General features: G+C 43.7%; 2 protein-coding genes across 3 annotated transcripts in view; one reads left to right on the top strand and one right to left on the bottom strand.

Annotated features, from left to right (window-relative positions):
• The first annotated feature begins 48,635 nt into the window (after positions 1-48,635).
• Positions 48,636-137,505, top strand: SLC22A23 (solute carrier family 22 member 23). Of its 2 annotated transcripts, XM_035126383.3 has the most exons (11): positions 48,636-50,807; positions 70,716-70,819; positions 74,010-74,164; positions 110,736-110,904; positions 113,590-113,717; positions 116,161-116,268; positions 120,786-120,888; positions 123,324-123,556; positions 126,262-126,294; positions 127,725-127,848; positions 134,442-137,505. In XM_035126383.3, exons 1-11 carry the CDS (start codon positions 50,232-50,234, stop codon positions 134,797-134,799), a joined length of 2,091 nt encoding a protein of 696 aa, XP_034982274.1. In that variant the 5' UTR covers positions 48,636-50,231; the 3' UTR covers positions 134,800-137,505. The 2 variants fall into 2 exon arrangements, with proteins under 2 accessions (XP_034982274.1, XP_034982275.1); XM_035126384.3 differs by lacking the exon at positions 116,161-116,268.
• A 5,714-nt stretch (positions 137,506-143,219) lies between these two features.
• The window catches only part of PSMG4 (proteasome assembly chaperone 4), a 4,359-nt gene continuing 3,399 nt past the window's right edge, over positions 143,220-144,179 (bottom strand). The window contains exon 3 of the mRNA XM_035126382.3: positions 143,220-143,438. Within this exon, the coding sequence (XP_034982273.2) occupies positions 143,317-143,438 (122 nt within the window). The 3' untranslated portion in view covers positions 143,220-143,316. The remainder of the gene's footprint in view (positions 143,439-144,179) is intronic.

Here is a 144,179-nt window from a genome sequence, read left to right as displayed (position 1 = left end):
CCTCCCAAGCCCTGTTCCCAATGCTGATCTTCATTCCCACCCCCTAGTACCTGGTGTAGATCTTCACTCCCCTCTTCTTCTCTGGGAGGACGGGGGTACCATTTTGTGCATAGCTGCCAAGTTTTCCCTTTTCTCACGAGGAAGCCTATTCAGCATAAGGGAATTTCCCTTAAAAAAGGGATAACTTGGCAGCTATGATTTTGTGGTTCGCTTCAGGTACCAAAATGTCTTGAGCTGGCCCTGTACCCAGACCTCAAGCTGGGCTGTCCTTAAGCATGGGCAGCTGTCTAAGGAAACCCATTAGCTTCCTCTGCAGGGGTGGGGGATATTTTTCAGCCTGTGGATGTTCTTTTCTGGTGGGCAGGGTCAGAAGCAGAAGTGGGCGAAGCAATGAATACAAAACGTTCTTTGTACGACAGGCTCGTTTCACGCACACAACCCTTTTCACCCTCCCTCCAAGGAATCAAGAGGCACGGTCAGAGTTCAAGGACACATTCCAGCCAGGCAAAAACCCTTAAGGAGGGTGTGAAACAGAAACAGTCGGGTATGGCTGGGAAGGGTGTGTGGCCTGTGAGAGGGGGGGATCCCAAGGGCCATACAGAGAGGCTTGGAGGGCCATAGAAACTCAGCCCTAATAATATTTGTGAAGAAGACTAGGTAGGATTACCTACTTTCCAACTGCAAGGGTAATAAAGTCACAGCTAATATATGGCAGGGAAAATAGAACATATGATACTGTAAGCCAGATCTAAAGGCTTAAGACCTGGCTATGAGGAACCCAACAATTAGTACCACTTTGAATCAAAACTGTCCTATTTGTAAGGACTGCAGTTAATTGGTATGATGAATCAATGAACACTTGATTCATTCTCTCCCACCTCCCGTAATTAGGTATGAAAAAGGTGTTTTCACTTAACCTTCCCTCCATAGCCACAGTCTCTGGGAAGAACATATACTGTTTCCTGCCCCACGTAACAATTTGGCTTAAAAAAGGGCTTCTAGACTTTTTCCCCCAAGCCTAATTGCAGGGAGTTGAGAGGTGCTTTCAGGAGAGGGGATCATAGCTGATGAGGGAACTCCACAGTTGCAACCCCTGAAATTGCAACTAGGGTTGATTCTGTTGGTGGGTCTTTTGGCGGAGGGGGTCACAGGTGGAAGGGAAGGAGATAATCCTTTGCTGTTGCATCTGTTTATGGCTTGTAACCAGTGCTCCCCCCCCTAAAAATGTTTAGGGGTACTCTCATTTTGACTCAGGAAAATCACCATTTTATAGTTCGAATCAGGAAAAATAAAGGAAATGGACAAAAGTACAAAGGACATGCATTACTCATATTGAAATACTGCCCCTCAATGAGGCCAAACTTTCATCAGTAAAACACCACACATCCATATTCCACACTGCTTCACACATTAAATGCTCACTTCCGTCTGAGACTCAGGAAACACTGGGAAAGGAAAAGAAGCCGCCATCAGGAGTAACAACGAAACTGACCAATCACCATGCTAGATTCCAACTCCTAGTTCACACATTAAATGCTCACTTCCATCTGAGACTCAGGAAACACGGTGACTGGAAATGAGGCTGCTATCGGGAGTAGCAACGGAACTGACAATTCACCATGCTAGAGAAGAATTTTTTTTTAATTGTTTCTTTTCCCGTTAGATTCACAAAATGTTTAGGGGTAAGCGTACCCCCAGAAAAAAGCACTGCTTGTAACCTACAGATGGCTTCTTTAAAGCCTAATTGTGGTACCAGCTTGAGAAGAGAAAGGAAAGAGGGACATTTTTTTAAAAAAAATAAAAGGTTCCCATAAGTCCTCTTTTCCCAGGACATGTCCTCCTCCTTCTCATGGGTAGAATTGTCATAGCAATCCATAGTTAAAAGTAGAAGTCGGCAAATGTGTCCTCTTTTTTGCTCTTCAAAATATGGCAACACAGATGTAAGTCCCTCTGAGTTCAATGTACCTTACTCCCAGGAAAGTACGCATACAGTATGCATAGAATTGCATCCTTTTTCATAGTCCCCTTTTCACTAACTAAGGATTGGCCCATTTTGTGTGCAGCCCAGCCAGGCTGAGGCCCATTGCTCATAGAGCAAGCTCCCACAGAACTGACTCCCACAGCAAATACACTTAGGAATGCAGCCCTCGTTTCATATAGCAGGAAGAACAGGATGCATGCCAAAAGTGGGAGATCAATGCATGTGTCTGGCTCTCAGCATTTTGAAAAGGTCGCTGGCAATCTCTGTTGTTCTGCAATATTTCAGTATTTTGCTTCGAAGTTTACTTACCTGAAAGGCTGATTTGAAGTAAGGAACAACAACAATCTGAGCCCCTAAGGTCATATTGCAGCAGCAACTCCTTTCTCTGTGCTTAATTGATATTTCAGTCATTGATGACAATACCCTTGTTTCCATCAGCTCATATTCAGTATTAAGTTCAGGAACAGAATTCCTCTGCGATCTTTCAAAATAGACCCTTTATTAAAAGTGGCCTTTCACATTTTCTGCCCTTTAGCCTGTGAAAAAGTGTGTGTGTGTGTGTGTGTGTGTAAAAAGGCCTGCTGAAATCTTAGAAGGTAGAGGTTTGGTTGAGAAAGACTTCCAGTGTTTATTGGCAGGACTCCCAATCTTTGTCATGTCACCTCTCCTTCTGCATAACCAGCAGAAGCAGAAAAAAAAGGAAAAAAAGGAGGGGGGCAAATTTATATTGGCTGCAGAATTCAGCTTTTCTCGGTGCAACATTTGGTTTACTTCAGCATAGGATTGTTTTTTTACATATGTAATTAGAGCAGAGTATACACAATCTAGCAAAGGATTGTATTTCAACTATTGGATTATTCCTGCCTTCCAGATTCATATCTCTGAGACTCCACTGCACTGTTATAGATGCCTAAAAGCCGTGCAACTGGAGGGAAAGTGACAACAAATCCCAGACCCCATTCTTTGATCTGTTAGATAACTTATATACACCATTTTCCCCGTTCCAAAATGGAACTACGGTTTCCACCCTTAAAAATCAGTAGCACGATATAATCAATGTTAGAAAGTGAACACAGCAGGCCAATAAATGAGCAGCAAATATTGATAAGTATGAAACATCTCAAGGTGAAACAGTGAATGCTCTAATGTTGAATGGCAAGTTCCATGTGGGTGATACCAAAAGATGGGTCCTGCAAGCACATGGGAAGCCAACAACCCTTCAACTTTTATCGCTCTGTCAGTTTATGTTGTCTTTCATAGTCGCCTCCATAACCTGTTGAAAGGCCTTAAGCATGTCCCCTACCACCACCTTAGAGAGATGGTCCTCCGGAATCTTCACCATCCCTCTTAGGAGTTCTGAAGATATCATGCTCATGAACAGGGGTGGCATGTCCCATTTTGCTGCGCCACACCACCGCCCTTACCCGGGAAGCCAAAGAATCAGCACCCAGTTTCAGTCCTTTTCCATATAGTAGCAAGAAAAGATAGGCAGGGCAACTTAGTTTCAAAAGTGGTAAGTGTTTCTAAACATTTGTATAGAAACACAAGGATGGCTTGCTAAAGCCATGTGGTGGAAGCTGGAGTATGCAGTTTAGATCTCCTTACTGGAGGGGTTCACATGCATAGCTGCCAAGTTTTCCCTTTTCTCGCGAGGAAGCCTATTCAGCATAATGGAAAATCCCTTTAAAAAAGGGATAACTTGGCAGCTATGTTCACATGGTGGAAAAAGAGAGGACCAAGAGTTTGGCAACCCTTCCTCCCAAGGTGAGGAGCAGTGACCTAGCTAAGCCTGGCAGGATAGCTTACTCTATGGTCTTAACCAATTCATGCATTAATTAGAGTTAAGCATGTTGGTTATAGGAAGCTGTCCATAAACCGTATACATCTTTCTTTCATCTTCCTCCCTCCAACACTGTCCATAAACCGTGCAACAATTGCCAGGCACAACTGTTTGTCATCACAACCAGTGATGGAAGTGTTGCCTGTTGGTGTCCTGTGGGCCATGAAATATCCTCTCCATATATGCATGGATCTTGCCAAGGTCAGAAGAAGATGAGCATCAGAACAGGGGCAGAAGTTTGTGACTTATACCCTAAAATGTTGATATACCGTGTTTCTCACATTTTAAGACGGCCCTATAAAATAAGACATGGCACGATTTTCTGGAGGCAATAAAATATAAGGCATCCCCCCAAAATAAGACATGCTGAGTGGGAGCAGTGGTGGGAGCAGGTCTGCATGGCGCTTTTGCAGCGTGCGCCTCGCCGAGCGCTGCTGTCTCTCCCGGGTCCCGCTCAGTCGGGACTCTGCGCGGTGCGCGCTACTGTCCTTGCCGGCTCCCGCTGAGTCGGGGCTCGGCACAGCGCACGCAGCTGTCTTTGCCGGCTCTTTCTTGAATGAATCCCCCACCCCGAATTCGACCAAGCCCAGAACAGCCTGCCAATCACACCGACGAGCAACCGACGTCGCTTGCTCCCAGTGGCCGTGAAGGGGCGGGGCTCCGCTCGTGAGCAGGCCGGGGGGAGGGTGAGAGCAGAAGCGGCCATTGGGTGAGAGGCGTTTCGCGCCTGAAATGGCCGTCGCCACCGAACAATGGACGAGCCTATGGCGGGAGCAGGGCCCACCGCGGCCGGTCCTGTCGCCATGGGTGGGGAAAACGAGGCTGAAAGCCAGCAAGGCCCCGCGGACCGGGCCGACGGAGAGTCGCGGCTCAACCTGTTGGACACTTGCGGGGTGTGCGGCCAGAACATCCAGAGCCGGCGGCCCAAGCTGCTGCCGTGCCTCCACTCGTTCTGTGTGCGCTGCCTACCCCCTCCGCATCGCTACCTCATGCTGCCGCCTCCCGCCGCACCTTCGCCGGGCGCCGGCGGCCCCAAAGACCCGCCGCTGCCTCTGCCGCTGCCTTTGCTTCAGCCTTCCCCGGCCCCCTCGGCGCCCGTCGCCACGCCGCCCTCGCCGCTGCACTGCAACCCGGGTAAGGAAGCCCGCGCGGCGGCCGTGTAACGACTGGGGGGTGAGGAGGAGAAGAGCTCGTAGTTATCTCAGAGAGGGAGAGCCCCGACCCAGCGGGAGCCGGCAAGGGCAGCAGCATGCGCCACACCGAGCCCGACCCAGCAAAACTCTGAAAGCTTAATACCGGCAAAAAATTAAAAAGCTTAACAAAAAAAATAAGACATCCCCTGAAAATAAGCCATGGTGTGTTTTTTTTGAGGAAAAATAAATATTAGACATGTCTTAAAATGTGAGAAACACGGTAGCTGTCTCTTTAAATGACTCTTCTATTGCTGGGAAAGTGCTAACTTGAAATTTAAGAATGAACCTGTGTGAATGTGTTGAGCCATTTTTTTTCTCCTGCTTTGTCTGGGGTGGGGGACGGGGGGCGGGGAGCCCTTTGTTAGATGGTTCTCTTAACATGGAAATTGGAACCAAGACAAGACTGCTGAAACTCACACACTGCACAAAATAATATGGGTATAAATCAGTATGTAGAGTCTTATTTTGATGGTAAGCAGATTATTGTTAACCTGGAGTGGAAAATTCATATTGCAAATAATGTATGTTCTGCTAAAGATAAAAATCAAGGCTTAGCATGTGCCATATGAAACACAAACAAAACATAAACAACCACCTTGCTACGGAATGTGCCAGTTAATCTAGAAATCTCTGGCCAGGTGGTCAGGTTTTGTAGGGTGTCCTCCTTTCTGGGTGGTATGATAATAAATGCAAATGTACAGAGGCTGAACAAGGTTATATCAGCTTTGGTTTAAGAACCTAAGAAGAGCTTGCTGGATCAGGCCAATGGCCCATCTAGTCTAGCATCCTGTTCTCACAGCAGCCAACCGGATGCTTATGGGACACCTGTAAGCAGGATTCAAGCACAAGAGCACTCTCCCCACCTGTGATTTTCCAGAAACTGGTACCCAGAAGCGTTACTGCCTCCAACTGTGCAGGTATAGCCACCCTTCAGTAGCCGTCTTCTCCATGAATTTGTCTAACCCTCTTTTAAAACCATCTCGGTTGCTGCCCATCAAGGCCTCCTGTGAGAAAAAAGTTCCATAGTTTAACTACGTACTGCATGAAGGAGTATTTTCTTTATCTGTTCTGAATCTTCCAACGTTTAGTTTCCTAGGAAGAGTTCTAGTTTTCTGCATGCCATGCAAAATCTTATAAATTCCATTCATGTTGCCTCCTACTTGCCTTTTCTATAAACTAAAAAAAAAAAAAAACCCCAAACGCTGCAGCCATAAGGGATTTGATTGATCCCTTGGTTCATTCTGCTTGCCCTTTTCTGAACCTTTCCCAACCCGGCTATATCCTTTTTGTAGTGAGACACCAGAACTGCCCACAGTATTCCAGGTATCAGATACACAGGTATTCCTGTGTATCTGAAGAAGTGTGCATGCACACGAAAGCTCATACCAAAATATAAACTTAGTTGGTCTTTAAGGTGCTACTGAAGGAATTTTTTTATTTTGCTTCGACTCAGACCAACACGGCTACCTACCTGTAACCAGGTATCATAGATTTCTTTTTAACTGTGGGCTTGAAGAAGAGGGAGACTATCTGGCTGCAATGCACAGAATATACTCCTTAGGAACGGGGCTTAATGGAACCTGGGTCAATTCCTGTTTCAGTTACAGAGCTCTGAATACATGTACAAATAATAATGTACAGAGTATTATGGAAACCTTAGCAGGCTGGGAGCGAAACAAAATATTGTCTTGTAGAGGAGCTGCAGCAAAGAGAGAGGCGAAAGGTAGCAATTAAAGGTTTTGATGAAACACACCCATCCCAACAGCTATTCATTACAATAATAATAAAAAAGCTGTTGAGATGAGTGTGCTTTAGTAGTAGTAGTAATATTAGATGTATATTATTATTATAGGTTAATGATACTTATTATTAATTAATAATGCCTTATTGTCATCGGCCTAAATGCTGCATAAATTGACTTGATATAAGAAGAGTCTTGCTAGATCAGACAAAAAAACTCATCTAGTCCAGCACCCTGTTCTCACACAGGACAACCAGATGCCCATAGGAAGCCCACAAGGAGGGCATGAGTGTTGGGGCATGTGCAGAGTGCCCGTTCAACACACCAACAGATTGTGCAAATGGAAAACCCAGAAGGGGCTTGTCAAAGAAAAACACCAGGCAGTTAGAGGAGGGTCGGTTTCTTCATTTGGACCCACCCTGATTTTTTTGTTTTTTATTTTCGAATCAGATGTTATCAATGCATCTGTGGCTCTGACAAATTAGGTCTGCCCCTATAGACTAGAAAACATGAAGTAAAGGCCCATATTTCTACCAATTTGTGCCCTGATTTCCCATTAAAAGGTATGTGCTGAATTTTGCATTCATTGCAAGACACATCAATATAAACCACCACCCCCCTTCAAGGCTTATGAAAATTCAAACTTTTTACTGCCCTTCTAAAAAGGTGAACCATGGAATAGAGCCAGTGAGTTTTATCTGCTAGGGATGATAAATTGTTGGTGTGTAAACCAATGCCTAGCCCACATGATTCAAACTGATTTTTGCAACGCCAGTGACACATCCCACGACAGATGAATTTGTCACAGTGTGCTCACTGCTGCCGATAGTCTCCTGGAATGTGCATCTACAGAAGATGCCGTGGGTGTGTTCTAAGGGCAAAACAACACATGACGTAGGAGATATGTGGACATCTCATATGGGGGTTTGTTTTTACTTGAGCGAAGCAACAGGGGACTCCAAATTTGATTGCAAGAGGTGTAGATGTGTGGTTAACCTTTTCCTCAGCCGACATTTCATTCTTTTAAAAAACCACCCTCTCCAGCTACGTTCCTAGACATGGTGGGGGAAAAAATATTGGTTCAAATGATATTTTCCCCTATGGGGGTATGAATCAGCTGGGAGCGATTCTGACTGGGAAACTGACTGCCTTTTCTCTCCTTCCTTTGCTTAGATCAGAGTTGGCTCCCCCAGCAGCTGCATTAAACAACAACAAATATTCACACCTAGTTTGGCCCTCAGACATACTTCCAGTTCATTATGAGGTTATAGTGACGTCCAACAGGTCTGACTGGTTTCCCTCATGAACTAAATGTGTGCTCTAGAACATTACCCAGAATGTTCTCTGTGTTGCACAGAGGTTCAGTGACCGATGCGTAGTAGATCCTTAGTGCAAGGGGGGAAAGGTTCCCCGAGGACAGGGACTTTTAGTAACCGGAACAACCCTTTTTCGGTGTCAGATTCTGATACAGAGGGCTGTTTTTGAGCAGAAAACAGACTCCATAATCACCACCACCACCAGTTATTATTTAAAACCTTCCCATCTGGCTGGGTTCCCCCAGCCACTCTGGGCAGCTCCCAACAGAATATTAAAAACAAAAACAAAAAAATCAAACATTTATAACTTCCCTAAACAGGGCTGCCTTCAGAGGTCTCCTAAAAGTCAGGTGGTTGTTTATTTCCTTAACATCTGATGGGAGGGCATTCCACAGGTCAGGCACCACCACGGAGAAGGCCCTCTGCCTGGTTCCCTGTAACCTCACTTCTCGCAGTGAGGAAACCGCCAGAAGGCCCTCGGAGGAGGACCTCAGTGTCCAGGCTGAATGATGGGGGTGGTTTGAAGTTTCTCCCTCCACCCGACCTCACCATTTACATAAGGCTAATCTTGACACCAGGATTTTTACATGCAGCTATGAGAAGGGAGTGTGTGAGAAAAATAACAGTAAGAACAGAATTAGAAGGCTGGCAAATGCTGCAGCTTGTTATCAGACTCTACCTGATAATAATGAACTTTACCACCATTGCTTACGTCAGGAACTTTTTGTTCCTTTCTTTCTCCTAGCAGAACACTTTTCTTTTTACTACGAGGGAAAGCTGTGTTCTGCCCTCGCAGGTCTCAGTTTTGCATTGCACTCTGCAGTATTCTTTAACAGAGTAGAAGGTGCCACTCTCTTAAGGGGGGAGGGGGGGTTGCAAATTTGCAAAGCAGCTGACTTCATTGTGATCAAATGTTGAGAGAGAGAAATAATCTTGAGCCTATCAAAATATTGAGCATAACCACACATTTCCAGGAAATCCACCCAAACACAACCCCTCAGTTTGGAATGAATCATTGTTAATACTATTATCTGTCTGCCAAGTGTCCAAATCGCATAGTTATTCCAGCTCCCTTCAGAGGGTACATGATCCAGTTATATTCTTAAATCCTGTCATTGAGTCCAGGTCTGGAGTCTGCCCAGTCAGAGCCTCTTGTGTAAGCCACCATGAAGATTGGCTTTTTGCGTGTGAAGAGCTTTTAACCATCCCCCGCAATAAATTCAGACAAGACTCAAATTTTGGTTTGGTTTTTGGCAGAATTTAGGCCACAACTTTATTGATTACAATCAAGTGAGTGGTTGCATAGGCTCTGGTTCGACTAGCTCCCTGCACTCTTGCAGGTACCGGTAGCGCTGACCCAGGGCACCAACCATAGGTCAGCCTCGGGTGAACACCTGGGACAGTGGAAAGCAGGAGCCCTGCTAGTCCTCCACCCAGATATCCCCTGGACTTAGGCTCAGGGCACAACCCCTCACAGGGAAGACCAACCAATGAGTCTGTGGATCCTTTTAGCAGAATACCCAATGCATATAGAGCATTCTGCCACCCCTATCACCTGAACCAGAGCCTATCCGCAACCTTACAAGTTGTGATGATTTGCTACGTGGCAGGCGAAACCCAAATGGCACCAGCCAATCAGCCAAGTGGGGAAAATTCCTGCCGTGCCCCTGTCCCAATGACAGGCGACACACAACGTCATATCAAGATCAAGCCCTAAATATAGGGAGAGATGGACGGGTGTTCCGATGCACAGAGCCCAAAACAGGAAGCTCGGGGACACATGCATGGGCTTAAGTAGCGGTCCCTCGATCGAATTAGCTGGCATCCCATTGGTCAGATTGCACCCAGGATTGAGGGACCTCCAATAGGGTGTTGTGGCCATCCAAACATGCCCGCCCACAACACAGGGTCTGGTTGCCAGGTCGCATCGCAACACATGCCCTCTTGTCAGGGAGGACCTGATTAAATAAAATAAATGGCCAATTTTTAAAAATGTAGCCTTTTCAGAGTTCATTTTGTGTTCACTAGGGCTACAGTCTGGTGATTGGGACACAGGTGGCCCTGTGGTCTAAACCACCGAGCCTCTTGGGCTTGCCGATCGGAAGGTCGGCAGTTTGAATCCCCGTGACAGGGTGAGCTCCCGTTGCTCTGTCCCAGCTCTTGCCAACCTAGCAGTTTGAAAGCACACCAGTGCAAATGGATAAATAGGTACTGCTGTGGTGGGAAGGTAAACGACATTTCCGTGCGCTCTGGTTTCCGTCACGGTGTTCTGTTGCACCAGAAGCGGTTTAGTCATGCTGGCCACATGACCCAGAATGCTGTACGCAGACAAACGCCAGCTCCCTCAGCCTGAAAGTGAGATGAGCGCCACAACCCCGTAGTCACCTTTGACTGGACCTAACCATCCAGGGGTCCTTTACCTTTTACCTTACCATCTGGTGCAGACTTACCTGGGAGCATAGCTGCCAAGTTCTCCCTTTTTTAAAGGGAAATTCCCTTATGCTGAATAGGCTTCCTCGCGAGAAAAGGGGAAACTTGGCAGCTATGCCTGGGAGTAAGTCCCATTGAACTCAGCGAGGCCTAGTTCTTAGTAGAATTGCAATGTAAGGCTCAGATTCACCATTGTTGTCAATGCCAGAGCTCCTTCCTGTGAGATCAGACAGATAAAAGTTCTACAGAGCAACTACAGAGTGCATTTCTCTCACTGCTGAATAATTAGAGAGGAGGGCTTGCCTCACAAAAAAGGATGTGAATGGTGAGGACTCGCAAAGACTGATAAAGAGTTGGCTAGGTGGAGAAACCAAACAGGCAAAGAACACGGGGGAAAGATATGCCTGCCCCCTCTCTGGTGAGTACAATGGTACTTTGGTTTAAGAACAGTCCTGTTTATGAAGGATTCGGTTTACAAACGCCACAAAACCGGAAATAGTGTCCTGGTTTGCAAACTTTACCTCGGTCTACGAAAGGAAGCCAAACGGTGGAAGGGCACCGGCGGCGGGAGGCCTCATTAGGGAAAGCGCGCCTCAGCTTAAGAACGGTTTCGGTTTAAGAACGGACTTCTGGAACAGATTAAGTTTGTAAACCGAGGTACCACTGTACAGCAATGTGACCTGGAGGGAGAAACAGAAAACCTCCCTGCGTTTTAAGCCGCTCATGTATACATAGCCTTACTAGGGAATAATCCTCATTGAACCCAAAGGGATTTATTTTCAAGTAAACACAGATAGGATGGCGATGTTATTCTCATAGTCACTGCACTAGCTTTCAAAGTGTGCTGCAAATTTATACTGTTTGTCCTTCAGGGCACATTTCTGTATAGAAATGGCAGTCCTTAGAACCTGTAATTTGTCTTGACACATACAGTGAAACTTTGGGCGTTTCCAGATGATAAAAAAAACTCCCTGCTCTGACACATACCCTTGACAAGCCTATTCTTTATTTGTTCATGGTTTACCATACTGAAGAAAATATCTGAACTTTCCCTCCTGCCATTCCCAGCAGGAGATTGCGGTTTGTTTGTGTTTCACTGCAGAAGGAATTAATGTGTTTCTGCCTTCTGATGTTTAGAGAAAGAATTCACTTTTTTGTGTGTCATTTTGTCACCAGGAAACCTTTTCCCCTTTAGTTCTTCAACTGATTCAGTGGTAGGGTGTATGGTTATGCATTGCCCCCTAAAGAGGAAATGTTTCATTTATTTATTTAAAAAAGACAAAACATGGCGCAGTTCTGAATAAAATTTGCACATGCTAATTTGAAGAAATAGATGCACATCTATATATAATTGCTGCAATTTGTGGGGATCTATTCCCTCTTTTGGCAGTGGTGCATATGTGGCCATTGCAGGAGAGAATCAAGACTTGGTTTTCAAGAACCAATTGTTTTCCTGAAAACTTAAGTTGCTCTACCATCTACAGAAAACCACTCCTGCCTTCTTTCATCTTGTGCCTAGCAGGTTGACTTGCAGTAGACACATTTTATTCTATATCTATCTATCTATCTATCTATCTATCTATCTATCTATCTATCTATCTATCTATCTATCTATTGGAAGCAGGGACCCACTACTTGGATTTACATCATCATAGGACTGAGTAAATGAACATAGCAGGCAGCAGTGAATTTTGTGCTACTGATAATAGTTGAAGGGGGGGTGTACTCCCAGGCAGTAATTGCTATTGCAAGAGCAGGGATTTGTCCCTATTTTCATCTGCTGAAATGTTGGAGGGTGTGCAACACATTGCATTATCACTCCAAGGTTAGATCCATACAAGCAGGGCCGTCTTAAGCACCTCTGGCGCCGTGGTGCGAAGGATCCCTCCAGCGCGGCGGGCGGGCGGCCGGGCTCAGCGCTGTGAGACACCAAAATTTGACACCTCTCCGCCTCTCACACTCCATCCTAAATAATGGTTGTGGCTTCCCCAGTGGTGCCCCTGAAGATCTGTGCGTATGAACCAGTCGCGCTTCTCTAAATCCGCCTCTGTGAATAGTCTATGAAAATTACAAATTTCAATGCACCTCCTATCAAAAAAGAGAGAGCAGGGTTTAGTCAATTCTTTACCATAGGTGTCATCTTGCCAGGGACCACATGCTGGTGATGAGCAGGGCTGGAGTGGGTGGGGTCAAAGCCAGTGGTGGGTGGGGCTAAAGGCAAGAGTGACCCGGCCACTTCATTTTCTCTTTCTCTCTCTTTGCTACCTCTTTTCCTTCCATTTTTGTCCCCTGCCTGCTGCATGAATTTAGGCCACGCAGCACCCATACCGTGTTTCCCCTTTTTTAAGACACCGTCTTATAACTTTTTTCCCTCAAAAAAACACACAGTGGCTTATTTTCAGGGGGTGTCTTTTTTTAAAAAAAGTGCTGGTACTACTGGGACCCACTGGCTCAGGATGCTCGGTGCTCTCTTCTGCGCGCTGCTGGGCGCGTTGTTGGCGCTGCCAGTTCCGAGCGCCTGCAGGGTGGGGTGCGGGTGGCAGTGCTTTAAACCCCCAACCCTGTAGAAAGCAATGGAAGTTATGGACCGTAACAATCCTTAAGAGGCGCAGGTCTTAAAAAACCCCTGGTATCACCCTTGAAGCACAGCCTTCCAAAGTCAGGGGGGAAGAGGTCTGTTTAGACAAAGGAAAGGTTCGTGGGTGATTCTGCGCCCTGGGACCCACAGAGCTACTTTAAAAATCCCAACCTGGGGGGGGGGTCAAATAGTGAAGCCCCATAGCCCTGTAGCAACAGAAGGCACATTCTGAAGCACCCAAGCTGTTCGGTTCCATAAAAAATCCAGGAATTGTAAAATTAACAACAATAATGGGGGGGGCACTCTATCCAAAGAGTTAAGAATGAATTTGAAAGTGTTGAGTTATATATGGAAAAATATGGAAAGGAAAGTTAAAGATAAAAAATAAATAATTATCGCAAGGGAAAAAATAACATCATAAAGGGTAATAATATTAAATATAAAATAGACAACACAACAGAAAAAGCAATGAGATCGCACAGGAGTGAGGGAAGTGGGGAGAGAGGGAGGGGGGTAAGGAATGGAAGGAGGCAATGGTTGGAGGAGGGTATAGGGGGATGAATTAAAGGAAAATTAAGACTGAGAAGCGCATGGTTTTTGTTTTTTAAAGATGCAAAGGCTTGCAATCAGCCAAAGTATAGAGCCCAACTTCCAGGAGACTGCGATCTACTTGCGGATTTATAAACTGGAGGTGATCTACCCCCGTTTTATTGGTGTTCAGGTCAGAGTTGTTTTTAGAGAGAGGAAATATCCCATTTTTGAGGTTAAAGTAAAAGTTCCTGACCTTTTTTTTATAATGAGGAAATGCTGCTAAAACTCCGTTCTTCATTCCACGAAGGGGAGAGGGGGCGGGGCCGGGTGCTCAAAGACAAAAGAAATGGAAAAGGAGATAGCGATCAACTGCAGCCTCCTGCAGCCGCCGGGAGAGGCAGGGGCTGCAGCCGAGTGCTGCTTCGCAAACAAACGGGGGAAAGTGCTTAGAACCCAGAGAATCCAGCTGAAAAACACGAAGCAGCAACAGCAATTGCACACACACCATCCCAAGCCAGCACAGTAACCAAGTCCCAAAAGCAAGAAAGGACTCAGCAAACACTGCTGCGGCCGGCGTTGCTGCTGCTGACTCGGGGAGCTCAGTGCTCTCTTCCACACAGCGCCTATCACTATGGCTTATTTTCGGGGTACGGTTTATATTTCTCAAATGCTTAGAAATGCTGCTATGGCTTATTTTATGACTACGCCTTAAAAAGGGGGAAACACGGTAGCTTTCAGGCTACTGATTGGCCTGCTTTCTCATATGTGGCTTCTTGTACCCAAGAATGCCTAGGAACTGGAGCAACCTTCTTCCAGACCAGGTTGATAGTAACTTTCCCTCTGAAAAGGATGTTCTTAGAGTTGCAATATCTCTCGGTTTATCAACTGAGTGCAGTGCAATTGACAGCTTGCTGCTGCTAAATGACTCCATTGAAAGCCTTGTATTAAAAGCCAATAGCAGTTCTATCTGTAATATTATATCTGCAGTCTCCACTCAAAAGTCAACACATGATGATGATGCTGTTGTCATCAAGATATGAAGAAGATGTATGGGTGTCTCTCCCTGTGTCATTTTCCTGGTTCAGGTTTTCATTCATTCATTCATTTATTCATTCATTCCCTTAGGAGAGGGGAAGGAAGGTGTTGGTGGGGGCCCTTTCTGGCCTCACAAGCCATTACAAGAAAAAATAATAATCCTTCCCCCACAAAAAATGGTATGGCTGTTTTTTCAGTCAGCACTGATGTAAAGGAGACAAACAGCTTGTGCAATTTCTTTCTATACACCTACCCAATAAACAGTGAATAAGCAAGATCCACAGGTGTGAAAGCTGCCCATGAGTCAAAAGTTTTAGCCTGGCGGATCCTGTCTCTCTCTGTCTGGTCTGCTCTCAAGCACATTTCTAATGTGTGAAAAGGCTATTTCCTGCTGACTCACCTCCAGCCAATCCCTTTATGCAAGTGAACATGAAACAAAAAATCTGCATGGAAGATAAGATACACTCTGAGTCACTGGTTAAGGGCAAAAACTCCCCCCCCCCCCGGGTTATTTGTTACTATGGGTTGAAAACAACCAATACTCAGTGTAGATCCATTAAAATCAATGGATTTAAGTTAGCCATGGCTAGCTTAAGTCCATTGAGTTCAATGGGTCTGTTCTGAGTACAAGTGCCTCCAGAGCATCAGTGTTTTGCAGAAGGTGTTCAAATGCACACTGGAATTGCAATCCGCCAGAGCACAACACATAACTTATAAAAACAACAATAGACTTTTTGCAGTTTGGAACGTGACAGGGAAATGCAATGGAAAATGTAGGATGAATGGCTAATGGGAAGATGTGTAAACACTGCAAGATGAATGCTCATTGTCATATAACTTCCTTGTAAACAAATCAGTGTGAATGCTTAATAAAGACCAGGTGTAGTCTAACCATTATCTATGCTTTGATTGGTAGTTAATAGGGCCATCAGTGTACATCACATGTTAGATCATCAGCAGAAAAGATTGATCTCTATTCTAAAGAGCTTTTGGACTAAAGAAATGTGTTTAGTCTGTGCCCTGGCCCAAGAACTGCTGGGTCAATAGGATTAGCAAACACGCTTGAAATCTAGTTATGCATTCAATGTGCATAACCAGATTTCCTTGCTTTATCTTCATTAGTTGCAAAATTACAATTAGAGAAAGAGAGCTATGGCAGAATACAACACAAAAACCTTGGCCTGGGAGTTGAACTTGAAACCAGTACCTAAGAAGGCTGGAGGGATATGTTTTTACTACATCATCATGCCTGATGGCTGGGGCAAACCAGGGAAATGGGTGGGGTAATAATAATAATAATAATAATAATAATAATAATAATAATATTTAGCAATGCTTGCTGGGGCTGTAGGCTACAATGTCTGGAGGGTACCACAAGACAATGCATGGACTGTATCACAATGTCTGGACTGACAACCCTCTGGATGAGTTGCTGCTGGATGTGAGGACAGATAGAAGAGGCAAGGTGGTGGTGACATGTTGGGTGTGATGCAAATATGTAGACCAGGGGTCAGCAAACTAAGGCCCATGGGCTGGATGTGGCCCACCGGGCTCTTTAATCTGGGCCACGAACCTTGCGGACCCTGCTGCCCGCTTGGTCAGTCCCCGCGCTAAACTGGGGACTGACTTCTGCGATGCTGGCGCGGCCTCGGATTGGCTGCAGGAAGCTCCTGCAGCCAATCCAAAGCCGTAGACGCCTCTGGGTGGGCGGCGATGCTGGCTTCAGATTGGCCAAGGGAAGCTCCTGCAGCCAATCTGAAGCCACAGACGTCTCGGGGCGATGCCCCTTCCTTCCTGCTAAGGCAGCCACATATAGCCAAGAGCCGAGCGGGAGGAAGTGGCGGCCCTGGGGAGGCTATCTCCACTGCCCAGGCCAGTGGCATGGGCTCTGTGCATACCTGCCAAGTTCCTCTCTGAAAAATAAGGGGCCGGACTGGAAGTAGCATACCGGAAGTAGCGCTGTTGCCATTTTGGAACTGGGCGGAGCATGCTCAGAAGTGACTTTTGATGCTGCTGTGCCCAGTTCCAAAATGGCCGCTGCACCAGAAGTTGCGTTGCAGCCATTTTGGAACTGGGCAGAGCAGCATCAAAAGTCGCTTCTGAGCATGCTCCGTCCAGTTCCAAAATGGCCGCTGCGCCAGAATAAACCAGGAAAAAACAAAAAATCCGGTTTTTTGGCTAGGGACAGCAGGAAAAATGGGGGTTTCCTGGGGAATATGGGAGACTTGGCAGCTATGGGACAGCTGGAAAAACGGGGGTTTCCCGGGGAATACGGAAGACTTGGCAGCTATGGCTCTGTGCCCCATGGACCCCTGGCCGAGGCAGAGGATGATGACGATGCTCCTTTTGGGGGGGTGCTTTCAGGAGAGGGGGTTTCGGCCCCCCACAAGGTCTGAGGGGCAGTGGACCGGCCCCCTCCTGAAAAAGTTTGCTGACCCCTGAGTGAGATGAGCCAGTGGTCTGACTCAGTATAAGGCAGCCAGGGTGGTGCCATGGTTAGTGTGTTGGACTAAGATCTAGAAGATCAGCCTTCAAATCCCCAAATAGCCACGAAGCCCACTGGATAGCCTTGGAGCAATCCCTGTCTCTGAGTCTAACCCACCTCACAGGGTTGTTTGAAGGATCAAATCGGGAGAACCAGGTATGCCGCCTTTTGCTAGTTGGAGGAAAGATGGAATAATAGAAATGTAACAAACAAACACACAGACCAAGAGAGGTGTTGCAGGCCACAACTTATGGATAGTGACCTACATTCAGACTGGTGGGTCACCAGTTGCACAGCCTTGCTTTATCCCCCGGATCTGCTCATCAGGCCAGTTTTTTTAAAAAAATATCCACATCTGGCAACCTAATCTGTGTGTGCACTGAGGAAGGGGGAGAGGTAGAAGGAGAGGGTGCCTCTACTACTCTTGGATTTCACCCTCGGGATTTCCTGTCTTTTAAAATAGAATCAACATCCCTGCACACTGTGCTGCTTTCAGGCCCAAATAGAACAAAACAGCATGCATTGCCACACTTTTGCCGCAACAACTGCCTTGCGGGGGGGGGGGATATATGACACCTTCAACTAAAGCCTAAAATGACAGAGACAAAGAGGTGGAATCATGCTGGCAGATGGCTTAGATTTGTATTTGCAACCACGAACTTTGTAATGATTCAGTTTGTGTGTTTTGTGCTGTCATCTTGAATGAATCTGCTACTTCTTTTTTTGCACTTGCACTTTTCGACTTTGCTCCAAAGCAGTTGCTCCTTGCTCTCTCCTCCTCCAGTGAGGAGGTTGGCACAGCCTTTACAGGGGCGGTTTTGTTTGTAAATGAGAGAGAGCGATTGTGCCTTTTTGTAATTACCACTTTGTGCAGGGTGAGGGTGAATTGTGAGGATGCAAAACCAAGCACTCAGGCTGAAACTGCGACTTCCAAAACAACTGAGGGTGTAATGGATCGATGTTGGAGGAAGGGAGCAAGAGTGCAGTAGACCTGGGATAACATTTAACCTAATCATGCCTTGGGGCTCCATTTCTTGATTTTCTTTCACCACATGGTGGGAGTGCCAGTAGTGAAAAAATACTGTATGTCAGTCTTCAAGCTTACCTTCCAAGTCCCAGACTGCAGAATCTGGGACTGGCAGCCGTGTGACATCGGAAGTTGCGTCGACGCAACTTCCGGTGTCGCTTTGCCCTTCTATGGGCACCAAAAATGGCCGCAGCCGGCTTTGAAAGTCACTTGTACGCATGTCAGGAAGTGCGTCGACGGAACTTCTGGTGTCGCTCCGCCCATCTATGGGCACCAAAAATGGCCACCGCCGACACTGGAAGTCGCGTCTATGCACTTCCGGACATGCGTAGATGTGACTTTTGAAGCCGACGGTGGCCATTTTTGGTGCCCATAGAAGGGCAAATCTGAAAGAAAAAAATGGCTGCCGGCAGGAGAAAATAACGGAAAATAACGGGAGATGAAGTGATACGGGGGACCACCGGGGAAAGGTAAGTAAAAACGGGGGTTTCCCGGGGAAAACGGGGTACTTGGCAGCTATGGTCTTCAAGCAATAGTGGCTCCTGCCACCAACTGAAGATCAATGCAACAGCAGCTTCTGTCTCACTTTCACAGAATGCAAGATCAATAACGTGCAGCCCAATCCTATGAATGTCCACTCAGGAGCTCCAGAAATGGAACTGAATGAGACTTAGTCTCAAGTACGGACCTAAAGGACTGCAGTGTTCATGGTTTCCTAAGACTTACTTCTGAATATACATGCAATCAGATTGGTTTAGGTCGGACATATGCAGGAGGAGAAATATTTTAATCCAGTACTGCAGTGTGTGCCCAGTATGGTTTTATTCAGTAGCTCTACCTTTCAACAGCATTACTGAAACATCCCTGGCTCCTGCAATGTGCTGGGAATGTCTGTGCCAGCTCTTCTGACTTTGTGCACAGAGCCTCCTTCTGTGCCCCAGTGCTGCCCTTACCTTTCCCTCCCTCAAAGATCAGGCCACAGAATGCTTTGTTTCCTTATTGAGCTTTGTGCAGAAAGAAATAAGTCACCCAGTGCAGCAGACATGGGGAAATAATGAAGCCTTGTTGATAACGCAGGAGGCATGTGGGGCTTTTCTGATCGGCTGTCTGGTCTAGTGGATTGCATCTGAGCTTTGCCTTGCGGTTGGACACTCTGCTGTTCCATGCGCCTTCCCCCAGATCATGGTGAGCAGGGCCCCCTCCAGAAAATCCTCTTTAATACACATTCATTATGATTTGTGCTCATTATGCTATCAGGGCGGTCATATGGAGCAAGCTTGTTTTCTCCTGCTCTGGAAGGTAGGACTCAAACCAACAGCTTCACATTACAAGAAAGGAGATTCCAACTAAACATCAGGAAAAAAGCTTTCTGACAGGAAGAGCTGCTCGACAGTTGAATGGTCTCCCTTGGGAGGTCATAGACTCTCCTTCCTTGGGGGTTTTTAAGCAGAGGTTGGATGGCCATTTGTCGTGGATGCTTTAGCTGAGATTCCTGCGTTGCAGGTGGTTGAACTAGATGACCATTGGGGTCCCTTCCAACTCTACATTTCTATGATTCTATGATATGTGGTCCTGCCTACAATGCTATTTGAGCCTGTAGAAGTTGCAGGCCAGTCATACTGCTTCTTTTCCAATCGTTGCTTATCTTGTAACTGCCTACTGAAATCATGTTATTTTCTCGGGTGTGTGTGTGTGTGTCTGTCTGTCCAGCCTTTGTTGCCTTTCCGGACAGCAATAGTATGGTAACATTGGCATTGCATTGCATCTCCAACCAATAAACCAAAGAACCGATAAAACAGAATGAATCCACCACTAATGCACTATTCTTGTGTCAATAATAGTCCACCTCTACTCTGGAGGGACCCAAAGCCTGATTCGTTTGCAGAGAAATTAGATGAACTCTAACGAGCATTCTTCCTGATTTGTTTGTGAGGAGATTAGATGGCATTGGGTCAAGCAATTGTAATTCCACACTGCCCAGTGCAGGCACCCCCAAACTTGGCCCTCCAGCTGTTTTGGGACTACAACTCCCATCAATCCTAGCTAACAGAACCAGTGGTCAGGGATGATGGGAATTGCAGTCCCAAAACAGCTGGAGGGTCGAGTTTGGGGATGCCTGGTCCAGTGCATTTCCCTGTCACTTTCCTTACAGCAAAAATAAAAATAAAAATATTTGGGGGAAGCAAGAGTGCTTTGCCGGAGCTCCAATTCAGTCTGCTTGAATTGTGTAGCCTGGATTTGTCGGGAACTGACCGAATCCAACCCCAAAATAGGGAGAGTCTGGAAGCAGGATGGCGTGCTGCAGGAAACCCCGAGAAAAACCAGCAGCCTGGAGTGGTGCCAAGTTACAGGTTGAGCTCTTGCTCCTGCAATTTGCCACGTTCAGCTTTCTAAGCTGCCTGCAACAAACTAGAGCAGACAAAAGCAATATAGATGGTGGATCAAATTGCACATGACACATAGCCGTGCAGTTCTCTCCCACCCCTCCCCACACTTTTTATAAAACACTTTTTTGTAAACTTTGAAGAATGGGATTGAGAGTGGGAAGTGACTAGAGGAAGGAGTTTAACTCTTCCTGTTATTTGGCTGCTCAAAATGTCCCGCCCCCCCACTTTCCTACCCCTACGGGGGGGGGGGAGTGGGGGCAGGGAGAGATAAGAGCCAGAGGGCAGGAAAGTTGCTTGTGTGCTTATTAAACTTTGTGTAGACATGAGGTGGGAAGGGAAAGTATTAGGCGACCCCTTTCCTTTAGTGTCTCTTCATGCTCTCAACAGCAGCCTCCAGGACTGCTTTGCAGTTTTGAAAAAACTTGGGAAGACTCACACGACTGAGCATCCCACAAGTAGTTTTAATTGCAAGATTCATTGTATGCCAGATTAATGTATTTATACCAGCCTGGTGGTGGCTTCTAGCTGTTTTGGAACATGACTCCCATCAGTCTGTACAAAACATCTGGTGGGCACCATATTAGAGAAGGCTGAATTATGATGCATGGCATCTCTGCCTGTGCAGATTCAATGAAGAATAAATAACTGTTGGCTATTGGTCTATGAAACTACAAAAAAGTAGTTTCCCCTCTTAGACTGTACTAAAATATAACATTTATCCACATTACCTGAAATTAGATTGGGAATTAATATTACTGAGATGGCTAGCGGAATAGTTTCTAAATGTGCATATGACAATTTTGTTTTATTTGCATGTATGCTAAGCTTCGAATAGAATATTGCTTCTTTAAAATATTCAATATCTGCCCTGATTCATTTGCACAAAACTTAGTGCTGGATCGCCTATGCCTGGTATTTACTGAGCATTTGTTTACATGGCACGTATCTGACACTGAGCAATCATCTTGATTTGCTCGCGGGGCATTTATATAACTTCTTGTTGATCTTTCATCCATCCCATACTTTTAAATGCATTTCCCCATCACTTTCCAAAGTGCAAAAAAAGCATGCTTTGTTTGTTTTAAGTGGGTTTGTTCTGCTAGGTGACAGAGCACTTCAATCCACTTCAAATGTGCAAACCTGAAGGTCTGGTATGTGCTTGATTCCATCCAGCAAAATACGGACAGCCTGGAGGCACTGCCAGACTACTCTGATTTCGGAAAAAGGGAGAAGGAACACATCCTGTCTCCATAGCTTAGGCCCTCCAAGGTGCTACAGCCTATGCAACAGCAGCCAGACAGGTATGGTTAGTGCAATCCACACAACAGGATCCCTACATTCACAGCTGATGCATCCCCAAAAAATTCATAGACACTTAGAATTGTAGTCTTGGAAGGGACTCTGAGGATCACCTCCTAGTCCAACTTCCTGCAATGCAGGAATATGGAGGTGGCCCATGTGGGGATTGAGCCCACTACCTTGGCATTATCAGCACCCCACTCTAACCAACTGAGCTAACCCCATAATACTTCCCATGGGAAACCAAAATGCTTGTTTACAAAGCTATTGTACTACCAACCTTACTGTATGCTTGTGAAACATGGACCACTTATAAACACCATCTCCAACTCCTTGAAAGATTCCATCAACGGTGTCTCCAAAAATTTTACATATCACTTGGGAAAGCAGGCGAACTAATGCCAGTGTATTGGAAGAAGCAAAGATCACCAGTGTCAAAGCAATGATTCTTCAACATCAACTTCGTTGGACTGGTCATCATAGCTGCCAAGTTATCCCTTTTTTAAAGGGATTTTCCCTTATGCTGAATAGGCTTCCTCGCGAGAAAAGGGAAAACTTGGCAGCTATGCTGGTCATGTTGTGCGGATGCCTGATTATTGTCTTCCAAAGCAACTACTCTATTCTGAACTTGAAAATGGAAAGCGTAATGTTGGTGGTCAGCAAAAGAGGTTTAAAGATTCTCTCAAGGCAAATCTTTAAAAATGTAGTATAAACACCAACAACTGGGAAACACTGGCCTGTGAGCACTCAATTGGAGAACAGCCTTTACCAAAGCTGTCATGGGCTTTGAAGACGCTCAAACTCAGGACGAAAGGGAGGAATGTGCTAAGAGGAAGGCAGCTTGGCAAACCCTCACCATGATCGACTCCTGCCTGGAAACCTATGTCCCCACTGTGGAAGGATGTGTGGATCCAGAATTGGATCCGCATTAATGGAAGACAATCTTACTTGGCTACGAGGGATCGCCAAAGAAGAAGAACCTCCCAAGTTTCCAGTTGTGTGCTACCATGCTGAACCAGAAGCATAGGATGCAAAGTCTTAGTTATCTCTTATTGCTCTCTGGGATCCAACCTTGGAACTTGCTGAGGCAGAGGTCTCAGGGCATCAGAACAATGGCAATTTTTTGGTACCTGTCATTAGACACTGCTTTGTCAGCACTGCTGTTTTCTGCTCTGCTGACTCTTACTCCTATTATTAGATACCTTTTTTTTTACCCTGTGTTCTTTCAGAGAGAAATATCAAAGAGAGGTTTTTGTCTCCCTGGGGTGTATAGCATATCTTGTTGTTGTACCACAGACAGTTGGCTAAGTTCACAGCCTTAGCAGAATTGTACAATTACACCGAATCTTAAGTTAATTTATCTTAAGCATCATTGAAATTAATGGGGCACCGGGCAAGTCAATCATCATGACTTCACCTAAATCCCATTGGAACTAAGGGCAACTAAGTCTGGATCCAACCCAAAGTTTTGTGTCTTTTTGTTTGTTTTTCAAAGTTTCAAAAAGAAAAAAATATTTTTTAGACACACACACAAACATTTACATTAAACCATAGTCCATATCAGTACCTTTATGGGGTTCCCTAAACCCCCAGACTTCCCTCCACCCCTTCCTTGGCTTCCAAAATTTATCTTCCTTTTTAAACTGCATCTAATTGCATTTATCCAAATTATTGCACTTCATTTTTATCCTTTGCTATTTTAAATTACAAGTGCTGTGTCAATCCTGCTAACGGTTTTTAGATTTTTACAGCGTTCTTTAATATACGGTATTCTATAAAGTTATGCCATTCTCTAATAAATTTGTTATCCTCTTGGTGCCTGATCTTCCAGCCTTGCCATCTCCCCATAGCCCATCATCTTCATTATCTGTTCTTCTTTCGATGGGGCTCTTTCTTCTTTCCATCCCTGGGCAAATGGATCCAGTTCAAAGTTAATACTCTGCTCTTCTCCCTCTGCCCAAAGTTTTGAACTCTGCATAAGAAGCAAAATTAGTTTCTGGCAACTCTTAACTTCCAGCAACCTGTAGTTGCAAACAAATTACCGAGTTGGTGCCTCCCAAATGTCTTCCAGGTGGCTGCACCACCGTTTGCTGTATTTTCTCTCTCCCAAGGGGCAAACAGTACTGCAAAGAAGCAGTGGCATGAGAAGGCAGAACCGTAGAAAGGGCATCAAGCCCCTTGACGGTTGCCTTGAATTCAATTTGTCTGCATTTAAAGGCAAACCTACCTAGATTGCATTTTCCAAAACAACGTACAAACCAAAACACAGCCACCCTTTGAAATCTGCACTTCTCCAAGATTTGTAATGTAGTCCTCCAGCTGAGTAATGCGTGCAAAAATGCATATACTAGGGTAGAGTGTGCTACACTTGGCACTCATTATTTTGTTTACTGTCTTACTGACATTTTTTTTCTTTATTTCATGGTATGTGCAGAGGGGTGATGTTCATTTGGGAATGCAACACACAGGGTGTGGAGGATTAACATTTCCCCCACCCACCCACCCCCCATGCTGCAGTTACTGGGAGAACTTTGGTAATCATTCATAATATGGTGGCCTGTCTGAAGCCAAAATTTGGCACCCCCAAATGGATCTTCTCAATCATGTATCTTCTCAGTTTTGCACCCCTTGGCTCAGCACCCTGTCCAGGGGAACTGCCCTCCATCAGGTGATGAGTCCTATTGTGTCAGGGACTGGCTGGATGAGGAAGAGTGAGGAGAACCGTCTGTCCAAGAGGGCACAGAAGACAACAACTTAGATCCCGGATCCTGGAGGTGGGACACTGAAGAGCAGTCTGCAGAAGGGATGAGCTGAGAGGTGCTAGAAGCAGAGGGTTTGAGTGATCAAGGGGGGGTCAGGAGTAGGAGGCCTTTCCCAGACAGTGTTAAAGGCTGAGAGTCACAGTGTGAACACAGAATCAGACAGAGAGGAGTCAGAGGTTGCTGTGGCTACCCAGCAGCAGGCCATTCCCAGTCCTGCTGGCTCTCCTCCCCCTCTGACACCCCACTTGAGGAGAGTCCTGCGCATTGCTGAGCCAGAGGAGGAGCTCACCCCTTTGACACAGCCTTCATCTGCTTCGGAGAGATCCAGAGTGAAAGACTGGATCTACTCACAGAGCTGGCCAACTCCCAAGAGACTGCGATCTACTCACAGAGCTAAAAACTGGCAGTGATCTACCCCCTTTTTAGGGGTTCAGGTCAAAGTTGTTGAACTTTTTTAGGGAGGGGGAAGCCATAGTTTTTAGGGGTGCAGGGCAAAAATGATGAGCTTCTTTTAGGGGAGCCAAACTTGTTGAGCTTCTTTGGGGGGAGCCAGGGATCTACCACAGAAGTCCAATGATCTACTGGTAGATCATGATCTACCTGTTGGATGTGCCTGCATAGGGGAAGCGGAAGAGCTAGGAGCTTCAGCAACATCTCAGCTGGCTCAAGACGGACCAGAGGACTCTCCTGTGTTGTTATTTTCTGTGAATAAAAAGCTAACTGCATTCCGTGCCTCCTGTGTGTGTGTGTGTGCCTGCCCTGTGGTTGTCCTGGCTTGCTTGACAGCTCCTCGACATACATGAGTGGGGCCTGTTTCCCAAGCTAACTGCAGTGCCCACAGGGTGGTTCATAATGCAAATGCGGAGGGAAGGATTAAGCCCCCCCCCCTCTTGACCTGCTGTCTTCCCAATGAACACTGCCTCCTGTGTCTGTCATTGAATAAAGACAAAAATTATGACATAATTGCAAGTGATGCAAGTAGCATATTGTGTAGTTAGGCTGTGTGTGCGTGTGTGAGTACGTGTATGTGTGGTTCCCAGCTTACTTCTGGCGGCTGGCTAGGGTTTCGCCTTGGCACTGTTCTGCCACCCTATTCTTCGGCAGGCATAAACCACACCTGACCTACATTACTGCCCTGCCTATTAGGCTGGGACAGCTGCCTAGCTGGGCTGGGAGCTGCAGCATGAGACGACAGGAAGAACAGGAATTCTGCAGATAGGAGATCTGCCTGGCCCTGGACAGAATGATACAAGTATGCAGCAGCTGTTGTACAAGACTTCACTTTGCAAATGTGCCATATGGATCTTAACAGGGTGTAGGTTCCTGGAGTAACAGCTGGCTAAACTCTCTGTCATTTAAGCTGCAGTAGGAAAGAGCACTCCCCCCCCTCCTGCTCCATGGCTTTGTATACAATGTACCTCTAAAGCACATTTGCAACTAACTAACCATAGTTTGTTAAAGGTTGGCTGGGAATTGTAACACTGTGAGGGGTAAAACTAAAGTGCCCAGAATTCTTTGAGGGAAGGAATGTGCTTTGAATGTGCTTTAGAGGTATACCATGTACACAGCCCTTCTCTGAAAGCTACACAGGCTTTCTCTACCCTCTAAATCCATTTGACCAGAATGTCTTGCAAGCCACTTGCTGCTGCTCAAAGGTCAACATCTCCTTAGTCAGCTCAGGGCTATTATTATGGAACAGGGTTCCCCAGCATCAAGGTTTCATCTGTTGCGTGTTGCCTTCGCAATGCATTAGCAGTGCATGCTCCATAGGCATAAAACTCTGTGTATCTTTCCATTGTGTGTCTAATTAAGGTGTCCGTAACACCCTGTGCGTTCAGCAGAGTTGGTTCCACTTTTGCATTCCTTGTGTTCTTTGCTTCCGTCGTATTCTTCCAGCCAGTCGCTCGGAACATTTCAGCAGGCTGCCATTGTTTACCTTCACTTGCACCCCTTGTTTATATTACATTCTCATATTGTTCCCTTCGTTGTGCCATTTGAATACCACAACACCCAACTGTTTGCCTTATTGTCTTCACAATCACGTTTGCAACATTGCTTGGTACATGCAGGTGCGGACCTCCCCTCCCTCTCTTGCTGTGTATTTATTTGAACAGCGATGATCGAAAGAGCAGGGCTCAATCCTGCATACAGTAACCAAAGTAAACGGGAAAGTAGGGCTCCCTGCTGCTATGCAGCTCTCTGACAGAGCCCTATGGTGAAAGGACCTGTTGTATCCAGGGCCGTCTCAACCATGTCGGGCGCCCTGGCGCCGTGGTGTGGAGATCGCTTCGGCACCCCCACTCTGCCCCGTTTCTTGTCGCGGCTGGTGGGCAGGTGCAGGGTGCAGCACAGCTTCCGTGCAGCTCTGCCGCGCAACGCCTCCCTGCCAGGCCAGCGCCCTGCGCCACCCAACCTACCCCTAGAGCCAGCCCTGATTGTATCTGCCTCTCTTGGCTCCTTTAAAATTCTCTACAGCTGACAATGTGAAAAATTGCACTTTTTAAAATCGAAAAGGTAGAAGATCATTGGACGTATCCTGTAGCAGTCCCAGCACAGATGAAAGAAGCTAATTTATACTTCTTGATCTAGCCCAGAGTAGATCATAGAATCATAGAGTTGGAAGAGACCACAAGGGCCACCCAGTCCAACCCCCTGCCAAGCAGGAAACACCATCAAAGCATTCTTGACATATGCCTGTCAAGCCTCTGCTTAAAGACCTCCAAAGAAGGAGACTCTACCACACTCCTTGGTAGCAAATTCCACTGCCGAACAGCTCTTACTGTCAGGAAGTTCTTCCTAATGTTTAGGTGGAATCTTCTTTCTTGTAGTTTGAATCCATTGCTCCGTGTCCGCTTCTCTGGAGCAGCAGAAAACAATCTTTCTCCCTCCTCCATATGACATCCTTTGATATGTTCGAACATGGCTATCATATCACCCCTTAACCTTCTCTTCTCCAGGCTAAACATACCCAGCTCCCTAAGCCGTTCCTCATAAGGCATCGTTTCCAGGCCTTTGACCATTTTGGTTGCCCTCCTCTGGACACGATCTATTGCAGGCTTCCTCAAACTCGGCCCTCCAGATGTTTTTCGCCTATAACTCTCATGATCCCTAGCTAGCAGGACCAGTGGGAATTGTAGCATAGTTGTCAAGTTCTCCCCTTTTTAAAGGGAAATTCTCTTATGCTGAATAGGCTTCCTCGTCAGAAAAGGGAAAAATTGACAGCTATGAATTGTAGTCTCAAAACATCTGGAGGGCCAAGTTTGAGGAAGCCTAATCTATTGTCTTACTCTGACTGTAGTGGATTTTCAGAGCTAAAGCAGAGAAAGTCTCTGGTGACTGGCGGGGAGGGGTGATGTTGTATACCTGACTTTCCAGCAGTGGGAGGGAGAGGGGTAAAATGGAAGCCCTGTTGGGGCACAATGTCAGGGACACTGGATTGGCTCCACCAGTGCATCTGCACAGCAGTGACATCCCCACTGTTTCAGCCCTCTCCTTCCTGGTAAATAGCAGAGACTCTGCTGTTGGGAGGTCAGGTGCACACTGCAACTACTGTAGAGAGGCCCTTCTCATCGCCTGGTTCCAATCCTTTTAACTGGGGTTGAACTCGAAACCTTCTGCATGCAAGGCACCTGCTCCAACACTGAACAGCTGCCCTTCCCCAGTGAATGACCATTGGCTTTGCGGATGATGTGTTTCCAGTACACCTCTTCCTCTGCATGGGTCTATTTGAGCCAATGGGTTTGCCTCTTTGTACGCTGCCAGAAAAGTGGCAATGGCATATCTGTTTATCTGCTCCTGGTCCTGATCACCTGCCCCAACTCAGCCCCAACAGAAACGATGCACTGAAATAGGCTGTTATGTCATATTGGTGCACTGACCTTTCTGGCTATCCCGCCATCATACGAAGGTGCAGGATCAGGCCTTAACATTTAGAAATATGAAATGGGGAAAGGTTTTTGAACCCAGAGACACTGCTCACAAATGTTCACAACCATTAAAGGAATGGTTCGATGCCATAAGAAACAGAAATAATTTTTCATTTAATAAGAGCCATTTGGATGCACAAGCATGCTTGCTCGGCATCCAGTTCTTCAGTCATGCTTAAGAATGTAAAATCCCTACCGGATCAGACCAATGCACCATCCATTATATTAAAGCATCCTCATTTCCACGGTGGCCAATACAACGCCAGAAGAAGCCTATAAGCAGAACATGAAGAAAACGCAACCCTCTCTTGTTCAGCCCAACAACAGAATACATTTGTAAATAAATATAAAACCTAGACCTGGGTCTAGGATATTTTAAAATTAAAATTAGCTGACTTAGTTCTTCAGCAGAGCTGTGGATAAGGCTGAAGATGGGGGGGGGGGCAAGAAAGCAAAGGCAGTGACTAATGGAAATGTCAAATGAACAAGAATATTAACTGATAATCCTTTCTGCCTGTCCTAATCTTGTGTTCTTTCTGCTCTCCTGATTTTGGCCTGAGCAACTCCTCCCCATTAAGTGTAAAGCGAAGCCAAGATGGCTTTGAGTAAAATGAGAAGCGAAAGGTCATGTGGTGTCATTATTTTTTGAACCGCTTTCTTGAAGCTGCCGCACAGTTCCCTATGCAGGACAGAACTTCTGAAAGCAGCTGCGTTTGATGTCAGTTCAATAGCCATGTTTCCCCAAACCACCAACAGCTCGATATGCAAAATGTCCATAAAAGAGATTGAATCTCTTTCCTTCCCCCTTTCTTTGCCCTGCTTCTGATTTACCTCTTCCCAAGTGTTTTGCTCTTTCACCATCACGCAGGAAGTCTCTACCCATCAGAGCTGTTCTGCAACAGAGTAAAAGTAAAAAATAAAAAAGCTGTGCTTCTTTGAGGTTATTGTCTTTGTTGTAAGGCTCCATTTTGAAAACATCAGCTACCATCAGAACTGAAACTGTAGAAATGGGCCTCTCCTGGGATGTCTCCTCTGACTTCCAGACTCTTCTGTGAAATTTACAGAAGGGATTTTGTGGCTAGCACATTTCTATATATATATATATATATACAGAGGGGGAAATTTCTGGAGCCTGGGTCTGAATTTGATCTTGCAAACTGCTCATTACTACCCTGTATTTGTACAATCCAGCTTGAAATAACTGTTAAAATTAAACTGTGAGATACCCTGCTGGAGGAACAAAATTCCATGCTTCTAGAAGCGAGAGCATTCTGAACAATTCAAATATGTTACTCTCTCTCTCTCTCTCTCTCTCTCTCTCTCTCTCTCTCTCTCTCTCTCTGTGTGTGTGTGTGTGTGTGTGTGTGTGTGTGTGTTTCCACTGAAACTCATTGGCTGTGCTTTGAGGAGGGATGAAAAAACTGGACAGCTCTCTGAGGGAAGAACCCCTACTATTTCCATTTCCTTTCTGACTAAATTAGGTGAGATTAAATGGCTATCATTGCTTGGAGTTAGTCCACCACTTTTACAGAGTGAAAAGATTTGGATTGAAATGCTAATTTGCTGCAGATAGGAGCTTTTTAATCAGCATCAAACTATTGTAATGCTAGTGGCAGAGGCATTAAATGGGTGTTTGTCTATGCATGGCTGAAAGCCCATGCCTGAGGTCACCAAGTTCGGATTTTAGAATATCAAAACCATGTTGATCATATTAATGGAAAAATGTGAGATATATATATATATATATATATATATATATATATATATATATATATATGTGCACCACCTGTGTCTGTTATCATTTAAGGGACTCTCTGGTCCAAGTCCAGATCTTTGTGAAAGTGCCCTTTTCAAATTCAGGACAAGGTTGTATGACAAGGTCCCCCCCCCTATGGTAGGGTGCACAATGCATCCAAAATTTGTTCTGCTCATTTTGAAAGGAGACAACTTCTCCAGGGCTGAGCAGATGGTTTGAGTCCGGTAGGGAGACCACCATAAGCCATCTCCAATGGTAGAAGATGACTCCATTGTTGGGGGTCACCTGAACCTATAGGAAGTTGCAACCAGCTCCAATATAGACCACTAGCCCATTTTGCGGCAGTGCACTTCTAGATTAGTGTGAAGAAGCCAAGCTGTTTCCCTGCCAAGCTTACATTTACTGCTGTACAAATAAATACAGTGTCTCTCTTTTTTATATAATATTTTTTATTAATTTTCAAACAAAACTAAACAAACTACACAACTACACAAACATACAATACAACACTGTCCCTTCGTTTTCCCTCCACCCACTGGTCCACCTCTGCCACCAGTGAAACCCGTGCGCTTTGAGAATCAAAGGGGGTCCATTGTAAGTTGGGTTTGACCTCCCCCCTCCCTCCTCCCCCCTCTTCCCCCCCCTGCCACTGAAGGGACAGGAATGGAGGAGCTCTGAGGATTGGTTTCCCCCAGCTCTTTCATAAACATACTTAAACAAATATACACATAACAATAATAGGGGAGAATTTTAACTCCCCAATTCTTATTATCTTGACCTTATAATTGTGACTTCTTCGATAGTCTTCCTCCTGGTTTTCCTAGACAAAATCTAAAAGCTTATGGCGGGTTTTCTATTTCAGTTTAAAATCCTTTTCTTATAATATTAACTCAATCCTCCTCCTTTTCCGTGCTGCCCTCCCACAGGCCCCCTCCTGCCACAAGAGGAACCTGTAGGGCACAGCATTTCCAAGGTTCCATTATATCCCCTCCTCACCCCTCCGAGCACTCCCTGCCACTGAGTATCTCAGAGTAAGGAGAGGAGAGTAGGCAGCTTTCTGCCTAAAACCTAACTTAACTTACAAAAATTTACATTAGCTTAAATACTTTCCTAAGCCGTTCTTATGCCTCCCTCCAGAAAACCCAGCTTATTTTCTTTCATTTTTACACTCCATCTCCTCTCCCTAAGTCTTTTCCCCCAATTGGATCAGCATTTCCGTTAACAGGCCAAAAATTCGAAAACCGTCTTTCAAAAACTAAAAGTAAAACTTTTAACTTGAATTTTCATCCCACACCCATTCTTTCCCATATCCGTCTCCAGGCCCTTGTCCCCCTCTGCCCCTGTCTTTCCCATTCCTCACTGACATCACCCCACATTCCAACCCCTCCAGGATCTTCAAGTCCATTAAACCTCAAGTTCCTTTGCTTCTCATTTTCTTGCTCTGCTTGTTTTTCTTCCTTTTGAAGTCCATGCTTTGCTTCATCCCAAGCATATTTTTTATAGTCCAAGTCCTCTTTAAAATTTTCATCAAATTGTTTCTCCTGGCATCCAGTCTCAATCTCCACAGTCTCCAAATTCAAATTTTCCTCTAAGTCCTGGACTTGGACTTCAACCTCAGCTGCTGGTGAATTGGGATGTTGCCGTTCCTTGTAAATGTCCTCCCATATTTGTAGATAGTTTAGCACAGCCTCCTGGAAGGCTCGAGAGTACTTTGTTTTCATACTTTTCCTAACCGCAGACAAACAGGAGGTGGAGAACAAAGGGTGCTGGAAAATTCCTTCCTTAGACGATCGACTCCATTTTGGCTGTTCTTTTCCTTTGTCTTTTGATTCAATCACAAATCCATTCTTAGTTCCAATATTAAATAGTTCTACCACATTTTCAGTCAATTTTTACTAATCACAACAATACGATAAATCCACCCGGTCTTTTGACAGCTTGACAGCTTTTGACAGCTGTCAAAGCACTCTCCCCCTTGATAATGCTGTACCTCAAGGGGTGCCGGACTCGGGAGTTGAGAGGGTTCGAAAAAGTCTTTCTTTCTCTCGGGTCCACAATTCCAAATACTTTTCGTCGTTCGGCTTAAGATTTTTTAAAGCGCCTCCCAGTTTTCCATTAGGAAGAGACCGACTTCCGTTTCTTTTAAAGTCTCTCCTATTTTTCCAATTAATGAATTTAGAGTCCGTAATCAAAATTCCACTTACTTTATGGAAACCTTTAACTTTGTTCGGAAGAATCTGCCGCTTGCCGGGTCAGGACTCGGAGCTTCACTTCTCGGAGGTAAGATTAAGCCCAAAATGGCTCCCGCGGTTCCACCCCGCCGGCTCTCGATCGCTCTACTGAGCTCTCGGGCAGCGGGGGATCCGCAAAATGGAGCAGCCGCTGGGCACGTGAGTCACCGGGACTCTCTACCCGGTGCTTTTACGGGGAGTCCGCTCGCTCTGCGGACTTCCCCCCCCTCCGCGAAGCCAGGGACTTCGGCGCGCGAAGTCCCTGCGTCCTTCTCTCCGCCGCGACAGACCGGAAGTCTCATAAATACAGTGTCTCAAGGTATCTATTTATCTCCTGCATCTATTTATCTCCTACCCATCTGTAGTTCTGGCGAGATGGGATAAACAACTGCTTTGCCCTTAACACTTTCATCTTCTTGATTCTTTTGCTTTCCCCATAGCCAAATTGGGTCTTCAAGACTCTGCCTCATAACCCCTTAGTAAACAATTCTGCCCAATGTCTCTTCCCTCTGTCTCTGCAATAGAAACTAAGTATGTGGTTCAGAAAATGGGCTAGCCAGTGCAATGCATCATTAACCCATTCCATTCTGTATGTTTCTATAGCTGGGTTTCAAGCTGTGAAACTGTTTTGTTGCTTCTAAAGCAATTTCTATTGGCATGCGCACCATTATTCTATTATAAATAAACATTACAGTGCTGTCAACGCTAGCTCTCTGAAGCTTCCTTGTTGGTCCATGCTAAACCTCCCAAGGTAAGCACAGTATTCAAAGCCAATGCAATTTTCTCTCTGTGTGTGCAATTGTCTCCAGTAAAGATCCCAAGAGTGGTAGTGTGGATTCCCTAAAACTGGCTTTTCTGCAAGTATGCATGTAATATACAAGTTCACACACACTAGCAAACCTGCTAACACTCCCCACCTCCAATTTTATCCACTCTGAGAGATAGTGACTGGATCAAAGTCACACAGTGAGTTTTGCATGTGAGCACTTCAACATGTGGTCCCATCACCTCCTGGCAAATAGAAGGGGAAGAAATGGAGGCAGTGAGAGATTTTACCTTCTTGGGCTCCTTGATCACTGCAGATGGTGACAGCAGTCACGAAATTAAAAGACGCCTGCTGCTTGGGAGAAAAGCAATGACAAACCTAGACAGCATCTTAAAAAGCAGAGACATCACCTTGCCTACAAAGGTCCGTATAGTTAAAGCTATGGTTTTCCCAGTAGTGATGTATGGAAGTGAGAGCTGGACCATAAAGAAGGCTGATCGCCGAAGAATTGATGCTTTTGAATTATGGTGCTGGAGGAGACTCTTGAGAGTCCCATGGACTGCAAGAAGATCAAACCTATCCATTCTTAAGGAAATCAGCCCTGAGTGCTCCCTGGAAGGACAGATCGTGAAGCTGAGGCTCCAATACTTTGGCCACCTCATGAGAAGAGAAGAATCCTTGGAAAAGACCCTGATGTTGGGAAAGATTGAGGGCACTAGGAGAAGGGGACGACAGAGGACGAGATGGTTAGACAGTGTTCTCGAAGCTACGAACATGAGTTTGACCAAACTGTGGGAGGCAGTGCAAGACAGGAGTGCCTGGCGTGCTATGGTCCATGGGGTCACAGAGAGTCGGACACGACTAAACGACTAAACAACAACAACAACTTCAACATGTGCCTCTGCAGTTCTAGTGGGGCATTCTGGATGTTTCAGGATTGTAGCTCATTATCTCATTATTCCTGACCACTTGGAGCTGATGGGAGTTGGAGCTGCCCAACAACACCTGAAGAGCCATAGGTTTCCCCCACCCCTGCTCTAACCACTACACCACACCGCCACCCAATGTACCCATTGGCCTGTGGCTCTGCTTGCAGGTGGATGCACCAGCTTGCCTCTTCAAGAGGCAAAATGGACCCTCAGATCCTCAGGGAGTGGGTCATTTACATTTGCACAGTGTTCAAAAATTTGTACCAGCGCAAGGGAGAATGTGAAATGAAAATAAATGCCACAAGGGGTAATGAAAAGGCTGGCACGCGGATCTAGGCATGAACTGTGGGAATCAGCAGCAAATTATAGAAGAAACTGTACAAGCTCTTTAAAGGAGCATTTCCTTTGTTTTCATTAGCTGTTGACTTTCTTTCACTCAAAGCTATGCACACATACACCTTCTCCCTTCCTCTCCCAAGGTGAACTTTGTACTTTCCTTGATTGTCATAAGGATGGGTGAAATTATCCTCCACTCGGTTAGAATGCTAGCAGAGCAATTCACTAGGCAATTCCCACGTGCGTAATGGCATACTAAAGCTGGCTGGTGTAATCCAGGCTGGTGATCCAGGTGATCCCTCCCGAGAACAAAGGGAAATTGTCCCAGACAGTGAGTGAGAACAGAACAAGGTGCAGTGCTTCCAGCTCACGGACCAAATTTGGCCCAGTATAGTCCCAATCTATCTGCAACACATTTCCCTCAAACTACTGCTCTATAACTGATGCCATACATGGCATCAGGTACGGGGGAAGTAGAGATATGTCTGAAAGTTCACCATAGGGAACTCAATCACATGGATGTTCCCTGCAGAAAGCAGGACTGAAGTCACACTGAGAAGAGGGCTCCAAGGTGCCGCCTGGAAGAGTTCACCCCCACCTTAGCTACATTGCAGGACTGGCCCAGAGGAACCCCTGTCTTGCTAACCTTGCTGTCATGTATAAAAACTATACTGTATAGCAGGAGTGGAGAATTTTTTTGGCCTGGCTGGGTGGATCTTTATCACACTGCGGGCCAACTTTGAAAGATGGGCAGGGTGGCCTACCTGTCAGTCATCTGAGGTTACTGACAGCTGTCAGGGTTGACCCACGCGGTGGGGTGGTGAGAAGGTTCAAAGGGCTTGCTGAGTCCTGCCATAGCTCTTCACAAACTCCCAACAAGCAGCTTTTCAAGCCCTGTAGTCTAAACAACAACAACAACAACAACAACAACAACAACAACAACAACAACAACAACAACCCTGCTTAAAACACACACACAATGCCCTTCAAATACATCTTCGAGCCTTCCTTCCTCAGCAAAACCTTTTTCAATCCACTCTGCCTCAACTTTCCACTGACAGCTTATCCTCTAATCCACTGCGGTAAAGAGATGGGAAGATAGGTGTTCAGGTTGCAGAAGAATACTGAGCTGCCAAAGGACTGAACAGGTTTGCAATACTGACAAAGTGGGACTCTGTGAGGGATGTGCTAGGTCTTTTCAGGTCCAATGCTCAATGGCCTGCCAAGATCACTTCCAACTTTATAGTGCTTCTTAGATGAGATGGCCATAATGTGAAGTGCAATGCTAAGGTAAAGGTAAAGGGGCCCCTGACCATCAGGTCCAGTCGTGTCCGACTCTGGGGTTGCGGCACTCATCTCGCTCTATAGGCCGAGGGAGCCAGTGTTTGTCCGCCGACTTCCGGGTCATGTGGCCAGCATGACAAAGCTGCTTCTGGTGAACCAGAGCAGCGCACGGAAACGCCGTTTACCTTCCCGCCGGAGTGGTCCCTATTTATCTACTTGCACTTTGATGTGCTTTCGAACTGCTAGGTGGGCAGGAGCTGGGACAATGGGAGCTCACCCCGTTGCAGGGATTCGAACCACCGACCTTCTGATCAGCAAGCCCTAGACTCTGTGGTTTAACCCACAGCGCCACCTGGGTCCCGAAGTGCAAAGGCTCATCTAATTAAATTTCTGCTTGTGATTGCAAGGATAAAGGCACAGGAACCTAACATATTGAGGCATTCCTTCATCAGGTTGCAAAGGTTGGGGTTATTTTGACTTGGGGTAAATTGATATCTGCCCCTATTAGCAGCTAGTTTCGCATAGGTAGGAAGGGAGGGCAAGAGGAGGGAGGGAGGGAGGGAGGGAGGGAGAGTTAAACAGCCCTGCCCTTAAAAATGAATCTGCTAAATCCCATTTCCATAGAGGCAACTCTTCCAACCCATTTTATTTCTGCTAATGCATTTAGGGGGCCAAATAAGAAATTTGGCCCAGGGTCTCGCAGTTGCTGATCCTAGTAATACTGTATGTGAACATGCCTTACATTTTTTAGGAAGTTTTTAATCCCCAGCCACCGCCACCCCTTATTTTGATTGATTGATTGATTGATTGGACTAGAACATAGACCAGCCCCTAATACATTGAAGCCTTTACTCAGCTAACCACCCAAAGGTGATTTTTATTTTTATTCGAACCTGCCAACTCCCCCGGGAATCCCAGTTTCGTAGTGCCACCATAGTTCACTGCAGCATGAAACTGCAGTGCCATCTTCTCCAGATTTCTCAACCTTAAACTGCTGAACAAAACTGGCACAGGAGGAGAAGGAGAAGAAGGAGGCAGCTCCTGTCATATTCAGGGCACGGCGCAGGTAAGAAATTATGCACATGACACATCTGCTGCTTTGCTCAAGTTTCTGCACAGCAGGGCAGTGTCAGAGCTAGGCATGCCCGATGTGTGATTTAGCAAGGTTGTAAGGGAAATGAATGAGTGTGGCAATCCGCTTCCCATACAGATTAGGACGCTGAGCTCTGGCTGGTCTCCGAGCGCATGCAGACACAAAGCAGGGCTCTTCTTGCTGCAGCCAATCAGGAGGCTCTCCTGTCCTGGGTTGCTGGGTAGCACTAACCATTCAAAGGCTGAACGATTTGGACTGGGAGGCAGGGATTGGCATTGTATTTTCCTGGCTGGCATAAAATAGGTTATACTGCAGCACTTTCTCATTCATCCAAGACCTTTGATGCATTTCCCTCTTCCTATGGGTAGAAACACAGTGTTATCAGAGTGGGGTGATGAAAAACTAAATTTTGACAGATGATGCATACTATTACTTTTCCTGCAGCAGCAGCAGCAGCCCCAAAGGACTTCAGGCTGGAAGTTAGTAACATTAGCAGAATGTCTGATAACAAGCAGCAAGGGGGAGGGGTGGAGGGGGACCAGGGGGAATTTTGGAATGAGGAGAACAGAGCTGCAGCTTCTCCGACTGCCACCAATATTTCTTCTCAGACTGCTGAAACTCAGGAAGCTTTTAACAGCAGCAGTGGGGTGGGGTGGGGTGTGGGGCAGAATGAAGCTTTTCTCATCACTGCGTTTCCCTGCCAGGAAAAGTCTCACCTCTTGATTTCTCCTTTGTTGTACAATTTGGTAAAGAAAGGAACTGAACCCCTATCTGTAAAATGGGAGCAATTCTGGGAGGAAAACAGTGGAAATTCTGTAGAGGATTTGCTGAAATAAGGAAGTGTATTATGCTGAGTGATCTATATAGTGATTCCCCCCCCCTTTTGCAAATAGTTAAAAGAGCAGTGACAAGCATGCTGAAGGAAATCCCAGGAGCTGCCAACTTCTAAACTAGACCCTGTAGCCACCCTCTTAACATCACTTTGATTTGCAATGAATGAGTCAGTGGTCATTATTCAGTGCCATGTTATGAAAGGCTTTGCCTGCTTATTTCTGTATAAAAAGTACAGCTCTCCGGGTAGGAATAATTGACTCTTATAAGTTGTCTCTGCAAAGCTCAAGAAGTCTTGCAAATGGCCTTTGCAACATGCACATTGGGGGTGAAACTCCATTTGTCTAATGAAATCCATAGCTGCCAACATTTATTTTTAAAATTGTTGTGTATATGCGGTGCCCACGACAGTTTCTCCAGTTTGCAAATGTGTCTTAAAAATATATATTAAAAACATAGAAATATACTGTATGTGTATATAAGTACTGTAATCCACCATAAACCCAGAATCCTTTCTCTTTCCACACTGTCCTGAATTACCTGTCCGAACTGCCCTGTTTTATTAGATATCCCAGAGTTCACATGCCAGCTTGCAGGCGTAACCAGTTTATGGTTAAATAAAAAAAATTCCTTCAGAAGCACCTTAAAGACCAACTAAGTTTTTATTTTGGTATGAGCTTTCGTGTGCATGCACACTTCTTCAGATACATTGAAACAGAAGTGTCAGACCCTTATGTATATTCAGAGGGTGGCGGGGGGGTGGTGGTGGGTGGGAATGGGTGATGGGCTGATAGGCATTAAACACTTAGATATTCATATTATCTAGTAGACCACAAAGTGTATGGCAGCTTCATTTTTTAAGGAACTACTCCTGTGCCTTTAATGATAACCTAATCGTGACACAGCAATTTAGGAGCCCCCCCCCCCCCCGTAGAAACAAGTGGTGGGGGAAGTTTCAGCAGTCAATTTGCAGCGAGTGCGGCTGCTGTTAAAAGCACAGGAGAAAGTCATATGATGATTATGAGATACGTTTATCACCTACCCTTCACAAAAGGTCCTAGGGCAGCTTAGATCACAATAAAAAAGTAAAATGCAGTACATAAATAATGAATCACTTCGGAAACACCAATGGTGCAGCCAGTAAAATCATTAACAGAGGATGAACAGTGATCAAATCTTTCTAAAAGTCTGGATAAAAAAAAGCTTCTTTTTAACTGCCTTCTGAATATCTCCAAAGTTGGAGCCAGGAGGCACACATCCAGAGGCAGGGGGGAAGGGAGGAAGAAAACACAGGTGATCCAACAGGGATCTGGCGTTTGTCCACAGACTACTTTCCGAGTCATGTGGCCAGCATGACTAAACCATTTCTGGCACAACGGGACACAGTGACAGAAGCTAGAGCACAAGGAAACGCCATTTACCTTCCTGCCGCAGTGGTGCCTATGCGTCTACTTGCACTGGTGTGCTTTTGAATTGAACTGCTACGTTGGCAAAAGCTGGGACAGAGCAACGGGAGCTCACCCTGTTGCAGGAATTTGAACCGCCAACCTTCCAATCAGCAAGCCCAAGAGGTTTAGACCACAGTGCCCCCTCTCCAAAAGAAGTTATAAAGTAATCACATGGTTTTAGTGTGTGGCCTTTGAGCATTGTGTTTATTCCCTCCCCCCCTCCTTCTCCTAGTAGTGTGCTGGCAAAAAAAATGAAGGGTATTTACCAAGTGTGGGGGGTGTTGTAAATTTCAAGGTTATATATATATATATATATATATATATATATATATATATATATATATATATATGTGTGTGTGTGTGTGTGTGTGTGTGTATGTATGTGTGTGTATATATATATATATATATATATATATATATATATATATATATATATATATGTTCATAAACATGTACATGAATGTACAGGCACATGTCTGAAACAGCACAGGAAGACAGGTCTGACTGACACCATTTTGACTCTCTCTGACCAGAATCACACACACATTTCCACATGACTATCAACTTGGGAGCCATAATCCTGTAAGCCGGAGGCTCTGCCAACTGGACATTTCCCCATCAATGGTGCCAGACTACTAGCCATCTCATTCACAATGGAAGACTCTGAACAAAAGATAGTGATCAACTTTTAAGAAACTGTTAATTTCTCTTTGTGTTTAGGAATTCACACCTGGGAGGGGTAAGAGGAGGACTAGGAGAGGTGTCAAAGTTGCTCAGCTTTCTACCTTGAACCCTCCCTTTTGGGGAGGTATTGATTACGTAGCTGTGATGTAGGAATGATGTATTTTGGGGGTGTTTCTTGGTGATGGGAAAACTGATAAAAGTGGAGGTTCTCTTTTGTTCTGGGTTCCTTCCTTGATCTCTTGTGTGAGGGGAAGGACCCTGTTGCAACAACAAAAATAAAGGCTTTGCTTCTCAAAATTCTCTGGTTGGCCTCTGTTATATTCTCTGACCGATGGAGAACCTAATAAGGGCTCTTGTGTACCCCATAAGGGAATAAGAGCAGATTTTTGCTTATTACAGGGGAAATGCTGCAATCTAAATAATAAAAATACCTGAACCTGCAGAAGGGCCATAGTTCAGTGGCAGAGCGTGTGCTTTGAATTCAGAAGGTCCCAGGTTCAATGTGTGGTACCTTCAGGTAGGGCTGAACATGTCTTCTATCTGAACCACTGGAGAGATGTTGCCAACCAGTGTGGACAATACCGATCTAGCTGGGCCTGGGGTTCAACTCAATTCAAGGCAGCTTCCTGTGAATATGGAAAGAGCACAGAGCATAACACTCATTGCTGCCAACGAAAGGAATCGCTGCAATCGCTGCTGGGTGGGCATGGAGTAGACGGTGAGAGTAAAAAACATAAATTAACATATACCGTACTACAAGGTAAAAGAAATAGCGGAAAGATGGCTAGATGTTTAGATCTTGCTTCAAGAGGCTTTGCATTCCAAGGAGATAATAATTTGGTTGGCAGCCCACACAATGGCATCTTTCTTTGAACCTTTCGTTCAAAGCTCGTTTGACAGCATCACTTTGCAATCATTTGGCTAAAGTGAAGCAGAAGCAAAAGGAGGGCAGGACAATGTGAGGACAGGCTGCTTATCACTCATGGGGGAGTCACAATGAGTTGATTGACTTATGTGGCAACAATGTGCAGAAGGCCATCCTTGCAGAGAATGAAAAGGGCACACATACACACACAAGCTTATCCTACTGCTGATGTCTCCCAACAGGAGAAATGTGAGTTGATACTGCAATTTGTAATTAATACAATGGTACATTTAATATTAATAAAGGTTTCTGAGTTCATAAACTTTTGGGGTTGTTGTTTTTTATAGAAAAAGTGGGAAGCTGAAATGCTAACTGAAAGGTTGGCACATCAAGGCATTCCTCTTGACAACTGTAGAGGTCAAGGATTTGATAATGGCTTCAATACATCAGGGGAAATAAAAGGTGTTCGTGTCAAAAAACTAATTTGCTGTGTATGCTCCATGTGCTTCCCATTCACTAAATCTTCTGGGAGTTATTACTGCAGTAGCCTTCGTGAGCTAATATTTTGTGTTTTTCAGTCCTGGCCCTGTGTGTTGGAAGATTGTAACAGATAAGGTATGTGGCTCTTTCCATTCTCAGTCTGACACATGCTAGAAGAACACACATGCTAAAGCTGTCTATCCACTAACACAGTCTTCCAGGTATTCTGGAAGCATTAGAGCATGCTTTTGAATTAAATTTGACACACTAATCTTAATCACAAGAAACAGTAGTCCATGTGATGGTGAGCCCAACCTCCTGAGATAAGCATTGCTTCAGCTGATGTCAGGAGGCTGGCCCCACCCACCACATGGGCTGCTATTACCTGCAAATAAGGTAGGACCTTGGCAAAGTTGAGGTTTTGTGGACACACTAGAGAAAACACTGGATTGGTTGCCACTGATAACAAATGTAAGCACCGAAAAGTTAATTTTCAAACCTTTTATTGTCTAAGTTCTGGTCCAAAGTTCTTTCAAGCATTATATATGACAGATACAAACTTTTACAAGCCAGAGGAATATTTCTCAAATCAGAGTAAACTAGCACTGCTGGTATTGTTGAAGAACTAAAACAACTCACAGATTGATGGCCCAAAATTCTACAGGAAACATGTCTTGCAGCAGACGTTATTTGGGACTTTGGCACAATTTCCAAAGAAAAGAAGTAAGAAATAGCAGTTTTCATGATGAGATGTCTGAGCCTGAGAAGTCATGTTCTGCTACTACCCCTGAAAATGAACCAGAATATTAATTCAGAAAGAATGCTTCTGAAGCAACTTCAAATGAATTAGAGCAAAGATTCAAAGGAACAAAGTGCAGTTGCTTTATATTCTGTTGAGTCCTTAAAAAAAATTAAAAATGCTGGAGCCTGAGGAATTGGAAGAAGCTTATAAATGTCCACTGCACAAGTATCCTACAGATCACTCAGAAAAAATTCCTTGTGAAATGTTTCACCTGAAAATATGAAATCTTCCCCAAGGTCTGCTTTTGAAAAGGAATGTAAACTACCACCATTTATCTTATTTAATGAGATTTACAAAAGCAACTGTAGCTAAGTTTCATTGAAGCCTGCATAGCCTTACATATGTTTGGCACACTGTCTGTGATGGTGGCAGGAACTGAACAAAATTTCAGCAGGTTAATAATAATAATAATAATAATAATAATAATAATAATAATAATAATAATATATTTATACCCCGCCCATCTGGCTGGGTTTCCCCAGCCACTCTGGGCACCTTCCAACCGAATATTAAAAACAATACAGCTTCAGACATTAAAAACTTCCCTAAACAGGGCCGCCTTCAGTTGTCTTTTAAAAGTAAAATAGTTGCTTATTGCCTTGACATCTCCTGGGAGAGCGTTCCACAGGGCGGGTGCCACTACCGAGAAGGCCCTCTGCCTGGTTCCCTGTAACCTCACTCACTCACTCACTCACTCAGGCTCATGCAATGAAATTTGGGTTTGTTTAAAGGGATGTGTTTAAAGCAGGAGAGGCTTAGCCACCATAAACAGGAATGGAGCAGGAAGAGCCAACAGCCTCTCATGTATTGTGTATTTATGGGGAGATATTTACTGAGACCTTTTGCACATGCCATAGCAGGTACCAGCAGGACCACTGGCATACATGGATGCCATGCTAGTGACCTCTGATTTAACATGACGACTGACATGATTTGGCATGATGACTGGGAGTGGTGGGCAAACTATAATCCAAAATCATAGTATGAAGTGGGTTTGCAAAACATGGTTTCTGCCAATGGTGGTTTGCTGTCTACAATGTCTACAATCCTACATTCACTTACCTGGGAGAAACTCCCACTGAGCTCAAAGGGTCATAGTTTTGAACAGACATGTATAGGATCACACAGGAAATTGACAAACCATAGTTATGGCTTTTATTACATTGCCAGTTTACAACCTTGTAAAACTTAGTGCTGAGAGGATGTAAATCAAAAGTAGAGAAGTACTTTGCAACTACCGGTATGGATGGCTTTTGTACATTTGGAAGCTCAAATCATGATTAACACAAACCAGAGTTCAGCTTGATGTCATAATACATCTATTGATTTCACCAGCGATATTCAAACTATGTTGCCTCTTATCATTACTAATGGGGAACAGACAGATCTTTACACTGATAACCAAATGATCTGCTAGCTCATGATACCAATTGTAAGTAAAGTCTAAACTTTAACCACTTTTGATGCAGGGTGATGGAAGCAGGCAACACTATATGCACACTAGCTCACAGTTGTGAGCCCCAAACTCTTTGGCTTCAGTTGGACTAATTTTCTCTTCATTTCGATTTGTATACTTAACTGACACACAAGTTGCTAAGACATTTTGTTCTGCTTCGCAAATGCCTGTACTGTAGATGTAATGCCATGCAGCAAAGTTCACAATTGTGTTAGATAATTTATCGTGATCTAAGAGTTTACATTTTGATGCATAAAGAACGAGATGAAGGTTGAACTTTTAACATTGATTTTTGAAAGATTGATTTCTTAACCACAATGCTCTATTGGATAGCACTTTTGTTTGCGGGAAAGAAATTACAGTTCTTATGTTTTATGCATGTGTAATTAATCTAAAAGAGTTTTACTTTCAGAGGATTTTGTGTGGGAATAGTTTCATCTGTTTTTCTAGGGTGAAAAAGGAAATAAGTTGGATAAAGTATTCGAGTCAAAAATATTGTCCTCTGTGATATTTTGTAAAACAAAATATTGTTTCAGTGTCATCATCCCTCTCTTACAATATTTCGGAATAAGTGTGAATCAGAACAAATGGGACCTAAAACAGTGTCTCCTCTCTGCAGTCGTTTATTCAAAATAGGGCATCCCACCCCCCACCATAAATGGGAGGTTGTGATTTTTTTTTAACTCTGAGCTTATTTCAGCCCCAAAAGAATTTGCTCCCCTCACCATTGCCAATGCAGTTAAAACCCATCCCCATTATACTCATATTGCCGGGGCAGAAGCTGTGGCTCAGAGAGCATGGGCTACACCAGCCATGCAAAGTAACCCCATACTATTGTACCCATTTTACTGGGAAGAAGTGAGAGTAGTGTATGCCAGCTCTGAAGTTTAGCCCTGTGTTGTTTATCCTGGGATGTGGGTGTGTGCACTTTAGGGAAATTGGGGAGGGGTGGCTGTGAAGCTTATTGTTGCAGCAATGCAACTGATAACAGGTCAAAAGAACTGAGCCTTTCAGCTGCTGATGGAACAAGATTGTCTAGATGCCAAGTCTATGGATGAACAGCTGTTCATACCTGTTGAGAAACATTGTAGAGCTACGCCTGCAATATTAGCTTCTCAGCAGCCAGGCCCCATGGCCGATCAATCACCAGATCCACCTGAACATGACGGACCAGTTCTCTGCTGCTAGTAACATATTGTTGCACGCCACCCCAATCTCTGTGTGGTGCAAGATTACAGGGGTTCCAGGCGCTTACCCAGGGTTCGTGCTTCCATTGGAATGAGGTACAGCAGAGGTGTCTTTAGGATATATGGTGTATTAACACATATATACAACTTGAGCCTATGATGGAGGGGTTCACAGCACTAACACCCCAAGAGGATATTGCTTCTGCCTGGATTCAAAGCAGAGATCAGGCATTACTCTGTCTTTCTCGCTTCTAGCCTGCTGGCTCACATAACTCAAACTCTCCACTCTGGTGGTTTTTCTAACTACCAAATCATTTGAGGGAGCCCATTTATTATCTGGCATAGATCCACTTCCTTTGTTCCCTTAATGGCCCATTACCTAGGCTATCACCTCACCAGGAAGCTAGCCTGGCTATTCCAGGAAGTTGAATCCTTCCTTATATTTTAACACTTGCTGGATCCAGGGATTAGAAGGGTCTCAGCATACAGTCTACTCCCCCCCCCCCAAAAAAAACTCACAACACTATGTACAGTACTGTATGCTTGTTTTTTGGTAGTAATTACTTCCTCTTCCATCTCCGGGGGGGGGGGGGCAGAATGCTGCTGACACCAATGCTCCTGCGAAAATGTACATAAGAACGCACTGTTATGATCTGGAGTCTTTTACTTTGTTTCTGTTCCAAGGCTATTTTTGTACTTGCGCTCTTTTAAATAACTTCTTTATATATAAAAGAAATTCATTGTTATTCTCATGTTTCTATTTTCAGCTTCCCTGAAAGTTTTGTTTTGTTTTGTTTGTTAATCTAAACAATGAAACATTGCAAGAAACAAAAAAAAAAAATACATTGTACCAAATCCTCTGGCGGTTCTGTGTTTTAAGGGACATGCTACTTCCTATGGTCTGGTCTTGCTGTATGGAGTAGAGAGATCGAACCAATTCCATTTACATTGTAATAACCTGTCCCAGGAGAATGCAGACTCTCAACGTAGCATATATGTGCCATATAAAATATGAGCTGAAGGTTCGGTTATGGTTGTTTGTTTTAACCGATGCAGTGGAACGGCAGAGGAACTGACATACACCCACTAACAAATCACCTACTACTGTTTTATGAGGGTTGGCATGCTGAAACAAACAGTTTCATAGCCTAATTATATCCTCCCTCAAGGAATAAACCTGCAGGATAGGATCACATCTATAGGCCCTTATGACACCACAGTGAAATTAGCCATCAATAACAAAAGGGCATAGGAGTTGGACATTGCAGCTGGGCCTGTATGATTGTGGAGAACAAGGCTCAGAAATAAGTAATAAGGTGCAAAGTGTGAGACGGGTACAGGTATGCCAACATTCATCACAAATCTCTTAACCATGTCAGCATCACAATCCCTCTTCAGTGTGGATCCCCCTATTATCCACAGATGCTCCCTGTAGAAACGTAATGCAATGGGAGCTAGACTCACATAGACAAATGGGTTCCATAAATTTGCTGTGCTAGAAAAGTACAATATTGACAAATCCTCCAGCAGTCAACAACTTCAAGCACAGAGTGAAGGACAAGGTAAGGCTGGGCTACAGAATCACAACTGCATCCTGGCTCAATACAAGGTCGTACTGGCATTACCAGTAATGTCATAGCCTTATGCAGTCATGTTAAATTTCAACAAAGTCTATGTATCAAGATGCATGGTGTGAAACTGAAAACTTATGATCCCGCATAACATAAAGCAAGAAATAAAAGAGAAAATGACAGAATGTTAGCAACGGAAAATATGTCGCATGCTCAAGAATCTAGGCTGGCAACAGGGTTTGTAGTAACCTTTTTTCCTGATAATGATTTGTAATCTTTTTTAGACTCCTGTGCATGTGGTTTTGTATATTTCTTTTTCTTTTTTTAAAGAAATAAACTGTTCACAGGGAAACATTAAACATGCAACAAAAACAAAGTAAAAAATAAGCTCTGAGGACATCAGACTCAGAGAAGAGATACAAGGGTTTTGAAATAAGCACACGTTGAGATATAGACGGAATACAAGAACAAAGACAAGTAAAAAGAGGGGGTGGGGAGACATAGGCTAGCCCAGATAATCCAACATTCCCAAATCAGTTATCTTAGACCCAGAGTTAAGTCCACCAAGAACAGAGTTGGCTATATGAAACTCTAGAAAGTGGCCACAAAATGCCCCTCGGGAAGACTTGGGACAACAAGTTGTGGGTGGGAGAGTGGCAACATCAGCACTAACCCCCTTTCCAGAAATTTCTACCACCCCCCCAAAAAGGAGTTGGGGCAACCCACAACAGCAGCAGTCAGGGATACCATCATGGCTGAACTTTGGGGAGCAGAGGTCCAGGGCCATGCTAGTAGGCAGAATGAGGGGAATCTCCAAGCACAGCAGGGCTGCCTGGCTAGCTAGTGAAGAAGCACACCATAGCTGTCAAGTTCTCCCTTTTTAAAAGGGAAATTCCCTTATGCTGAAAAGGCTTCCTCGCGAGAAAAGTGAAAACTTGACAGCTATGAAGCACACGTTACTATCTAAAGCATCATAATTGCTACCTTTCTAACTGCACCACTGGTTATAGCCTCACACAGATTTCCTGTTAGTCAATCACCAGCACATGTATTCTAAACCTGATTCTGATGTGACTTACGTTAAGAAAACTGGTGCTACTTAAAAGTGGTACAGCAACCACTAAGAAAGAAAGCCTCAAGCTCCAATTTACAAGGACAAGGGGAGAAGAGGAACAGCAAAACCAGTCAATCTTACACGTAGCACAAACTTGGGGCCAGTGCGTTCGGGAATTAGGTGATCACTTGACCTTTTCAAAACTGGCGCAACCAGTTAATTAATAAACTTTCAGCAGGAAGTGGGTGAGGTGCACCTGCCAAGGTTGGTTTTCCAAAGCAGAGCCTCAGGCTACAGCCACACTATACATTTAAAGCACACAGCTTCCCCCCAAGATCCTGGGAACTGTGGGTTGTTAAGGGTGCTGAGAATTGTATCTTTTGTGTATGTTTAAGTAAACTACATTTCCCAGGCTTCTTTGGGGAAAAGCCACGTTATTAAAATGTTTGGTGCAGATAAAATAAACCTCAGACTGCGCCACAATCCTAGTATGCACACTGACTTACCTGAGAGCGAGTTCCACTTATTACAGTGGGAATTACTTCTGAGTAAGTAGGATTGCAGTGCCAGTGACATTTGTACAGCACAATCCTCTGCCTGTCCACTTGGAAGTAAAGTGGCTTAAAGTCAGAGGTTTGCTGTGGAATCAGTCCTGCTCATGGACACAAGTTTCTCCCACTGTTCACATGACATAATTGTCACCAAAAAGCCACTTTGTACTTAAAAAAGAAGAAATTAACACAGATTTCCCTTTGCCATGGAAAATCAATTAGAAGTAAAAACAAAAGCCTGTTTTGTATGCATGTTCACTGCTGTCATGGAAGCTCTCCTTCTTTCTCCTTTTCTTTTGGTGGACAGTTTATCATGTGTGTGGTGATGCTTTGCGAATCGGTCCCTATTGCTACACCCCTGCTTCAGTTTGCTCCTCACCTGAGCAGGACTGAGACGCTTTGCTTCCAGCAGCCCAAACAATACAGCTATAGTAGCTCTTTAAACATATGATGCAGCACAAATGAGCATCTGCTGGTTTATTATTTTCCTTACAGGAGATGAAGTTTCCCAGAAAATAACAGTAGAAAGCGTTGTAAAAAAAGAGATGTGGTCATATGATGATGATAATAATAATAATAATAATAATAATAATAATAATAATAATAATTAAAATAATAATAAATATATATTATTTATACCCTGCCCATCTGGCTGGGTTTCCCCAGCCACTCTGGGCGGCTTCCAACAGAAAAATAAAACACAATAATCTATTAAACATTAAAAAGCCTCCCTGAACAGGTACATCTTGCATAAATAGCACCTGACTCCAAGATACCAGATAGTTAGATTTGGATTTATTTATTTGTTTTTAAATCCAACAACACACATTTCCGTGCCTTGCCTCTGAATGGTGCAAGGCAGTCATGTTGTTATATCTTAATTCAAATATGTCAGGGCCTTTTTTGGGGGGGGGAATGCTCATCTAAGAAAGGACAATCAGGATACACACCAAACAGAATGCCTCTGATTTCCATTGGGTTTCCCTTATAATCTATCCACAGCCCCGTTCTAACTTGAAAGCACCTGAGATACCAGCACAGCTTCAGCCACAGAACAAAAGGCTACACTTGCACTGCGGTAATATTACGTTGGCACTGCAGGCAGGCAGGCAGCTAGGCTGGTGCAAAGGTACAGGGCTGGGTGCTGCAGGACAGCTCACGTCTGTTCTCAGACGTCCTGAATTCAATGGGATTTACTCGAGGTTCACTGAGCGTGCGCAGGACTGCAGTTTAAGACAATCAGGAGAAAACCCCTCTCTATATTCTCACAGGAGACTCCGCTCGGTTCTCCGGCTGGGACATACGCAGCAGAGACGCTCAGCGGGGAAACAGACGCAGGGTTTGTGTTGGCTGAGACCCACACGACCTATTCCCCCCCGCCCCCTGAGAAGTCCCCTCACGAACCGCCCTCCCGGGCGCTCACGCCAAGGCTTTCCGCCACTTCTGGGGCGCAATTCGCGCCGCTTGCTCCTTCAGGGGTCGAGGGGGCGGGGCCGTTCCGGGCGTCCCCTGCAGGGGGAGCCGGGTGGTCGCGTCTGGTTAGTCCCGCGGCAGCGGCAGCAGGTGCTGCGGTAGAGCAGCCCTCGTTACCTTTACCTCAGGGAGAGGCGGAGCCGTAGGCGGGCTGTGGGTCAGGGGGCTGGGCTTTCAGGTTGCGAGGAGAGCGCTGGAAGAAAGGGCGAGACGAGTGAGGCCTCCCCACTCACTCCACCCCTTTCCAGAGAAAGGGAAGCCGGCCGCCTCCTGAGGAGAGCTGAGGCGACTCGCCACCGACGAAGGACAAGGCGCCGCCGCCGCCGCCACTGCGCACGGGATTCGCCTCCTTCGGACGCTCCTCGCCGGGCGAGGGGGAAAACGAGCCCCAGGGCCGAACGAGCCTCATGTGCGGCGACCGGGGCTGGCGAGAGCCCTCGAGGAGCCAGGCGCCGGGTTCCTCCGCGGTGCTCCGCGAGCGGCAGCCGCAGTGACCAGAAAGGGACCTTTAAAAAAAAAATAGTTCGGATAACCCTCGGCTCCAGGCCGCCCAGCAGAGTCTTGGTGGCCGGCGTGTGTGTGTGTGTAGGTAGTGAGGACGTCGACAGAGACGCGCGAAGGTTTTCTGGGGAGGGAAGAAAGGCGGGCTGGGAGTGGCGGAGGATGGGCGCGCCTTGACGCGCGGGGAGAGACCACCACTGCTGCCGCCGTCTCCGCGCCTAATCGCGAACTGGACCCCTATGTGCGTGTTGGCGGAGACTCCTGACGGGCAAGCCGCCTCCTCGGATCGTGCCGATCGCGACAGGGTTGCCGGCCCTTGGATCTCAGCCGTCGCCAGTACGCGCGGCGCGGTGGCGCCACCAGCAGCAACAGCACCGATCTTCTCTATGTAAGCTGCTCCGGATGGCGATAGATCGGCGACGAGAGGAGGGCGGCGGAGGAGGAGGGCGGCAGCTACCCGAGGAGAACGGCTCTTTGCCGGCTGGGGAGGCGGACCCTGCGGCTGCGGCGACGGCCGCCCCTCCTGCCGGGGGTCTGGCGGCGGAGATCCAGAGCCTGCCTCCGCCTCCGCCTCCTTCCGGGTCGTGCAACCCGCTGCTCTTGGATTACGATGGCTCGGTGCTGCCTCTCCTGGGCGGGATGGGCGGCGGGCACCAGAAGACCCTCATCCTGCTCACCTGGATCCCGGCCCTGTTCATCGGCTTCAGCCAGTTCTCGGACAGCTTCCTCTTGGTGCAGCCTGTCTCTTGGTGCAAGGGCACGGATGGGCAGGGCAACTGGACGGGGCACCCGCACCTGCCCGCTGCTGCTCGGGGCCTCGCCACCAGCCCCAGCTACAACCACAGCAGCAGCTACAGCAGAGGGATGCTGGCGGCGCCAGAACTGCCCACCCCCGAGGGGAAGAACGACAGTTACTGTGACTGTAGCGAGAGGTATCACCGGATCTCGGCTGGCCTTCGGCAGAACATAGTCAGCAAGGTAAGCACTCATAATGTAGCAGCTGGGTCAGGACTGAGATGTTTGTTTGCCCCAGCCCTGGTACCTGTGACCCTTTTAACTGGGAGTGAACCTGGCACCTGCTGCATGCAGACTCTTTGCCCAACATCTGAGCTGTGCACTGGAATGAGGCAAGAGGGTACAGTTTCAGTTGTAGAGCTGCGAAGGACTCCGGAGAGGTCATCTGGTGCAGGGATCATTTTGTGCTAGGGCTCACCCAGGTCTCAGTCCCTGAGTTGCGTTGGTTGCCATGCAAAGCCACCTGGTTTAGATTGCAAAAAGTTGCCTTCTCCATGGAGGAGGCAATGTTTGGGCCAATGAGTGTCCAACAGCATGCAAAGTATGTAGTCCAGCCCCTCTGTTGGCAGCGAAGTGCCAGCCCTGGTGGGCATGCCAAATAACCATGTGGCGCTGGGGAGAAGGACTTATGAATGTTATGCTACCTGGGGAGAAGGCATTTCGGCAGTATCTTCTGTGGCCAACCCTGCCGTCTAAACTGGCCTATGAATATGTGAAGCAATGAAAGGGAAGGGACCTCTGAGGAGATGCCAGGTCTCTTTCTTTCATTGCAGCTCAACTCCTTGTGTTGAGGATTGAAGTTCTTTGATACTGTGTGTGAGTGTGTGCTGGAGATGATGTCGGGGTTGAGCAGCAGCATAAATCAAGTGGAACCCATGAATATAAACTTATTCTGAAGGGTGAGTTGTAAGGGTTGGAATGCAGGAATATCCTTCCCTAGTGCATTCAGTGATGGACATTCAGTAAGGACATCTCAGGGGGTGTCGCCTGGTCTTGAGCTAGAGAAAAAGCAAGCCTAATATTTACTGTATCCAGCCCATAAGATATTGCATCTGTTTTCATGATTCTTTACAACTCCCATTTTAATACAAGAGGTTACAACATGCTGCTTTTGAACAGCAACTGTGTTGGGTAAATGTTGTCCCCCCCTGTGATAAAGTGTCTGTACTCTTGCCCTCTGAATCACATGCTACTGAAACATTCTTTTGCACTGCCTGTACAAGTGTGTCTAGATGTGGATTCCATTGTGTACATTTCTCAGTCAGGAGCTTTGGCCGTTGCTGACACCCATGATATTTCTCTAATGAATTACTCACAACAAATAAAGCATCCCTGTAATGTGACTTGAGGCATTTGCCAGCGGGAGGCAAGACGGAACAAGGTTAGCTTACAATGTGAGGCAATTCAGTCCAGTAGGTTTTTCTTATGAATAAATCTGTTTAGGATTGTACTCTATTGAGACAGCTTGCTACCTACAGTGTATGATAAGCTTGAGGGGTGCTAGAGTAGCTCTTTTCTAGTTATGGTCGTAGCTATATTTGCATGTAGCACTAAACCATCGTTGGATTTGTGCACTTATACTCCCACTCCCTTATCTTCTGATGTGCTCATGTGAAGAAAATGGGAAGCTTTCACTTCCATTTTCAGCTAAATATGAAAACTCATTCTCCCCAAATCTGGATAAACTGTGGTTAGTGTTATCTAGTTTCACTGCTCTATAGTCAACTTCAAACTATGGTTACTGATCCTGGCTTCTTTCGCTAACCACCATTTCTTTCTTTCTTTTTAAATTAAATCCCCGATATTTACCCAATATTACCACAGTTTTGTCAATTATACAGATTCCAATTAACATCAAAATAATTCCAATTCAAAATGTATACAATTTAATCAAAGTGGTTTTCCTTTCTCCTTGATCAGTGTTTTTTGTCCAGTTCTTATATTGCTGCAGTTCATATTTTTTTATTAACATCTGATTATCTTTCTGTTGGTATACAGTATTAATCATTAAGATAACAGCTGCATTTTTAGCAATTACTATGCATGTTAATGCCTTATCTAACTTTCCATGGGATTACAAATGAGGTGCTCTAATTATTTTCCTTTTCTCTCTGTGTGTCAGTCTGAATATGTCCAATTATAAATTCCTTGGCCTTTGTCTACTGTCCAGTTCTTAAAATTCCTCCAATTGCTGTTGTCTCTCAGAGTAGCTGGGATGAGGCTATAATCCTGGAGAATCCTCAAAATACCTCATTAGCTCCCTCCCATCATGCTCTCATCTTGCTGCTTGGTGTTTCCGGACAACAACATACTCCAGCCGTCCACTCTTTCTCACTACTCAGTCAACATCTAGAAATTCCCACAGCCTGAGAAAGAGGGATCCAATTTCTGCTGCAGGGGATCATTTCTATTTTAGACATAACAAGAAACCACAGTTAGTTTAAAAGGGAGCTGAAAACTTCGTCTCTTTATGGCTGTGGCAGAGTGAGGATGGGGGAAGCTTATGCATTTAACACTAAACCATGGCTTAGTGTTGTGTGCAAATCAGGCCTATAATCTGAAATTGCTAGGGGCTGTGAAAACTCCTCTAGACTAGAGTACGCACACATTTCTTTTGTATTTCTGTTTTTCTTTCTTTCTGTCTTACATTTATATACCACTTGACTCCCCCAAGGAGTTCAAGGTGGTGTTTATGGTTCTCCCCCCTCACTTTCTCTTCACAACAACCTTGTGAGGCAAGTCAGGCTGAGAGACAGTGACTAGCCCAAGGTTACCCAGTGAGCTTCATGGCTGAGTGGGAATTCAAACCTTAGTCTTCCAGGTTGTAGTCAAACACCATTGCGCCACACTGACCCGAGTCAAACAGGCGTTGCAGCATTTCTAAAACAATACCAAAAACCTGTTTATCAGAGCTGGAATGAGGATTAATGTTCTACACACCATGAACAACAACGTCTCTTTCAATGACTTCTGTAACTCTCTGAGGCTGTAAGATGATGCTTGTGATGGTAGTATGTCCCACTGGACTCTATGGGGCTTATTAATAAATAGACTTGTGCAGGATTACACTGTGAATTAAATATCCTATTCTCTCATTTAAATGCATGTTAAACAGGTTGCTGTTTCATAAAGGCCACCAGCTGCAAAGCTCTGAGGTGAATAAACTGGAATTATCAGCTGCATCATTCCCTCCAACTTGGCTGCTTCTGTATCTATCACTATGTAGTAAAATGGGAGCTTCTGCATACTTGGCGAACTCCTTGGAAGTGCATTACTTTTTGTATTTGCCAAAGACCTATGCTGAGTGACTACCTATGCTGAGTGACTTTCAGGACATACAGAATGTTGAGGGCGCCTGAACCACAAACTATTGAAGGTGTTAGTTTTGGGGGTGGGGTTGAAATGAGGCCTGCTTGAACCCCTAACAGTTTACAGTATCCTGGAGGAGGGGACTAGGTTCTGAGGGATGCCATGACATTATGGCCACTTTCAAGAAGGGGTTGAAGAAAAGGACACCTTTTTCATTTTGAGTCTCCAGAAACCTCACCCAACCTCTATAGCAATTTTTTCAGGGTCATAGCTGGTGCCTGGTCCTTCCATAGCAGATGGAAGTTTCAGGAAGGTGTGAAAGAAAGCTTTCCCCTTCTCTCACAACTTGCTTCCTCCCCCCCCCCCAATGCCTGCTCCTAGCCCTGAACAGCATTACATGGTTCCTGTTGTAGGATTTTTTATTGTGTTTTATTTTTCTGTTGGAAGCCACCCAGAGTGGCTGGGGAAACCCAGCCAGATGGGTGGGGTATAAATAAATTATTATTATTATTATTATTATTATTATTATTATAGGATAGATGGACAGGAAGAGCATTATTGTCAAGGCTGGAGACATGCTGCAAGATTTTGTTGCAGATCCCCACTTGTATTTTCCATATTTACTAATTAGTGTGGGTGCCAGATCGCACTTTGCCTTTGCAGACGACTCATTTGCCCTAATAATAGGCTTGGAGGGTACTTTCCTACCCACTACTATAGTAAACAACTGCATTATAAAATGAAACTGTTACATCATCATCATGGTAGTTCCCTTAATCCCAAACACCCAAAGCTCAGCAAAACTCATTCCTCCTGGAAACTGTGCGTTCGGATTAACTGTGCTGTGAACTAGATATGCAGTAATCAAGTGACTACAGTCTTGCTTTCTCTTGCCACCTACACTGGCTGGTGGCAATTGCTGAAAACCGTTTCAGCTTCCCTTTAAAGCGTGTGGACGGTCCATCATACCGGCTTTTAAAACAAAGGTGTGTGTGTGTGAAAATGTGTGTACTGTATTGAGTAAGACATCTTGATACTGTTACAGCCACAATGTTTCCAAATGGCGTAATTAGCAGACGCAACATTCCTGCTAATCCTGCTAAACACTTTGCTAATCCAACTAATGATGCTAGTGTCTCCATTGGCTAAAGTTAACCATTAAAAATCACAGATGCGGTGCTTGCCAACACAGTCATGGCAGAAAAAGATGGTTCCTTATTGACTCTTATAATTATTACAAGGGATCCCCTGAAAACCTCCATCAAATCACTGGTCACCTCTCTGTACACAGGTGTAAGAACATAAGAGCCTGCTGGATCAGGCCAGTGCTCCATCTAGTCCAGAATCCATATTACAGGGTTGTAGCCAACCAAGTCATACTCATAGTAAACTCGTTGAAATTAATAGATAGGTAATAATAACAACAATAATAAATCTCATCCCCGGGGGGGGGTGGAGGGAAGAAATGGTGCCTAGACATTCTGTTGTGGCGACCATAACCTAGGTTTAAGGTGCAATTAGGCGATTAGCTTACATATCTGAGTTTCTAGCACTGTGTGGATAAGACAATCCTGACTTGATATAAGACAGCTTTCTATGTTCTTAGCTTTTATAGCAAGGGGGAGGTGATTGGGGGCTCAAGCAGTTTTAGGAGATCCTCTGTTCTGAGATCTTTCCTGTCATCCTAATCCCAGATAAGGCTGTGGTTACAATTTCTCCTTTGTCCTTCCTCACTTATTTTATGACTGCACCCAGGCATTCAGAACAGGTTCTTGAAGATGAGCCCTCCCACAAATTAAATTGTCACCTGCAGTCATTAGGGATTGAACATGATAAAAAAAAACCCAAGTTCCTTTGTAGAACTCAAACAAATACTGTACATAGAAAAAGATCTGACAATATGGTTTGGAACTGTCAATGGGTTTATTTAATCACAGGTCTAGGTTGAAGCCCTGACACTGCGTTATAACTCAAAGCTTGTAATGCGATGTGGCAGTAAATCTCTTGCTCTAGATTAATCTTGTCTGTATTTCTTTAAAGAAACATTTAATTGTGTTTGGAATTACTTTTGAAACTTCATACATCCCTTCAGCATTATATTCTTGGCTGAGGTAATGTGCTCATGGGGCATTGAAGATCCTGGCTGCTAAGCTTTGCCTTTGATTTGTAAGCAGCTTTGATCACTATTAGAAAATGAGATATAAAAACTAATTGCCAAATGGCACCTTAAACCTAGGTTATGGTCACCACAACGAAATTTTCTAGGCACTTTTTTTTTTTACAAAATAAAAAAATTCCTTCAGTAGCACCTTAAAGACCAACTAAGTTTTTATTTTGGTATGAGCTTTCGTGTGCATGCACACTTCATCAGATAACAGTTTTTACCGTTAAATTTCTTCTTGTTATTTGGATTTCATCTTTATACCACCTCAAAGCAGTTTACAACGCATTAAAACATTAAAATAAAACAAAATCCAGAATAAAACAAATTCAAGCTTCAAGACATTTTGCTTTTCCTATATTTATTTATCTACTTAATTTATATAATTTATTTACCTACTTAATTTATATAGCTGCCCCATAGCAGAAGTAGTCTTGGAAGCCACTTAAGTCACAGCCACTTAAGCTACCTCTCAGGGTCATTGTAGAGATTAGCAGGTGGGATATAAATGCAACAAATAAGCTCTTCTGTTTACCTGCTTAAGAAGGCTGGAGAGGCTAGCCAGATGGAGATGTCAGTCAATTGGACCTGTGCCAGTAGCAAAATGCGTTTGGTGCCTGGCTAATTTCTAACACTGTTTGAGATTCATTTGAATGAAACATTACATAGAAAAAGAATAAATCAAATCAACTCTCAGAGACAAACTGTGTATTCATTAGAGCTAGCTATCCCACACAGGATGGCGGATTGATATCTTAGAGCAATGGAGAGGAAAGAGATGCTGTTATTTCTTCACTAGGAGTGAAATAGAATGACATAGGAAAAGTAACAGCAATCAGATTGTAACAGCAATCTGTTGCTGTTCTACTTCTCAAATCCAAATGTCTAGTGAGCCTAGGCTGTAGTCCTATATACACTTAGCTGGGAGTATGCCCCATTCAATTCAGTAGAACATACTTCTGAGTGATGTATAGAACTCCAATGTGAGACCCACTGGGCATTATTATTACAGCCATGTATTTAAGCACTAGCCTGGTAGCCACAGGCAAAAGAACTTGTATGTTGATGAGTGAGTAGGGTGGTGGAGGAGGGATGGCACAATCTGGCCCTCTTCTGTGCCCAGCATAAAAACCAAGCTGCCTGCCTGAGGAGGAAATGTCTTGAAGCTTCAGGAGGGATGGAGCTCTTTGTCCCATATCTGCCAGGAATCAGCAGGTTAGTAAACTTTACTTTTGCAGGCAGGCAAGATTATTATTATTATTGGCTTATTTATAAGGTCTTATAGGGACGCAGGCGGCGCTGTGGGTTAAACCACAGAGCCTAGGGCTTGCTGATCAGAAGGTCGGTGGTTCGAATCCCTGCAACGGGGTGAGCTCCCGTTGTTCGGTCCCAGCTCCTGCCAACCTAGCAGTTTGAAAGCACGTCAAAGTGCAAGTAGATAAATAGGTACCGCTCCAAGCGGGAAGGTAAACAGCGTTTCCATGCACTGCTCTGGTTCGCTAGAAGCGGCTTTGTCATGCTGGCCACATGACCTGGAAGCTATACGCCGGTTCCCTCGGCCAATAACGCGAGATGAGCGTGCGACCCCAGAGTCGGTCAGGGGTCCCTTTACCTTTTACTATAAGGTCTTATTGGATATGGAACAACTGATTGGTTCAAAATTGGGAAAGGAGTACGACAAGGTTGTATATTGTCTCCCTGCTTATTTAACTTATATGCAGAATTCATCATGCGAAAGGCTGGACTAGATGAATCCCAAGCCGGAATTAAGATTGCTGGAAGAAATATCAACAACCTCAGATATGCAGATGACACAACCTTGATGGCAGAAAGCGAGGAGGAATTAAAGAACCTTTTAATGAGGGTGAAAGAGGAGAGCGCAAAATATGGTCTGAAGCTCAACATCAAAAAAACCAAGATCATGGCCACTGGTCCCATCACCTCCTGGCAAATAGAAGGGGAAGAAATGGAGGCAGTGAGAGATTTTACTTTCTTGGGCTCCTTGATCACTGCAGATGGTGACAGCAGTCACGAAATTAAAAGACGCCTGCTTCTTGGGAGAAAAGCAATGACAAACCTAGACAGCATCTTAAAAAGCAGAGACATCACCTTGCCGACAAAGGTCCGTATAGTTAAAGCTATGGTTTTCCCAGTAGTGATGTATGGAAGTGAGAGTTGGACCATAAAGAAGGCTGATCGCCGAAGAATTGATGCTTTTGAATTATGGTGCTGGAGGAGACTCTTGAGAGTCCCATGGACTGCAAGAAGATCAAACCTATCCATTCTTAAGGAAATCAGCCCTGAGTGCTCCCTGGAAGGACGGATCGTGAAGCTGAGGCTCCAATACTTTGGCCACCTCATGAGAAGAGAAGAATCCTTGGAAAAGACCCTGATGTTGGGAAAGATTGAGGGCACTAGGAGAAGGGGACGACAGAGGACAAGATGGTTGGACAGTGTTCTCGAAGCTACGAACATGAGTTTGACCAAACTGCGGGAGGCAGTGCAAGACAGGAGTGCCTGGCATGCTATGGTCCATGGGGTCACGGAGAGTCGGACACGACTAAACGACTAAACAACAACAATAAGGTCTTATTAGATCACCAACAACTCTTAATAGCAGTGTATCCCACTAATGTCCTTCATCAAATGAACTACTGTATGGATCGTTGAGGCCCTAGTACCGTTCTGTGGGGTTAAATATATCAATATATATTTTACAGGGTTGAAAATAATTTGGCATTGGGTACAGAAAGGAGATCTCTTCCTGCAGAACTGTCAGTCAGGGCAGCTGATTAGAAGAATTGCATTTAAACACAACAACAACCCGAAGAAGAATTGCATTAAAACAACAACCCCAAACTCCACTATTAAACATTTATTGAGTTCCAAGAGTACATTAGTTATTTCACAGATCATAGAATGACATGGTTCCTATCCAGTGGGTTTGCATTTTGAACAACTACTCTTATCATGACTGCGAGACTGTGTTGGTCGTCTTCTTCCATCCCATAAATATTTATGGGAGAATTGAGGATTCTAATTAATTTAGAGCAATGGCATCCATTACTGCAAAACTAGAGTTTTATCCTATGCAAAGTAGGATTATAGATTAAGCAAATGGCTAATGACCATGAGGATAACAAGTCATATATGTGGATTTTTTTAAAAGAAAAGATTCTAAGGATTTTCCAGGTTTACATGCATGTGGTTATTGGCATGACAATAAGATGTATCAGTCTGAAGACATGGATTTACTGTTGAGTCCCGCTGAACACTTTGTTTTATCATATTTGGTTCATTTCAATCTTATTGACGGTGGGGAGCTACACAAAAGTTCATTTTATTTCAAGAATGCTTACAGAGCTGACACCAACTCTTTCAGGAAGTGCATATCAAAATATGTAATTTGTCATGCTTTGCATAGCACACATTCTAATGACTCAGTCCACAACTCAATGAAGCCACAGTCCTGGGAATTAAACCTACTGTATTTGTTGTTGACTACAATTTTTTGAAAGTCTCATTTATTACATTCTTTTCAGTTTTTTTTTTAAAGCTAACATATAGTGCAGTGGTCCTCCAACTTTAAACCTTCAGAGGACTCTGGCCATGTAGATTAGCTGGCCAAAGAAACCTTGTGTATTATGCAGAGGATTCTGGGAGGTGTTCTACAGCAGTGTTGTTCAATCCTGGGTCCCCGGATGTTATTGGACTACAACTCCCATCAGCCTTGACCATTGACTAAGCTGACTGGTGAGGATGATAACTGTAGTTCTCCAACAATAGGGAACCCAAGGTGGAAGAATGTTGTTCTACAGCATTCTCAGTTTATGCAGGACAGTGGCAAGACAATAGTGAGCTTCATAGGTGTGAGTGAGCCTTGGAACCCACCCAATATTTTCCGGTAGTTATACCTTGCAGGAGAAGAAAAGCAGCGATGGGAAAAGCTTTTGTTCAGGAGATTACTGGAGGAGTAATGTGAGAGCAGTCCCAAGCATGCTTAAGATAATAGCCCTAGTTATGCGGAAGTACATAGGTAGACAGAAATAAAACAGAATCCAGCAAATGGTTCTCTTGAACAAGCCCTCTTGAAGCTAACTTCTGTTCACTGAAATCACTTTTTGCATAGAGCAGGTATTCATTCAGTTGCCTCCATTAGAATAAAGAGCCTTCCCAGATAGCATAGTGTATCTTACATCTACCCTGTGATATAGGCCAATTCTACCGTCACTCCTTTTACAGATTTGGGAGCCTCCCCCCACAACAAATGCTTAGCTGAGATTTGGACCAGAGACTTGGACCAACATATAACCTCTAATGTATAACCAGTTCTAGTTAAGATAGAACCATCTCCCAGTCTGTTTCACTGAGTATGGAACCAACTGAGTGATAGTTTTGTCAGCACATTCAAGAACTGATGAGTCTTTTGGGCCAGTCACAGTCACTGTATATTTAATAGGGAAAAATGTTTTCAGGTTTCGTTACTCCTAGAACCGTGGGGTTGGAAGGGACCGCAGGGTTCATGAGCGTGAGTTTAAGAGTCTCATGCTCTACCAACTGAGTTATCATTGCTATCTTGGCTCCTGAAAATTAGCTATGAATACCAAAGGAAAATTAAAGTAGATATACCGTGTACGCTTTGGAGTGATTCGAATTCCTATGAGTTCACTGAGACTTACTTATGAGTAGACATACCAGATGGCTGTGCTGTAAGACGCCTTAAACTTGTCTGTCCCAGGATTACACAAAGCAGAAATCTCATAATTGGATTTCTCAAGTTATTAGACCCTAACTATCCTGAAAGAACCAATTCTCATCCAGTTTTACTAAAGAATCCCCTTTCTGGTCCCCTGGAAGCAATATGTTACTCATCACAGGCAACCAGGCAGCTAGCCGTTTCAAAACCTGGACTAACTAGTTGTGTATGCCCAAGGGCTTTACCCATGATGGAGAGCTACCTAAGGACCCAGTTAATTCTGCACCTTCCACTGTTGCAGTAACCTTGTTTGCTTGTCAGGGTGCAAACATTTAGTGCAATCAAACGTTTAATGTTTTGTCTTGTACCGGAAGGTGCCCAGGCAACTGCTCAGAAAGCATTTAATTTCTGTGTAATTCAGTGGTCAGTCTTTTCCTCCTTCCTTTAATGGGGTCGGATTGTAAATATAGTGCTGGGTGATACAGCAGTATGGGGTTTTTTTAAGTGCAGTGTATGTCACGCAGCAATTATCACCCGTCTTCTTAAAATAGCATTTTCTATTTCAGCTTGCACTTTGTATAAAGGTTTTGAGGAAAGACAGCAATTTTACCTCTTCCAAGACGTTCCTAAATAGGATCAAAATTTTGAAAATGTTGGAGTAAATGCCATTCTTTGGTCTTCAGCTTGTCCTTTCACCCTCACAGTACTCTGTTCGCTCCCACTCCCCCCCCCCCAAGTATGGTACATATGAACTCAATAATTGTTACAGGAGATTAAGGAATTTTAATACAAATGCAGCACTTCTGTTTTGGAAAAATCGCATTTTTCTAGCACTCAAAAGTATATTAACTTATACTATGCTAAGCTGTTGTCTTTCACACCCCAATACCAATCAAATTTTTATTGTGGTCAGACAATGCTTAAAGAAAGGACAAACTGTAAAAAAACAATCACAACCTCAGAAGAAGAAAAAGTGACAGGTTAATATAGCAGGTCAAATAGATATTACAACATTCAGATATATCACCACCTGTTCAGTAATGGATTGGTTAGACCCCTTGAGGAAGATACTTAAAAGGGGTCCCTAATAATCAACTGGGGACTATCTCATAGGGGGGCTAATTTATGCATTTTCTGACCCCTTGAAAGAATCTACAGTCTAAAAACAGCAATAACACATGGGAGACTGTTTCAGGCTTTAAATTATTACAGGAACAGCACCTATCCTTGAAGGAAACTTTTGCAAAACTGCCACCTAGGATCATGGAGGGTAAAATTATTCTAATCTGGGATGGCTTGAAAAGAGGACTAGACAAATTCACAGAGAATAAGGCTAGCAAAGGCTACTAGTTACAAAGGATATATGCCACCTCCATGGTTGAAGGCAGCAATGCTTTTGAATACCAGATGCTCGAAAACCAAGAAAGGGAGAATGCTCTTATACAGTGGTATCTCGGTTTACAAACACAATTGGTTCTGGAAGTCTGTATTTAACCTGAAGCGTACTTAACCTGAAGCGAACTTTCCCATTGAAAGTAATATAGGTGCCCCCCCCCCAAAAAAAGATAGAGCAGGATAAGGAAGAACCGACAAAGGGAAGTGATTTTCAAACAATAGGAAGTGTTTTTTTATCTATATTGTATTTTTATGTTCATGTATGTGTTGTGCTTATGTGTGTGTATGTGTACATATATCTCATATGCGTATGTATGTGTATGGGTGTATGTATATATGTATACACTGTAATCTTTTTTCTTTCTTTTTTTTTCCTTTCTTTTTCCTTTTTCTTCTTTTCTTCTCCCCCCCTTTTTTCCTACTTTATTTTCTCTTTGTGAATTCCTTTTTTTCCTCTTTCTCTCTCTTCTTTTTTGATTTGGAGTTTTTTTTTGTAATTCTAATGTATAATTTATGATTCATGATTTGCGACTGTTTTGTAACAACAAAATATGAAATAAAGGTTTTTTAAAAATAATAATAAAAAATTTTTTTAAAAAAAAAGTAATGGAAAGTGGACTAATCCGTTCCATCGAGTACTTAAACTGAAGCGTACTTAACCTGAAGCGATCTTTCCCATTGAAAGTAATGGAAAGTGGATTAATCCATTCCAGACGGGTCCACAGAGTACTCAACCTGAAGCGTACTTAACCCGAGGTATGAGTGTAATTGGTTCCGGAAGTCCGTACTTAAGCTGAAGCATACTTAACCTGAAGCGAACTTTCCCATTGAAAGTAATGGAAAGTGGATCAATCCGTTCCAGACAGGTCCGCGGAGTACTTAAACTGAAAATACTCAAACCAAGGCTTACTTAAACCGAGGTATGACTGTATTCGAGTTTTCCATAGGCTTCTGGTTGGCCACTGAGAAGAGGATGCTGGGCTAGATGGGTCATTAGCCTGAGCCAGCAAGCTCTGTGTTCTCAAAACTCTAAAGCATGCCAGCAAAACTGTTCTTCTGTACTTTGGTATTGTCAGCGGTATAGCAACTGCCTCTGGCACCTGGGGCGGATCAAAAAATTTTTTTAAGGGGAGCCGCTGATTTCAGAGACTGGAAGTGGCTCCACCCCCCTGCAACACCAGCAACCACCACACTGCCCTCAAGCTCTCCTGCTGCCCAGGATCCCAACCCTTGATGCACAACAGCCACTGTGCTGCAGTACAGATCCCTGCGGTGCCCTACGGCCCCCCACTGCCCAATGTGGACTGTCCCCCTGCCTCAGCCCTGGCTAGCTACACTGCTCAGTACTGGGTAGATATGGTTTACATTTATTAGAGGTCAGCCAAGCCAGGTCCCAGCAAGTACAGGGAACATGGCCCAGATTGCACACCTAGCCTGAGTTCTGTGGGCTGTATAAATGTTGCAGGTCAAGTGGAATAGTGCCTATGAAATCACTTCCATAGAAAAAAAGAAGATCCTCAGTCCCACTGCTGTTTTTTCAACTTGGGTTTGGGTTTTCCCCCTTTTCGTTTAAAGGTTGAGCACGATTCTGCACAGGAGAACTTGGATAGTACTCAAAGCAAGCCCCAGCATGTTCACTGTACCCTGCCCAGGGACAGTAGTTCTACCCATGCCATTTTGGGTTGGTTTTACTTTTTTCTTTAAAAAAAAATTAATCTGGTTATTTGAAGGCTCTGCTTCTGGTTGTTGTTTTTTTAATGTATATTTTAAAAAACCCAGTTATTTGAATGCTCTGCATCTGCCATACCTGTATTCACAGTTTTGTTTTGTTGTTTCTTTAAAAAGCAGCCAGTGGTGTTTTATCTGCCACTTCAACATAAAGCTTCCCCCCACTCCATTGTGTAGGGATAGGGTATTGTGTTACTGGAGCTGGAGGCATGCCAGGAAGAGAATGGAGACATTTTTAAAAAAATGACTGGAAGGACTTTTCTCTCTCTTTTGTTTGCTTGCTTCACTCAATTATGTGTTCCGTCCTTGGCACAATTGTTCTCTGCTGCACACAAAATTGTTCCTTCCTCCCCCCCCCCCCCTGCGTGAAACTGCATGGTTAATTAAACTTATTAGTTTTCTGATTTCCAAAATATATCTGCAGTGAGCCTTGCTATATGCAGTTGGGAACTAAGAGAAGGACTGGGAGAAAACTCTGATAAAAACTTGTTCCTATGGGGGAGAGGCTGCCTGCCATCCAATGGTGGATCACAGGATCATTTCTAGTAGGCAGCCAATGACTTGCTGATTGCTAGGATTCTTATAAAGGCTGTTCATTTATTAGTTACATTAGGTAACTAATACATACATAAAGGACCCCTGGATGGTTAAGTCCAGTCAAAGGCGACTATGGGGTTGCGGTGCTCATCTCGTTTCAGGCCGAGGGAGCCGGCATTTGTCCACAGACAGCTTTCTGGGTCATGTGGCCAGCATGACTAAACTGCTTCCACTGCAATGGGACACTGTGATGGAAACCAGAGAGCGTGGAAATGCCATTTACCCACTGTGGTACCAGTTTATCTACTTGTACTGGCATGCTAGGTTGGCAGGAGCTAGGACAGACCAATGGGAGCTCACCCCATCGCACAGATTCAAACCACTGACCTTCTGATGAGCAAGCCCAATAGGCTCAGTGGCTTAGACTACAGCACCACCCACTCCCTTTATTAGTTACATTACATTGCATTCCACCTTTCCTCTCAAAGAAGGATATGTTGGACGAGGTGCACCTTGATCTGATCTAGTAGGGCACTTATTGTGTTCTTGAGCAAGAGTACATGCTGAGGATCACTGAACACAGATCTTTAAGCTGTTAAGGCAGTGTAGGGAAACTTTATCCTCTCTATCTGGGCCTCAGGACTCTCCTTAGGACAGAACCACTCTCTGCAGGCCACAACCCTCGTTGACCTTTTACATCACACTTCTGAGTGGTTTTTGCCTGGCTGGGATGTGTCTTTGAACTCTAATGCCTCTTTACTTGTCTGGATGATTTGGGATTATCGTGAATGGATTTTGATGTGGAAGGGCTGTAAGGCCAGCTCAGTTCTGGTGCTCCAAAGCTGGGCTCCATCAGGGGTGGCCCAGAACGTTTTGCTGCCTCCCACTTATAAATCTGGGGGCCCCCTCCTGCACCCACACTGCCATGCCCCCCCGACTGCACTATTGTCTGCAATTGCACTCACACTGCTGCCATCATGCAGCAGCAAGGGTACAGCATGAGTGGGAAGGGCAAGGGCTGTGTGACAGCAAAGCCAGTGGTGCGGGCAAAACCACAGTGCGGATAGCTGTGGGGTGAGGAGGCAGTTGGATCTGCTGCCTGGGGCAAATTGCTTCACCTCATCTCATTGAAGACTCCAGAGCTGCTCAGGGGCACAATATTCTTGGATTGTAACCATATGTCTTTTTGTCCTATGTCCCAGTTAGAGATTTTCTCGAAACACAAGGAGAGCCTGCCAGCCTGAGCTTCCTTGCTTTAAGGTGGCACCATGTTGCTTAGAATGTTGCCACCCTTGATCATATTAGGGTGGTTGACATACTTAGGATGCCTGACACCAACCTGGAGGTGTGCCGCTACTGCCAGAACGGACTAGTCAGCTACGGTGAGGCCAGATCAGCGTCAGCCCTTTTGCCTCTGGTGAAAAGGCTGGGGTTAACCATGTTTCTGGAATTTATTCAGCATACGCTTCCTCATATTGTCAAATGCAAGGAGCAAAGCCAGCATTGGAGCTGGGAAATGTGTGACTTAGCCTACTACTGGAGTAAGCAAGTGGTGGGGCCAAGGCTGTGTTGTGTATCTCCCACCCCACCCCTGTGTCCACAGGAGAGAGACTTAAAATCTGCTGTAGATGGGCTGTGTGGCATTTAAATTGCTGAAACTTTGTGGCCAGGGGGGAATTCCATCGGTTACAATGTTATGAACTGTAACAAGAAGTAATATTATTAGGGCTGACAGAATGCCAAAGGGGCAGGTTATCCCATTAAATTAGTCTGCACATTTTTCTGCTGTGGCAAATAAACAAGTAAACTGAGATGGCAAATGACTTGAATTTCTGCTGTGCCTTTTTTTTAATCCACTAGTAACAATGTCAAACAAATAAATATTATTTTAAAATATCTGGGAGGGTTTTCTTAAAAGGTGATGGGGGAAAATTAAATTCTGTTACCATAACAAAATCCCTGCTTTTGTACAGCTTTCTCCCCCCAGGCAATATAAAAATGCCTTTTTACATTGTTCTGTGATAGCTCTATTTTAACTTAATTAGATTTACAGTCAAATCTTGTGCACCTTTACTTGGAAATATGTCCCATTATGTTCAGTGGAGTTTACTGCTACTAGTAAGTGTGTTCTGATATTCCAGGAACTAACATTAAACTTAAACCCAACTTTGCACAAGGCAGTCTTGCTATGGGTGCAATAGGTCTTGCACAGTCCAAGGCAGCCAGAGATCACCAGGCTGGCAAAGGCTAGCGTAGATAAAAGAAAGCCTTGTTTATGGTTGCATCATAGCTCAGATCATGTTCTCCCTGGGCTGACTGATTGCAGGTCTATGTGGGTGTTGTTGGCAGGACATTTTGAGAAGCCTTCAAGCTTCAAAGGTGAGATAGGAATGCTTTCAGAATAGCCTACTCAGCTCCATGAGTTTGGAGGGGTTATGATTGGAACAGAGGGAGCTTCTGAATAAGTACAGCCACATAGGGTGGATGAGAAAAAATATAGCAGTAGGACCTTAGGAATGAGCTGCTTACAAACTCAAAGATGGAATTTCAAAATGGAACCTGAGAGATTTGGACCAATGTGCCTAGTAATCCCCAGACTAGCAAGTTCTGCTTCAGATGGACTTCCCAGCGGGGAAATGCAATTAAGCTTCATTCAGAGGCAGAACCCACAGACACAACAAAGAAGCAACAGCAGAGAGTGAAAACATTTCTCATTAAAACTAAGCTTTTGTCCTGTGCTATGTATGTAGTGGTACATGATTGGAAAATATTGAATGTAGGACAGCATGTGGCCATGAATCTGTTTCCTTTAATATTTTTTTAAACCACACAAAGAAGGAAAGCTCTGCTGCATAGCTTTGCATTTCAAAAATATTATTCAGTGAGTAGCCTAGAGGGAAACGAGCAACTGTGCTATGTCGTGATGGGAATGGCACCTGGCTGTTTTTGAGGGAATGAATGTGGTATTGCGCCCTCTGTTAAGGGCGGAAGCTAACAGGTCCCATGACACATGCAAGGCTTCGTTAAGGGGTTCCCTTTCAGGGTACAGGCTGGCGAGTTTGGAAATTTGGTTTGTGTTAAATTGTGTACAGAACTAGGAGGCGCTAGATGCTATGTCTGCACGGTCTCCCCTGGCTGCTTTGCTAGCATTCAGTTCAGACATTTTTTAATAGCCACTTTGGGGAAAGCCATTTACCTGGAGGCAGCTGCTGCCAGTTCCAGAAAGGGCATTAATGGTGGCAGGAGCAACCAATGTAGGAAGTGATCTGTTGCAACCTACTTTTTGCTGAGTGGCAGCCAACACTCTGATGAGCTAAAGCAGGCATGAGAAGCTTTTTCTCTTTGGAGGGTAACATTTGCTTGGTGGGGGCACTGTAATCTGTCAGAGGGTGCATGCTTAGTGGTGGGTGTGGCAGGAGCCAGAACTGGGTTAGGCACCCCATTTTATTCCTTCCTCTCTTTCTGCCACCTACTTTCCCTCTACAACTGCTGGAGTTTCTGAACCTTTTTCAGAGGCAGCCCCATGTATACGGTAACACATTGCAGCAATGTAACTTGGAGATTACCAGAACGTAGGTGGCAGAAGTTGAGCCATCCCTGTCTAGATAGGGGCACAGCTGGGAAGCTGATGGAAGGCACTCTACACCACTGAGGCCACAAGTACCCCCCAAGCTGTGCACCCACTCTTTCAGAGGGAGTGTAATGCCATCAAGAGCAGGCAACCACCCACCCATCCGGTCTAGGGAACCACCCACTCACAATGTCTCAGGTCTTTTTTAGATTGAGCTTCGGTTTATTGCCTCTCCTCCAGTTCATTACTGAGGCAAGTATGAGCTAGGAAAGTACCAAATGTCAGAAGTACTGTAATGCTCTCTCAGAAAAAAGCAAAGTATAGCCCCCTTGCTTGGAAATGTCCTTAGCTACATAATACTGCAGCAGTAGCCGGAATACTATAGCTGCTACAGGCACCTGATGTCTTCTTTCTATGTAATGCCTTGTTCAGAGATTTCCTATGTGAATCATGCTAAATATGCCTCATATAATCATGCATGAATTATGCTGAAGCTTTTTTCATAAGTAGCTACCTAGCAACTCAGATCTTCGCCGACTACCTCTGAGGTTGTATACGTAGTCCTCCATTGATCTTCCAGCTCAGGTTCTGAAAACTATATTTGCGGAGGCCACTTCAGGTTCCCCCATCTTTTTCATGTAGCTTGACTGTATGCACGGACTTCGGAATCTCTTGTCATTTGCAGACCTCCTCATGCAGAAAACTGTGGTCAGGCTGCTCTTCTGTCATGAGAAGAGCTTTTGTGGAGAAACCCAGAGGAATCCTGTTAATGTGGTTTGGCCACTGTGCCTTGTGATGCAGCAACTATGTGTTCCACATGCCTTCCAGCTAACATTTAGGCCTGGGAAATGTTATCTCAGCTGTGTGAAGGCAGCAGAGGAACAGACACCCTGGTGCCGTATCCCATTCATTCCCACTCTTGAGGGGGGGGAACCCCTTAAAATAGCTTGTTGAGCAGGTTTGGATGATGAGGCTGAATATCAGCCGTGTTTTCCTATCCTGCTTCATCTGTCCAAAACCTTTCTCAGAAAGTGTGGTGCTCTAGTGATTATGCTTTTTAGCAGGATCCAAAAAAGAAGAAGAAGTTATTTATATAAGAACTTAAGAAGCTGCCTTTATACTGATTCAGGCTATGAGTCCGTCTGTATTCCAATATGTCTCCTGCTATTCCAACCTGGAGCAGTCCTCCTGAGTTTCAATGACAGGTCTTCCCCAGCCCAACTACCTGAGAACCTTTGAACTGGAGGTGTCGTGGATTGAATCTGCATGTAAAGCGATGGCCCCTCAGACAGCACTGTAGTTTTTCATGGTGGTTTGTCTTCAGCACTGGCGGAGGAAGAGGAGTGTGTGGGGAGCGCACCACCCCCAGCAGTGCAATCCTGGTGGGGGGCCATCGTGGCTGCCCCCCCCTGCTCATGCTGGGCACCACGCCCCCCGCAGGCTACAATTTATTTAAATAATGATGACAATGACAACAGCAACAACAAGAACAACTATAATTACGGTAGTTAGCCTTTGACCTAAACCACCAGGTCTCTTCTATTGATAAAACATAGCTTGCTTAAGAGCAGGGTGGATAAAAACCAATGATTTTTATTTATTTATTTATTTAAATTGGGGTGTTGTTGTTTTTTAATCGGATTTTAAAAATAAGATGCTTTCTGGGGAAAAAGCTCTCTAAAGATAGTTTTCTATTTAAGTTACATTATAGTTCAAAGGCTATTCATCAGGAAATAAGGGTTAGTTTAAAGTTTTTCACGTGTGTTAAACTCGGTCTAAGGTGTTTATTTTGTGTGTGTTTTTTATTGTTTAAGCACATCAGTTACCAAGCATGGATACATATGCTATAATGTTAATGTTTTAGTTAATAAATTGTTTAAGTTGTTATTAAGGAAATTATTTTTTTTCTCCTTCCAATACAGTATATCAGAAAAGTTGTCCAAATATAAACAGTTAACTTACTAAACCTCACAATAATTTCATAATTATCTGTCTATGTATTTCTAATAGTATAACCAAATCAGTAATTTTTGATATAATTGTAAAAACTACTCTGAAAATTTATTATTCCAAAAATGAAACCTTCATCTGGTTGTAAATATTAAGATTATACCAGCAAGAATGTGTCTTTCTGTAAAAAGATTTAAATCAAGTCTTACTGATTAGTGATTTAAATCATGATTTAAATCGATTTGATTTAAATCAAATCCACCCTGTTTGAGATGGGGGGGAATTAAATTGGGTTTAAAAATCATGAATTAGTTGACAGCCATAGCTAAAATGTTAGGGCAGAATTCATTTTGTTAACTGCTAGATTAATAGTAGTCACTGATACCTATTACTGCAGAAGGTGTTTTATTGGAACAGCTTATGATAGTGAGTGCATGCAAACTTCCCAGAACTCTAAAGGCTTAAAGTAAACCCAGCTTCTCTGAATGGATGATTACAGGTGAGCAAGCCCTGGTGTACAATCTGGTATTCACACCTACGTATGAAAAATTCTCTGGAAAGGTGCTTTAAAAGCTTGCTCTACAGATGCTGTGGGGCTCCAATCTTCATCATATCCAGCCATCAGGGATGATGAGTGTTTTGCCCTCCTCTGGTGGGTAGCTCACCAGCTACCCATGCTATAAGTAATTCTATTCAGGTGTATGAGTGCACATTTTAAATGCATCTTGTTTTCTTCTTTTCTAGTGGGATCTTGTTTGTGATTCTGCCTGGAAAGTCCACATCGCAAAATTCTCTTTGCTTGTAGGATTAATCTTTGGCTACCTAATAACAGGATGTATAGCTGACTGGTAAGTGCAAATTCACACGGAGATTAAAAACAATAAATATGTCTCTCTAAAGCATTATGAAACTGCTTTTCTCCCCCTTGAATGCTATTACCTCTTCCTTAGCATTCCACTTCAAAGCATGTGTCACAAGCGCAGTGTATTCTACAGCTGACTTGCCGTTGATTGATATTGTTGTTGTGGAAAATGAAGTCATTTTAAATTTTTAAAGAAGGTGCTTGAGATAGCACAGGTGGCTTAATCTGATGTACTTGCACTAAAGCTGGCTAGCAGCCCAATTTTATTAAACTGTGATAGCCTTGCAGAGGTGGCTGGACCAGCTTGGGGTCACTATGTAACAACATTTTTTAAAAAAGGGAAGAAGATGGAGAGAGCAAGGAAAACAAAAGTGCGACTTAACCTGAAATGATACGCAGTATTTCCCCAGTACAAAGATGCAATTCCTTCAGAGACACATAAATTTATTCCTGTCCAATCATGTGGTCCACCACCAGTAAGAGAAGAGAACGCTGACGTACAAATTATATACAAATCTGAATTGCAGGGAAAAAAAATAGCTGTTTCCAATACTAATAAAAATTGCATTTTGGGGGGGGGGAATTCTTGTGTTTTGCAAAAGGAGCTCTTCCTTCTTGCATCCCAATCCAAATTTAGGTGTGCTTGAAAATGAAGTATTTTTACATGACCAGTTATGCAAGTATGCAGATGGAGATGTGTGTTCTTATATCTGTAGCATATAGAATTCCCACTCTCCGATGTGCATACCAGCGCACATCAAATATGTGCTCCAGTACCTGATTCTGCAAGTGATGCACATGGAAACTGAAGATGCAGGCAGGCATGTTTCATAATCAGTAAAATGAAAGGCTAACAACCACTGGCACTACTGAGTGGCCTGAACTTTATTTAAATGAAAAAGCTTTCCAAAATACGTTGCATATTGGCAGTGAGCACATAGGTTTTCTTGCAACTTGTTGATACAGCTGAGAATCTTCCTAGCAGGTCTAGTTCCATGGAGAACAAAAAGAGTGAGGCAGTGGGTGGGAGGAGATGCAAAACACTGGATCTATGCTGCAGTCAGAAAAATACCTCTCTTGGTCTTCAAACAAACAAATAATAATAATAAAAAAGCTATTGTGGAAAATATTTCTCCAAATGGTCTTAAAGGTAAAGGTAAAGGGACCCCTGACCATTAGGTCCAGTCGTGACCGACTCTGGGGTTGCGCGCTCATCTCGCATTATTGGCCGAGGGAGCTGGCGTATAGCTTCCAGGTCATGTGGCCAGCATGACAAAGCCGCTTCTGGCAAACCAGAGCAGCACATGGAAACGCCGTTTACCTTCCCGCTGTAGCGGTTCCTATTTATCTACTTGCATTTTGATGTGCTTTCGAACTGCTAGGTTGGCAGGAGCTGGGACCAAGCAACGGGAGCTCACCCCATCACAGGGATTCGAACCGCCGACCTTCTGATCAGCAAGCCCTAGGCTCAGTGGTTTAACCACAGCGCCACCTGGGTCCCTCCAAATGGTCTTACATACATGTAAATAGACCAAACGAAGAAATCCCTGTTTCAGTGTATCTGAAGAATCGTGCATGCACACGAAAGCTCATACCTATGACAAACTTAGTTGGTCTCTAAAGTGCTACTGGAAGGATTTTTTAATTTTGTTTTGACTGTGTCAGACCAACCTACCTGTAACTAAGAAATCCCTTGTTAGACCCCTGCTAGACCATCTTCCTGTTGCTTGGCAACCAGCAGAAACCAAGACTATGCTTTATTAAACATGTTCGCTACTTGAGGCTAGATTAGCTGTTAGGACTTTGATCTCATCTGGATAATGGCTTCAATCTATGGCACAGCAGTCATAGATAGCATCTCCACCTGCTTCTGCTTTGCTGGTTGGAAATAGTCACCCACACAGCAGCATAGCTGCCAAGTTATCCCTTTTTTAAAGGGATTTTCCCTTATGCTGAATAGGCTTCCTCGCGAGAAAAGGGAAAACTTGGCAGCTATGCACAGCAGGCTCCTTAAGGAATAAAACATGCTTTTGCGTAGGGTTTTTGATTGCAAGGGGTGTTTCGTTTTAGCTGCATCTATTTGCTTTGTGAGCTGAGAACTGCTGCACAAGAAGTGAATGGCACTAGAACAATTGTGTATGTTGTGAGAGATCTTTAGTCCGAGATGTCTTGAAAAGAACGGCTCCAGTGTATATCTTTGGAAATTCGAAAGGTACCAATGCAAAGCAGTAGCGATTTCGAGAAATTCAGTTTTAAGTAGGTGCTGTGCATTTTGCTAGATAATAAGGACACCAAAATGTTTGTGAATGAAAAAGGGTTTGCTTTTATCCTCGCCCTCAAACCACCCTTCAAAACCGAATAATGATGAAACTGCTGAGTCTACAAGTCAGGATTCAAATAAAAAAGAACTCTGGAAAGCTTTCAGACACACACACCGAGTGGGTTTTTGTCCCCACCTCCCACTGGAAAGCAGACCCTGATGCCGCATGACAGGAGTGGGGGACCTGAGGCTCTGTGTGTTGTTGGACTGTAACTCCCATCGGTGCAGCCAGTACATTGTATAGTCAATGATCATGTTTGGTGGGAAATGTAGTCCAACAACATCTAGATCTGTGTTTGCCAAACTTGGGTCTCCAGCTGTTTTTGGACTACAACTCTCATCATTCCTAGCCACCAAGAGCTGTGGTCGGGGATGATGGGAATTGTAGTCCAAAAACAGCTGGAGACCCAAGTTTGGGAAACACTGATACCCGTAGATTGTCACAGGCTGTTGTTATTGGAGACCCTTCTCTGGGTGCCCATTCTACATTGAACTTCATGTCTCCTTCCTATTCACCCTTTAACCCATGAAGAAACATGAACGGTATTGGGCCATGTAAGAGGGGTAGGTAGCATTTGGTGATGGGCACCCTAGTTGTAGCATTCCCCCTTCCTAAGAACACCTGAGTGGAGCCTGCTGTTCTAAAAACAAAGGTATATTATTTCAAAATGCAACACATATTGCTTACAGACCTACTGTGTGATATTGCTCCTTAAGCAATATCTTCATAGAGAAATTTAAGAATCAAAGTTGTAGGGGGATGGGGAATGTTGCATCCAGTGCAGAACTCTCATTTGAAAAATAGAGTATGGAATTCGAAATACATTTGGCTTTGTTCCTCTTTTCATTTCTGTAGGGTTGGTCGTCGGCCAGTGCTGCTCTTCTCTGTTCTATTCATTTTGATATTTGGACTGACTGTGGCCCTCTCCGTGAATGTGACGATGTTCAGCACACTCAGGTTTTTCGAAGGGTTTTGCCTGGCTGGAATAATCCTTTCATTGTACGTATTAAGTAAGTATTGCTTTTGTAATACATCCTGCCTACCTTAAGAAACGTATCTTCTTCCGTATGCCAAAATTTGTTGCGGACTGTGTTTCAACATTATGCAGAAAAAAAGAGAAATGAAATGCTAATTCAGCATGCATTTCCTTGTGTCGTGTTGTTGGGGAAACTAGACAGAATGCATAACCACAGTATCAAAACAGAAGCTTTAGTAATGCAGTGCTTTCTTACTGAAATCTGTACCCCTCTATAAGAACATCAGCAGAACTCTGCTGGATCACTCCAAAGGTCCACCCAGGCCAACAGTGTGTCTCCACTTATGGCTGGTCAGGTGCCTCTGGAAACTCACATAATTAATTGTTTGCAGCATTCAATTATCTATGGTACCCTGTATCTAATAATGGAAGCTTTCTTTGACTTCTCAGAAACTAATATACGTTGATAGAGACATTTCCCATGAATTTGCTAATGTTGTTTTGTTTTTAAATGGCTGAGATCAGTGAGACCTCAATTAAAGTGAAAGCTGTGTGTTGATGCATTGGTTCATTATAAGGAGTTGCTGGTAATAATTTAGTACTGTTTCTTTATCCTTATCTCCAGGAGGCCCTGAGTTGAAAAAGAAAGCCTCAGTATCATTAGAGTGCAGGATTCTGCAATTATTAGCATGCCGTTGTTAATATTATTTTACCCTGCATGTAAAACCATCATCCTTAATACAGTTTTACATGTTGTTGCAGGAAATGGGTGATTTGCTTCATTTGGCTGTAACACTAAACTGTGGTTTAGCATTACCTGAACAAGCCCCAGGCTCGTGAGCTCCCTTACCCCTCCTCTAGTACAGACACATTAAAAAAACAACCAGAATGCAACACTCTTTCGCTTGGTTAGAAATCACTCTTGTAAGTGGAGGAGGCTTTCTGCTAGTGGAAGGGCATCTTTGGAACCAAGCCAATGTCAATAAAGTATGGGATATTTGCTTGTCTGTTTAAATATGCATACACTGCTTTTCCACCATCAAAGCCCTCAAGGCAGCTTGCAGAAACAATATTACACCATGCTCAAAGCATTATAGCATTTAATGTATTGAGCTTACCAAGTTGAATAGAAAGGTATGGGGGTGGGAAAGATTCCATCAAACAAGAATAATGCAGTTAATTTACAGTGCTGATAGAAAATGCAATTGTGGAATTATATTATCTTTTATATTTAATCACCTGACACTGTAGGATTTCAATTTCTTTCACCACTTTGGTGACTCTGACTATTTTATAAGTTTAAGACCTATAATCTCCACTCAACAGAAATTGAAACCGAAATCTCATGGACTAATTGGTGGGATCTATATTTTGAGTCCTGTGTTTCTTCAGTGGCAGCCCCTTAACCACATGGCAAAGCCATTCAGAAAATCAGCAGAGAGGTTTTTTGTTTGACAGGAATCCCCGTCTTTGCATTTAGATCCTTTCCACTTCCTTTGAACGCTTATGATGAACATCAAGTCTAAATTTGTAACTCTTAACCCCGACATGCATTGTTGCTGTGAATGCATTTTTGCTCTACATCCACTTACCTGTCAGTGCCACTGAATTGAATGGAGTGTTCTTCTGAGTAGACTCTTCTAGGCTTTTGCTTACTGTCACTCAAATGGCATGCAGTATACTGTACAAACATTGATGCCCAATATTCATGTGATTGGAGACTTTAACATTTGAATGTTTTCAGAAGGAAAATCTTAATCTTTACTGCCATCATAAACTCTTAAGAAAGAACAGGATTGAGAATCCTTTGTAAAGATACGCTGTTCGAGGAGAGTCAAGGCAAATTAGTGAGCACCAGGGAGTTAGAACTGTCAAATCAGCCTTAAATCTGACAAGCAAGCACCCCCTGACTATGGGAGCCCTTGAGTCAAGGCTCAGCCAATGGAAGAACTAAATGTGAAGAGTGCATCTAAGCATGGGCAGATGCCTTTTTGCTCATCACTGAGTGGCTAATGTGTCATATTTTCTTCTTAGAAGACAAGGAAGGTTCTCTCTCCCTTCTCCTTTCTTGTTTTTAAAACTTCTGACAGGATCACCTAAGCACAGCAGTAGTTCTTAGCGAAAAGGTGAAGTGTATAAATCTATGCAAGTGGAAATAATTTTCCATTTTTCAGGTAGATGCTCCTGTCATTTTTAACACCTACCTCATTAAAATGCTGTGGTCCACCTCTATGACCACCTTAACCTTAGAGCACAAAAGCATATACGCAGTGGCACAGATCTGCACACAGTTGCGGCATGTTCAGTAATTTCATGGATGGTCGAGCTAAAAATCATCTTGCAAAAATAGGAAGCATAGGCCAGAATAAGCAGGTGGCTGGGCTCTGAAAATAATCTTGTTGTAGTAGAGAATTAAGTCACTGTGCCTATTGAAAATGCTGTCGGGCTGCTTTAACATGTGGCGAAGGAAAAATACAATGACAAAGTAGCCTCTGCTACAATTGAAATAGAGGTTTTCACATTATGATAAGCAGTCTGCTGAATAGAACTCTGACTGAGTTTGAAGATGGGGAGGGGGGGGGGCTGCCATAGGTCTCCCTGCTACCACCGTGGTCTTTGTGGGCAGGGGGCAGGGGAAGATGCAGGAAGCCCTCCCTGAAAAGCAAGTAAGTTTAGTAGAGCAACTGTCACAGGCTGGCAGAGTCAGGAGGAGGATGAGCCTGGGGGGAATGAACAATGGGGAGATGATGAGCCTGGGGAGCGACCTAGTGGGTTGTGGGGGCATCCACTGGGGGGTGGGAGAGAATCAGAGACATTTCATGGGTAGTGTTGGGTAATCGTGTTTAAATGAATGTGTGCTTTATATAATTGACTTTAAAGGATTGCACAGTTCCTCCCCCCACCTATGTCTGCTCTGTTGAATTGGACCTTCACCTTTCCCACTCATAGCAGCTATGAACATATCAGGGTGGTAGGGGCAACAGAACACAGTATCAATGATGGTGTGGGGAGCAGTGGTTTTAATAGTGCTAGTAGGAGTTATCTATCCAGAAACAGCTTCACTTTGAAGAATGGGTGTGTTAGGTTGGGGAAAGAACTGTTCGTTTCTCTCCTTTCCCCCACAACCACCAAACCTCACAGACCTTTAGATGGAATAGAATAAAAAAAAATAGATGGAATAGAATAAACGCAGGGGTACAGTGCTATCTGGGGCCAAGGTCAAGGTTTTCAGGCTTGCTTTCAGTTTGTACAATTGATCTCTGCCATCTGCTGAATCTCTAGAGCTTTGGCATTGCTGCTGCAGCAGCAGGAGGAAAACAAAGGCATGCTGTTGTGGTTGGAGCATGGCTCCAGACAGTAACACACACACCCCTGAAAAAAAAGAAAGAAAACTAGATTCCCCAGAGTGGTTCCACCAAAGATACTCTGAGAACTGAAGGTGGCAGGCGCAGCTGTTTGGGCCCTGCTTCTAGTAGCCTCCCACTTGATCTATATACAGAGTTGAAAAGAGAAGTTGTGATGCTGCTTACCTGGTAAAGGGGAAGAGAGGGAGCAGGGAGAGAGAGAGAGAGAGAGAGAGAGAGAGAGAGAGAGAGAGAGAGAGAGAGAGAGAGAGAGAGAGAGAGAGAATAGGCAGGTGGAAGCAGCTGTCTGAGAAGGGAATGGAAGAGGTTGCTTTCCGATCTGACGTGGTCATGCATGCTGGCTCCAGTAGACCCAACCACCTCTAAAAGAAATGTGGAAAAAGAATGAGAAAGGGACGTTTCATTCCTATCTCTGCTGCTTGGTAAGAAGGGGATAGGGGAATGGGTCCCTTTTTCTTTCACTGGTGGGGAGTGGGGAAGAGAATTAAAAAAGGGACCCATTTTTATCAACCAGCCTGTAAGCAAGGAAGGAAGGGAACGGAGAGGTCCCTTCTCTCTCTCTCTTTCTCTCTCCTCCCCCACTTCCCACACAGTGAAAGAAGTGACCCTTTTATTCCTTTCCTGCCACTAAGATGATAAATGGGAGGATGGAGGAGCAAACAACCAGGCTAGTGTAAAGGGGGGGGGGGGAGAATGGTACAGAGAGTGTCCTGGGGAGCATCTTGCCTGAAGCCCCCACAAACCCGGCAGCACCATTGGCCTCATGTGCCAACCCTTCTGGTGGATCTCAATGTTGGTCCAGTCTCAGGTCTTGGGAAGGTTTGTGTAGGTATAGGTGGTCCTGAAGGTAACCCGGCCTCAAACTATTTAGACCAGCCTTCCCCAACCTGGTGCCCTTCAGGACTCCCCCCCAGTCCCAGCCAGCAAGGACAAAAAGCATAAGAGTGTGCTGGATCACACCAGTGATCCATCTAATCCATCATTGTGTTCCCGTAGTAGCCAACCAGATGCTTGTGGGAAACCTGCAAGCATTATTTAAGTGCAAGAACACCCTCCCCACCTGCGGCTTCCAGCACACAGAAATTCAGAAGCACCACTGCCTCCAACTGTGGAGGCAGAGCAGAACCATCATGGCTTTGATAGCCCTCCTCCATGAATTGGTCTAATTCCTTTTTTCAAGCCATCTAGGTTGGTGGCCATCACTGCCTCCTGTGGGAATGAGCTCCGTAGTTTAATGAAGCTGCACTTTCTTTTATCTCTCCTGCATCTTCCGACATTCAGCTTCATTGGACACCCATGAGTTCTAGTGTTATTATGATGGGAGCCGTAGTCTCAAAATAGGCATCGCACCATGCTGAGGGAGGCAGATTTAAGGACTTTAAAGGTACTTTAAACTGGGTCTAGAATTGTGATAGTAGCCATTGCTGCCAGTAGAAAATAGTTGTTGTATGTGCCAATCAGTTGCCCTCCATGAGCAACAGGGCTGCCACAACCTGCAGCGCTTGAAGCTTCTAAACCACCTTCAAAAGCAGTCCTGTCTAGAGCATGTTGCAGTAGTTTAATTTAGATGAAACCAGAACATGAATTACTGTGAGCAGGTGCCAGATAGGGTCACAGCCGATGAATAAGCCCTCTCAAGAAGACTATTCTCATGCTCTTCCAAAGGCTTAGGCAAAAATGAAGAATCTTGCTTGATGAGGTACTTTACCAAACATAATTCCTTGATTTGGCATAGCTGCTAGCAGGCAGACCCTCCTGCCAGGATGTCTGCTCAGCAGATTGTAGCTTGGGTAGCAATGGATTAATCTGTCAGATTTGGTTTCGCTCAGTTTTTGAATCTTAATGTTCGATTCAACCTTCTTTTTTAAAAATAATTTATTATTATTATTATTATTATTATTATTATTATTATTATTATTATGGGTTTTCTTGGTTTACAAAGATATGTGCAATGTCTCTCTTAGCAATTTTACAAATCAGTTTCATTTGTTGAGACATTGGTGAGGAGAGGGGAAGGAAAGTAGATGGGGGGAGGGTGGGGTGACAATGTTTCTATTTTGCTTAATAAGTGTGTGGGGGGGGGGTTGTCAGCGTCGCTTGTGTAGGTTCTCTGTTGATTCAACCTTCTAAAAAAAGTCTGCCCAAACATTTGTACACATTTTGATGTGGATTTAATTTTCCTTAATATAATACAGTTTTGTATGCTATTTTCACTAATGTGCACATTTCTGTATGCATTGTTCTTGTTGTTGTTAGAGAACTGTGTCGCAAAATTCAGAGCAATGCAAATTTCAAAGCATAGCAGTGTTTGAAGCATGAACTAATTTCATCCCTATACCTCATCCTGCTTGCATCTACGGTACCTCACAAGCCAGGCTGTGCTGAGGTAGGGACAGATCCATCACTTTCAGTTCTCTCAGTTTCTCATTTTTCCAACCTTAAATTCAGTTCTCCACATGTCTGCAACAATTTGCAATTTTCTTTTTTTAAAAAAATCACCAGCAAAATTCATTAACATTTTAGTGTGATTTTTCTCCTAATAAACACATTTTTTGCAAACTGTTTCCCTAATATAATGCATTTTAATGAATACTCTTCAGCTGGAGAACTGCGTTACAAAATCCAGAGAACTGTGGATGGCTGTGTTTTCAGCTCTTGAATTGTTCTGAGAAGTGAAAATTAGGTAGGTTTGCTGTTAGATGTGAACTGAATTGATTCCCCCCCCCATCACTAGGGGAGAGCACAGAAGAGGCAGTCTGTACTCATTTAAGTATTAGGTAGGTAGCCGTGCTGGTCTGATGCAGTCGAAATAAATAAATAAAGAATAGTTTTTTATAAAAAATAGTATTTTTTTAACCCATTTAAGAAGTTTGTCTCCTGGTCAGAAATAGCAAAAAGCAGGAAGAACAAGCTCAGAATGCAGCTCCATTGACAGAGCTAAATGAACCAATCCTGATCCTCATTCTAAATCAGGAGTGGCTAAACTTCAGTCCATGGACCATAGCCTCCCACCCAAAGGTTTTCTGCGCCCACCACTCCAAAATCTGTTGTTTTATTTATTATTTATTAGTTTTTAATTATTGACTGCTTCTTTGTAGTGCCTAAAGGTTTTGGGGGACCTCCCTCCCCAGGCCTCCTGTCAAAATAATAATGATAGCTATCAGGAAAATATATATCTGAACAAATCTAGAAATCCAATAGATGTATTAGAGTTTTTTTCATAGTCCCAGCAGTATTCTTTACAAGAAACTAGGTGCAGAAGGAATAACTTTTGAAACCGCGAAGATGTCCTATGTGTGTTCACTCAGAAGTACATCTGACTGGGTTCCATGAGGCTTATTCCCAAGAAGTGTGTGTGCATACGATAGCAGGTATAACACTGCTACTGTTCCCCCCCCCTGTTGTCATTTGATGTCTGCTTTAAGTGCTGTCATGCTAAACTGTCTTATTGAGATGTTTATATCCTTAGCAGCCTGTTAATCAGTGTGATTAAGAGGTGGAATATTAATACCTTAAATAAAATTGTCAGCGTTTTGTTTTTCGAATTTGTTTGCTGCTTGTGAGTTCCTGCACAGATCTAGAGTCAGATTGTTGTTACTCAGTTTTGCCTTATCTATGTGAATCTTCCACTCCTGTATATTTGAATGGCCAGTTACTTAACTACTGTAACCCGTCACCAAGGCCATTTGGAAATGAACATGCATATGGGCTGTAGACCAGAAAATTATAGATATATAAAGCTAGCAGTTCGAAAGCATGTCAAAGTGCAAGTAGATAAATAGGTACTGCTCCAAGCGGGAAGGTAAACAGCGTTTCCGTGTGCTGCTCTGGTTTGCCAGAAGCGGCTTTGTCATGCTGGCCACATGACCTGGAAGCTATACGCCGGCTCCCTCGGCCAATAATGCAAGATGAGCGAGCAACCCCAGAGTCGGTCACGACTGGACCAATGGTCAGGGTCCCTTTATCTTTACCTAAAGCTGCTCAAAGTAATCACAGAAAAACTGTAACCCACTTTTTGGAGAGGGGGAGAGTTGCGTATGCCACCTTAAGCTCCTTAGAGCAGGCATCCCCAAACTCGGCCCTCCAGATGTTTTTGGACTACAACTCCCATCATCCCTAGCTAACAGGACCAGTGGCCAGGGATGATGGGAATTGTAGTCGAAAAACATCTGGAGGGCCAAGTTTGGGGGTGCCTGCCTTAGAGAAAAGGTGGGAAATAATAATAGCACTAGTAACAGGGCTAGTTCATTAGTAAAATGTCCTCCTTATTATCTCATCCCTGTGCCAGTGCTCCATGGAAACACTCTTACTGTTTGCCTAATTCAAAAAACTGCTGGTAGTGCTGTTTTGATAATGGAAATATAAAAATAAAGGAAATGGAAATGGAAATGGTAACATTGGGTATTTGTTACATGGGATCCAGGGATAGCTGGGAGGTTTCATGTAGAGGCCATTTGTCTCTCTGAACTTGCTGCACTGCGAATTTAAAACATTGCTGCCTTTTTATCATTTCAATTGATCAAATTTTCATTGTATTCTTGTGCACTCGTTGCAATTTTCTAGTCTGTAAACATTATGTTTTTGACAAAGGCATGTCAGACTTTGGCATGGGAAATCTTCTAATTCAGAGGCTGGGGGTTGTGATATAATTCTTAAACTTCAGGTGCTAACAGTTGGGGCTGTGCACAGAGAAGATATTTACCGGTGAATCAGTAGAAGTTTCTGTTTTGAAACACAAATGCAGTTTGGGCTCCAAGGTAGAGGTTCAGCTGCAAGGTGCACCAGCCTCCTGGGTGAACATTGGGCTCAGGAGGAAGCTGAATAGCTAGCTGTGGCTCTGAGATCCCAAGGCTCTTTTTCAAGCAGTTTTCATAGCTAAAATCCATTTTTTTAATGGCAATTGGGGATTTCCTAAGTGGAGCATTCAGAGCCCTGCCTTTGAAGACTAAAATATTGTTGTGCTATTCCAGTGCATTCATAAAAGACTTTTCTCTTGTTGTTTTGATGTTCTCTCTCCTTGTTGCCTTTCCCTTCTCTTTGGACATATCTATGCTACACACACATGCACACACACAAAACTACTGGAAATTATAGTTTTGGTGAAGTGCTCAGTTTTGTTTGATAGCAATTCCTTACATCCAAAACATAGCTTCCTATGTTCCTAAGTTACTTACAGCTGTCGCCTTTTTTGGTTTGCAAGTAATCTATGCTAAAGAGAAATAACCTTGTGTATGTGACACAAGAAATTCTGCTATGGTGTGTGCCATACAAAAGTTCCAGTTCTCCCCTAGCAGTGTAGGTCATGTCTTCATAGGTCTTCTGGCTGAGGACAGTGTGGGCACCTTGATAATGTTGACTGAAAGTAACAGGACATATTTTCTAAGATATCTGAAATATGAGACTAGTTTGTTTATCATACACTGTTGGTGATCTCTTATTACCTTGGATGAGGTCCCAGCTCCTTTATCCCTTGAAGTGCTGAGCTGATTGGTGGCTGAAGAAATTCAAGATGGGTGTGACTAACCTTTCTTAACCCGGGTTTCCCTAGCTGTGAAATGTGATCATGCTGTGAAAAGTTAGGGCAATTGAAGTAGTGGTCCAAGCCTAATGAGAAACGATTAAGGGAATTGTGTGTGTTTAGCCTGTTAAAGAGGAGACTGAGAGAAGAGACATCTTCAGATATCTAAAGAGCTGTCACCTGGAGGATGAGGCAGATTTGTTTTCTCCTGCTCCTTTATTGGGAAAGGGAAACAAGCAAGTGATGTGAACATACTGGAAGTAGATGATTTTGGCAAATCTCAGTGATCCAGTCTCTCTTCCAACTCAAGGCTAGCTGGCCCAGAACAAAGGTCATTTCAATAACATTTAACAGATGTGTATTCTACTTACTATGGGTCAGCTTGGAGATTTATCTGAAAATTAGTAGGTTGCATAATTACAGAATACAACGTCATTGAAAATGTATAATCCATATTTAAATTTGTAAGATAAGACATTTAAACACAGAGGTCTCATTCCAGCAAAAGTGAGCTGTTGCTAAGTCCTATTGAAAGAAATCAAACTTTTAGACATTACTACCTGATTCCATTGCTTTCAAAGGATTGTGCAGTGCTCTCATATTCCCATTTAATTGGAAGTAGGGCTTACTCAAAGCTTAGTGTGCTTAGCAGCCTTAGTTGTTTCTAATGCTCACTCAAATGGAGACAGAAAGTAGAAAAGTTAGCAGGTAGCAGATTGATTTATTGATTGATTGTAAGATTTTAATACACTACCTTGGCTTTCTTAATAAAAAGTTCAGACTGGTTGTATAGCAGTAATTATTTTTATCTTTATTTAGAACACCTACTTAAAGTTCTAATTTTGTTAAGAAAAGAGATCTGTTGGTAATGACATGCCAATTGAAAACAACTTAGGAGAGATAAAGTAAAGTGCGTAGTCAAATGTAATTTAGGAACCACAATGGGGTGATTGGAAGTCATGTTGGAATTAGTTATGTACGAATCTAAATCTTTTTTTGTAACATGTATCAATTTTGGATTGTTTTTGTTGACTGTTTCGTTTTTTTAAAAAATCAATAAAGCATTTTTAAAAGAGAAAAAGAAAATTTTCTATCTTTCAAAATGAACTATCTTTCACAAATGAATGGTTTCACTGGGAAACGAACAAGACCCTTCTTCAAAACTGCGTGAAGAAAGGCTTTGTGCTGTTTGCCCTACAAAGCTTATTTGAGATCTTGTAGCTGAGTAGTTGGTCCAGTTGACTGTAACTGTTTAACAACAACACACAGCCCCCTTTCCATCAAGTGAGCATTTCTAAAGCATATAAAACCATAGACCTATCCACTCCAAGACCCTGTGTGTATTTTGAGCAAACAAGTCAGAATTTCTGCTGGTTTTCAATTTGTACTGAAAATTGATTGTATATTGGCTCATCAGATGCTGCACTTTTTCTTTAGCTGGAACCTTTTCCTTTTATCAATTCTCCTACAATTATAATCCCACTTAAGCAATTCTTTTGGTGAACTGCTTTGATCAATATCTGGAACTTTTTGAAAAGGAGCAAAGGGGTACAGAATGTATTGATGCATATGCACCAAGCAATAGCATTAAAGGCAGGACAACAAAGAGCCAAATTTTGATGTAATGATGTGGATTGTTGTTACGACTTTCTGCAAAAGTAGAATGCGCTGATAATGTGCATTTTGATTCCATTAATTTAACAATCAAGGGCAGAAGGCAAGTTGGCCATGATCAAAGTTTCTGCAAACAGAACAGCAAATTTCTTGGCTTAGTTTACAAGGTCATAAGCATGTACACTTGTGGGTTGATCCAAGAGTAAATTTCATTATGTGGATTAAAATGTGCCCTAACACATCTTGTATCTGAAATTGGTAACAGTAGGTATTCTGCACAGCAAATGCAGCACCATCTTCAGTTCAAATATTCACTCCCTGAATTTTTAGAAGCGTTTGAAATTTTCCCTTATATAAAATCACACATCATGTCAAAATGCACTGCTTTGGAGAGAAGTTTTGGGAAGCAGTGATGTATTTGAAATGGTTTCGTTTAATTTGAGTTATTTTCAAACAGTTGGGATTCCCCACATAGAAACTGTGATGTGTACGAGGGACTGTACTACCTTGGACAGCAAATGTTTAAACAGACTGTCATTAAAAAGAATGATAGTCCTTTTAATAGTCTATCATTTAGTTTAACACACTTGAGTTTCTCCAAATGAGAAGTCTATATCCAAGGGCTTTATAGCTCTCCACTTGCCCCTCGCCCCAGTTTGGTCTTTGAACTATTATTAGAGAACCAATGTGACCAGTTCTCAATTACTGGACTGTAGTCTGACTTGGTCACAACAGTAAGCTTTTGTTAACAGCATTTCAGGGGACGTGGCTGAAAAGAAATAGAAGCCTGCAGAGAGCAGGTGCCAGTAAATAATCTGGGCCTTGAAGTAAAGCATTTTGTCCAGGGATCTGGCAGCCACTCTATCCTCAGGAAGGGAAATATAAACCATCAGTTTAGCATTACAGCACTGAAGGAACACTGTGTTGACCAGGAGATTATAGTGTGGCTTCATTGCAATTCTTTACCTTCACTTCTCTTGGGCTTATACATTAGGAGGTAGCTAATGTTGCAGATGTGCAAATTTACATTTAATAAAAGGTACAAGGTTGCTGGTTTCTGCATTCTCACAGCAAAAGACAGGAGGCAGATTAAATGCAGGGCCTCTAGTCACAATCTCCACTTCCTCAGAGTCTTATAGTTTGCATGATGGTGTGCAGAAAATGAGTGCTACTAGGTTTCTTTAATGGGACAGTAAAAATGTTAATCTGATTTTCAGTTAAATGTAGCTGTGTGGTGTTTATACTGCTGTGTGCTGGGGAGAAAGTCTATAATGTTGAGATACTACTTGAAATGGAAAGAATTTCCATTGGTCCAAGTTTTGATGGGCCACAGGCTTATTAGCTGATACTCTGTGATGTAATGGTGTTGTCTTCTAATACTTCCTGGAACCACAGAAACCTATCTATGAAATGTGGTAATTGATTATGGCTTCTCCACCCCTCCCTGTGTCCCTTACACAATGTGCTAGCTTAAGATAGTCAACAGACCTAGTAAATCAAACATTTGTATTTCAGGACTCCAGTAATGTGGGGCAGGCAGTGTTTTCATTACATGCTCAGACATTTGGACTGTGTTTTGAAATGCCTTCAAGCTATGGTGCTTTTAATTTTCCATTAATGCTTTCCTGACCCTCTGTCAAATTGAGTACTATATAAAAGTCTTTTGCCCCTCCAGATTGCATTCTGCTGTAAAGCAGCAAAGTGCCCTGGCATTGCAAATGCTGCTGTGTTAACATTAGTTCTTTGCCAAGCACAGTAGTCATGGCTCATAAATTCAGGCAGCCTCGATATACCAATTGTGTTAAGTACACCAGGTCCTTGAAACAAAGGGTGAGTAGTGTGGCGATAAGCTCAAATGTCGTTGCATTTGGGGGTTCAGTTGGGGGTCAAATACATTTCAGTGGAGGGGTGGCAAAATGCACAGCAAGGTTCAGAAGCTTCATCTTGGATATGTTCAAAATTAAAAAGCAAAGTATATTATGATAACAATTATACCTTCGTAAGGACTGTAGGTATTAGTGTTTCTGAGGAACAATCATGTCTGGTCTTAAAATAGTTCCTTCTCCCTAACCACTTAGCTCCCTCTGATAGTGCCCTGATACAAAGAGTGCTTCTTTATGCATGTTTATGCATGTTTATGTATTTGCTTAGTTGCACATTTCTTTCTTATCCACCCATAAGGTCCCATGGTGGGTTGTAGCAATACCATCGTGCAATTGAAGCAAGTAAAACAATGCCAAACAAAAGCAGCACAGGATAGGTTAAACAAAACAGAAGAGTTAGGGCCCATTAAAATACATTTACTGTCAAAGGCCAGGTAACGAAGTATGCCTTCAGTATTTGGTGGAAGCTGCATAACGAAGGTGCTAGGTGCACTTCTGTGGGGAGGAAGTTCCACAATTTAGGGACTGCCTCAGAGAAAACTTTCTCCTGGATTGCATCATGATCCTATATTGTCTTGTGGACCTGAAGATACTTTTCTGAAAAGGAATAAGATGAGTTATGTAAAAGTGATCCTAAAATAATTAGAAGCATGTGCCATTCAATTCCCAATGTTGATCTTTCTTTTTCCCTTGTTCCCAAGGGGAAGCGGGGAGGGGCCTCAGGGGCACCATTTTGGTTTCCGCCTCAGGTGCCGAAATGTATTGGGCTGGTCTTGGCCTGTTGAACACAACTTGGGTAGACTCTTGTTTTAAACAAATGCTCATTATCTGAGTACTTACAGATTTGTTCCTTAGTGCATTGCAACTATGCAGTTACGATTTTGAACTTAATGAATGTGTCCTTCGAGATTTCCAGAGGAAATGGTTGATAACGGTTACTGGTACTTTTTGTTTGTGTGGTGCATTGGCAGTGATTTCCAGATGACTTTACTCTGTTATCTTCCATTTGCTTCAGCTAGGAAGTAATCTATAAATTTATGGAATTAGCTTGAAATAACCTTTCTGAAACGCCGCATATCAATATAACCTTTTCAAAGAACGGCATTGGGAGGGATGGAAATGGCACCTAGCTGACCCCCTCTAGTATTTTCCTCCCACCAACCCTTGAGAAATCAGTGTATGCAATCTAGATCACAGTGATCCATAAATAGGGAACAGGTGCACACAGTAAGTGGCATCTGGAGTGATCTGCTCAGCAGGACCCAAGCAAACTTTGAAAGACTTCCTACCAAATTAAAAAACAAAACAAATCCCCATCTCCTTCAAAACACTATATCTTTAAATAAATCAGTACATTAATTCTAATTCAAAACATTCCCTTGAATTGCGACACTGTCATTAGCAAAACTCCTTGTGTCATGTTTATTGGCTTTTTTTATTTGGCACCATTATTCAATAAAAATCTGATGGATGGTTGGTTGGTTGCCATCATGTTTGCTGTCTGGTCTGGCAGGAGTACTCCCCAGTGATGAAGATGCTCCAGACCGAAGTGGGATCTAATTGAAATGACAGATAATAAGCAGAGAGAGCTTGACAGTCCTATCAGGATGTGTGCTCAATGTTTTTTTTGTGTGTGAAACTTTAAAGGGAAAAATAATAATAATAGAGACTGACACAGGAGTGTTTAATTTTTAATTTTTTTTTTTGAAGTTCTGATTCATTAAGTAAGAAACCAGCTCTCTGATAACAAGCAATTTCACTTGCTTTGGGGACAGAAGTTGCCCTGGTTGGTCCCCAGGACCTGGACAAAGGCACTGCATCCCTATTAGCTTGGTTTTTGATACTATCGATGATATCTTTCTGGGTTGCCTGGCCAAGATGGGCCCTGGGAGCATCAATCTACCATGGCACTGGTTCTTCCTGGGAGATCTGTTTGAGAAGGATGTGCTTGACACCCTGAGAGGTCATCCAGAGACTGGGTTGTGTTGTGAACAAACCACAAGAATAAACCATGATTTCTTTGGAAAGAAACAAACCATGAGCACTGGTTCACATGCAGTGGTAAGCCAGAAATATAGAATCATGGAATTGTAGAGTTGGACAGGATCCCAAGGGTCAATGAGTCCAACCCTCTGCAATGCAGGAATCTTCTTCCATTGTGCAAAGCTGATTGAGCTCTGAAATTTTTTGAGACGTCTCCTCAGTGGCTACTTCGATGGGGTTCAGCTCTGTGCTTGATTGGCAAATGGCTGTGTGACTTGAACAACGTATACCAGCACACTTCTTTATTCCCAGTATAAGCCGTGGTTTCTTTACTGTGGTTTGAACCAGACCAAGGGTTCCCAAACATTTTTTTCTCAGTTAAAATGGAAAGTGTGATTCACTCTGTTCCCCATTCCCACCCCCCTCTCAATTGGCTCCCAGGACAGTGACTCAAAGGTGGGACTTTACTTTTTGAACAAGGGCAGTGTTCCTCAGATTTCCCCATGCCAATAACAGCCATAGTGGGGGCTTCTTTGGGGCATCTCAGAGGCTTATTCATCTGTCCTTCAGGATGATGCTCTTACCGATATATTAAAGGGGGGCAGATCTACTTGGGCCTCTGTTAAGAGGAGCATGGAGAGTCGGATGCCTTCAACAAAATTGCTTAATTTATGAAGGGACACTTTGTCCACTCTGACAGCACATTGGTGGGCCCTTGACACACAATTTGGGCATTCCTGCCCTAGCAGCCTGTCTGTGAGTCTTCCGTTGAGCCTTGCTGTGCAGTTGGATAGAAGCTCACCCTGTGTGTCTTTCATGCCTGCTTTAGTGTATTCCCTCATCCTCCTTAGGACCAAGTAAAGCTTTCTATTCCTCCTCACACGAGTGCTGTTTATTCATTCAGGCACACACAGCAGCTGCCGTGCCTGAGTTTTAGGCACTGTAATTTTTGTGTCACGTTAAGCCTGAATGACAAAGCCCCGCTCCTCAGTTTCTCAGGGCAGGGTGGCCCTGAATTATAACAAAACAAGCAGCTAGTTATAGGCTGTAATGTTACTCAAACACTGTGTGGGGTCCTAATAAACAAGCAGCCCTGGGTCTATGGAATTAATTGCAGCAGGTCAGAGAAGGGGTGGGAGGATCTTGCTGCAAGCTGTGGAGATTGGTTGTTAGCTTCTTTCTGAGAAGCAGTTTCCATTCCTGCTTTTCTGATGCTTTCTAAGCTTTCCTGCTGGGATCTATCCCTCAGAAGCTCATCCCCAATACCATGAAAATTCTAATCATCTGTACTTCTGAAGATGGCTTGTTTCAGTAAATTGTTGCTTTGTATGCTTTCTTGCACATCTTAACATTTGAGGAGGGGGAAAGATGCTGGTGATTAATGTCTGGAAATGCCAGGAAATGCCACTTTGAAATGTCAGGAGTGTTTTGACTTTTTATAACTTGTGGCATGCAAAACGTCCGTTCCTGGTAAATGTTGGAAATTTGTGAAAATAAGTTTCTTTCAGTCCAGTTGTAGCAGGAACTTTGTGAGCAACCTTCAAGTGCTTTATTTTCTGCTAACCTTTTTTATTTATATATGTTTAAAATATAATGCGGAAAACCCCCAAACCACACTTTTATGTGCTATGTTACAATCAGAACAGCTTCAGGTGGTGATAAAGTTCAGTTTAAATTACTAAAGCCAGTTTCATACATTAAACCCGAGATAACAGAAGTCAGTACAGATGTATGTTAGCCACACCGATGTATAAATTTATTTAAAGAACTAAACACAAAATAAGGAGCTAGGACTATACCCCATACGAAAAGCTTGACAGAATCCAATTTTGCTTTTGGGTGTTAATATGATTAAAAACATTATTAATTTTGCTTGAAAGATGCATGTGCTCAATAAATATATGTTTGTCTGCTCTTCACTCTCTTTTTCCAAAGTGACATAAGGCATACGGTTGTCATATCTGTTGGGACTAGAAAAGGCAAAATGGTGTCAGGCAACAACCATTTTCATGGCTGCTGTGTGAACCCAAGACAGCTGTGAATCCTTCTGGCTTGTCTGTAACTTTTAAATATATGTAGACATGTGGTTCAGAGCCATTTTACACTTTGTTCATTTATATAAAGTATTTTTACCATACTTTTCAGCCAAAAAACAAAGGATTGCAATCTAAAAGACATGTCACAAAAGGAAAAGCAGTTGGGAAGAAGGAGGAAAAAAGCAAGCTCAAGCACTCATTTTTAGTTCCAGAGTTCTTTTAACAACCAGATGGAATTGGAAAAGTTTAAGGAGAGGGGGAACCCAAGGTTTCTGCATCTCAGCTGAGCCCTACAGCCCTGTCCCTTCCTCTACTATAGCCAGGTTTTGGCTCTGAGTTTGCCACAGTGTACTCTTAACAGGGAGCTACAACCAGTAGTACTAATTCATTTCCTAATGGATCAAAAAGGAGGAGGCATGGAGCAGAGATAAGCTACATGTTGGTTCTTTTGGGGGAAAACAACTATATATATATATAATTGGGAGGGATCAAGTTCTAAAGCAATGAAAATCTTTTAAAGAAGGATTTAAAAAATATCAATAAACTCCCACTTGCAAACTCACCTGCAAGTATATGCCAAAATGCCAGTTGCATCCTATACAGTGGTACCTCGGGTTACAGACACCTTGTGTTACAAACACTTCAGGTTACAGAGTCCGCTAACCTGGAAGTAGTACCTTGGGTTAAGAACTTTACCTCAGGATGAGAACAGAAATCGCACCAAGGCATGGCAGCAGCGGGAGGCTCCATTAGCTAAAGTGGTACCTCAGGTTAAGAACAGTTTCAGGTTAAGAACGGACCTCCAGAACGAATTAACCAGAGGTACCACTGTAATTCGCAACTATAATTTGCAGCAGAGTGATTAGTTGCACCCTGAGTTTAAACAGGTGAGGTGAAGGAGCCTAGCTTGAAAATATTTCTCAGGTACAGTTTTCCCCCTATAAGCAAAATGTTGCTGTCTTCTGTCAGGACAATATCGGAAGGAGACGAGAATGTTTATGAACCAAGCTGAATTATTTATCGGAATATTAAGACAGAAGCATGCACAAAAGGAAGTGTAGCTGGTGCTTCGTAGGGTAGTTTGCCATGGTCTAAATATAGGTCTCCAGTTGCTGGGAAGGACCATAGAATGTTAATAAGCTATCATTTTGAGTGGGTTCAATGTAACGTATGTCAGCCGTTCTCCACAGAGGTGATGCCAAGCACTCTCCAGGATTACACTAAATTCAGTGGGGAGAAGCAAAATAGCATTGGCTCTGCTTCAGATGAACGTTGCATGAGAGTCATTTGAGCCCCACACTTTAAAAGTGCATTTGCAGCAGGTATAAAACAGAAGATCTCAGTCATTACTTATTGCATTACCTTCCCCCCAACAAGCAGAGGAAGTTGGGTAGTTAGGAACATTATCTTTTAATTAGGACACTGGCAAACGCTCACCATGATTCAGAAAATTAAACATTTACTGGGATGTAACTTGGACATAATTAGTTCAGCAGTGGGCTTGTGTAATTTACCATGCCTTTCTGTAATCTGTGCTCAAGTCAGTTTTATGATCCATCATGAAATGGTTTAAAAATCAGTTGATTCAACCAGCCTGCTACTTGGAAGTTTTGTCCAGCTTCCAATCAGCGATAGATTCTTTTTCTTCTTCTTTTTCCTTATTGCAATTTAGCTTCATAGCTTAAAAATTTCAAACACTCTCAATGGTTAGCTAGCTTCTCATTTAGGCTGTCCTACAAGCCCACCCACAATATATTAAGGAATATAATTAATGAGTTTCCTTTTCCCCTTTCCCCTTAATTAGTGATTTATTGTTTTGCAGTGTTCTTGCTTTTCATTGCCTAGATTTTCAGTGTCGTTTCAAAATAAATTTTGCGTGCTTAAAACATTTTTTAAAATCCAACAAAAAGTGTCAGTGATGAAGCCAGCTAAATAGGCCTGGATAATAAAATAGTATTTATCTGAGATCCAGACCTGAAAGGCATTCTACAAATGCAGAAAATAATTAGGTATCCCATAGGGATGGGTGAATCTGTCGATTTTGGTTTTCAACTTTTCCAATCTTAAATTCAGCTTACCACATTTCTGCATTAGTCCACGATTCCTTTTTTTTTAAGGTCTCATGAAAATTCCTCAACCTTTTAGTATGCATTTTTCCTTTTTTAAAAAAATACATTTTTGTAAATAAATCTCCCTAATTCAATGCCCTTTTGTATTTTATTTCACGAATAAATGCATTTTAGGAGCACTTTCCCCTATAATGTACACATTTTTTTGTTGATGGAGAAATGCATCACAAAATTTGGATAGGTGCAAATTTCAAAGGATGCTTGCATTATCAGTTTGTGTGTTTAGGGAGGGGCAAATTAGGTAGGATCATATTAAAATGCAAACTGAACCAAGTTTGTTCACCTAGTGCAGGCATCCCCAAACTGTGGCCCTCCTGATGTTTTGGCCTACAACTCCCATGATCCCTGGGAACGGGACCAGTGGTCAGGGATGATGGGAATTGTAGTCCAAAACATCTGGAGGGCCGAAGTTTGGGGATGCCTGATCTAGTGCCAAAAGTCAACCTTTCTGGGGTGGGTGTGCTTTATATTCAGAAAAAAATATGGGTTAGGATTTATTATCAGCAAGTGACGAGATCTGTACATTCGTTATCATAGCTAACAAAGTTAGACCTGCACATTGCAATAATAAACATGTTTGCTCAGTTATTGCCACTGCTTGTAGCTGGAACATTATTCTCTCCTTGTCCATATTTAAAAATAAATAAAATAAAGAGAGGTAAGAAGATTCCCACCCTCGCCAAAGTGACCACAATAACTGAATGTTATCCGTTGAATATAGAGCAAACATATATAACTGAATGTTATCCGTTGAATATAGAGCAAACATATATTTGCATGGCGAGAGTTTAAGGACTAAGCAGCCAAAGGTATCTCGGTTTAAAAAAAACAATAATTGTTGCAATGTAAAGGAGAAGACATAGCAAACAGAATTTCCGATTTAATTTTGCTGTTTTCCCATGTCAGTGTGAGGCAGGGATGGCAAGAGTCTATGAATCTAATATGAATGAATAAATACAAGGCTTTAATTGTGTAAACAAAGTTCCCACACTCCTATTTCCCCAAGTTTTTAAATAATGGAGGGCCAGTGCCATCACTCAGGCAAGCTGGGAAGCAGCCAATGGCTGGAGAAACAAATCTTGAATTGATTTATGCTGGGACTTGCAATCCCCTCTTTCTTTATAGGCTGCTCAGAGGCATTTGGACAAAGGGCAATTATTGCTGGTATGTAAGGCTGAGCCAAAAAAGGAGAAAGCATATCTCACAAACATTTTCACCTCCATGAAGAGTGTCCCTATTTCAGCAAGGGTGTGTGTGTGTGTGTGTGTGTGCGCAAACAAGGGCAAAAGTGCTTGCAGCTCTTTTCCTAGTCTCAGTGTTTTTTGTCCTCACTCTGAATGGTCTTAAGCGTCTTAAGCTTTCATCGTATAGTCAGTTCTGATTGGCTAAGCTGCTTTGTCACACATCCAGTTCAGGTCAGGTAACATTGCTCTCAGTTTGAATTGCTTAAGTGATGTTAACCCAGAACCAAACTTTGCCAAGCAGCTTTGTGACATAACATTCGCTACATGATCATCAATCATCTGGTACCATGGTTGGAGGAACAGGAAGAGGCACTTGAGCACCACCACCACCAGCAGCAGCAGTAAAGAGGCATTGCAAATACTAGTGAGCAGGTGTTAAAAGGATTAAATATGGAAAGATTTATAGTAACGTTTCAATTCCACAAAAGCTTCCTTTTTGTGCAGACAGTATTCACATGAGATTATCCAGTGCAGCCTTACTAGTGTTTAATTGAATCTTGCCTGAGGCCCTGTGCATTATTATAGGGGCTTTCCTATAATCAGTGCCTAAGTGGTTCTTAATACAATATTAATAAATAGACGACATGCCGGAAGATTTGTGGTTCCGAATATAATTCAGAGTTGTTTTCCCAGCAATAATTGAAACTTGTTAATTTGTTGGAGCCATTTAAGTTGTGCTTGTAAAAAATCAAAGACTGAATCAATTTAAGACTTCTTTCTTCATCCAGCTGACCTCAGCTTTTTGTACCTCAGGCTGCAATCCTATATACACTTACCTGAGAGTACAGGGACAGATAAAACAGGGATAATAAGTAAATTCTTCATGGAAGTAGCAGTAGTGTGGTGTAGCTGTGCTAGCGTTTTGGATTGTGTTGCATATAAAGAAACCGAGAAGATGTGGACTGTTGTGGCAGTCTGCGTTAATCATTAAACTAAGTATGCTATAAGTCGGGGGCCCAGCCAAAAGGTGAGTCCTGTTGTAGTATAACTTGTACAGTAATTTAGAGTGGAGATGGGGGGTCTGTTCTCTTCTATATGGTGTTGTACTGCAGCTTCCATCAGCCCCAATCAGGACGGCCAGTGAAGAGGGATGATGAGGATTGCAGGATCAGTTTGGCATCTGGTCACATTTCAATACAAAGACTACCCATGTACTAAACCACTAGGAAGTCCATGATTCAGGCAGCAGTTTCTGGATCTCACTCAGTGGCCAACATTTTTTAAAAAACAAACAACCAGCAGGCTTGAATGGAGAATGCAAGCTATTAAACTGACCAGATAGAAACTGAAGCCATTGTAAATGGAAAATGACAGATACGGTTGTGCTTCTTTCAGGCTTTGATTTGCTGCCAAGGAAAGTACATCCTGTTTGGTTCTTGGTTGTTAAGAGAGGCAAAGATCAGCTGATGTGGTTGCTTGTGGGGCTAACCTTTGTCTTCTCTAGCATCCCAGGTCCTCTTCCTTGAATAGTTGGACATCTGGGGGCTGGGAAGCTGAGGGACAACTCCAACCTCTGTGACTTTCACTTGAATACTGCTCCCTGACCACGATGCTAAGATGTATGAAGTGTCCTTTTACCTGAGCATGAGGAACCCATATGTGCTTCAGACAGTGCATGTATCAGTGAGGTCTCCCTTGAGTATTTAGTGTGGTGTTTATTGCACATGAATCAGCACTGCCATTGTTCTGTCTGACTTTAGGTGTTTTCCTTTGGTGATTCAGGTATTGGCTGTTGATAAGGTATCTTAAATGCCTCAAGGCTTTACGCTATCGTGTCTATCCCTTGATCCATGCCCATCTTGGCTAGTGGTGGCTTCCATCCATAAGATCAATAATGCTTGCTTTTGTGAGGACACCTTCCGCATAGCTCAGTGGTAAAGCTGCTGCTTTGCATGCAAAAGGTCCCTGGTTTGATCCCCTGCATCTCCAGGTGGGATTAGGAAAGATTTTTGCCTGAAATCTTGGAGAGTCTCTGCCTGTCAGAGTAGACAATACCCAGCTAAATGGAGTCAGTATACTTTTTATTTTATTTTATTAGGATTTATATGCCACTTATTCATCAAAACATATACAGTAAGCTGTTTACATAAAACACACACAAGACAGCTTCCTATGTTTCTATGTCCATTTGCATGTTAAACGGAGACTTTTGCTTTCTGATTCCATGTCAATTATTATATGGGTTCCGCTGGAATCCAGTGCTATATAATAGCCATATGAAGCTGCTGGGAAAGTTTGTCTAAAGAGATGGGGTAAAGTTTCCTCTGTATACTGATAACATGCAGCTAAATTTCTCCTTTCCATCAGATCCAGGTTTTGTAATGAAATCTCTGAGAGCTTGCCGGGGTTGATAATGGATCAGGTGAAGACGATGAACTGTAAAAGGTAATGGTAAAGGGACCCCTGACCATTAGGTCCAGTCGTGGACGACGCTGGGGTTGCGGCACTCATCTCACTTTACTGGCCGAGGGAGCCAGTGTACAGCTTCCGGGTCATGTGGCCAGCATGACTAAGCCACTTCTGGCAAACCAGAGCAGCACACGGAAACGCCGTTTACCTTCCTGCAGGAGTGGGACCTATTTATCTACTTGCACTTTGACATGCTTTCAAACTGCTAGGTTAGCAGGAGAGGATGAACTGACATTCAACCAAAATAAGATGGAGTTAACTTACAATGGAAGGCTAAGGATTCACCTGCTCTATAGGAGGTCATGCTAAAGGGCAAGACTTGCAGCTTCGCAGTGCTCTTGGATAATGCTTTGTATCAAGGCTATCAGGTGGAAGCTTTGGCATGACACACCCCACCCCCACCCCGGTTTCAGCTGTGCTCCTTTTCTGGTTAACAAATATCATATCACTGTGCCCCAGGCTCCGACAACGTTTTAACAACTACTTAGTGCATTCTACGTGGGATAGAACTGTAGTGTTGGAAGGGACCACAGTAGTGGTAATCCTGTCCAGGCCCTTGCAATGCAGGAATCTTTTTCCCAACATGGGCCTAGAACCCACAACCTTGAGATTAAGAGTCTCATGCTTTACCAACTGAGCAACCCCAGCTGAGCTAAAACAGCTTAGGGTATTCACTGGTGTAGATTGCGAAAGTGTGGCTATCTACAGGGAACATATACCAGTTCATGAGAACTTCCAGTTCATTTCTGGGCTAAATTCCAATTGACCGTTTAAGGTCCTAAACAGTTTGGCTCCTCTATGGCCTCAACTCCTTAATTGAGGCCTGGGTCAGATATTCTATTATGCGACATCTCTGTTAGAGGTAAGGCCAGCCTTCTCCAGCCTGGTGCCTTTTAGGTGTTTTTGTACCACAATTTCTATCATCCTTGACCACTGGGTATGTTGGAGGGGGCGTATCGGAATTGTAGTCCAAAATCTGTGGAGAGTACCATGTTGACAAAGGGTGCAGTTGGCACTGGACAACTTTTGGTGGTGGCCTCTCTGTTGGACATCCATTGGACATCCACAAGACGCATGTCACTGTCTCTTTAGAACAGGCATCCCCAAACTTTGGCCCTCCAGATGTTTTGGACTACAATTCCCATCTTCCCTGACCACTGGTCCTGTTAGCTAGGGATCATGGGAGTTGTAGGCCAAAACATCTGGAGGGACTCAGTTTGGGGATGCCTGCTTTAGAAGGTCAGCTAAGATTTCCAAGCTTTTGTTTATTGCTCCTTTTTAGTCCTGTGCTGCTGGAATTACATTATCTCTTCCAAGTTACGATTTCACTGATCATTGTATTTAGTAAGAGTTTTTTAATTGATCTGAGCTCATGTTCCTTTGCTGATCATAGGGAGTGAGCTGGATATGGGAAACCTGCAGAATCCTTCCACTTTCTACAATGATGGGGAAGTGGAGGGAAAGTGAGCTTATGCGGTGGGTTGGATCAGACTCCTAGTGTTTAGCTGTCTCTTATTCAGCTTTCAACTTTCCCAGGCAAATAGACCGTCAGCAAATATATCAACCTTTGATCCTATAATTAGGTTAAAGGTATCTGTATTTTGTAATGGGAAACCAGGTGTTTTGGGAACACAAAAGAGCGATCTCAGTTTCTGGAGAGGATTAGAAGCTTTCAGAAAGATGAATGTGGGTTTTCCCCCTTAGGAGGTGTGTTGAAATCTGTACTATGGTGGGTATTAGCCTAGCGATTGTAATCTTAGATCCAGTTGAAGCAGTTTTCATGAGCCAGCTTTGTTCATTCAGAGGTGTGAGGTTGTTGTAATTTGTTTGTTTGAATATGCCTCAACTGCCAACACTCAGCTTATGACTCAGCATGCCCATGAAGGTAGGCTGGTTAAGATGGAGAATGTACAAGTTCCAAGCAGAGAATACATACTGCAGAAAGCTTGTTATACTATGGACAAGATTCTATCATTCAGCACCTCCATGCATTTGGCTAAGTCTCTCCAGGCACTCTCTGTCTTTCATCCTTGTGCCAACTTCTCCAGAACTAGGGAAGCACCTCCAACTTACCTGCTCTTGGAGTGTAGGTTTTCATAGGACAGTTTCTCTAGGGCAATGCCATATTGTAAGCTGCTTCTCTGAGTAAAATTCTTGTGTTTTCCTTGTTGCAAAACCTGGATATTATTCTTACTGCTATTATCTTACCTCTTCATTTTATGGATTTATATCCTGCAGAAAAAAATTATAGGCTGTTTTACAAAGCTGTGTGTGTGTGTGTGTGTCTGTGTGTGTGTGTGTGGCATTGAACTGCTTCTTGAGATGTTTTATAAATCATATTGAGACAACAAGCTTCAAATAAATGCACATTGCCTCAGGCACATAAGGTGCCTCCTTCTATATATCTTGGTTTTTCTCACAAGTGTGGGCCTATCTGTTCCTGTTTGCAGCTTACAAGTATTTTAAAGTGAAAAGGCTGCAGTTTATACACATTAATATTTCTTTGTACCTGGCACAGTGTTTGCCCTACACTCAGATATCTGTTTCTTAAGGCTAGATGCTGACCCAAGGCATTTCTCTGCCTGAGGTGGAGCAGGAAATGGGGCTCGCCCTGAGCCTCATCAGGATATATAGCACTTGAGGGTGGCTGCTTCACCCTGCCTAATGGTAGAGCCAGCCTGCATGGACTACAGTTCTATACCTTCTTATCTGGCATTAAGACAGATCTTAATGGGACATAACTTCTGAGTGGACATATCTCTCCAGATAGGAATAAAGATTTTTTTAAAAAAAAAACCCTGTCAAATGCTCATATTGGTTGTGTGTTATCTTTTAGCATGCCTCACATTTCTTTGGATGTGAGGTCCATGTTCTTGCAGATATATTTACCTCTTTTTAAAAGGAAGGAACTTGGCAGTGGGTGGTTTTTTTTTTTTTTACTTAATATGACAGTGGGCAGCACAGCAGTGGTCGCTTGTTGCAAATAACGCCTAGAGCTGTTGTTCATCGATACAGCTCAATCAGGCTTCTTTCTGCTTTTCCAGCTTCTGTTGCCAGGAATTCGAGCAGCTGCAAGCTGAGCTCCCCATTCCTGTTTTGAGTCAGCATGCATACAGGAATAGAGCCTAGAGAAGTCTGAAGCAGGTTGAGCGTAATTGTACCAGATGGTGTGGAAGGCGAATAAACTGACAGCTCCCATCTTGGGAAGTCTGCAGTCAAATTGATTGGGGAACAATCACAAAACACAGTTTTCTCAGACAAGGTTTCAGTCAAAGTCCTTTTGTATATCCTACATCTAGAGATCATTTGGTATGTTTTTCTTCTTCTTCTTCCATGTATATCTTTCCCCTTCTAGCAGCAATGTATTTCATAAACAGGGGATCTTGGCTGCAAGCCAAGCTAAGAAACCATGTTTAAAAGCTACTTCAGGTTTGTCTGCCACAGGCCAAAGGAAAAACAATATTATAAAGTGTTGCTTAGTTAAAACAGTATCAGAACTTATAACATTTTAGAGACAATTGTAACAAAGCTTTTCTTCTAGGGCAGGCATGTCAAACCTGCGGCCCTCCAGATGTTTTGGACTACAATTCCCATCTTCCCCAACCACTGGTCCTGCTAGCTAGGGATCATGGGAGCTGTAGACCAAAACATCTGGAGGGCCGCAGGTTTGACATGCCTGCTCTAGGGGGAAAAACAAAAGTAGGGGCAAAATTGTCATTTTCAGGGTGAATGGAGGGATGTATGTGTGTGTGATTAAAACAGAAACATTTGAGAAGATTCTGAATAAATTCTGCTCATACTCAAACCACAACTAATGCAACAGATGCTCTCTGATAAACTACTATTTATATTATAATAAATGCAGAAATAAAGAGGCAGGTACAATACTTCTAAAATCATAATCTCTGCTTGTGCCTTTCACACCACTGATTTCCAATTTTTGTTTTCATCCAGAGGATCTAACAATATGAATTAGTCACGACCCAAATGCCACTTCTTAATGCTGCTTCCCCTCACAAATAAACTAAGTCCTTTATTGTCTTCCTGGGCTACATAGGCTCCAACAGCAAGGAGGCATGGACGTCATAAGCACTTCACCACACAGAGCAGAGATGATTCTCTTGCCTTTCAAGCCACTGGGGTATCCTCAAAAGGTTGCACCTGTGCTCATATCTTCTCCGCAAGAAACTAGGGGAATTGCAGTTTGTGGGTGTGCTAAAATTCTGTCGGCTGGTTAGTCCCTTTCTGAATTAGAATTCTCTGCACTCTTATAGCTGTGTGCACACGAGAGAGAAACGGTCATTGTTTCCAGTGCAGATCAGTGTTAGCATTCAGTGTCAACAGTGTATAGGGCAATGTGGTCCAACATGCAGCCTGAGGGGCACATGCAACCCTCAATGCGTTTTTGGTGGCCTTTGGCAACATCTGATCCCCCCCGCCCTCTCACTGCCTTCCCAAAGCCGGGTAAGCAAGGCTTTGGGAATGAGACATAATGCTCTGACATTATGAGAGTCCTCCCACCTCCTTCCCAAAACCTACCAGTAGTTAGGGCTTTCCCAGCTTTGGGAAAGAGGTGGAAGGGCTCTAGGACCCTGCCAGAGCCTTGCACCTCCTTTCCAAAGCCTAGTGCCTCACTTTGCCAGCTTTAGGAAGGCAGTGTGAGGGCTGGAGGGGGGTATCAAATTTTGCCCTTGCTCCCTAACCCCCTGCATGACAAGGCAGTGTGTGGCCCATGGGTTCTGTGTCAAAGTACTCTTGCAGCCCACTTGGTATGAAAAGTTGGACCACCCTGGTATAGGATCTTAATTCCTATGTAAAGACCACAGGGACGTTCAGCCCACGGGATGAGGGTCCCCCTCTCACATAACTTGAGAACCTAAATGAGTGTTCAACAGCAGGATATTTGTTTTAGAGCATTTTGTGAAGATGACTGTGGAGGAAGAGGAATCCTTCACAGATGGGTGAGGAATCAAAACTAAACTGGATTTAGAATAGAAGCTGAAACAGATGGCTTTGTTTCTCATCAAGGTTTATTAATATGCATGGAACATCACATCTCTATTTGTGGAGACACTGAGTTTTCCTTCCGTACATTCCTTAGTTACCTGATCTGCAAAACATTCCCAGCTCTGGGTGCTTAGCTAACTTGATATAGCAATCCTTTCTTTTCTTTCTTTTTAAGAAGATACTCTGGTGAAATTATAGCCTACCTGTGCAATTGAGACTATGATCCAATATATGCTTGCTTGGAAATAAGTTTCATTGAACTCATTTCATTGGACTTTACTTCTGAATAAGCATACCTAGGATTGAGCTGATATGGATAAGAAACAAATGTCCCCATATTCTTTGAGTTTATTTATTGCATTTGTTTGTACAATAAGAAAGGGTCCTGTAAATGAAGGATAGTCAGAAACCCAAGTGGAGGAATAACATTCTGAGTGCAGTGCCTTTTCCAAGGCTAGTTGTTGTGACTGTTTAACAGTGAGGGGTTTTTTAGAGCAGTGGTGAAGCTAGCTTAGAGATTCTCAAAATTTTGCTAACAGAAACTACTTCAGGTCAAAAGCAAGCCCCAAATGACTGACATTGGGACACCTGGGCAGACTGTGTGTGTGTGTTTTATAGAACTACTAATTCTTATGAGCTTGTTAACAAGGGTGCAGTTACTGTGAACCGGTGCAAAAATTGAGGGGCTGTTTGCACAGGCTAAATCCAGATATTATGGAAAAGCTGAAGGGAAGAGCCCACCCTGAGCCTCCTAATCAAATCCTTACAAAAATGAGGAAAGTAAAGGAAGGAACATGCTCCTCCTGAAGCACAGAAGGAGACACCTGTGTTTTGACCATCAATCCCATGTGGTAGCTAAATTGGTTAGAGCATGCATAGGCAACCTTGGCTCTGCAGATGTTTTGGAACTACAACTCCCATGATCTAGCTAACAGGGCAGGTGGTCAGGGATCATGGGAGTTGTAGTTCCAAAACATCTGGAGAGCCAAGGTTGCCTATGCCTGGGTTAGAGTATGGTGCTGATAACACAAAATATGCAGGTTTGATCCCCAGATGGGACAGCAGCATATTCCTGCACTGTAGGGTGTTGAACTAGGTTGGACCCCTTCCCCCTCAGGGTCCCTTGCAACTACAATTCAATGATTCTGTGCTGATACAGCCACTACAGTACAGACTTTTTCTGTCAGAAGAGCAGCTATAGTCAGAGGGAGTTGGATAGGGATTGTGATGTCCATTTGTTATCTACTGACTTTTCTACAACGGGAGGGGGAAGGGGGGGTCTGGAAATCCACTTTGGCTTGATGGCTTAAGCACTGGATCCACATAGGATATGCTGCAGTGCAGCTGATCAAAAACCCCTGGGCACTAAGCTTGAGGAATTAACCCACTGTCGCTCATATTCCCTTAGGTGACTAATCTAAGGAAGACATCACCTGCACACTACTTAATACTTTGTTAAGAATGCAAAGGGCAAGAAGGGGAATGGCGAGGACATTCCAAATGAAGGTGTGGGCGAGGAAGGAGCCAGAGGGTGGGGAGTGTTCGAGCTGTCTTGTTACACAAAGAGTTGGAGCTGGCTCTCTGCGGATGCTTTCAGAGTTACCTCCAGAAGTCGCTAGAGAGCATAGGTTATATCTGACTTAAGTTTTATGCAGGCTAGACCCAATGAAAATAATGAGCCCAACTTAGTCATGTTATTAGTTTCAATTGGTTGACTCTGAACACGGCTGGCATTTACTGCAGCCCAATATTTCTAGTTTGCTGGCATTTTCTCCTTCAAAGTGCCACATGTAGCCTGAGCTCTGTATGTGTGACTGACAGATTGAATCTGGAAACCTATCCACCATCAGTTATGTCGGGATTTTTTGTAGCCTCTTTCCCCCTCCCCAAAGCATTTGCAGTGTGTATGTCGAGAGGGATGGTCAAACTTTGCTGTAGAGAGAGCTTTCCTTAAAGTTAAATAAATCTCTGCATTCAGATGTCAGTAAGGTGGTTAGGCTGCAATTCTTCTTCCAGACAGCAAGTTTTCTATGTGGATGTATATATTTCCCCCTATTTTTATGGAGAAAAAATTATTCTATGCAAGTTCTTACCTGCAGCCCAAAGCGGTTCAGGCCCCAGGCACTTGCTTACCATCTCAACGTGAACTAGGTCTGTCACAGGCCAGAGGAGAGGCAGATTAAAGACACAGAAGAAGCCTACATGATGATTTATAAAGTCCACAAGAGATATATTTAGGAAAGTAAAAAGGTGGGTGTAAGTGGGAAAGGATACCCTCTTTTTCCTTTAGTAATAGCAAACACTGTAACAAGTAGAGCAGTATATAATCCATAAGATGTCCATCAGCTTGTTCAGAACCAATGCATGTGTGTATATAATTGGATTAATGGGAAGTTCACTTTCCCTTGGAGCTCAGGCCTCACCTAAGAATTCCTTATATTATGGACCTATATTATTTGCAAAGACAGTTGTCATCACTTTTATGAGAAAGTTAAATTATAATTGAATGTCTTCTGTCTCCTTCTTTTCATAGGCAGGACTTATGAAATATGCTACCTTTAATAAAGCCCTTTTTACAACATAACTACTGCAAAGGATTATGGGGAATTTGCTGAGATAGGTTATAGTTAGCGAAGCCTTGAATATGCCCAACCTGTAGCTACATTTATCTGGGGAAGAAGATAAATGGGAAGTTGTCGCTTTAAACAGAACAGTGATTTTGGCACTGGGAGCTGCTGCAAAGACCACAGCAAGCAAAGCATTATGACCTATAGGGAGCATTTTGCAAATCACTATATATTCCATTCTCAGATGCCCCAACTCTGCATCCCTGGGAAAATGATTCTGCTGTTTCCAGGGCTAGTTTTGCCGAGACAAAACAAGAGGCAAATCAAGGGACTGTAATTATCCTGAATGCTCCTATTGCTTTCAGCTCTCTTCTGATCAACACTCTGTGAATGCATAAACAAATTATATTGAGAAAGATAATGGAGCTAGTGACTTGGGATAATTGGTTGTGTAAACAATATTTTAGGGACGCGGGTGGTGCTGTGGTCTAAACCACTGAGCCTAGGGCTTGCCAATCAGAAGGTCGGCAGTTCGAATCCTCATGACAGGGTGAGCCCCCGTTATTCGGTCCCAGCTCCTGCCAACCTAGCTGTTCAAAAGCATGTCAAAGTGCAAGTGGATAAATAGGTACTGCTCCAACGGGAAGGTAAGCGGTGTTTCTGTGTGCTGCTCTGGTTCGCCAGAAGCAGCTTTGTCATGCTGGCCACATGACCCAGAAGATGTCTGCGGACAAACGCCGGCTCCCTCGGCCAGTAAAGCGAGATGAGCGCCGCAACCACAGAGTCGTCTGTGACTGGACCTAATGGTCAGGGGTTCCTTTACCTTTACCCTTTATGGTTGTGATTATGACATCTTTCCTACTGTCCTGTTATTTCACTCCTAGAATATGGAAGGGAACCATGTGCAGTAGTAACAGTCATGCCCCCACCAACCCTGAGCCCACCCTCAACCTCCATGCATTGAAGACGGCTTCTAAGTACGCTTTGCTGAATGCTCTTGGAAGCCTCCCTGCAGCCAGAAACTCCACAAGATGACCCTTTCCAGATGTAAGGGAAGGTTCCCTTCAGACCTTTCTACTCAATGTGGGAAGACTGGGGTTGCAGCAGGTGGAGATGGCATGAACTCCTCTTGATGCCCCCACAGGTTCCTTTAAAAAAAGCGAATCCACAGGTTCCTTGAACATCTGCATAGAGCTTGTTGCTACTTGGGTAGCTTGTGTAGTTCAGTGTTGGGAAGCAGCCAGCACCCTCCCACATTATTTACTTATTTTCTTTCCAATTTCGTGGACTCCCCGTGTCATTTGCACAGCAAAGGCTACTTGCAGACAATCAAACCCACAAGAGCATGGCCCATTTTGAAACCATGGCAGAGTTGCTATTGCCATTGCTGCCCAGGTATTAGCAAACATTATTTCCTGTCAAGAGTCACTGGAGCTTGGAAAACCAGGAACCTTAGGCTCACATGTGGTGAGCAACTCATCCAACTGTTTGGAGCCGCTTCCTGTCAGTGAAGTATTTTCAGGCTCTAGCCCCAACCACCCAGATTGACTATTAGGTAGTTCTAGACAGGAAGAACTATAAAAGACTTTTGCATGATCAAAAACAAGATAGCTCAGCTGGTAGAGCATGAGACTCTTAATCTCATGAGTTTGAGCCCCATGTTGGGAAGAGATTACTGCATTGCAGGGGGGTTTCTAGTGCCACAAGTCTTTAACCTACTGGTGTACAAATACTTCATTATGAACTGAAGGATAAGTCTGTCGGTTACTAGAGATGGTGGCTATATTATGTGGCTTCTGAATACCAGTTTCTTGGGAACTTCAGTGGGGAGATCTCCGTTGCACTCTTGTCCTGCTTGTGGACTTCCCATCAGCATCTGCTTGTCTGTCGTGAGAAAAAAATGCTGGATTAGATAGGCTTTTGATCTGATCCAGCTGGGTCCTTCTTATGTTCTTAACCAGGCATAGGCAAACTCCAGCCCACCAGATGTTTGGGACTACAATTCCCATCATCTCTAGCTAACAGAACCAGTGGCCAGGGATGATGGGAATTGTAGTCCCAAACATCTGGAGGGCCGAAGTTTGCCTATGCCTGTTCTTAACTCTGCACTGCTGCGCTGCAGCATTTTTGTCTTCACCTATTAGCATTGACGCAATCTGACAGTGGCAGAACAAAGGTGAGTGCACACAGAAGGCAACAGGCAATATTTATGCTGTCAGGATCCCAGTATTCTCTTGCCTTTTCAGCACACACTTATTCTGACACATTCAAGGACCTTCTGAAGAAATAATTGCACCTGCAAGGTGGTCAAATGTGGACTCATCTTGAGCCGCGTATGCTTAAATGAGCATTTAGTAATTCATCTAGACAGCTTGATGCCATCAACTGCACAGGAGTGGATCAGTCTCTTCAGCTCAAGCACAATGCCTTGATATGTGAAGCAAGTCTGGCTTTGAAGTCACCCCAGTTATTCATTCCATATGATCAGATACGGCTTCTGATAGCATTTTCAGAACACAAGACATGGAGCTGAATAATTTCGATCTTTCCATTTCTATTATTCATTTCTTATTGGCAGTGTTTTGCACTATTTACAATGTTTTTTTTGGGGGGGGTAGCATTTGCTAAAGAAAACACATTACCACTGTCAGCTAGCTCGTTTTTAAGGAAATTGATGAATACCAGCCAATTTCTTTCATACATTTCAAAACTAGTCTGTGCTGGAATAGTGGGGGCGGGGGCGGGGTTGCCTTCCCTTCCTTGTAGAGGTTCCTCCATTTTTACCCCATGTGTCAAATAGCAGATATAGGTGAAGGAGTTGGGGGGGGAGGATTTAATGGGAAGGGATGTAAGTGGGGAAAACTTAAACCTCCATTCCATTCCTTTGATTACAGATTACCTTCACCCCCTCCAATGCAGCTGGTATTACCCATGACAATATCCTTGTTATGTATCTTTACTATCGTGTATAGCTGTATGTTTATTGTCTGTGGATGCACATCAGAATAGAGAAACATTATCCCCCCCCCCTCTTAAAAATTGCTGAGGGTTGTGGAGGATCACTTAATGATTTTTCCCCACCTCTGCATCAGCATTATGATCAAAACAAACACCATATATTGAAAAAATGATGGGTCCTAGGCCAGGCCACGTGGAAGGGCCCTTTTAGGTGACAAAATTTTATGGGGAAATTAGTCAGCTGTACCAATGACGTATTGTGAAAATCACAGTCCATAGGCTTGTCAGTAAATTACCAAAATGGTATTGATCTCCATTGTCATTTGGGGAAGGGCCATAGCTCAGTGATAGAGCATCTGTGATGAAACTGCTAGCACATTTGCAAAGCTAAGCAGGGTCCGGTATGGTTTCAAATTGGATGGGGAACTGCATGTTGAGATTCTTGCATTGCAAGGGGTTGGACTAGATGGCCCTCGGGATCCTTTCCCAACTCAGCAATTCTACGATTCAATAAGCCTTACTTCAGCCTTCTCTAACTTAGTAGCCTTCAGATATTGTTGCCCTGAAACTGTCACCAGCCTCGGTCTGCATGGGCAAGGGAATCAGGGCTGATGGAATCTGACAACGTATGGTGGGCATCGGGTTGCAGGCTGAATATTTTACAGCAGAATCATCACCTCTTGTCTTATGCCAGCAAATTAGTAATCCTATTGGGGGAGTTTGAGCCAGAAACCTATTAAAACTTATCCCGTAAGTGCACTTGCTTCTTGAATAGACTTGATGCCCGGAGACACTAGCTGTCACAATTTTTTTTTAATAGCCCCACCAGCAGGCGAGAGGCAATCTCTGCTCCACAGTCTCATTCAAGGATAGTTTGGAAATGCTTAACAGACCTGAAACAGGTTGATGGTGGTGGTGAAAAGCATGCCATCTGGCTGAAGGCATATATGCGTCACTTTCTCTTTTCTTTCCGTGTGCAACTCGCTGGAGCAGAAAGTGACAGTAAGTGAAATACACAGAGGAGGACTGATGGGGAGTGGCACTTATTGTTGAAGGAACACTAAATTGCCATGCAGATTTCATAGCTTGTGCGACCTCTGCTTCTTCCACCATGTTAAAGGTAAAGGGACCCCCTGACCATTAGGTCCAGTCGTGACCGACTCTCGCATTATTGGCCGAGGGAGCCGACGTACAGCTTCCAGGTCATGTGGCCAGCATGACAAAGCCGCTTCTGGCGAACCAGAGCAGCACACGGAAAAACCGTTTACCTTCCCGCTGTAGCGGTACCTATTTATCTACTTGCACTTTGTCGTGCTTTCGAATTGCTAGGTTGGCAGGAGCTGGGACCGAGCAACGGGAGCTCGCCCCGTCGCAGGGATTCAATCCGCCGACCTTCTGATCAGCAAGCCCTAGGCTCTGTGGTTTAACCCACAGCGCCACCTGCGTCCCCATGTTAGGTTATGTTAGGTAACCATGTTCGGTTATGACTAAATTACACATGCCGCTTTCTAACAACATTTTTGCCCTAATAACTAAGGTCCTGCTGAAACAGAAACTGGGAGCATTAGCAGGATGTTTAGTGTTTGGTTTGGGGGCTTGTAAACACCTGCTTGCAATGAGGCAAGAAAACATTCTGAATGTTGTGACACAAAGAAGTTGAATTCGTGCGCCAGGCAACTGGCCTTGGGGGGGGGGGGAATGCCATGGACTAGTAACTTCTGTAGATTTATTTGGCAAGGTAGTTCTGCAGGCAAGTCTGTTTTACAGGTGCACTTTTAAAGTTATGCCCATATAAAGCATTTTATGTGTGCACCTGGAGATGTAATGTGAGTGTGCCACGGTGTATTTTCAATGTTAACTTTTCATTCCAATACGTGCCATGGGGGCAACAGATGCAGCACATTTCATAATGGCCACAATTTGAAGAGAAACCTGGTGGACCCAATAGCCCCCCTGGAGGTGATAGTGGTAGAGATACAGCAAGTGACAGGGAGGAATCGAACTCCCCTGCACGCAGGTAGGAGCATAGGGCAAGAGCTGCCTCCAAACCATTGAATCAAACTCCCACCTACCCCCTGAACAATTACCTCTGCCCTCCCAAATGACTTGTTCTTATGTCACTTTCATTCTTCTCTCTTGGCAATTGAAATTCTCTCTCTAGGGGGAGGGATTTGACTGGCTGGCTCCCCTGTGATTTTTGGGAGGTATTTTGGTGATCAAAGGTGGAGAAGATATGGTGGTCATCACCACCACTTAAAAAGTGGAGAAACTTTAAGAGAAGATTGTGAAAAATGGGTGTCACTGTGGCATCTGCGAGTGATCTTTTCCACAAGCTCCCTTAGGGAGTATTCTGCTTTGTCTATTGCACTGCTCTGGTTCTCTTTTGGGTCCTGCTGGCAACAGAGGGGACTTCATGAGTATGTCTTCTGCTTAAATTTTGCCAGGGATAAATGCAGAAAGCTGACTCAAAAGTTGTGCTCATTACAGGGAAATAATAATGCAGCTTGACTGATAACATCCAGAGCAACTGTCTGGATTTGTGTCTGTGACCTGGTTTTAGAACTGCCTTGTAAATAAACCAATTTTAATCTAGTTCAGCCATTCACTGTGTCAGTGGAACAGGTCATCAAGGACTTTATTGTGACCTCATTGTGTTCAAATGGATATTTTGCAGTTTAAAGCGAACTTTCATAATCTGTGATGGCTACAAGCAAAGAAATAATTTGTTTGCCTCTGGTTCTAGTGCAATTGGATACAGATATAGTTAGTCATAACCTAAGCCCCATTGAAAACAATGAGTTACTTGTTGCATCTAACTGGTTTTGATGGGATTTACAGTGCAATCCCATATGTATCTACTCAGCTAAGTCCCATTCTGTTCAATGTGGTTGAACCAGAGGGTCAAACAGTATACAGTAGCATTTAGTCATGACTTGCTTCCATTGGGTTGGAGCCCCCGTCTATTTCATTTATTTGCAGTGAATAATGGAACCACATTAAACACAAGTAGGTTTAAGTTATTCCCTCTTCTGTTTTAATTGCTGAGAAACTAGGCACCATGCTAGCCCCTCAGGTGTTGTAATCTTCCTAATTTTAGGTTCTGTTCTGTGGTTTGTGGAGAAAATGAAAAACCCTTCTCACACAGTGGACGTACCATATTGGCCTGGATATAAACCTCGCCTTTTCCCCAGATTCCAACCGTGAAAAGATAAAGTGCGACCTTACAGTATGCAGCCAGGAACATGGGGCAAACAGTGCCAGGAGCACTGCAAAGTGGCACCTGCCCCATGCGTAGTCCCCCGTCCTCTCCTCCAAGGCCTGGAAGGGAGAGAGCAAGGGAGGGGAAAGGCCTCTGGCAATGGAGCACAGCTCCCCCCCCCAAGTATACAGCCAGGAGCAGCAAGGAATGGAGTGGCTTATATTTGGGTATTTTTATTTTCTCTTCCCCCCCCCCCTCAAATTTTAAAGGCATATAAAAGAGAGACAGTGTGGGGGAGGAAGGGAAAGGAGATTGTGAGGGTAGTGATAAAGTAGGATATCAAATCCAAACTCTTCTTCTATATTCAGGTGCGGCTTATTTTTGGGCAAATGCGGTATATTTAAGTATATGACTGTTAGGTGAGAACTAATGAAATAGTGACGTGTTGTTAATGAAGACATGGCAATGGTATGGCATCACTATTTTGAACCATGCCTGTGGAATAATATATATATTTTTCTAATGTCTTACAAGGTGTGTGCCCTATTAAATAATCTACAGGATTATTATTATTATTATCATCTGAAGTTTCATAAGCAACCAAGAACAGCATTTCCAAATAGAACTTGCTTGAATCCTTTCCCCTTTCATCATTTCTTTTTTCACTCTCACCTCTTTTTAATTTTTTTTCAGGAATAGAACTCTGTCCTCCTGGTCACCGTTTCATGATAACGATGGTGGCGAGTTTTGTAGCAATGTCAGGGCAGTTCCTCATGCCGGGTTTGGCCGCCCTCTGCCGGGACTGGCAAGTTCTCCAAGCTGTCATCATCTGCCCCTTCCTGCTGATGTTGTTGTACTGGTTGTAAGTATTTGCCGTTTCTCATTTTTTCAGAAATATTGACTGATAAAGCTGGACATGTTGGGCCAAACATGGGTTCCCAATTCCACGGTTCCCTTGTACTACTAATGCCGTGACTCGGGACATTTGCATAGGATAATTACTAGACAGGAGTAGGTGCTTAACCCTTTTCCTAACTGCAGCTTCCCCCCTGCAAATATCCCCTGTGGCAGGAGAGGCTCCAAAATGAGGCATGAGTAAGACAGACTTAGTGGGAAGGGAATCAGCTGGCAGAGGGGATGTTCTGTTTATGGAGTCTCCTTTTTGAATGCCCCCTATCCCTTGCACCTCCCTTTATCTCAGCAGACATGGGATTGAGACCGTATATTTGCCACATGGACCTGATGCTGACCTGCACCTTATGAATGCACAGTAAAGTGCTTTGGAGGCATTTATTTGTGGGTGCCTACCAATTGCCATATTTTTCTGTCTAAAAGATGCCCCCATGTATAAGACACCCCCTATTTTTGGGGACTCCAATTTAAGAAAAGGGGGAAGATCTCTCTGTGTATAAGACACCCCCAAATTTTGGACATTGTTTTTAGGGGGAAAACCTAGTATTGCATACGGGAAAATGTGGTACCGTAATTGCCATGTGTTACATTGTTCACATTATCTTGGCCCCAGGCAATGTAACATATGCTAGAAAACGGTCCGTCCGCCCCCTTTCCAATAAACATCAAAAGTTTCACTTCTTGTTGTTAATTATTATCAAAATTTCTATACCGCCTGTCATCTGTAGATCTCAGGGTGGTTCGCAACATAAAAATATATAAACCAGTTGCCAATGAAACATTCACTCTTTATGCATATTGTTGTAGATGGATTTTTTCATTGATACTTTTAGAGAAAACAATTCTCTTAAGTTACAGATGAATTCTTGAGGATGCAAAACTTGTTACATCTTTTAAAGAAAAAGAAAGCATTTAAACTACCAGTGGCATCATCCTTGATTATTTTGGAGGGAAGATCAATCCAGTAAGCAAACAGTTTAATGTTATTTGGAGTTCAAATAACAAAAAACAATGAAGCTTACAACTGTTATATTGGCCGCTACAGAATTACTTGGTAGCATTTATCTTAGAAAGAAGTTGCAACCCTGATTTAGTATGGATTTCAAATCTTTTTTTAAGAGGAAATGTAAAAATGACTGTACTTTAGAAAAAAAATGTTAGTGTGCCTATTACCCCTTTAGATTTCACACACACACACACACACACACACACACACACACACACACACACACACAGAATAATTATATGGCATGTACTGAATGCCCCTTCCCCTTCATCTACACACACACACACACACACACACACACACACACACACACACACACACAATCACTGTTACTTCTGGAGTGAATCAACAAATTCTGCCCTTAAAGATAACAGCTAAAAGATAAGAATATCTGTTGAGCTTGCTGGGGGATGTACAGTACCTGTTTGTTCCTTCTGAAAAGGATTGGGGGTGGGGAATCAAAGTAATTTTAGTATGGCTCCAGCTTGTGATTTTCTAATGTAGAGGTACCTGATGATTTTGTGTATTCAAAGCACATTTCCCTTTCTTTCTCTGCATTTCTCTTCCCGTTTGCATTGCATATTCTTCATTCCACTTCTCCCACTGTCAGCACTCTCCATTTGGTTTCTGTTGCCATGTCTTGCTGCTGCTGATAACAAAGCTGAAAGAGGGTATATCCCTCGCTTCTCTTCTCATGTTGATCATCAGCAAATCTGGGAGTCAAGAAAGAGATAAAATTGACTTACATGGGTATATCTCCAGGAGTTTCCTCCACTCATAAGACTGGCCAAATAGAGTATTCTGACATCAGTCTATAAAAGCAAGGAGTCTTAATGGATAAGGATGGATTTTTTTTGTCATTTTTGGATGTGGGCATGTGGCTGCACTTAGAGATTTTGCAAACACACACTGTCCAAGCAGTGGGTGTTTCAGCATAGGAAATCTATGGAGACAATTTTAGAATACACACTGGCCACATCTACATATTTATTTTGGTTTTATGCCAATCTAACTATTGTGATGTCCCCCCAAACCCAAGAATCCTGGATGTTATTGTTTTGGTCAAGGTGCTTCAAAACTAGTCCTCTTCCTCCACTCCCAACCTAGTGTTCCCAGGGCTCTCTTTGGGAAAGAGACTTTTGTCTGTGGTGTAAATCATGGCCACTGATATTCCTACCTCTTTGGTGGCATCTGTCTCACCTCTTTGGTCTGAAAAATCAACACTGATTACTTATTCTTCCATGCTACGGTCTCTTTCCCCACATGAATAATGCCAAAAGCACTCTCAGCATTGGAACTGCTTCTCATGCCGCATGCATTGAAGCTCAAATATTGGTCCCTTGACTTAAAATAAAGTAAACTTCCCTGAGAGTGTCTGATTTCATGCAGGAAATGTACATATCAGCTTCATTATTGTACTAGCAGAGGCATCACTCATTGGATATAAAGTTTAGCTTAGGGGTGGTCCTCCTTATTGGACTACAACTCACATCACCCAGACCATTGACCCTGCTAGCTGGGGCTGATGGGTGTTGGAGTCCAACAACATAGGTTCCCCAACCTTGCTTTAGTTCCTGCTTGCTTTAGTTCTTTGTAAGCCTCCACTAACAGATTTTTTCATCTCTAAAGTGTTTTCCCAGAATCCCTTCGGTGGCTGATGGCCACCCAACAGTTCGAAGCTGCAAAGAAGCTCATCCTTCACATCACTCACAAGGACAGGACAAGCACAGAATGTGATATCAAAGGGGTATTGCCCGGTGAGTGTTTGTGCCTGTGACAGGCTATGAAAATACAAAGAGATGAATGGTTTCTACACTGTACAATCAGCTACCTAATAGAACCTTTGGACTTCGACAGAGTGAAAAATTGTGTTCTTTGGCTTGCTTTGCTTTTGGGAAGGTAACTTACTTCACTCTAGCTTATGGCTGCGTTCTCATGGTTTCATTGGAAGTTTAGGCTTTTCTGTAGTTTGACTTCAGAATGTCCACACAACAAATACAAAGGAGTGAGGGGAATAATGGTTTGGTCCCTCCTCTGAAGTTTTGCTTTAGAGATAAGGTATCGTTTCTGAATAAGAAGGATCTGCTTCCCCTATTCTGGTGACATTTTCCTTGATTTTACATTGTTGCTGTTGCTGCTGCTGCTGCTGCTGCTGTTGTTGTTACTACTACTACTATTTTTTTATTTATATGCTGCCCATCTGACTGCGTTGCCCCGGCCACTCTGTGTGGCACCCAGCAGAATATTAGAAACACAATAAAACATCAAACATTAAAAACTTTCCAATACAGGACTGCCTAAGGAAGCCAGGCCTGTTAACTGCCAGATACAGGAAGATTGGCTCACTTCTCAGTTCTTTGTGCTTAATCTTTTTCTACAGAAATGAAAAGCATCCCAGATATATACTTCTATGTTGCTAGTTGCATATATATATATATATATATATATATATATATATATATATATATATATATTGTTGAGTTACTGTTAGGAAACAGGACACATCTGTTTCTGTATTCTTACTGAAGCCAATTGTGCTTGTTCTTTCCCTTCACCTCCAATTTATTAGACCATCTCAGTAAACCCATATATTAAGCATTTTCCTGTCTGCACTGCTGTAGGAATTTATTGGCAGGGTGGGGGGAGGCGTGACAGGTGAACATAGTAGCGCAATGGGCAACAAACATACTCAATTTACCCCCCAAGTTTGCTAAAGTGATTACTGCACCATCTCATATGAGGAGAGGACAATGATTAATCGTTGAAAGCACATGTTGACTTAAATGTAGATGGCAGTGCATCCCTTAGAGAAAAGGAAATAACATTTCCGCTCAATGTACAAAGTAGAAACGTAATATAGTGGAGGGGAAAGGTGCTTGCCCACAAAACGATGGGCAGAAAATGATGGCTTCAATGCAGGGGGGGAACGCATAATTGCAAATCACTCTATATTCTTTACACTTTAGCAATTTAGTAAGTAATCACTTGAATCAGTATTGAGCTCCCCTTTAGCTCCCAAATGGTGTGTTAAACTGAAGAGTACTGCATATTCACTAGTGTGAATTGATCAAGCACCATCCTTTCCAAAGCAGAAATATGTACCCCTTTAGCTTCCCTTACAAAACAACCTTAATACACACCCCAAACAGCTTCTGACACATTTTTATCAAATTTGGAGCCAATTTCTATCGCCCTCATCGGTATGACGACTTGTTCTGCATTGTAGTTTAGCCACAGTGAGGTGGCTTTGAGAGTAAAACTTCCATCACAAGCAATTCACTCATATTTTGGGTATGGCTATGAATTGAGCTACCATGTATACGTTGCTGGAGCCATGCTGCAACCCTTAGATGGTCTGTAATAATCCACTACTCACCTCACTGGAAGTGATTGTGCGAATGGGCAAATGGTCTGATGTGGTAGACTTGGATAATGCAGCTGAAATGTTAAATCGGTGGCAGAACTTAAGTAACTTGCTACCCTCAGCAGCACCTGTTTGTTTTGCTTATCAGTTACATTTGTACCCATCCCTTCCTGCCAGGGCGCTCAAAGTGGTATTTAGGTCTTACTGGGTGAGCTCCCATCTGAATACTGCCTGGGCCAAGATGTATTTTGCTCCAGAGATGGCAACACACCACATGCCTTAATGTGATTATTTGAGTCCATAAATAACTTCCTAGAATCCAGATAATTTTAAATAAATTCTTAGCCTTTGTGGTTGTAGGGAGAAACTGAGTAAGTCGCAGTAGCTTGGTAGAGAGAAGATAAGATAAGGATGACTCGGCTCACAGCCTTGCAATCGAAGGAACTAGCAGGGTGTCAACATAGTTTGTGTGCTTGGATGTCCTATGGCAGGCATCCCCGAACTGCGGCCCTCCAGATGTTTTGGCCTACAACTCCCATGATCCCTAGCTAACAGGACCAGTGGTCGGGGAAGATGGGAATTTTAGTCCAAAACATCTGGAGGGCTGAAGTTTGGGGGATGCCTATGGCCTGTGGGACTGGATGCATTGAGTTGGGGGGGGGCAAAACAAAATGACCTAGATGAACATGGCTTAGGTAGGAATGTGCATGTTGCTTCTATTGTTTCCTGGCAGGCTGTGACTTTGGTGTGACAATGCTGCTAATCCTTTGCTGACACCTCTCCCTCACTTATTTGACCAAGCTCCATTTACCTGTTTGGTTGGCTCCCCATCACAGGCCAGAAATGGTTCCTCATGCCAGGAAGTGACGAACAGGACAACCCGTCACATGGCTTTGCTATCAGGGCGTTCCAGATTGGGGATGAGGGAAGCAGCCAGGCTGGAGGTAATGTATAAGCACATGTTCTCCAGGCTGCAAGATTACAGAAGTTCTACAAAAGCCCTCGAGCAGCTCACCCTCAAACCCAGGCTTCATGATCAGCAGCCTCACTTGATTCATTTGTGAATCAGCTGTATCTCTTCAGGCTGCACTGGAGATAGGGATCAAATGATTGAAAGCTCCCCCGTGTCAAAGGAAGTATCCTGCACATGCAGATGGAAATGTAATGAAATTATAGTTACATGAAAATACCCTTATGTGCCAGGCTGGAAATTTGTTCCATCGCTTGCTAACTTTTGTATGTGGAGGGGGTGTTTTCTATATAGGGAGGGGAGCACTCAAATATTTGATCCCTTACTTGCTTTAAGAAGAAGTAACAGTTCAGCAATCAGGCTGCTTGGCAAAGGAGGGGGGAGTACAGTGGCTCCTCATTTGCCTCTAAGGCTGAATTGTCTGGTCCACTGAGACATCCGCTACGCACAAACACATGTGCACAGGAGAGGGCTGTGGGCATCTTTTTGAACAAGCTGCCTCTCTGGCTACATTCATGTGCCCTCCGTTGATATATTTTTAATCTGTGCTCCATAAAATCTCAGTTGCATCACAGTTGCCTTCGGTTTCAGTCCCACTGGCACCGACTGATACTTTCCCTGCAGCTTGTGATGTTTTATAATATCAGAGGCACTGTAGGAATTCCTCACCTGCTGGCTCTTGCAATGCCTGCCTGTTCTTATCTCCAAACGAGAATCTGATCTGGCAAGACATTGCTAACGTTCCAAGAAGCAGACTGGAAATAACTTAGAAAATGATATTGGTGTGTAAGCAACCTTCAGAGCGGCTTACTGAATAAATATTGAAAAGAGGCAGGTGGAGTTAGGCAGCCAACAAGGTGTGTCCATAGTTCATGTAGATATCTTGGAGGCATGCTTGTTAATTGTTCATTCTTTAACCTATGGATGCATACTGTCTCTGAGAGTGGATGCTATGGAATACCAGTTTCTGGGAATCACAGGTGAGAGTGCTGATGTCTCTGGTTCTGCTGGCAGGCTTCTCATTGGCACCTGATTGCCCACTGTGGGATCCAGCAGATTCTTCTTATGTTCTTATGCAATTCAGCACATATAAAATACATTCTAGTATCAGTCTAGGTAAAGCTAGGGCTCTAAATCTATGTAGAGGCTAGCGCTCTGAATTTTGCCTCCTTGACTTGTGACAGCGCAAGACCAGTGTCTCAAATGCAGGCAAACTACAATATAAGAAGAGTTCTATGCACGTCTCTTTAACAGGGAAGCTATCCCCTGGATCCATCCAACTTCTGGAGCTCTGCAGATTGTAGAAGTTTGGTTGTGAAATGGATAAATTAATGGATATAGGCAGTGCTTTTTCTCTTTAAAAAATATTTAGGGTTACTCTCATTTTCCTACTCGCACTGAAATACTGCTAGGAGTATGTGTACCCCTGCGTACCCCCATAAAAAACCCCACTGGATATAGGTACAACACATCTTATATAGGCACAGGTTTTAAGCTTTTGATGAGCCTTGCCAGGTGATATGTAATGTCCAACATCTCCAAAAAGGAAAATAATAGAACCATTAACAAATTGCACTGGAAGTGGGGTTGTTCAAAACATTATAAATTTAAAAGCAGAGGGTTTTTTTTATATAAAAAAATGCCTCCCCTTCTACAATTCCATTTTGTTCTGTTGTTTTGCTAATATAATCATAACTAGCTACGCCTTAACTGCAGCCAAACATGAGAAATCCAGTGGTGATTCCCCTAATACTCAGCTGAATTTTACATACAAGGCCTTAAACAGTGGAATGAATCTGATGAGGTGCGCTTGACTAGACAATTAGAGATGCACTTCTTTGTTTACGTTGATGATAAGACCTCCATTGCACTAGTAGAATGTATCTACTTACTGCATGGCCTGAGTCTCCATGATGAATCAGTCTTGCCAAAGCTAAGCAAGTCTAAGTCTGGGGTGTGGGTGGCGCTGTGTTCTAAACCACTGAGCCTCTTGGGCTTGCCGATCAGAAGCTCAGCTGTTTGAATCCCCATGATGGGGTGAGCTCCTGTTGCTCTGTCCCAGCTCCTGCCAACCTAGCAGTTCTCTAAAGCACGTCAGTGCAAGTGAATAAATAGGTACCACTGTGGCGGGAAAGTAAACAGCATTTCTGTGCGCTCTGGTTTCCGTCACAGTGTTCCGTTGTGCCAGAAGTGGTTTAGTCATGCTTGCCACATGACCTGGAAAGCTGTCTGTGGACAAATACCAGCTTCTTCGGCCTGAAAGCGAGATGAGTGCCGCAACCACATAGTTGCCTTTGGCTGGACTTAACCATCCAGGGGTCCTTCACCTTTACCTTTAAGTCTGGTCAGTGCCTGGATAGAAAACTGTTGGTGGAAACCCCTGTATGTTGCCCTGAGCCCCACAATGAAGCAAAGCAGTGTAAATGTAACAAACAGATAATATAATAGCAACACATGCAACATACATAGGAATCCTGACCTTATTATTTTGCCCCTATGCCTGTCATTGTTTTACACTCTGGTTATGAGAACATCCTCCTCCTGTAGTATATTTGACACTGGGTTCCCCACCCCACAATATATTTGAGTGTTTTTAAGATAACTCTTCTACAAACTCTGTTACGGCACCTCCTATCTACTCATAGAAATTCTGGATGCAACCCTTTGAGGGTAACAGGGAAAGTTGCTTGTTTGCTTATAAAATGATCTTTCTTTGCCCTACACTTCTACAGCAGTTAAGAAAAATAATAGGTGCATGTGTGTACTGATGGCTCCTATGCTATTTGGGGCTTCTTATTTTGCAGCAAATGGTATGGTTTATCTGTATGATAGTTTTCCAGCAGCGTCCTCAAATTTGTGAGATTACAGAGAATGATGCTTGCGGTGTACAGGAAAACTTCCAATAAAGTTTGCAAGAAGATGAGTAAAACATCTTTTTTTTCCTTGGGGCTTTTCCTCACATCACGTGAAAGGAAAATGTCAAATGGAATTTCCTGTGTTTGTAGTGGGGATGGTGGAATCTGACTACCTAATTTACTCTGAGAGAGGCTTGTCTTCCCACGTGTTACAAATGTCAAGGAAAAAAATGCACAGGGACCGCAAAGCAATATATTTCACAGGACCAATCAGTTAATAAGCTTTGGGTTATGTTTCTGCGTAAGGGCATGGTGTTAAGATGACTTTGCAGTTGTTTCAGACTTAAGGCAATAATGGTAAAGCCTAGGCAAACTAATTAGGTTAATACAGTGCAAAAGAACGCTGGTTACACAAAACCTTCCCCAACCTGCAAATCACTTTTAATAAAGCCAAGATAGAAACTGAAGACAAATCTTGGGCATCTGTTTGCTAAGGTGCTTTAAATCAAATTTATCCAACCTGGTGCCCCCCCCCCCGATGTAGTTGGACTACAACTCCTATCAGCCTCAGCCAGCATGACTGATGGGACTTGTAGTCCAAAACACCTGGAAGGCACCAGGCTGGGGAAAGCTGAAGTACACAAAGGGATCCTAGGAGAAATTATGAAACATCTGCATTTCAAGATAGAAAAAATACCTCCTCAAAAAAGTTCAATTCCATTGGACTTTCTTAAAATAATTTGAAAAGATAAGATCAGGCTCTGGTTCCTTTTACTCCCATGTAAGTCACTGCACAGGGGGGAAATCAGGTATTTTCCTACCTATATTTTATGGGATCAGAATGTCATTTCTTTTCACCACAGCGAAAGGGGACGAGTGGTTACATGTCTCTTAATTGAGTCAGGTCTGCCTGCCCACCCACAAACTTGTATTTCCCACTGTAAAGAAAACATTTATTGTGCATTATTGCTTTAGGTAAAAGCACAAGTATTGAGAATGTAATGTGAATAGGTTAAGATTTTTATTAAATATCTCTACTTGAGAGGAAACCTGAGATGGAACTGCATCTGGTCAGGCCTCTGTGAAGGTTACAGCGTAGGTGGGCCTGGCAAAAAACCTTGGTTACAGTTACTAGGGAAAGAAACACCTCTGGCAGTTAGCAGTGTTGAACGTGAATGTCACTGATATATTTGCACTGATCAGGGGCCTTTAGAAAGGACTAATATGGTTGGAGTACTGTGCGTTACTCAAAAGTTCATACTAGTCCTTAGGTATTTGGGTAAAGACCAATAGAAGGGGGTCCTGCAAGTTGACCACATATTGGTGGTCAGACACAATAGCCAGCCAGTGAGAATGTAGCTATGAAGACATGGGGGGGGGGGGTTACAAGTAACTAAGAGTGCAGTCATTGGATCAAGATTAAAGGAGACATACCAAACTCTTCTTTATATTGCACAATTGCCAGACCTGAGAGGTCTATAAGAACTCGAATAGAGTTCACCGTATTATGGAACTTGGAAGGAAGTGATGGAGAATCCGTATTAGAACCTCCATATTGCTCGGTTGCTCTGCCTCATTTCAAAACTAATGATTTCCCCCCCCCCCCTGAAAAAGTGAATTGTTACTTTTGTTTCAGAATTAGAGAGAGAACTTGGCAGGAGGCCGAAGAAGGTCTGCATTGTTAAAGTGGTGGGAACCAGGAACCTGTGGAAAAACATCGTTGTGCTGTGTGTTAATTCGTAAGTGCAACCATATTCCTGTGCAGTGTATAACATACTGGTGCCCATGGGGCAATGAGGAGAAGGTGAAGAATGCTTTACCTTTAGCGCAAAATCCCAGTGGGTGATCTCCAACTTAGAGTAGACCTATTGAAATCAATGGACTTACTCATTTCTATGGATCTTCTTGGAGTATGGCTAAAATTGGGTATCCCCTGCTGTCTTGGATTTGAGTTCTTGAAGTGAAAATCTGGTTGCTCTTCATTCTCCAAAGTGGTTAGTTCGCCCTTGGATCAGACTCAAAAGAGAACTGAATGTTAACACCTGCAGTTGTCGCCACCTCTTCATTGGAATTGGGATGTTTTGCCACTGTTGGGAAGAAGCCCTTTCCCTGCCTTCTGTTTTTGCTTTCCAACTCCCTCTCCACCAGCTGCTTTCTCCCACCGTTCCATCTTTGTGGTGGGAACACTGGAATACAACCCTAACTGGGAGAAAGCAGCTTTGTGGGAATGGTTAATCAACCCTCCAGGTTACGTGCTTCCAATACTGCTTCATGGTGGAGAAGCAACAAGGAGGGATGTTATTGCAGGTGTAACATGCAGTTTCACACTGGGGCCTTTCCAGTGCATTTTCTGTTGGTTTGTGCTGTTTGTTAGCAAGTATCACAAAGCAATTTTTGGTGTGTGAAAAACACCGTACATGCAGTGCTGTTAAGGTGAACAGCGCATGATACAAAAATCAAGGAGGCAGAGGGAGGGAGTACAAAACATCCAGATCTTTTTGTCGAAAGTGAAGACATCTGTGGGAAGTGTTCACCATGGCTAAAAGCATTCAAGTTTGCCAAAAGTCTTTGTCACCTGCAACTGGAGCAAAACATTTTGAAATAAAGCAGAGAAATCTCTCATCTCCCCTGGAATTAAAAATTAAAAGTCCCATGCTACAGCAGTAAACTAGCTTAGGGGCTGCAGGGCAGACCATGTGGTACACCTTTCTAGCCACTTTCCACCACTCAGAATTTGCCACCTGAGACAGCTGTCCCACTCTGCCTCATGGTAGGGCCGGCCCTGGCTAACACTTAGGGTTGTATGTATTCTGCAGTCTCATGCAAGTGCAGAAAATGCACTGTATTAGACAGGGCCGGCTCTTCATAGACCCCCGGTGGCGCAGTGCACCATGGCGCGGGGCTGGTAAGCTAGGCGCCGGCCTGGCAAGGAGGGCGCCGCGCGAAAACCAATTGCGCCCTGCAAGGGCGGGGCGGGCGGCGGAGCAACCTCCGCCCCTCAGCACCAGGGCGCGCGATCTGCTCAAGACGGCCCTGGTATTAGACACTGTGTGTTGAGTCTCTGCTTGCTTTTTTAAATGTGGGTGCCTTCCTCTATTTCATTGAAGAATGGCTTCACAGTGATATAGTCAATGTCCAGTGAAATATTGCTGAAGAACAGGGTTTCTTGTTTTCAGAGGACATGGCTTCAGTATCTCCCATAGTTCCTTGCCCTTTGCACCAAACTAGTAAGATTGGATAAGCTGTGCAAAATCAAGCAATTATGTATAAAAATCAATTTGCATACCATGTGCAGGTCACATAATTGTGAAGCATGACGTTTTCGCAGCCCTGGTTAATATTTAACCTAGTACCACCAATGGTACATTTGGTGTTGCATAGAACACAAAAGGTGATATCACCCTAGCTCTCTCATCAATGGTTACTAGTTGATATTGCAGCTGCCCTAACCATATGTATGGAACCTGAGCTGCAGTAGCAAAACAGTTTCTGTGTAATGTATAAGCGACTCTTCAAGGCAGTGTCCACGTTTGCCTAGCTGTGGCAAGCTGCTCTGACCCAGTGGCTCTCCTCTCCACAATGCGGTGTCCCGTGAGACTCATCACATAGATCTTTGAAGTTGCAGGGAAAGTTTATTCAATGGCAGCGAATACTCTTTGGGGGATCTGTTACTGGCATGGAATCTCTCCATGCAATACAGAAAATCCCCAGGTCGAGTCATGCTAGATGTTATGGCAGAGCCCTGACAGTAACTGCTTGGACATGATTTGCTGCAATAACATGTAGACCAGTGATGGGAACCTATTGCCCTTCAGATGATGCTAGACTCCACTCCCAACAGCCCCAGCCAGCATGGCCAATCATAAGGGATTATGATAACAACTTGTGAAAGGTCACAGGCTCCTCATTCTTCGTATAGACTCTTCCTAAAATCTGACCCTGGCTTCTAGAGCAAGTGGGAGAAATAACCATGCTTATCGGATGACTGATAAATGTAACAATAAAATAAATTGATGTGCAATTCAGATTTCCCCCCTCTACTTTTTGTAAGAGCAAAGCATTTGGGACTCCCTGCATTTCCCCTCCCTGCATTCCAGCTTTGGGTTGTATGTCATTATTTGTCTGGCTATTCAATAACAGCACCTTGTTCCTCCTTGTGTTTTGTCTCCCAAAGGCTGACTGGCTATGGGATACACCACTGCTTTGCAAAGAGTATGATGGGTCACGAAGATAAGATGTCACTCACCAACAATTTCTATGCGGACTACTATACCATGGCAGGGATAGCGCTGGCATCCTGCCTAGCCATGTGCCCTGTTGTTGGATTCCTTGGGCGAAGAGGAGGATTGCTGCTCTTCATGATCCTCACTGCTCTGGCTTCGCTTTTACAACTAGGTCTTCTCAACTGTGAGTGCAGGCATCCAACTACCATATCCCTTCTTACGTGCCTTGGGTTCGCTTAGCAAAGCACTGTGTTTTTGATTTGTATAAGGTTTCAAGCCTGCTGCTATTCTCAGCTGTAGGTGGGAAATGCACTTGTAGGGAAGTACTGTATTAAAAAAAAACCAAGAAACTAGCTGTGCCAATCTGATTTGGAGAGAGTGAAGTCCTAAACAGGGAACAATGAAAACAAAAATACATGTTGGCCCTTTGTTCCTCCCCCCCCCTTAGGGCTGCTTTACATGCTGCTTTGTCCACATTCCAGCTTTTTCATTGCAGCTGGTTGTCCTCCTCTCCACTTTAATTTTTTAGCACTGATTTGCCATGTGATTTTCACCTATTTCATGGAGCGTTTACTCAGGCCTGGAACTCTGAGCATCCAGTATTGCTGAAGAAACTGTCTGCGTGATGAAAAAGTGTCATGCCATAACTGGCACTAGAAAATCCAGCACCTTGGGGTGCAGATATCATATTGATTCATCCTTGTTACAATAAAACTAATAGCTATAGCAAGGGCCTTTACATTGTTCCATTTTCTTTGCTTGCTTCCTGTGCAAATACACTCATATTGACAAAGCTCAGAGTTCATCAGGTTTGTTTGAGTGGTTTCTTTTTTTAAAGCAAATTACTATCTGGCAATCCAATAATTTATTGGTATTGATTAACTTAAGTGCAAGCATCCTAGTACCTTTTCTCCTTTGATTCAAGGCCATCACTCTCTACATTTGAACTGCACACTTTGACTGTATTCACATGTCACATTAAAGCCATAGTTAATGTTTACAGTGGTTTAATACAAGTGAATGCCATACTTGTGCATGGTACATAGAGGTCCCCACTTGGCTGCACTCTTGCTCCTCAGCATGTTGGAATCAACAAACAAGAAGCTTTGGTTTGCCATGTGATCTGAAATAATGCTCTTACCTCTTCTTGATTTTCCACTCATTGTTTCTTTAGGAGGAATGAACTGCAAGCTTGAATTTGAATGTTTTGTTGCTTCTGGTGCAGGGAGGAGCAGAGCACCTCCTCATTCACATTTAAACATAGTCATAAGAAGCTGGGACTCTTAATCTCAGGGTCATGAGTTCAAGCCCCAGGTTGGGCAAAAGATTCTTGCATTGCAGGGGTTTGGACTAGATGACCCTCATGGTCCCCTCAAACTCTACAATTCTACGATTCTATGGAACATGTATTTTGGTTCAACATGAACCACAAGATTTATCTTTGTTTCTACAAAGGTCTGCACACTCTAGACTGGGCAGAGTCAGTGTAGGAAAGGAGTCCAATTCTTTAAAATTTAAAGCTTTAAGGGTTGCTCAGAGAAGAGAATGTTGACTGATGTGCCTTCTTCCAGCACTGCAAGTAGAACTCTCCCACCTGCTGCAGGTGTAAGTCGCATCAGCCAGCTATAGGAAGGGAAAACACCCCCGGCCATTTGAATACTGCCCATAAGGTTTGGATGCAGAGGCAATTTCTCTTCACAGAGTATAAAAGCACCACCAGGAGCAAACCAGTACCAGACTACTTTTACTATGTTCCCTGCTTTTAGCCTAGCACTCTCTCCTGTTCAGATGCTAAAGGTGCATCAGCTGTGCCTTATGGAAGTTCCCTCAGAGTCTTTAGCACCTGTTCAAGAAAAATCTGATCGTGTGATACTTGTGGAAGAGGCAGGTCTTCCCAAATGACTGCGTGTCTCATGGAGCTTCCTATAGTGTGTCAAATGCATTTTCTTAAGCACAGCTCTTTACATGATTAGCTTATGTAGTGCACATAACAAGCTGAAAGCCATCTACTATAAAGCAGTAATGGGAAACCTGCGGCTCTCCATATGTTGTTGGACTCTGCTCCCAGCATCCCCTCTGGCACGGCCAATGGTCAGAGATCATGGAAGTAGTTCAGCAACACCTGGATCCCCAGAGATTCCCCATCCCTGCCTCCAAGACTTCTATCTGCTCATTATGTATATTAACCGTTTATATGGAAATTGCTCAAACAAGCAGAAAATGGAAGGAAAGGCATGGAGAGGAGGACCCCAGTTTATGATCATCACAAAGTTTTGAGTCCTGAGATTTACAATAGTGGAAACCTTTGGAGTTCTGTCCAGTAAATTTTTTCAGAGCTCCTGGGTGCCAGGCTCATGCAAGACTTAAGGTTCCGTTCATTGCTCATATTGGATGTGTGTGCGCACTTAAATAGCTGGTGAATAGTGTTTCAGTCTGCTCACTCATTGTTGAGCTTCAGCACAGACAACTTAGTTGAATGATGCAAGAGTTGTGTTTTATTTTTAAAAAAGGGTTAAGGGTTTTGCTTTCTAAGGAACCCCCTCTGAGAATTACAGCTAATTTTGGCTCTTTTAAAAAATTCTCCCTTCATTATCAACATAAAGGCCTTTGTTTGGTTTCTGCGCTAATTTCAGGCCTTGAAAGCTTCAATAGCGTGCCTCCCATTGTTGTTCTCTCTCATTAGAATTCAGTCTTTCCATTGGGAATCAGACAGAAAATTGCATGTCCTGTCATGTTGGGTGGGGAAAGGGGCTATTTTATGGTGTAATTTGCTTTTTACTTTTCAAATAGCTGGCATTTAATTGTCATGTTTTTCTATGCATATTCTTGATGGTCTGTTTTCTTTCTCTCTCTCCCCTATTTGTAATACATTTGTGCTTCTGAGTCCAGTGATAGGAAAATACAGTCAACTTCCAGACTCAGGTATAGTTTTCAAGTCCATTTTTTGAATGTGATTTGTTTTTGTTGTGCTACAATATTCTGACATTACTTCCCTCCCAACCATAATGCATCTGCACCTCAGGCTCACACACTCCTTTCCCTCCCCACCCCAGCTGAATGTCTGAAGCAAGCAATCCCACATTTAGAGAACTGGAGGCACCTCACTAACACTGACAATCGAAACTGTTAGGAAATAATGTAAAATTCATTCATTGAAAAATAGTGTTTTTTGAGGTTACAGAAGAAAATGCAAAAAAAAAGTGTCTTGGATGTTTCTTTAAATCTGTGATAGCAGATTTGCACACATGCCCTGTTCGATCCTGCAAATATCAAATAATGGACATGGTTGTGTGAACCAGCCTTCCACATGCTTCTGTATATGCCAGTAGTATTCTTACACGGGTCTTAAGTGGTAGATAGGAATGAATCAGTCTGTTTCCAGTCTGTGTTCACCCATAAGTCCATTTAACATTAATTTGCAAAAAGCAAAAATTAAAACTGTTAAAAATTGCCCCAAAATTACATTCATATTTAAATATTTAGTTTTAGGCATGTTTTCTCTCAAAATATGCATATCTAAACCATTTAGATACATTTTATAAGCTGAGGGCTACACTGAAACATTGGGGAAGTCTGGTACATAGGCAAGTTCTGAGCCACACATTAGACTGGTTGATGCAGGTTTAGAAAAACACTGGCTTCCTCAAGCATCTGTAATTGTGGCTGTGCTTCAGTTGGGTAAGGAAAATTGAATATAAGCTACACCACGGAAAATATTTCTCCTGCTGTTCTTCATCCCTGGGGAGGGCTAGGTCATCCAGTGCTAGGGAGGGGGGAGGCAGGATTGCTTTCCCTGCAACAATGTCCAAAAACGTGGCATTTTACCCTTCTCAATAAGAATGAATAGCTACAGTTTTATTATGTGAAATGGTGAAAAGGTTCACATTGGGAATCACTAGTATAATAGTTTAACCTGTTCTCTGCTTTACTGTCTCCTGCATTACTGTGCATTGCTGTTCTGTACTGCTGTTTCGTTTTGCATTGGTTAGTTTTGTGTTTTTATACAGTGATTTTGTTGGAATTTGCATGGGTCGCCTCCAGTGCTTGTCCTACTCAGAATAGAGTCTTACGGAAACTAATGGCACTAAGTCATTTTCCTTAACTTCCGTGAGCCTGCTTGGAGCAGGACTAGCGTTGGCTAGAACTGTATCTTTCTTAAATTGACATACTTTTGTAAACTGCCCTGAGACCAGCCAGTGATGGGAGAGCTATAACCGAAACTAATAACTAAATGGCTGGTTTTATTTGGACATAATAATAGTGTTTGGTGGAGGGGGGGTGGTTTTAAAAGGCTACTACCTATTGATCATGAATGAGATGGAGGTTAAGCTTTTTTTGCATGTGTCTCGTAGGTATGAGCGACACTGTAAAGGACAAATTCTCTACAGCGTTTTCCATCGTCGGGATGTTTTCATCACACGCAGTAGGAAGTCTCAGCGTTTTCTTCTGTGCAGAAATCACACCAACAGTTATAAGGTATGGCCATAAAAAGCTCACTCAAGCTTGAGGAGACGTTCTGAAGTCTCTTGTTTTTCCACAAGGTAGTCCACTGGTGCCTTTTTTGGGTAGTTTTTTGGGATGGTCGCTTTGGAACCAACTCCATTAAACCCCCCGATTAGCAGTAAATGGTAGCTTTTGCAGGGAAGGTTCCATCAGTATTGCAACATAGGACAAAAAGAGCTTTAAAAAAATACAGTGGTACCTCGGTTTACGAACTTAATCCATTCCGGAAGTCTGTTCTTAAACTGAAACCGTTCTTAAACCGAGGCACGCTTTCCCTAATGAGGCCTCCAGCCGCCGCTGCCCTTCCACCATTCAGATTCCGTTCTTAGAATGAGGTAAAGTTCACAAACCAGGACACTACTTCCGGTTTTGTGGAGTTCATAAAACAAATAGTTCGTAAACAGGGCTGTTCTTAAATCGAGGTACCACTGTATCCCCATGTGCTGTTTTCTGTTTTCAGGATGTACAGCAGAGTGGGAAATATTTGGGCCAGTTGCTACCATCCTTTCCCAGGGTTGATATAAGGATGCAAAGGCAAATGGACTATGTGCCCTGAGCTCCTTGGGTGCATGTTGGGATTCTTTTTAAAAATAGTAAGAAATAAAATAAAGGTGGATTTGTATAATTTGGCTAGATCACTAGTAAAGCAAGACTCTGAGCATGGCATGATCATGGAATCATAGAACTGTAGAGTTGGAAGAGAGCTTCCTGCAGCCAATCAAAAGCCACTTTGGTTTCCAAACATTTTGGAAATCCAACGGTCTTCCAGAATGGATTCCGTTTGACTTCCAAGGTATGACTGTATTGGGGCAGTAATAATAGTACTGTTCAGCCTCCTAAGATTGCTGCAACAATTGTTGAGATTGTGAATTTCTCTGAATATGAGAAAAAAGCACTACATCAGTAAAAACATAAATTAATTCACTTGCTATTGTTTCATTTTTGTTGCTTACCACCTTGAGCTCTAATAAGAAAAGGTGGTATATTATTTAATAAGTAGCATTCTTTTTCAGTACAGTAGTACCTCTGGTTACAAACTTAATTCATTCTGGAGATCTGTTCTTAACCTGAAACCATTCTTAATCTGAGGTACCACTTTAGCTAATGGGTCTCCCGCTGCCGCCGCACCACCAACACATGATTTCTGTTCTCATCTTGAGGTAAAGTTCTTAACCCGAGGTACCACTTCTGGGTTAGCGGACTCTGTAACCCAAGGTGTTTGTAACCCGAGGAACCACTGTATTAAATTAAGTTGTTCTTACTGATGTTAACAGGAAATGCATTATTGACCTTTAGGTTAATTTTGTGCATCAACTCAGCTGGATTTTTAAGAGTGTCGTAGCTCAAGATGAAATTAATAGAAATCTTACCAGCACAAAGTCTTTTCAAATAAAGCAAGAACAAAAATCAAAACGTATAGTCAATAGGTCAGTCAATAGCATTTATTAGAACCGCCACTTTCTTTGTCACAAGCAAAAGTCCGGTTGTGGACAGCTCAAAATTCAAGCACCCAGAGTGTGTTTTGTCTCACAAAAGCTACAACACTGAGAGCTGCAGAATGGAGGCTCCTTGATAGAACAGCATTTAGTATGCTGATGCCTAAGTTTTGTTCGCTTCCTCTGGTCCCATGCTGCCAAGTACTTTAGGCACCATTGAAGACTTTTAATTCCTTATGCCAAGGAGTTCATTTGTAAAGCTCCTTTCGGGCACTTAACAAAATGAAACTCCTAACCCTGCCACAGTAAACTTGTTGACGAAACAGCTGTGTGCGTTCTTGCTGCTGGAACAAGAGGATGTTTTTTTTTTAATAGAACAGGTTAATTTCGGGAGGAGGGACAGAAGAGTAGCAGGGATGCAAGTTGGCAAAATGGTGGCGGTATTTTGGCTACCTAAGCAATGTCACTCACATCCTGAGCATTTGAAATAGAGATAATGATGTGAATGAGCCAAGGCAGCTAGCAAGAGCTTGGGGATATGCCCTAAAATGCTCCCCTCCCCTTTTGTAAGTAAAGAGGAGGAGTTTTCTCAGGAATCCAGTCCTGGGGAGCAGGTGCAGCCCATGTACAGATGTGTACTGTGCCATTGTACATCACTTCTGGGGGGTGGCCAAGGGAATGGAAGGCATATGCAGCCTTCATCCACCGCAGCCAGATGGTGAATGAGGAGATGGAAGAGGTCTGCTCTGTTCAGTGCTGGCACAACCTGCTATATTTATGCAAAGGCCTCCAGTCTTCTGCATCAAACAGTGACATAATTGGTTTGCATTGGCAGCTCATTCTAGGGGCCGCTGTTTGGACTCGCTGCAGGGGCCGAGTGCTTGCGATGAAGGCTTTGCTAAGCGCAAGTCCTTCGTGTCCTGTTGTAGTAGCCTACTAGCACAGTGCTTAATTCTGTGTATGCCAGTGGAACGGCAGCTCTCTGAATCTGCATTGGATAGCCATTCATGGCCGGACTCTCCTAACTGGGACCGGGACAGACAAGAACAGGGTAGTGCAAAATAAATCTGGATGCAGTTTTTATATCCATAGGGATTTGCAAAGCAGTCTTACGGCTCTGTCAGACATCTGAGCCCACGGCAATAAAAAAGGGAAGTAGACTTGAAATGCTCTTCTTGCAGAAAAGAAGGGCCGGTATGATGTTTGTGGGTCTGATTCCTGAGCACTGAGGTTTCTCTTGGCAGGATTGGCTAGTGGGGGGGGCAGTGCCATGCCACCTCCCTCCCAACAATGGTGTTGCTGCCATTTGCTGAAACAGGAGGTGGTGGCATAGATAATGGTGAGGTTGGGCCTGCTTGGGTGGGCCAGTAGGAGCGTTGGGTTGGCTTTACCATCACCCTGCAACACCCCTGCACTGTCCTGGTAAGCAGCCGCCGCTCCTGATTGGATGGTATTTCACTGTTAGGTTTTCAGTTTTCAGTTGATTAATCGGAGGAATCAGCTGGAAAAAGTAACAGTTAGCATTTGGAGAGAGACTGTTAGCATATTCAGAGCTTTTGGCAAAGCTTATCTTTTAATCTATACAACCGTACTGCAAGGTCAAGATGAGAATAACAACAACAACAACAACAACAACAACAACAACAACAACAACAACAACACTTTATTTATACCCCGCCCATCCGGCTGGGTTTCCCCAGCCACTCTGGGCAGCTTCTCAACAGAATATTAAAAGCACAATAAAACATCAAACATAAAAAACTTCCCGAGCCAGGGCTGCCCTCAGATGTCTTCTAAAAGTCTAATAGCTGTTTATTTCCTTGACATCTGATGGGAGGGCGTTCCACCACGGGGGGGGGGGTGACACTACCAAGAAGGCCCTCTGCCTGGTTCCCTGTAACCTCACTTCTCGCAGTGAGGGAACCGCCAGAAGGCCCTCAGAACTGGACCTCAGTGTCTGGGCTGAACGATAGGGGTGGAGATGCTCCTTTGGGTATACTGTACTGGGCCAAAGCAGTTTATCCCCATATTTCCTATAGCCAGTGTTGCACCTGAGACAGTGGTTTCTCTGATGCCATCTAATAAATTTCTGACAGAGAAGTGATTCATACTGGCCACTTTTTGTGGATAAGATGCAGTGCTGTACCAGCTCTTGGATTAATTGGGGAAAGATATTTTAAGCACTATACTCTTTTAAAAATGTGAAGCTACCTAAGCCATGGGTGGCAGGCCCCATCGTAGAAGTGGCATTCCTCCCTCTCACACATGGAATGGAATAGAATGCAGGATTGGGCCTGCCATGACAGGAATTTGTATCATCTGAAAACAAAGTATGATTCCTTCATCTGTAAATGTGTGCAGATTTCATCAATCAACTAAAATTCATCCAGTTGGTAGCAGATATTTCTTTAATCTGACGGCACCCTGTTGGCTGACTGAATGACTAACTGACGAGAAAAGAAATATTCAGAATTTTAGAGTGGAAGAATGATAAAGAACCGTAACTATAAAATGTCTTTTTCATTTTGAGGATCACACTTCAAAATGACCTTAACAGATTAGACAACTGGGCCAAAGCAAACAAGGAGAAATGTAAAGTACTACACTTGGGCAAAAAAAAAAAAAATGAAAGGCACAAATACAGGATGGGTGACACCTGGCTTGAGAGCAGTACATGTGAAAAGGATCTAGGAGTCTTGGTAGACCACAGACTTGACATGAGTCAGCAGTGTGATGCAGCAGCTAAAAAAGCCAATGCAATTCTGGGCTGCATCAATAGGAGTATAGCTTCTAGATCTAGGGAAGTAATAATACCACTGTATTCTGCTCTGGTCAGACCTCACCTGGAGTACTGTGTCCAGTTCTGGGCACCACAGTTCAAGAAGGATACTGACAAGCTGGAACGTGTCCAGAAGAGGGCAACCAAAATGGTCAAAGGCCTGGAAACGATGCCTTATGAGGAACGGCTTAGGGAGCTGGGTATGTTTAGCCTGGAGAAGAGAAGGTTAAGGGGTGATATGATAGACATGTTCAAATATATGAAAGGATGTCATATGGAGGAGGGAGAAAAATTGTTTTCTGCTGCTCCAGAGAAGCGGACACGGAGCAATGGATTCAAACTTCAAGAAAGAAGATTCCACCTAAACATTAGGAAGAACTTCCTGACAGTAAGAGCTGTTCGGCAGTGGAATTTGCTACCAAGGAGTGTGGTGGAGTCTCCTTCTTTGGAGGTCTTTAAGCAGAGGCTTGACAGGCATATGTCAAGAATGCTTTGATGGTGTTTCCTGCTTGGCAGGGGGTTGGACTGGATGGCCCTTGTGGTCTCTTCCAACTCTATGATTCTATGATTCAATCACTGTAGTTCCTCATTATTTTTAAGTGGCTCTGTATAAATCTGAGGAAAGCCTGCTCCCTAGTGATGACAAAAGAGAATTTCACAAGTTAGTTTTTAGCGATCTGGAGATAGAAAGTAGACTCGCTCATGAAAGCAACAGATGGGCAATTATGAGTGGTTGCCCTTTGTATATTATATCTTAGCATAAGTTTCCTCCTTTTCCATCATTGATGTTATTAAGTGGTGTTTGGTGAATTGCTACAAATTTAAACTAGGCAACATATCCACACTAGTTTCACAATTATAAGACTTCATTGTTTCTGCTTATTTTTTTTAAATGGCCAGGGTTGGGTTGTGTGGAATAATTTTTACTCAAAGCACACAGAATTTGGATTTTCAAGGGCATGGAAATTGATCCTTCTTGGTTTTCTTCCCCAACTGGGTGTGAAGGGTAGTAAATATCTGGGACCATTGAAATGGCCAGGTAAAATCTGAGTAAGATGATGGGGTATCATTGACATGAAATTAACTAGGGCAGAACTCTTAGTTTTTTCCTTCCAAAGGTGCAGATAACTTTGAGGAGTACCAATCGAGGTCTAACCCCTTTTCATTCCAAGGTGCCTCTTACTTTTAGAGCCCTTGCCACCCCTAGAAGGAGGAGTCTAGCTGCTTAGTCCAAAAGCTGAGCAGTGTCCCATCGTGTGCCCACCCCCTGCCCCCCCCACCTACTAAAGATGGGGAAAATACATTCACAGTAATAAATTATATTAGGAATTGAAGGCAAAGAATGTTACGGTTGGGTTGCTGGGGAGCCTCCTTATTCCAGGAGGAAACTTAAAGAATGAATCATTTTGGGCTACTAATTGCCATTTTTTGACACAATTTAAGCTTCATGAAGTTGTCAGTGGAGTTGCCCTTTCTCTATTGAAAGGGTGGAGGAAAGAATTACTTTACGATGCTCCAGGAGAGAGAGCATGATTTTTGGAGTCTGGAGCAGCAGAAGGTACACAGCCAGGGCTTACCTTCCAAGTCCCGGACTGCAGAATCCGGGACCGGCAGCCGTGTGACACCGGAAGTTGCGTCGATGTAACTTCCGGTGTCGCTTTGCCCTTCTATGGGCACCAAAAATGGCCACCGCCGGCTTCAAAAGTAGCTTCTACACATGACCGGAAGTGCGTCGACGCAACTTCCGGTGTCAGCCCGCCCATCTATGGGCACCAAAATGGCCGCCGCCGACACAGGAAGTCGCATCTACGCACTTCCGGTCATGCGTAGATGTGACTTTTGAAGCCGGCGGTGGCCATTTTTGTGCCCATAGAAGGGCAAATCAGAAAAAAAAATGGCCACCGGCAGGAGAAAATAACGGAGAAAAACGGGAGACGAAGTGATAAAGGGGGACCACCGGGGAAAGGTAAGTAAAAACGGGGGTTTCCCGGGGAAAACGGGAGACTTGGCAGCTATGAGCCAGGGACCCATTCCTGTGGAACTTGCTAGTACAGGAAGGTTGGACCTTTCTGCTTTTTGAGGTGCATTTAAAGACCTTCCAGAAGTATACACTAACTGCTCCTGTTGGCATTTTAATTGCGATGTTCTAATTGTGGCAAACTGCTTTGGGTTTCCTTATTAAAAGAAGTTGGTGCATAAGTGAAGTGAACCGTTTCAAAGGCGACTCCGCCGTATGGGCAACTGCATATACAATTCTGATGCGTTTATGATGCCGTAACATTGCAAACTGGTAAATCTGTAACCAAACTGATTTTTGTTACCTATATATCTATGCATGCTCATTTCCACAGGGGAGGTGGGCTTGGCCTCGTCCAGGCGAGCGCAGGCTTTGGCATGCTCACGGCGCCCATCATGGAGCTCCACAACCAGAAAGGCTACTTCCTGCACCATGTCATCTTTGCCTGCTGCACCCTCATCTGCATCATCTGTATCCTCCTGCTGCCCGAGAGCAAAAACCAGAACCTGCCGGAGAACATTCCAGATGGCGAACATTACACCCGCCAGCCCCTCCTGCCGCACAAGAAGGGGGAACAGCCTCTGCTGCTGACAAACTCCGAACTCAAGGATTACTCTGGCCTCCATGATTCGGCCGCCGTGAACGACGGAGTGTCCGAGAGCGTCACTGCCAACGGGATGAAGGCGATATAGCTGGCCGGCTGGAGGAGAAAGCACTTTTGGTGAGGCAGTGCTTTCCACAAGAGGTTTACAGACCAGTGAAATTAAAGGGACAGATAAATGGGGGATTTGGACTCTGCTGCTAAAGCCACTTTTCGTAGGAATCTTTTGATTGGGGTGCAAATTGCTTTGGAACCAGTAATGGGGGGGGAATTCATCATCAAAGCAAACTGGCTGGAGACAAAACTGCCCGTCGGAACTTTTCTTTTCTTCCTGCCATGAAATGTTTCTATTTATTTTAATGATTCTCCCCACCATGAAGCACTTTATTCCCTTTTCTCCTTTGTTGACCACAAACATGAAGCCGCGTTGTTCTCCGTAAGAGCAGACATTCCAAGATAGAAATCATGAGATACGTTTTGCTTTTTATTGTCTCTTTGTGCTTTTGTTGGAGGAATGAAGCATCTCCTTGCTGCGACAAAGAATTCTTTGACTACTGACGTTTTAGGTTCAACCAATTTTCTTTGTCTCTCCAGATAATCCAGTCCTCCCTACTACCAGCCCGTCTTGCAGTTTACCTACTGTATAAGTGTGCATACAAAGCTCTCACTTAAAATTCCAACTCCGTTCTAGGCAGCAGAAATCGAGTTTGGTTAGTGAGCTGTAGTCTGTTTTTTAAAAAGCTGTTTTCTAAACTTGATTTAAAAGAAACCACTGCACAAGCAAACTATGGTTTTTCCAATGGAGATCAGGCATGTGGATTTAAAAGAGGAATGTGTCTCTTTATAGGGAATTCTTTCAAGTGTTTATTATTAGTAATAATAACAACAACAATAAGCAATTTCAAAATTCATTACTCAGTGGTAAACAAGGCTTTACCTAAAGTGGTTCTGACCTAACACAGGTTCTAGGGACTATAAGGTAGTGCTTTTTCTATGAGAATATTTCCAATTTGGGAAGGACTTGAACATGCTTGGTCCAGAAGTGGCTAGACTGGAAAGTTCTGTCTATCCCAACACTGGCTCAGCTGTGAGCCCTCCCTGTCCCCCAAAGACTGATTTTAACAGACTAATATGAGTGGTAAGCTGTTAATGAAATGATATGATAAATTAATGCTTCGGGTTAGGGGAAGAGGAGATGGGGAGATGGGGAATAATAAACCAAACAGGCTCTTTGGATGTTTAATGGAGACCAGAGTGGTTTCCTTATGAGATGTGTAATAGTGCTTTTCCAAGAATAGGTTTGCATATTATCAGCCGGCTGCCATTTTCCAACGTGAAAGCTTGTGGGAAATGGCCACTTGAAGTGCACCAAAATAAAAATCCCAAGTGCTCTTGTAGGATTTCTCCTCCCCCCCCCAATAAACAAATGCATTGGCCCCCTATGGTTCACTTGGCTGAAAACAGACGTCCCCTGATCCTAAATGTATTTAGACACCGTAATTCAACAGAGGTTGCTCCTGCTTAAAATGGGTTTAGGATCAGGATGTCAACAAAGCAAAAATAAAAAATAAAAAGAGCAACCCTCTTCCTTCCTCTTCCACCAAAAGCTAACAACGATTTAAATGTTCTTAACACAAACATATGTTGGCTGCTCAAGCCGTGTTTGTTGCGCAAGAGCCTTGCAGAGCCAGCTTTGTCCAAGGATGTTCTGGAGTTGCAGCTACTTTGCTTATACTTAACGGTCCCCTTCCCTCCCCATCCACTCAGACCATGCATTTGTGATTGCCCAGTGGTACAGCCATTTAAATGAGTGCAGCAGCCAGATGTGTGGTGACGTGTCACTTTGTTTGATGTACATCTTGCATTTGTGGGTGAAGGAAAGGGACTCTTTCCCCCCCGCCCCCGGTGTGCTTTCCTCCCTGCCGTGACCCTTCTTTGCTCTATATATTGTCTGTTAACTTGCTTGTGTTTCTTCTTTCTTCCTCTGCCAGGCTGCTTTTTGCATTCCTGCGACCAAGCCCACAAAAGCGGCTTGTAATGTAGCAAGTTGTGCAGCATTTCAGTGCTGGCTTTTTGCTAGGAGGGCAAAATGGGCCTGATCTAAGAGGCAAGAATGTATGTACTTGAGAAGAAAAAAAATGACGTTGTTGTAAAGCTGGTAACTTTCATACAGAGGATGAGACACTCGGGGAAAATTTTTCTCAAGCCCCGTTGAGGGAAAGACAACAACACTGAAATAATTCCCCCCCCTAAAGTACCACTGCTGCATTCACCTGAGTGGGACTTGAAAAAGTGCGAGCCCCATCTTTCTTACACTCTCTAATAAACTGTCTGGCTTCAACCACAAGAAAGGCCACTTTATTCCTCTCCATTCTTCTTTTATGTCGAGACTATTACAACCTTGCAGTGAAAAATAAGGCCTCTTTGAATTGTGCAGTATTCATGTGCCAAATTTGTGTAACGCCTTTTATATAATGCTTGTTAGCAAGCAACCTATCAGGAACATCCCTAGCATTTCAGTAAAATCTATGAAGTATAATTTTTTTTCGTTGTTTTTAAACAAGAGTGGGCCCCTGAAAAGCATTTTAGAGAGAGGCAGAGAGAGAATTTGGTTATGGACGTGCAAAAGGTCTAGGCCAACACACAGCACTTTTGCAATCCTTGTGGTACAAAACAGATTTTTAATTCCCCGTCTCTGTGCATATAGTCTTAGAATAGTGTAATGAATCATGTGGACCACATGCCAGCCTGTGGAGTTCATTGCATTTTAACACCATTAAAGTCTTTGTTGTGCTCATTTCTTTTGCCTGCTGCGCTTTCTACTTTCCTGTTCTGATGTGATGCTCCTTAACTTTACAAACATGCAAAAGCAAGAGAGAGGGAGTTTCTCAACATATTTAATGGACTATGTAAGGTGATGGGAGCACTTGGTGATATATATTTTTTTAAAAAGAATTATATAAAAATTAATCTTTTGATTTTTCTCCCCTTTTATTTATATCGTTGGAAACCTCACTTTTTAATCAATTTCCAGCTTTGAATTTTGTTTCCAGCTTATTTTACAGTTTTCCCTTGGTCCAAAAGCAAATGTTCATTTCCCTTCGCAATACTACAGTACTTTTGCTGAAGATACTTTAAACATTCTTTTGATAGCGCCCAGTACCTCACGGTGCTTAACAGATTCAAACCAGCTTTCGACGAAGGGACAAGATTAGCACTAACTTACCATCCGAGCAAAGAGCACTACTGAATTTGCTGCACTACGGTCCTGTATAACTTGTGAAAAGTACTTCTCTAATGTCAGGTGCTCTGTTCTGGAGGTCTCAAGCAACCAAGGTTTCTGGAAGCCCCGATATCTCCATAGCATGTAGCTGAACACAGCTCACCATCTAAACCGGTTGCAAGTTATTACAGCCTTACCGTAATGTGATGTTGACATCTGTACTGTGATGATGACATCTCCATAGGAACCAGGAATTTCTGGACTGCCCTGTTGTCTGCTCCTCACCCACATATCCTTTGTGTCCTTAAGACAGGCCTGTCAGCTGCATATCGAAGCTTGTCAGCCATTTGAGTTGGCTTTCTGTTTTCGCATCTAGGCCACAGTCCTCATTGTGTAGGCATTATGTAGTAGGCCTCTACATGCAACAAGCATGTGCACACTGCCAGAGGGTTGGGAGTTTGACAAGCCCATCTTTGAGGAAACACTGGTTTCCATTTCACTTTTTAAGGCTCTGCAACAGTGTACAAGGGAGGCAGGCAATGATTCGTGGAAGGTTGTAATAATAATAATAATAATTTATTATTTATACCCCGCCCATCTGGCTGGGTTTCCCCAGCCACTCTGGGCAGCTTACAACAGAAAAATGAAATAAAACAATTAAACATTAAAAGCCTCCCTAAACAGGGCTGCCTTCAGATGTCTTCTAAAAATCTGGTAGCTGCTTTTCTCTTTGACATCTGATGGGAGGGCGTTCCACAGGGCAGGCGCCACCACCGAGAAGGCCCTCTGCCCGGTTCCCTGCAACTTGGCTTCTCGCAACGAGGGAACCGTCAGAAGGCCCTCGGCACTGGACCTCAGTGTCCGGGCAGAACGATGGGGGTGGAGACGCTCCTTCAGGTATACTGGACCGAGGCCATTTAGGGCTTTAAAGGTCAGCACCAACACTTTGAACTGTGCTCGGAAACGTACTGGGAGCCAATGTAGGATCTTGTAGGGGCACCATTGACCATAGTGTGCACATTGTTCGGTGAACCGCCCTGAGACTTCCAGGTATAGGGCGGCATATAAATTCAATACATTATTATTATTATTATTATTATTATTATTATTATTATTATTATTATTCAGCCTGCAACCAGTTAAGTTTTGCACTTTACTGCAAACCTCTGCTTTGAGCAGAGATGAAAGGGAACAACTGTGTACATCACAAGCCTTTGCCGGGAAATAAATCAAGAAAGAAAGCATCCTCTGTTGCACAATCTTCATCTCTGCTTAAAAACAATCTACCTCCTGGCTGGTCCTAGTGAGTTCTTCCTTAGCAGGAAAAAAGGCTGTTCAAATATCACCCTCATACGAGAGAGGGAACCAGACCATGCAACCATGCCTTCATTGGTAGTGTTTTGTTCCTTGTTCCTTCTTCAGATAGTCCCCTTCATAGTCCGTGAACACTCCATTAAAAGTAACACTTTGACATTGGCCATGTCCGTCCCTCCTTTGCTGGTAAACACAAGGGAAGAGTTCATGGGGAAAGGAAGACACTAGCAGTCACTGCAGCCTCAGCCTGTAGGAGTTGTGGTTTTCAGTTGCCTCTACTGACTTCTAGCCATGACTGAGGTGAAGGAGCTGAGTGCTTGAGGACATCTTGTCCTCAGGTCAGTTTCCGCTATGCTACCACAAGCCATACTAAACACGTCAGTGGGGCTGTGCCAAAGGCTGACTCAGCCTATAGCAATGCGACTAAAAGACCAGCTTTGGCACACATGCTGGCAGATGACCATGGTTGCGGCAGGATGACGACTGAAAGGTGTTGATTGCCAGGTGATTCTAGATGGACACATAACATTCAGTACTCTTCATAGGAACCCATGGAGTGGAGGTCAAGAACCAAGGCAGCCAGTCATCCCAATTAAGTAGTTGCCAGGTCTGAAGATAACAGAAACCTCACCTCGAGTTCATCCTAATAGGGAAAGTACTAGTAATCAACTACAGTCATACCTTGGTTCTCGAACGCCTTGGTACATGTACATTTTGACTCCCGAACGCCAAAAACCCAGAAGTATCCCTGGTTTTCAAATGTTATTTGGAAGCCGAACGTCCGACACGGCTTCCGCAGCTTCCGCTTGAGTGCAGGAAGAGACTCCTGGAACGGATTAAGTTCGACAACCAAGGTACCACTGTATAGACTTCAGCCATTTCCCCATTTTTTTCTACGTATGAGCCAAGATTGGTCAGTTTGTCTAGCTCAGGCATGTCCAACAGGTAGATCGTGATCTACCAGTAGATCACTGGATGTCTGTGGCAGGGTAGATCACCAGCTCCCCCCAAAGAAGCTAAAAAACGTTGGCTCCCCTAAAAAAAAGCTCAACATCTTTGCCCTGCACCCCTAAAAAACGGGGCTTTCCTCCCTAAAAAAAGCTCGGCGTCACTTTCCTCCTCCCTAAAGAAGCTCAACAACTTTGACCTGAACCCAAAAAAGGGGGTAGATTTTTTAACTCTGTGAGTAGATCGCAGTCTCTTGGAAGTTGGCCACCCCTGGTCTAGCTTTTTCAGTTTTAAATTTAGCACTGAAATATTTTACTTAAAACCCATTTTTAATAGCATTAATCAGGACTGATTTTTTTATTTAGGTTTTCTGTATCCGTTTCTGTTACCAAAACACTATAAAGATGGGGTAGAAAGCAGTTGCGATGATGTATCCCCTATATGAGATGGGGATGTTTTGAGATACAGGCTGCCTTATTATTATTACCAGTTGGAAGTATTTCATTTATGTTGCCACTTCCGAAAGCCAAATGAAATTTGGGGGGGGGGGAGATCACCCTACTCAGAAGTGCCATTATAATGAATTCTGAATGTGATGTCAAGTTGCATCTGTAGCTGGGACAGAAAGAAACCAGTTAAGCGTGGCAGATCTTCCACACTTCATTTCTTTTAAAAATGTTAACGAATCCTCATTTTTAAACGTACTGTGTGAAAACATTTTTTTGAGAATGGAGTAGCGTGCTTATGTCTGTAGTGGGTGAGATTTCCTTCCCCTTTCCCTCAGTTTGATGAAATTCTACTGACTAATCGTCGTTACTCTACAGTTCTTTTTTTAATTAAAATAAACCACGAGTGCTTTGGTGGTGCTTCGTAGCACAAGCTTAAAAGTAAACTACTGAAGAACCGTCTTCAAAGCTAAATGTCTGCATGATGTCACATCCATTGTACCTGCTGAACAACTTTGTATGTAAACGTACAGGAATAAAAGACATTGCCCCATTAGAAAAAAACAAACCCCACACTCGTCTGTCTTGCCAGCGGCACACTATCAACCTCTCTGCTCAAAAGCTCCTTTAGGCAGGTAAAGGTAAAGGGACCCCTGACCATTAGGTCCAGTCGCGGACGACTCTGGGGTTGTGGCGCTCATCTCGCGTTATTGGACGAGGGAGCCGGCATACAGCTTCCAGGTCATGTGGCCAGCATGACAAAGCCGCTTCTGGCGAACCAGAGCAGAACATGGAAATGCAGTTTACCTTCCCGCTGTAGCACAGCCTATTTAAATAGTACCTATTTATCTACTTGCACTTTGATGTGCTTTCGAACTGCTAGGTTGGCAGGAGCTGGGACCGAGCCAACGGGAGCTCACCCCGTCACGGGGATTCAAACCGCCAACCTTCTGATCGGCAAGCCCTATTATTTTTAACTGAAATATTTAAATATACCTGTGCCTAGTGTCAAGGCAGCTTAAAGGCATCCATAAAAGCGTGTTAAAACATTAAAAATCATGTCACACATTAAGACCTGCTCTCTCCACTGGATCCATCCCATCAGTTCTAAGTGTTGTAGCTCACTAACCGAGTACATGCAATCCTGGTCCAGTCTCCAGCATCTCTGTGATATGTCTGGGAAAGGCATCTAGACTGAGAACCTACAGTACCACAGCCAGGCACTGAACACAATACTGAGCTAGAGCGGCCCCACAGCTTGGATTGGGCATAAGGCTCCTATCTCATGCTCCTATCAAAGGTGAGCCACAAGGCACTGTCGTTCCTGCAAAACGCCAACCTATTAAACTTGTCAAACCAGGAGAGCATTAGTCTTCATGACTAGTATCTCATTAAACTCTCCTCCTGCCTCCATGCTCACACAGGAGAACTTCCCGTTTGGGCTGTGCACTTCTTGCACTATTCATTTGTTTAAAGCAGCCTCCCCCCCCCCCAAAAAAAAATTTAACCTGCTGACCTCTAGCTGTAGCTGGGACTACAGTTCCCATCATCCTTGGCCACTGGCTATGATGGCAGTAGCTGGTGGAAGTTGTAGTCCAACTACAGGCCACTAGGTTGGAAGTGCATTTGAACCATCTCTCCAAATACATGCTTCAGATTGACCATCACCAGGGGCACCAGGCCTTAACGGGTCTCTCGGAGGTTACATCCGAGGTCTTGTGAGGCCTCCAAAACGATTTCCAGTTTCTACCTGAAATCGCGTTCAGGGGCCTGGCAGGGCTTCCGACGTCCTCTGGGAGGTTGCGTTGGGGCTCCGACGCGACTTCCAGTAGAAACTGGACCTCGCGTATGAGGTGCTAAGGTGCATTGTGGGTGCCAACCCCTCCCTCCAAAAAAAATGTGGGTGTTCTGCCACCCAAGGCCCCCTAGACCTGGTGCCTATGGACTTCAGTTTACTAATGCTCAGATGCTATAGTGGCTCCAATAGTTTATTCCTGTTGTTCTTGTGGGAAAGCAAGATTACCTCCCTCTCATTTAAAGAACAAAACAAAACCCACAAAGAATAGGGAACTTAACAGAAGCACAGCAAGAAGCACTAAATGACTCCACTAGATTCATGCCAGCAGTAGTTCCTCTTACAGATGCAACTCAATATATTTACTCCTCCCTAGTTAAGACAGGGCTGCAGATGAAGCAGTAAACCTGTTATGGGCCATACCATTTAAGACTGTAGGGGAGGCTCACATGATTGAATGTTCTCCCTACAATAAAATGCAGTGCTTCCTTGTACAGAGGAAACTGGCAGTCAGCCCTTCTCCTTGCCATGTGGTTTTTGATAGGTAGGGATTTGTTTTTCTCAAGATTACCGAATTTCCTGAGTCCCCCATGGTTGAAGTGGTACTGCCCTGGAACAAGTTAGCTTCATAACACACTAGAAGTGAGAAGGAAGCCATAGTGGGAAGTGCAGAGAGAGAGATATTGTGTTATCATGTGTGTAGTTCCCAGTACATCCAGTAGATGGCACCCTCAGCCAAACCTTACAGCTTCTAGGACGGGTACAAAAAGCAAAAGTTCACTCAGTGACAGAAAAAAAGCATGTCATCCCATTCATTATTTTAGAAACAAACAAACAAAAAACATAGAAACAAAAATGCAGGCATGCTACAACGATGCAAAGCTAAAACTTGTCTGGAAATATTGTCATTTCCTCCTTGATTCGGTTTTCCACAAGTAGTATGAAGCTGCTGTCTGTATTTTTAATATTATAGCTGACGAAAATCTGCTTTTTAGTCTTGCTGGCTGAAAGAAAAAGAGATGCAAAGACTGAGCAAAAAAAAAATGAAGGAGCTAATGTTGCAGCAGTAATGAAAAAGACATACCCAGTTCAAATCTCACAGGAGGGTTGGCAAGTGGTTAAGGGCAGGAGGAGAGAAAATAACCTAATGGCATCTAAAGTAAGCTACCTGCATTGTTGTTGGCATCCTTCTGTCTCAAGAGACAATGGAGTATGCCTCTGGGGGTGAGGTCAAACCGCTGTGTTAGAAGCACGAAAGTGACCTCCCTGGGGCGCAAGCCTGGGCAGTGTGTATGGAGGTCCTGGGCTGCCCAGGAGACAAGACCCCTCTCTTGTCCTCGCTGATGTGGTCCAAAGGCAGCAGAGCAAGACGTTTGGCACCAGCTTGGCTGCAAGAGTTGCCGGAAGGAGGCGTACAAGGCGCCATCCAACCACCTTAGGGACTCCACTCCCGATTTGTGTAGCAGAGGTTTAGGATCAGTTTTCCTTCTCCTAGATGGCTACCTTCCCAGGTGGATCTGCCCCTCGCTTCCCTCTGCAGCACGTTCAGAAGCTGCTTTCTTGACCGTTGGACACAATATTGTTCTCATCCACTCAATTTGCAGGAGCCTCACTGAGGGTTTGAGATCCATCAGCTGCCCTTAGCTGGACAGCCCAAGCTATTTCCTAGGTGTGTCCACTGTCGCATGCTGACAGCTTCTTGGAGCCACAGGTGAGAGCTGAGTGCAGGATGGGAACCAAAGGTG

This window comes from Zootoca vivipara, chromosome 8 (assembly GCF_965207765.1).
Source record: "Zootoca vivipara chromosome 8, rZooViv2.hap1.1, whole genome shotgun sequence".
Lineage (NCBI taxonomy): Eukaryota > Metazoa > Chordata > Lepidosauria > Squamata > Lacertidae > Zootoca > Zootoca vivipara.
This window is presented reverse-complemented; position numbering and strand designations above follow the sequence as displayed.

Coding starts and splice junctions, on each gene's coding strand:
- SLC22A23 (XM_035126383.3), top strand. CDS start 50,232: ATGGCGATAGATCGGCGACGAGAGGAGGGCGGCGGAGGAGGAGGGCGG. Junction 74,165..110,735: donor CCTTTCATTGTACGTATTAA/GTAAGTATTGCT, acceptor ATTTTTTTTCAG/GAATAGAACTCTGTCCTCCT. Junction 127,849..134,441: donor ATCACACCAACAGTTATAAG/GTATGGCCATAA, acceptor TCATTTCCACAG/GGGAGGTGGGCTTGGCCTCG.